At 39.8% G+C, this 144,179-nt stretch overlaps 3 protein-coding genes across 4 annotated transcripts in view; 2 read left to right on the forward strand and 1 right to left on the reverse strand.

The window, feature by feature from the left end:
- Nucleotides 1-7,243: 7,243 nt before the first annotated feature.
- On the reverse strand, nucleotides 7,244-81,141 carry LOC139452666 (protein mono-ADP-ribosyltransferase PARP15-like). 2 transcript variants are annotated; one of them, XM_071234206.1, is made up of 18 exons: nucleotides 81,048-81,141; nucleotides 41,349-41,450; nucleotides 38,577-38,593; nucleotides 32,204-32,239; nucleotides 24,376-24,438; nucleotides 23,900-23,969; nucleotides 22,132-22,178; nucleotides 21,790-21,843; nucleotides 21,439-21,534; nucleotides 20,656-20,865; nucleotides 20,320-20,368; nucleotides 16,473-16,528; nucleotides 15,496-15,711; nucleotides 13,909-14,130; nucleotides 13,299-13,383; nucleotides 11,581-11,741; nucleotides 10,878-11,046; nucleotides 7,244-9,887 (listed from the first exon to the last, which is right to left on the reverse strand). In XM_071234206.1, the coding sequence occupies exons 2-18, from the start codon at nucleotides 41,371-41,373 to the stop codon at nucleotides 9,598-9,600; spliced, it is 1,866 nt and encodes a 621-aa protein (XP_071090307.1). In that variant the 5' UTR covers nucleotides 41,374-41,450; nucleotides 81,048-81,141; the 3' UTR covers nucleotides 7,244-9,597. The 2 variants fall into 2 exon arrangements, with proteins under 2 accessions (XP_071090307.1, XP_071090308.1); XM_071234207.1 differs by lacking the exon at nucleotides 81,048-81,141 and adding an exon at nucleotides 75,222-75,301.
- Nucleotides 81,142-132,110: 50,969 nt separating this feature from the next.
- On the forward strand, nucleotides 132,111-137,322 carry LOC139453338 (fibroblast growth factor receptor substrate 2-like). The gene is made up of 3 exons (XM_071235009.1): nucleotides 132,111-132,126; nucleotides 135,436-135,768; nucleotides 136,679-137,322. The coding sequence occupies exons 1-3, from the start codon at nucleotides 132,111-132,113 to the stop codon at nucleotides 137,320-137,322; spliced, it is 993 nt and encodes a 330-aa protein (XP_071091110.1).
- Nucleotides 137,323-143,093: 5,771 nt separating this feature from the next.
- Nucleotides 143,094-144,179, forward strand: part of LOC139452754 (perlucin-like) — a 6,366-nt gene continuing 5,280 nt past the window's right edge. Inside the window, exon 1 of the mRNA XM_071234348.1 lies at nucleotides 143,094-143,178. Coding sequence (XP_071090449.1) covers nucleotides 143,121-143,178 — 58 coding nt within the window. The 5' untranslated portion in view covers nucleotides 143,094-143,120. The remainder of the gene's footprint in view (nucleotides 143,179-144,179) is intronic.

Genomic DNA, 144,179 nt, shown 5'->3' on the forward strand with positions numbered 1-144,179 from the left:
CACGAGCTCGGGCTTCCAGCCAAATTAATGCTATATTTTGTCTCTTCCTCCTCCTTCCCATTGGTTTCGTCATGAGAAGGAGTGTTTAGTTTAAACCTTGGTTCCCTGTTCCCCTACGTGCCCCATAGCCTGCCCCATTACTCCTAGCTCTACTCGGGCAATCCCGTTTGAAATGTCCCGGCTGGTTACATACCCAGCACAGTAATGCCGGTGGGTTGTTGGAAGGCCCACCTTGATGATTCATGATGGCGTTTATGCCAGGCCTATCATTCACTCTGTGTCTGTCGCCTGCCCTACAGTCTCTCGCCCTGTGGCCTACTTTCTGGCACTTAAAACATTTGGCCTTAGGCCGGAAATGGTCGACCTCCATGGGCTCTTCCCCACGTTGGTCATCTATCACCTGTCTACTTTTCCCTATTCTTAGGTTAAATCTAGCTCTTAGATTTTGTTCGTGCGTCGCGCACGTTACAGCTGTCGCTAGGTTAGGTGGATTTTCTCTCATGACTTTCATTTTTAAATAATCATGGGCCAACCCATCTATGAAGAATCCTACTAATTGGCGTTCTATTGCCGCACCATTTCCTTCCCTACCTAACCCGGCATAGGCTTCTTCAGCCAGGTTCAGCAGCCGTTCTGCAAACAGCTGCACACTTTCATTATACTTTTGTTTCACAGCCCTCAACAACATGAATGCATGTTGGGGGTCCGTTATCTCTGCAAACCTTTTAGTTAGTTCATGTTTTAATTCCTGCCATGTTGCCTGGTCATGATCCTGCAGGTACCTATGAATGAAGTCGCTAACCGCCCCTGAACTTGACTGGTAGGCTACCAGCTTCACTCTTTCTCTATCCGCATTAATGAGTAGTGCATATTTTTCAATGCTCTTAATCCACTCCTTAAATTTTGTGGGCTCCCCCTCAAATGTTTTAATAACCTGCGCTATTCCCTGCGCACCTAGGGTAGTTGATAGATTGGTTAACTGTCCTGAAATCTGTCCCGCTATTCCTGACAAGAATTCACCTAGTTCCTGGCTAGCCATTACGAGGATTAAAATGAGGAGAAGTCTGAGCTACTTACCAACTAGGATCTGGACGTCAGTCTCCACTCGTCTCAGGCTGTTCCTATTTGAGAGGGATCCGGGTCACGGCACCAAAGAAGAACCCACGCCCGTGCTATATGTAGCACAACAGAAGAGTCGTTCAGGGTTATAACGGTTTTTCTTTAATAACTGTTAACAAATACTTTACAGTACAATACGTTTTTCACCAGGGCGAACGTGGCAGAGACTTGTGAGAAGAGACTGTGGTGATTGTTCAGGCACGACCAGATGCGACAAGAGCTTGTCCCTATGTGTTGTTCTGGTGGGAGCTAGGTTGACAGGTGGTTGTTAGTCGTGGCGGCTGTTAGAGACCTGGGGCTGCTCTCCGGGACTGCTCTGTCGATCTGGTCTTGGTTGGTGTTGCTGGTTCTGTGCCTTCTTGCCTCTCTCTGCGTCCCTCTGCGTCTCTCTGCGTCTCTCTGCGTCTTCACTGACGGACCGGCTTATATGTGGATAGCCTGGCTGGCTGAACGTGACCCAACACGCGCTTGCACCACGATTTCGTCAGCCTGAATCACGATTCATCAGTCAGCCGACGACAATTGTCGGTCAGTACATGACAGTTCGGTCACAAAACAGGTCAGTCCTTGATATATCCCCTGATGTGTGGAGGATGTCCCTCCACATTAACACAGTTCCTGACCACTAGATTACTGGAGAATCAAAGCACCACTTTGTCTAACACGGTCGTCAATCAGCCGGAGGCAATTTGTCAGCCAGTAACTGTCTCATCTTGACCATTAGATCACCTGGACAGGAAAACTCTCCAGTATAGCCGGCGGCAACATACAGCCTCTGCCCACACTGAATAGTGTTACAGGACTCTGCCCAGCGGAATAATCAGACTAACCCTCAGCAAATCGTATAACACTCTAGAAGGTGGGTTCGAATCCCGGTTCGCCCCAATTATGTTTCTAGGTTTGTCAGCACCATACACGTGCTCATGGGTGTCACCGAAGTGGTAAACGTCTGAGACCTGCATCACTTCGGGCTTTCCTCCCACATTAAGCTGACACACCGTGATATGACTGGAATACTGTTAAAAGCGGCGTTAAACCCAACTCACTCACTCAGTATTTTACCGGACTATGTCGATATCATTGCTGTACAAGAACACTGGCTAAAAACATGCAATATTCAAAGATTCAAAGATATTAAATGTTGTAAACTTCTATCCTACATTTGTGACGATGCATGTACCTCCACGAGAGGGTTCGGTGGTATAGCTCTTCTACAGAACACTCATTCAAAATGGAGGACGCAATGTATACATTCGTCTTCTGACAGTAGTATTGCCGTTAAGTTAACGCACCCACGTGCCGCTGACATGTATGTGATTGCATGTCGCCTTCCGTCCACTAATACCCGTCACTCTTAGTATCGCACGGCTCTAGACGAACTATCTGCCATATGATGAGTTGTGTGTGCAGAGTGACACAATTATTCTAGGTGATCCCAACTCGGATATATGTAAGCGTCTAATGTTACCACGCGACAAACTTCTGTCTCACTTTGTTAGCACTCCTTATTTAGTGAATACAATTCAAGTCATTAGCTCATATACTTTCAGGAGCAAAGATAACATAAACAAGTCTATGATTGATTATATCCTGATTCCTTCCCATTTGCAGAGTAACGTTAGCTCAAGTGAAGTGCTATTCACTAGTTATGATGTATCCGATCACTTCCCATGTGTAGCTACCATACAAGTAGATGTAAATGATAATGTAAAGCAAAAGGTTAAAGAAACATGTTTTGTTAAATGGGACAAAGCTTCAAATATTGAGATCTCTTCATACAAGGTCTGTCTTGATACATTGCTAAACAATGCAGAGACTTGTTTATCAATAGATACACGTGATGATATTGAATCATTTAATACGGGGATCAGTAAATGTATGATTGATGCCAGTAGACAGTCTATACCAGTAGGTAGTATCAAGGCTCATCTGAAGCCTTACTGGAAACAGGATGGGCTACCCCAAGACCGTTATAACATGCGAGTTGCAAGGCGGAGATGGTTATCCGAGGATAAACCAAGGGGGGATAATTTCTATTCTATACATCATACAAGAAAACTAAGCGAGAATTCCGACGTAGTCACGGACAGTCAAAGCAGGCCTATTCAAAGACATTTTGTTTAGATTTAGAAAAAAATTGTGATACTGATGTGAATACGTTTTATAAATCTGTAAGAAAACTACGTAAGCAGAAGATCGGAGTTGAAAAACTTACATATGATGACCGTAATGTAACAACCCCCACTGACATATTTCGGCTTTGGGGTAGGTACTATGCGGATCTAGCAAAACCATATGACTCCGACCAGTTCGATCAAGACTTTAAAGATGGTATTGACTATGAAATTGAGAAATTAGCCTCCAGAAATGAATCTAACTCATGTGTTGATAATGTACTATGTGCCGAAATATCGGTTCAGGAAGATAGATAGATAGATCATCTTTATTTCCTCCAATTTGATGAAGATACATTGATATGAGATATTACAGTGTTCTACAAATGTATATAACACCTAACGTGGACATCCCGAAATGCCTGTAATTTGCCCGATATGTTGCAGTTTGGCTTTAGGAAGGAGCACGGTGCTGTTCTGTCGCAATTTACCCTCATCGAATGTGTACAAAGCTATGTAAACAGGGGATCATGTATTTACACAGCATTTCTAGATAAGCTTTTGATCGAATATGGCACTCGGGTCTCTTTGTAAAACTCTATCATCTTGGTATAAGGGGTAGAATGTGGTCTCTGTTACATCACTGTTATACTTCCATGTATGCGTGTGTTCAGTATAAGGGGGAAAAAGCTGATGCATTTGCTGTTAGACAAGGTATAGGTCAGGGCTGAGTTATCTCAGCTTGGCTTTTTCTTGTGTACATATATGACCTCATAACTGAGCTTCGGCAGTTAGATACAGGAATATGTATATATAATGTTAGTTTACCATGCGTGTTACTTGCTGATGATACTACTCTTATCAGTTACAGCCCTAAATGTCTGCAAACAGCCTTAGATACAGTTGTTAATTACGCTTCCAAATGGCGATTAACCTATAATGCATTGAAAAGTAAAATTGTTGTGTTTCATAAAAAGAAGCAATTATTGTGTACGCATGCTTATCACTTTGGGGACTATGACATACCTATGTTTGATAATGTAAAATATGCGGGTGTTGTTCTACAAAGTAATCCTTCTTTCAAATTATGTATTGAAGAGAGCTGCACAAAAGCAAGGCGTACTATTAATTCTCTCCTCTCTGTTGGTCTAAATAGTAGTGACTTACATCAGTATGCAAGTATTGATATCTGGAAAAGAATGATTTTAACAACAAGTTTTTATGGATGTGAATTACTACCTCCTCTGCATGGTAAAGATCTTGAATTAGCTGAAAGCACCCAGCGTTACTTTGCAAGGATTGTACAAGGTTTTGACAAACGTTGCCCCACTGATGCCACTATTGCTAATCTAGGACTTTGGAGCATGGTTGGCTATATAGATAAATGTAGACTACAGCTGCTGGGGCGTCTCTGCAACAACTCATGTGTCTCAATTTGTAAAACTGTTTTCTGCGCATCAACTTCACTCTATTTCTTTCATAACAATAATTTACACAGTTTATGTGGAGTGTTGCTTCCAACAGCCAAGAAATATAACCTACTTCATCATGTATTTCACTACGTTCGAACTGGGGAATTCCCCGCGAAGACTAAGTGGAGAAAGATTGTGTTAAATGAAATATCTAATGAATGTCGATCTACTTTCAGAGAGAGATTTATTTTTTTAACTCTAATTGATAATCTCGATGTTGAAATGTATGTTAAAATAGAGATGATGGAAGATAGCATTCTTTCTTGGTGCAGACAACAATGGCACTGATGAAGTAACGTGGCATTTCACAATTATTGAATTTTCAAAGTATGTATATCAAATTAAACATATCCTAAACAACGTGTGGTACCCTTACCAATATTTCTCATTGTTTCTAGCCTGTAAATATGCGGGACATTGATATGTATATATGTGTGTATATATGTTTGATTATTGTGCTATTTGATCATTTAATTACATAATCTTGATGTTTTGAGAATCTTCGGATTTATCTGGAGGAGATAAATACATTCATTCATTCATTCATTCATTCATTCATTCCCTTTGATACTAAAGCGAGTCTCCAAGTCAGAGTGAGAGAGTTGGGTTTAACGCCGCGTTTAACAGTATTCCAGTTATATCACGGCGTGTCAACTTGATGCGGGGGAACGCCCGAAGTGATGCAGGTCTTAGACGTTTACCACTTCGATGAAACCCACGAGTATGGTGCTGACAAAGTAGAAGCATAATCTGGGCGAACCGGGATTCGAACCCACAATCATAGGTTTCTGGCGTGCCCAAGAGATGCAACTCTGCACAGCGAATTGCGGCGCCTTAGGCGACTGGGCCACCCGTGCCCCCTTCCAAGTCAGAATGAGCATTTACACTCTCAGTGTTCTGATTGCTAAAAGATCACACAGGATGGCGTTGACACGTTGACCCACTTCTGGTAGGTTTAGCCTTAGAAAATATAATAACAAATATATCACTTTCACACTGCCCAGACACCATGGATGTATTGAAAGTACATGAAAATATGACAGCAAATCGAGTTTGTCCGTTCTACCAAGACTTCAGGGAGCGTCATGCGACTTTTGTTCAGAGGTTGTTTGATCAAGGTTAAACATACAAGGCCTCTGTGAAGCTATCAAGAGGTTTTGTGGTAGACATGTGGGGGCTGTTTCCGGACTGTTTTGGCTTGTGCCGTGTGTTCCCGTGCTTTTTCGGGTGAGCAGTTGGCTTGCCTTTGCATGTGTTTGTGACGGATACCACCGGTGGGGCAGGAAGCGCTCACCTTTTCGCGAACACCTGGTATCATTACTATTTGATAGTGATTCATACATACATGCTCATGACATTGTCGGAATCGTATTTCTATTGGAAATGGAAAGGGTTTTGTCGATTTATTCCCTCGGGGGCTTAAACATTACAAGGGAGGAAAAGGGAAAGATATCTTTTATTTGCCTTTGCATGTGTTTATGAGGGTGTTATCTGTGAGGCAAGAATGCTCACCCTTTCGCGAACACCTATTAACATTATAATCACGATAATGCATAAATATTATTAAAACTCTGCAGAAACAAAGGCTCCGTTGACAAGATGACATTATCTGGTTTCCTTGACATACATTATATGCTTCTTGAGTTATCGATTAAACGAGCCTTACTTCATGTCTGAGACATCGAGGATGAGCTTTATAAGAATGTTCAAGTTCCCTGACCTATAAAGGAAGTGTACATGATTTCTGAAGATCGGGGAAGGAATAGGGCTTCAACAACCTATGCTTGCCATAAAAGGCAACTATGCTTGTCATAAGAGGCGACTAACGGAATCGGGTGGTCAGGCTCGCTGACTTGGTTGATGCATGTCATCGTATCCCAATTGCGTGGATCGATGCTCATGATATCATGATTGTCTAGTCCAGACTCGATCATCCTATAGCTGGAATATTGCTGAGTGCGGCGTTAAACAACAAACAAACAAACAAAACTGTAAAGTGACCGAGTGAGTGTAAACACTGAACCACCATCCACCACGGAAAGATTTCAACTGTAATGATCATTAGCGATTTTATCGTCAAGTTGCTGACCTTTCTGGCAATGAAATAATATTTGCCATTAGGATTATTTATACATTAAACTTTGGAGGAACAGATGGTGAATTACATTCATCTCCGCTTCATCAATCACAAGAGCAAGTATGATACTGTACAACAAGGCGTCGCACAGCACACCTCAGAAAATTGTTCCTGACCTAGCGAGTGAGGCAGGTTTGCGAGATCATCATACAAACCACACACTTCGATCCACTGCAGCAACTGTCCTCCACTAGAAGAGTGTGGACGAGAAAAATATAATTGGTCAAACCAGGCATCGTTAAATTTGATAACGATTAAACATCGCAGATATATCTCAAAATGACTATCAACAATAAGACGGCCTCACTTCACATTTTGGATTACAAACTACAAAACAAAAACTGTGTATTCCATATCACTTTTTATTGAGCAGCATTTGTAACAAGTATATAACAATGTCATTCAAATATTACAGTAAATTATAGTCATCCTGTGAATTGCTACTGCTTGGGTCAAGAGTTGCCAGTATGTAAGTAATTCCACTGGGTGTTGGGGGTGGGGGGAGTCGCATTCATATGAGTCACATTTCTGGCTAGGGACCGTCGGTCGCTTTCATTTCAAGAGGTACAGGTATTTCAAGTATGTCCCAGGTAGTCCCCTTCCCGGAAATTCATATATGTTTCATCACAGCGTCTGAACTTTGGTCTCCCATTGATTTGGTTTCCCAGTTGCCCCGGTGAATTTTCGAAATGGGACCGCGCGATAACACACATTTGTTCTCGGGGTAGAGATAATGTTAACAGAGAGCATTATCAGATAGCTTTGCATGTTTTATGCATGCACCAGGTTGTTGATGTGATCGCCTATCAGTTATAGCTCCACTACAAAAGACGAATTGTTGATATTAATACCATGACTGTAATTTACTGTGGTAATGGCATTCCAATACACGTATGCTGTTTACTACTGTTTTCTTATGTTTAAATTCCCCAGGAGCATATCAAAGTGAACAATAAAACTTCAATTTATCCCCGCTTCTAAAGTTAGGGTACAACTTAATCGTCTAGGTGAAAATTGCAAGCTGATTGTTGAAAATATATCAACAAGGATATATAAATATTACACTCAAGTAGGCCAACATGAATATCCTTTGAAACAAACATATGTGTTTGGATATACACAAACTATATCAGTAATTGTTTATTCCACCACATTTGCCTTAAACTATAAGACAAACACAAGATATCTAAATTTATAATTCCAATGATGTTCTTCTAAAACTAAAACAAAACCCAGTATATATTTACCTCTCGATATACTATCAATAACATATCGTTGTATCTAAACATAAGCACATACTCATATACATGCGTTTTGCAGTCTAAATTATGAAGAAACCTCACAATAAAAAGAAAGTTTGACATCTATGTCCTTTACATCCGGCGTTGGAATGTTACTACATATTACACTGGAACCGAAAGTTCCAGTAAGTAAATTATCACAACAAATTCAAGATTTTCAGAACAACATAAAATAGTCATACTTTGTTTACTTTTGTCATACTTTAATCTCTTAAAAGGGTACATATATATGAGCGGTAAGCTGAAAGTCCAAATGCATGATCGTTGTTCTGTAATATGCTTTAAAGCTGCCCAGACAATCTTGAACATTGTTGGTTGTTGTATATGCATTTGTTCTAATATGTTTACATTATCTAAGTTATGAGGAGCTGGATATACCTTTGCTTTTTCGTCATAAGAAGATGATCTGGTTTAATCTTCTTTCAAAGACGCTTTCCTCAAAGCAGTATTGAGTGGGTTAAACTTCAGAAGCAGTTGGTCAGTTAGTATGTCATATTGCTACCAGAATATGTGAAAATTCCATATTCAATCGACAATACCATAGCCGTACAACAAGCAGAACAAACTACACATCTGTAAAATCTGTTAATATGGACATTAAATCATTACGGTAATTATCACAATGTGAAGCAAACCAAATGGATAAGAGTAAAAGAACATATTCACGGTTTTCTATCCATATAAAAAACCTAGCAAGTAATTATTTAGAACTTATTTTACAGATCAGTGCAAAACAGCATGCAATAAACCAATCATATTTCAGATTTGATACTGTGTTATAAGAAACCCATCCAAAAAACCTCCTCTGTTTCAAGCAAATATGCATCAGCTAATCAACATCGTCCTTGTGGTCAACCCAAGACAATATGAAAATTGTTGGTTAAAATTCACGAGTAACTAGATGCCTTCCTGGATATTTCATTGTTGTTAAAATCTTTGTGTAATTTCGCAACTCAATGAACTTATCTGTATACTGATGATGTTAATTGTCAAACAATCTGAATGAAGCTTGGTTCATGTAAACATAATCCCATAAACTATATTCAAATATGTAGAGCATAATCATATATGGATCTATGACATACATTAACAGCTGGAATCACCGTATTGCAGTGGAGAATATATCCCCGGTGCTTGCTGTTCGAACTGGCTAAATGGATCGGGTGTTCAGGCTAGGTGACATGGTGGATTGCCTGTCGTCAAATCTGGGGCAATCGATCATATCTATCATTGGTTTGTGAGAAATAAAGGTTATAACTATGTTTTTATTATCAATACTTTTGATGATGCATGTCAAGTTACTAACACCTCTAAACCAAAAACGGAAGTGCAAACCAGTTGCAGTGTATTGATCAGGTATGTAAATACTTTGGTTAGAGTGTAATGGTTATGTAAGTAGACACAAATTCAAATAACAGATGGTCAAATTCTTCACACTGTTTCCCTGTTCTTCTTTACTCCCGAAAAGTGATGAGGTACTTGGGATAGGCCTGGACGTCGTTGAACACCACGTACATGCCGGGGTCGTGCAGTTTGTTCACCAAACTGTCGTACAGAACATTTGGGTCTTCGAGGCCTCGAGACGGGGGAGCTACCATGTTTTCTGTTCCTTCAGTGAAGTGTCCAGTGAGGACGGATGCGTAATAGATGTGCTTGATACCATCTGTATTCGGAGGAGAGTAACGGTCTCTAGCAGAGTAGCTTGTGTTGACAGCAAAATAAGCTCCCTTTCCAAAGCGATGGGCTGTAATAAAATGTATATGACAGTTTATAAACTACTATATAGTATAAACTTGTATTAAAGTGGAATTGAAGTGGTGGTGTCTTTTCGTGAGTTTTAAGGGAATTTTGTTGTTACCAAATATAGCTGAATGTTTAGAAAATACAGTCGACAAAAATCTTTCCACAATCATAAGAAATCTCTGCTGAAGGCAGATACCATTGTACGAATCCGAATATATTGTAAATATATACTGAGTCAAATTAAAAACTTCACATTTTAAAAAGTAATCCCATATATGATATACAACGGAAAAATGTATCAGAGAAGGTAATTTTTAATCATTAATGTCCAAAGAAGGATTTTAATTAACGGTGGTAACCATAATTTGTTCCAAGCAAATTCGGTATTCGGTAATAACATGAACAGTTTAAATCATTAGTTCCAAGCGCGAGAATCTGATGGCACACAAGTTCAGGAGCGTGTATGGCCACTATGTGCGTTGACAACTGCCCGTCAGGTAGAATGGAGATAAACATACTGTGTTTTGAAATCTGATATAGTCCCAATGCAGAGAAGATACCTCTTATTTATACATTAGAAACCTCGCGCTAAAGCATTGTATTGTAAAAATGCAGAAAATCTTTGCTGTGAGGCACATGGGGAATACACCTTTAACTTTTTATGAGGTACAGTGGATAATCGAATTTCTCTATGATGTTCATTACAGTTTTAATTCTCGTTCAGACACTCATACAATGGCTAGTGTTTACATTTTTATTCACAAAATGTATACGAATTAGATAACTAGCAGTTTTTGCGGTTATGAAAGTTATGAAAGTGTGCATGTATATCAATTCTCACCAACAACTGAAACATCGGCAAACATTCAGCTGGTGAAAATTATGAAAATATAATGTTTGCATGATTTTAAACGGGTTTGTTTCTTGTCTTTAAAATCTATGTTGAACTTGAATTGCTGCATATTGTTGCTTTTGGTTTTAATAAAGGTACCTGTTACATAGCTGCGACTGAAACCATGGATATTGATACTGGTCACAACATCTCCATTTGTTCCGTGCCATAGGTGTCTCTCAACATCCATACCCGGGTTCTGTGACTCCATCTGGTGTAGGAGCATCACATACTGGAGATACAGTGTGCGGTTCTGGATTCTCTTCATCTGCAATATAGAGGCGTCAAATTGCTGACATCCCAATGCCATACTCTTACCACCTACTTTTGAGTTATTTGCAAGAGCAATTTTAATGTGGAAAAGCATATAACGTTTCTAATTAAGTTTATTGGGGGGTTGAAACTTTAAGGCAATAGGTGTTTATGCCACTGTCTAAAGGAACGAATCTTGCAGATTTGAGTCTGTAAATCAACATGAATGTGCTTCCCTAAGCAATAATACATCAGACTGAAATGAGTAGTGAGTTGGGTTGAACGCCACTTTGAACAACACAGTTATATCCCCAGCATGTCAGCTTGACGTGGGATGAAAGTGATGGAGGTTTCTGACGTATAAACTTTAGCAAGTTACAAACAAACAAAGAATAATAATAATCAGCAAGAACTGGGATTCGAACCCAGGATCATATGTTGTCCAGTTTTAAGACATGGTTCGCATTTTGATATGAACATCAAAAAGAGAAAAGGTGCTAACAGCAATGCGTCACATGATCTCAGTTGACGTAAGTTACTAAAACCTTACCTCGACAATGGTATATCGATTCTTCACGCCTGTATTGAATTGTCTAGCCACCAACTTGTATTCTTTATCTTCAGGTTTAAGCTGTACTTCGCTCACAAACTGTTCTTCAGTCATTGGACTCCAGTGTGCAGGCAGCTGGATGTGCCCAGCCATGCCCACAGCTACAGCAGAGAAAGAAAAATATGTATAACTCATCAGATCTAGCAACGATTATTCCCGTGTTTACTAGTGAGCATACATTGAGAAACGTCAGAGAGTTTGATTGCATGACCTTTCACGAATAAACTCACTATGACCCATCCTAGTGAACAAAACGAATCCAACGTATCGACTCGATCCGTGTCGAGACTGACAGCGAGAGTCTACAGCAATCTATTTGACACATATTTGTAATCACGGCCAATTGATCAATGACGGCTAACAAGTGTAACCGCCACAGGTTCATTAACAACTTCGGAAATCTCTCCCGTCACGTTTATCTTTTCGGCCATTTTGACGTCTTGTACTTGATGTACATGTATTACGACACGCTTTCATTCTGACGGACTTACTGGGGTAGTTCTTAGCAGACCTTTCTCCTCAAGTAGAGCAAGTAACATGCAAACGCTTATGCCACCGGCAAGCGCCGACGTTCACACAGTTTTGCCCTCACTCTCTGAATGTTCATACTCCGATGAACGCACACAAAATTAAAGTCAGTTCTTAAATATCCTTTACTGTCCGGTGATTCTCTGTTAATTTATGTTTTGATACATAAAACCTGTGTGCAAGGGAAATGTTTTGTGTCATATTTTGCATTTGTGAACACAAAAATGGGACATATTTTAGGTGCAATTTTCTTTGTATTTGTTGATTTTGTTTGACGTCGTACTCCGCAATATTCCAGATACATATCATGGCAGTCTGAAGAGAATCAAGTCTGGACCAGACAATTCAGTGGTTGACATCATGAGCATCGATCTACGCAATTTTGATACGATAACATGCATCTAATACGTGAGGTGTCTGACCACACGATCCCGCTAGTTGCCTCTTACGACCAACATAGTCTCCTTTTACGACGAGCATGGGTTACCAAAGACCAATTATAACACGGATCACGTATCGTCACTAGGGTTGCAACGACGAGCATGGGTTGCCAAAGACCAATTATAACACGGACCACGGATCGTCACTAGGGTTGCAACGACGAGCATGGGTTGCCAAAGACCAAATATAACACGGATCACGGATCGTCACTAGGGTTGCAACGACGAGCATGGGTTGCCAAAGACCAATTATAACACGGATCACGGATCGTCACTAGGGTTGCAATTATTAGTCAATAATAATAATAATAATAATAATAATAATAATAATAATAATAATATATGCATTTGTATAGCACTATATTGTATCATTAGAAAATAGCTCTTTTGTGGGTTAAACTAGAAACAATATGCTATTTCACTGACTTGTGTTAATGTATAATCACTATAGATCACTGCTCAATACCTGCGGGGGCACGGATGGCCCAGTCGTCTAAGGCGTCGCAATTCACTGTGCAGAGTACTGTTAAAGGCGGCGTAAAACACAACTCACTCACTCACTCAATACCTGCGCCTGAACATGACAGTACAGAAACTGGTAGTGTAGCATATATTGTGGCATACATTTATTAACAGTGTACCTAGTAGTAAACGTTCTTAAACGCAGTAAAATATGTCACGTAGAAATACCTGTCTGTAACGTAAATTCGCTTGTTGTGGAATATACTGGACGCACATCTGCAGCTGCTTCTGTAGGCGTGGCACCCTCAAAGATCTGTAGCAAATTCATAATGAATAACATAGGCACAAATGCCGCAGTCATTTATAAAAAGCCATGGTCTTATTCTTTTAAACAGAAATTATCTAACATAAAAAAGAGATAGATATAAGGGTTACTTCCTGGGTAATTTCCAAAACACAGCCCAGTTTTGAAACCACATATTGAAAGACGAAAAGTAGCCATTATCATTCCCTCACAGTATTACCTTTCTGAGTCTTGCAGTTGTGAAAAATGAAAGAAAACTTTATTTGAACTTTGATTTTCTTGATATTATGTGAGGCGGGGTGAGGTGAGGTGAGGTGAGGTGAGGTGAGGTGAGGTGAGGTGAGGTATGGGGTTAAATCGCGTTTAAGATTTTTGCACACGTATATAACTCCTTGCATGCACGTCTGTGTGTGTGTGTGTGTGTGTGTGTGTGTGTGTGTGTGTGTGTGTGTGTGTGTGTGTGCATATATTCACAAATATCCCACCGAAATCTAAATCATGTCATGCCTCAAACAACGATAGTGAGTCACATGCCTTCATATTCGCCTTGTCTTTTGGATACACAACAATTCGTGCCTCACATAGGGAGGTGTCAGGGTTGCTTGTTTTGAATTCATCAAAGCTCTTGAAGATACATTTTGCCACTTCATCACATGGATAGTGCAAGATCCCTGTCCCAATTAAAGGGAAAGCGATGCTCTTCAGTTTCGAGCTCGAGGCCTTGGTCAGACATTTTATAAAAAATGCTCTGTAATTCTGGAAAACAAAGTTCATTTACGGGTTAGAAGTGGTAACAGTAACATCAGTGTCCTAACACGTCTTAACTTACTCAGTCTCTACTTTTGTAGTTGCAACAGTACCGACAGAGCATTAGTGTGCTTTTAAGACCCGCCATGTGATTATCTTTGACAAATACATACAAATACACACATACTCTCACGTATAATCCATAAAAGCGAGATAGGCAAGTTAAATATATTTATACATGTATTTCAGCTAGTATCATTATGGGTTGAAATATACAACTGAATTATTACATTTGTATGGAATACTGTAAGGGACATTCTCGCGATCTCGACCTAGGGAAACAAGCCTAATATGCCCAAAACATGAGAACGTGAGATCGCAAGAAGGCGAGATTTGGTCAAAATCTCGTGTTCTCGTGTTTTTGATACATAGCACGTTTTGTCAAAAGTCCACAACGCGAGAATGCGACCATTTGGACATGATGCAAAATCTCGAAAGCTCGACTTGTCAAATAAGGCCTCAAAAACACGAAATCCCGAGGACGCGAGAATGCGACATTTCCTACTCGCGTTCTCGCGTTTTAGACGCTGTCCGTGCACAAGCGTAATATCATAAGGTCAAGGCGCATGCGCACGTTAGTAGTCCTTTGGTCATGCTTCTTTCATGCTCCTCATTCTCCAAGTAGCATTTAGCAAAATTATGACTTGAGCTTGAAAATGGTAAGTAATTTACATACACAAAGTCTGAGTCATCTCCCATTGTTACAGTTTCCTATGTATTATATATTAAAACCCTTAACATGCTCAATATAATTTAACCAAAGAATTGTGTACATGAATGTCCCATGATAGTGAAAACATTAATGTGTCCGAAAGCTGGAAACAAAACTATCACTGTCAGTGAGTGAGTAATATTGTTTAAAGCCGCATCAGCAGTATTGCAGCCATTCGGAGATACACTGTCAGTCAGACTGTCCCTTACAATATTCCATACATTTGAGAGGATATTTAGTCAGTCTTTTGGTGAAGAGAGATCACTCATGTCCATATCACACTGACTGTCTTTGAATCTATCCTGTCACAGGCATCAACCTGGCAGGTGTTTTTATTTGTTGCACATTATGTTTTCAGTCATTGCTTTAAGGTTGAGAAAATACCACTTCGTTTCTGGTCTAGCCTGTCAAATGGATCAAAGTTCTTTTTGTAAAACCTGAAGCAACATAACTATGTTTTTGAAAAAGAATTCAAAGACCCCCTTAAGAAGCCTTCTTTCAGATTTTAGTTAACTATTTTGTCTACTATCATAATTTTTCGGCTCAACATTTTTCGGTCTCACTGTTAGAAATATTTCCCGAAAGGGTTAATGGTGAATGACCTGCTCTGACCAACATCCCAGGTACGTGTGGTATATTCTCCGACTCGGTAGACGACCTCCTGAAGTCTCTGCTATCTCTTCCGTCTCAACACCTGTGGGATACTTGACCTTGCACTCTTCTTGTATGCTGTCTCCCGCAGCGTTATATATTGCTGAAGACAGTGGCCCACTTTCCAAGATGAGGCTCGAGGAAGTCGAATTAACAATCACATCAACCTGAAATCATGTGTTGTGAATTTGTCATTGATTTCTTATTAATCAATGGGAAATAATCCAATGGGTAATCTAGCTCGCGGGATTAAGACGCCATACGTTAATACCCATGTCAAATGTATTCAATATGCTCAGGGGCTTGCCACACAAATCATGCATCAAAAAGACATATGGTCACTACCAGTGTCAGTACTGTATAAAGGAAAAAGCTGTAACGAGGTCAACTCACCAAGTGTGTTCGAGGACGAATTAAACGTTCACTGTAAATACCCCAATATAACTATACACTTATATCAAATATAATGTTACACAGATGTAGACAACCGAAGCCGTACTTTGCAAGCTAGAAGGGCGAGCTAGAGGGAAAAAATTATAAGTTAGCGGCAAACATTCTGAGCAGTATTAACTTATTATTATTAGTATTACTTTGTTAAACTTTCAATATATAATATACAACAAGAGTTAACGTTTTCAAGAAAAGAATCCTATTCGTTTTTGAGATATGTATCACTGTGTACTATCAAAGTACAGCTTGATGCCGCGGAAACGGAAAAAAATAAACATTCTTAGAGCCTCTTATAGCACAAGGCATTAACCTGACCTTTGTGTTTGTAAAATTTCATGAAAAATGATACAGTTAAAAACATTATTTCCGACGGACGGACACATAAGCTGATTACTGTACCCACCCATATTACTTCCGGGAAAAACCAATCAACCTATCATATGAAACTGAGTAATGTCAACTGCAACATATTACTTACATCCTGATGGACAATGTCTCCTTTGACAATAGTCACAGTGAAGGTAGATCCGAGTTCTGTACGTGAATATGGAATAAGATGAGCAAAGTACATATAAACATATTGTTACGTGGCTGTGGAGCTTGCTTTCAGTTATGTTGTCGTTATTTTGTAGTGATTTTCCGCCCCGGCAAATGATTGAAACGCCGGTAAAATCGTGATAATCTTTGTAAACAAACATGGCGGGCTTGGTCGTTCGAGAAGTTTCAGGTTGGGACCTTTTCTAGAAGGCTGGCTGTACCTACATAAGAGTTCCAATGAGCGTGACTCGAGTTTTTTGTGTTGATTACCCATTGATCTTGTGTGGTCACTGATTTCAGAATATATTTCTGTACGAACCGATTTCAGGGGTAACCTTTGCATGGCTATTTGGAAATATATACTGAAGAACAAAAGTTACTGTGACATTGAATAAGATTTAATGCAAAGTTATGTTTTTTACCAAATTGAAACATTTTCGGTTTGAAACAGATAAAAGACTCCTGTAAGTGTTCAAATGGTTTTATTTGCAATACTGACTTCAGAAAATGCGTGATTTCATAAAAAGCATGAACATGCCAAAATGTCAATTTACAAATCAATAGCGTGTGTGTCCACCTCTGGTTGCGATGCAAGCAACACATCTTCGTCTCATGGAATAGACCAGGCGTGTCGCACAAAGTCCTTTGGGATATCTGTCCATATCTGCTGGAGCATGTTTTGAAGTTCCTGGAGTGTCTGTGGAACACGTGGTTGCCGTCGAAGGCGCCGATCCATCTCATCCCACATGTGCTCGATTGGTGAGAGATCAGGGAAGCGAGGCGGCCAGGGGATGACATTCACCTTGTTTTGTTGAAAAGAATCCTGAACAAGTTTGAGCAATATGAGGCCGTGCGTTGTCATGTTGAAAGGTAATGCCTGGGCCATGACGACGCAAAAACGGTAGGACAACAGGGCCGATGATCTCGTCGCGGTAGCGCTGTCCATTGAGATTTCCCTCTACCACTATCAAACGGGTCCTCTGTCTTGCTGTAATCCCACCCCATACCGTAACGCCTCTGCGTCTTCTGGCGATAATCCCTGCACATCTGAGTCGGCGACGTACATTTTGTGAAGATATTCGTCGAAGGCCAGGGATGCTTCTTGCAGTCACTGTTGCTGGCTGGAATCGATTTCGTAGGTGTGCCATTCCGAGGATGGTCTTTGACAGCATTCGTATATTGCCAACGTGGCCATAAACACCAAATGGTGTTTCTGTGGACGTTAAATTGTCTTGCAACATCACGTTGACTCGATCCTGCTTTAAGCATACCAATGGCTTGCAGACGCTCATTTTCGGACTGGCGTGGCGTTTCGTAATGTTGAATAATTGCGTAATTTTGTTGTTTTTCTGAGTGGTTGTTGTCAGCACGATGCTAAACCATACATATGGAATCCCGTAAACGCACATGATTTTATACCCATTCTTGGGCAGTGAAATGCATGGGGCTTGCATAAAATGGAATGCATGCTTTTCTGTAGCAGTTGCGTGTTTGTGACTTGATTCCATACATGTACTACAATATTGAAAACCAATCTTTCCTTGTTTGGAAAATACACTAAAATATTGGTGTCACAGGAACTTTTGTTGTTGAGTATATATACAACAAAGAAACAAACATATACTGAACTGCAAAAGAAACGTCACCATGGATAGATAAACACTGTAAACATACTTTGAGACATATTAAAAAGATGAAACTTGGCCAAACTGATCATCAAGGTTGAACTTAAAGTGTCAAATGTTCTTAAACACAACACTAGTCCCTGAGAAAATAGCATCACAAGTCAGTATCTCGTGTGTCCACCATGTGCATTGATGACTGCCGCGCAACGTCGATACATGGAATGGATGAGGCGGTTGATGAAGGCCATAGGCACTTGAGCCCACACTCTGAGGAAAGCCTGACGCAGTTCAGCTGCAGTTGTCGGCCTTGGTCGGACGTCATTCAGCCGTCTTTGAATCTCGTCCCACAGGTGCTCAATGGGATATCAATCGGGACTGAGGGCAGGCCACTGCATAGTTCTGATGCCATTCTGCCGGAGGAAGTCTCTTGTTGCTCTCGCAGTGTGTGCACGGGCGTTATCATGCTGAAACTCGTGGTTGCAGCGACGTGCCTAATGAGGTATGGCGTGTGGTCTCAAGACTTGGTCAATGTACAGAGCTGCTGTGACACCATTGCCTCTCCCTGGACCGATGTTCTGGAAGACCACAGGGCCGACCCTCTGTGCAAGACAAATTCCACCCCACACCATGATGCTCGGACCACCCCACGAGTCTCTCTCAACAACACAAGCATCCGAATAACGTTCCCCACGGCGTCGCCAGACTCTCCCTCTGCCATCGGCTGAGAAGAGGACTCTTATCCACTGCTGGTGGCGCCAAAGCTGCTACTGTGTTGCCCACTGAAGATGGTCCCGGCGATGACGAGGTGTCAGAATGGGTCCGCGATGTGGCCTGTGACAGTGGAGTTGTCTGCTCGTCAATCGTCGACGCACGGTGTCTGCACTAATGTGTCGCTGGTGTGTTCCCATGGTGTGTCGAGCAGTTTCTGCAGCTGTAACAAAGTGATCTTGAAAATGCTGTCGCACACTCTGACGATCCTGACGTCGGGTGGTGACCCTTGATCTTCCACTACGTGGTCGGTCATCTGTAGTGTTGGTGATCTGATATCATTGCTGGAGCCTGTATATGGTCCTTACGAGGACTTGAAATGCATTGGCTACTTGCCGGGAGGTTTGTCCAGCTTACAATCGTCCAACTGCTTGGTGCCGCTGATTCCTTGTCAATCTTGGTATGTGGTAGCAATTCAATAACGAATGAATGTTATCCGATCTGGGCGGATTTTTATAGGGCAAGAAATGGGGAACGCATGTGCATTTCAACTCACGTGCATCGGGTTACCATGGCCGTTGCCGTGATGTGTTTGGGCGATCGGTTTTATTGTCATCTGTTTATTTTCATCAAATTTCATTTTTTCGGACAAAGTAATGTTAAGTTTTAAAAACTTTGACAAAAATTACCCAAATATTTAAATGACAACTTTTCATGCAATGTTATTTGGGGTGACGTTTCTTTTGCGGTTCAGTATAGTTTCCATGATCAATTGCCTCTTTGAACTAGATAACTGTTAGCCTTGCATTTATTTTAGCATTCTGTGCGTACAGCAAGTGACACATGCTTTGCAAGTGAGGATAAAGTTATTGTATTAATCTTAGCAACAACATTATACAAATAATTGTAAGTTTGAATCAATCGATAATACAACTGCAATGGTCTTGATAGAGCAAGATCAGTGGAACTGATTTACGGACGCTGTTACTGTATGTAAGAGATATCAGTGAGTGAGTGAGTTGGGTTTAACGCCGCTTTTAACAGTATCACAGTTATTTTGCGGCGTGTCGGCGCAATGTGGGAGGAAGCCCGAAGTGATGAAGGTCTCAGACGTTAACCACTTCGTTGAAACCCACGGGCACGGGTCTGGTGCTGACAGACCTAGAAACATAATGGAAGCAAACCGGGATTCGAACCCACAATCATAATGTCCTGGGGTGCTCAAGGGACGCAACTCTGCACAGCGAATCGCGACGCCTTAGACGACTGGGACAACCGTGCCCCCCGGTATCAAATGAAAAGTTTGCAACGGGTAAGCCGAGAAACAGTATTCAATTACCAATCACAAGGTACCTTCACACCTAACAAGAACGATAAGCTACAGGGCAAAGGGTCTAAGTATGAAAATCAATAAATAAACTGTTGAATGATCAGGAGGCTGCACTTCAACTTTACCTTTGCCTTTCCCAAGTTGGGGTTGCTTGTCAATCTCAGCCGTAAATGCCTGATTATATGTAAACATAATAGCACATATGTACATTTACAATTTTTGGCTTCCTGTTCTACATGTAAATGGATACTGAAATAATTATTATATTTTTGATCTGTAATATAAATTTACATCTGGTAGTTTTGATCCTGTTATTTAACACTCGTGGTCACATCACTTTTTAATATGCACAAAAAAAAGGAACATTCTAAATTATAAACTGAAATAATTGAATAGAAGTTTTTTTTCGTCTTGACCAGCTGTAAATATAAATTTTAATGTGCACATGTCTATTCACGTACCTTGATCGTATCCACCTCGCCTTTGTCCGCACACACTACTATTTCGTCAAGGGAATCACATGCGTAATTCAAGGCCGTATCTAGGATGGCTTTAGCCAACACGGCCTTTGGTAAAGAATCCATGCCATATCCAGTGGGCTGAAAGGCGATGCTTGATATCCCATCATGTTCAGCCTTGCGCAGAACACCGACAATCAGGTGTCGTAGTCTCTGTATATTTCAGGTGCAGGAATCAATGCTTGTCTTTATAAAGTGAATGGCAGAATTGACGTTCATACAATTGTACACTGAGTCTCATAACACACCATTGTAAATATAGAAGCAAAATCTATTTGAGATTGTGTTCGAAGCATTCCTCACAAAAACACCCGAACAACTATTCCGCTTTGCTTACCGCCAATTTCCGGGTATCAAATTACAACAAAGAGTGATGCTAAATGTTTATATATTTTCATTTTGCAATACGAAAAATTAATTTCTTTTAGAGATTCATTATGCGTTTTCTTTGCAAATGTTGATATCTACTTAAATGATTTAATGATAAAGATTTTCCTATCATATAGAGAGTTTAATTGTATCTTCGTTGTACCTTTCATGTGAGTAATCCAAACAGCTTTGTTTGGCAAAGTTAATAAGCAAGTTAAAGTGTTGCGTTTATGTTTATTTATTCATGTTTTAGTAATTAACAAAATATCTATCTGCGGCATTGACTCAAGTATATGAATATACACTTGTAATTGTTTCATGAAAGAGCCATGCGTCTTGTATCCAGGTGGGCCTTACCTGTTCTGTGAGTGGTAGGGCCTCGATCAGGACAATATACACACGCTGGCAAGAAAGGTCGCCTCCATCAGTCACAAAGATACTTGATTCTCCATCCTGGATATAACAGTGCATTTAATTTGGGTACGATGTACTATTGTTGAATGTTTTATGTACTTGTAGGTTACGACAAACATCATATTTAACCATAGGAAAGTAAGGATATACTCATGTACATCTCCACACCTCCCAAGTTTGTCCGTTCTCACAGCAAGCGAATGTTTCTGAGGTATAATTCTAACCGCGAACCATCACGGGAAATATATGAAATAAACATTATGATGTTAGAATCTGTCTCTGGTTAATATTTACCCCTGCAGAACCGTTGTCTGGTCTTGCATCCGTCGTTGTAGCAATGGCATCAACCTACAAGGATAAACTTTTTCATCTGTTTGCTGTTGGATTCAAAGCACTAGAATGTATTGTGTGGACTTGAACTACCAATTTCAAATCGACAGTCATGTTCCTCATGCCTTTTAATAACAGTCATATAAGCACTCTCGGTTTAATATCACTTTTGAGAAAACATATTGCTAATTGCAGTCCCATGCCTCTAGCTTCCTGAATAACGAATCACTTCCAGTTTCATGACATCTTTTAACGTTTGAACACAGTGGGGATTGCTTAAATAATGCAATTCCTAGAGATACCTACGTGCTGCTGTGTTTTGTCGCCTGTAACAAAGGAGACTGCTGCATACGCTGTGAAAAAAACCATGTGACTATATCAGTCAGAAATTAAATAAATTCTGGAGACATCGTTTTCCTTAAATGCATCGTTGACTTGTGAAAGAATGGTTCACTACTTTCTAACGCGGTTCAAAGACTATTCATATCCCCCAGTTTGTTAGTTTGCTGTCAGCGAGCCTCCCCAGCAAGATCCTGTTTGTTGCCTCTTACGACAAGCATGGGTTGCTGAAGATCTGTTCTAACTTGGATCTTCACGGGATTTTGATTCAGAGAGTGCAAGACGCCAACCCATGACCATAGGAGGCGTCTGGTATTTGTTCTAATGATCATATAATCCAAATGTGTTTAATATGCTGCCAGCTGACTGGTACCTTTATCCAACTCAGAAGGGTGGTGTTATTATGAGAGTATCACTTGGAACAGTGTATTTCATCGTCATAACCATGTTTCTTTCCATTTGTTCAAATGAAAATAAAAACGTTCATAAACCAGTATTTGTCACAAAGTGACGAAATGTCCCCCGCCGCCTTATGCAATATGTGTTTTTCCCGAAGATGTTATTCCTTTTGAATAATATTATTTTCTGTGTTAGATACCTCCATGGAACTATTTGTCGTACCATTAGAAATAATTACCCAAATTCCTGCAAATCAAATCGGCTCATGGCTGCTCATATAGAGACATGTCTGTCATGTTTGCATAACAACATGACACAGAAAAAAAAGAAAGGCAGATATATCGAGGCAACACCCGTTTTCCAACTCCAAAAGCCAATATCATCAAACATGAAGGAATCCAGAAATTAGTTCTTGAGATATCGCAGCAACACTTTTTTCATCTCGAATAACAGATTTCCCGGCTGTTACCTTGAAAATTAAGTTAAGGTCACTAAAATCGACTGGTGTCTGCGGAGTCTGTATATACACCATGGTTCCAAATATGAAGACAATCCAGCGATTAGTTCTTGAGATATCGCGGCAACACCGTTTTCCAACTCAAAAAGCAGATTTGCCTGCTGTGACCTTGAAAATGGGGTCAAGGTCATCCAAACCGACTGGTGTCTGCGGAGTCTGTATATACACCATAGTTCCAAATATGAAGACAATCCAGTGTTTAGTTCTTGAGATATCGCGGCAACAAACAGGTGGGACGTACGGACGGACGTACGAACGTACGTACATAAGTACGTACGTACGGGCGCTCGTAAATACTATGTCCCCCGCTCCGCGCTTTCGCGCGGCGGGGGACAAAAAGAAAAGTCAGCAGTCGATCACTTGACTAATAAGTGGGGAAATACAAATGGTTGATGAGTTACTCTCTGAAATATATTGGAATTTGTTTGTCATGGGACTCGATAACAAACAGTTTGGCTGGACTAATATCTGTGCAACATGTTCAGTAAAGAAATGTTGGAAGTTCTTTGATCTATGGTCCGGAAACAAAACGTAATGGACGGGAGAACGGACGGCCGTCACCCATACCTATATCCCCCTCCCCTTTTGAGACAGGAGATAATAAAGGCTCTTATAGTCTTTCTGATCAAATGTATCTATTGATGTTTCGCGACATACGTGGTCTTCATGTGTAAGTGCACACACGTATCGTTGAAAGTGTAAACATCCTACTTGATAAAAGCATAAACACGTGACAACATATGTGAGCTCACACAGTTTGACCCTCTCACACAGATATCAGTAAGCTGTAATAGCAAACCAATGCGGGCATCATCTTACCTTCGCTATTTTCCCGCACTGATTTGTTGGCTTGTTCTTGACAAATGTTCAAGACTTCTCTGGCTACTTCCTTTGAAATGGAAAGAAATACGCATGGCGTTTTGCGGAAATATGAATATAACTGAGATGTCTATATACGTCAAATAATATGAGTTTAGAAGACACTTTCATTTTTGCCGATGCCATCTGCCTCCTTTTAATGGAACATGTACCTCAAGAGAAGACCTCTTACAAATTTTATATTTACTGTCAAAAGTAGGATATGATGACTATGTTTATTGACAATTTCAATAGTCTTCATTTGAAGTTTGAGAACTGTTTCCCTTCATGTCTTTTATAATGGAGAAACCCATATATTGAGATATCCGTATCACTGTGTTAAAAAAAAACAGGCATCTGTTGAATGATGTTTTACCATTTTGAACCTCATTAGTAATTTTACACAGTTATCATCAGCAAACATGGAAGGTACTCACTTTTGATATGTTATCAGGAACTTGTTGCAGGATTCTGTCGAGCCTTTCTTCTGTGACGCCCTCCTAAACAAACCATACAACGTGCAATGTATGCATGTACCATGATGAACGTCAATACATGTACATTTCTCATATCCTCTCACTGATTTTACATCAGTTTTTATTTATTGCCATCACCAGGCAATGATAAAAGATTGTTGGTGATAGGATTACCCGTTTGTTTTGTTTGTTGTTAAACGCCAATATCCCAGCTATATGACCGCTGACTGTAAATAATCGAGTCAGGAGCAGACAATCCAGTGATTGACATCATGGGCATCGAGCCGCGCAGTTGGGATCCATGACATGCATCAACCAAGTCAGCGGGCCTGACCACCAAATCCCGTTAGTCGCCTTTTATGACAAGCAAAGTCGCCTTTTACGGCAAGCATGGGTTGCTGAAGACCTATTCTACCCCGGAACCGTCATGGGTCGGATTACCCGTTCTTCGTAGCCAGATCATTACTTAAAAAAGCATTCATGTTAATAATGTAGAAAATACTATCCAATACTATCTTTAATTTGAGAAGATTGACAGATTGTTGTCTCCGTGCACATTCTAGATGGAGCGAGCCAGAACGAAGCCATGTGACATTTATAACTTCTCCGCAGATACCAATGATACCTTTAAAGATGGCAAATGGATTCAATTTGATTGGTTCTTTGTCTAAAGCTTCTATAACAAAGAAACGTGGCTAGTAGTCGGATCGAGTAGTCGTAGTATTTTCTATATGCTACTTTTTTCTACCAGGGAGTTTGGAAGCCATGTCGAAAGGAAAATGATTCTGCACCCCTTTTCCCTTTTCAAACTGGAATCGGTTGCAAATCTGGTTGCGCATGAATATTGATATACGCCCAAATATGGGCATTGTTGACATTTCTATGCATACGCATTAACACCATGTTCCTGCTGTTGTGTGTGCAAACATGACAGCTTTAACGCTCAAGGTCTTATTTTAAGAATTTATTCAACTTATGGTAGTATAAGCGCATTGGTGTTAGTACACACGACACCTATAAGAAAATCTAAAAAGTCATTTAGCGCCGCGCTTTGAATATCGGACAAACAGTCGATGACTCGCACCGACGGAGTTCCCGGCTGTGCAATAAAAAAAATTGCGGTTTCTTTGATCTATCAGCTGAATTTAGATCCTGTCCGTACCATTTTGGAAGAGGGAAATCAGAGTGCTCGCCAAAGACATTCACGTTAACTGTACGACCTGATAATGAAAACGCTAAAATCAACAAACCCAAATCTGCTTGCATGTCACTGACAGCATCGAACGAAGGGCATGGTCACCATCGGTATAAGAAAAGACAACGATGATCTATTCACAGTGTTTTACGCCGGGGAATGTTATTGTTCGCATTTGGGATGTTCTGGGCCACAAAATCAGAAGTCATTTGTATCGGAACTGTTCATGAACAAACACCCCACGAAACAATGTCACAAACTACGCTTCGAAGGGGTCATTGATGGCCCAACCAGAGCATCACACGTAAGTCTAGATATATATCCAGATAGTTAAAAGTGACTTCATTTCACCAACTTATCCTTTTATGTTAAATCAAATTGAAAGTCGAGAAAGGGGTTGGGTGCCTCACGCTCATTGAGTCCTTCGATCTATCGATCGGTAGAACATTGCAAATGGATATAGCTCGACGATATGTCTGTAGTAGCTCTGTGTATAACTAATACAGATAGCAAAGCGAAGTTGCTGCTTGTGACTTTCTTGTTTGGGTTAGTAAAGTGTGTGTAAATGTCTCTGGCTTTCATGAGATTGCTTCAGTTCTGCATTGACGTTGCAAATAGAATGACGTCTCGCGATTTTTTATGGATGAAAATAGTAGTTCCGGTGTGACAGAGGTCACGGTTATCCATTCAAAACGAATAAAACAAGGTCAACCTTTACAACACACGTGTCGTGTACGGATTTATTATCTCATCACCTGTATCTTCACCACGTGGGTAATAAATTATAGTCATTTGGAATACATTTATTTTTATATACTAAAAGTGTATACACAGGGCACAGATAGAATCGGGCCCATTCTACCGCCCGTCTAGGCAAAGTTAGGGTCCAAGTGGTATGTTGGACTAAGGAGCACTATTGCTGGCTCCGTCGCCCTGAACCACTAGACTCCCTTCCTCTGCCGATACAGAGTCCCAGCCCACGGCAAACAGGCTGCCCAATTCGGTAGCATTTAACGACCAGCAATTGGGTGCTAAGGAAACACTCTTTTCTTCCCGAGGTTCCAATGAGGGTCTCAATGTAACACTGAGACATGGTGTCTTGGTGGGCTAGCAGTGTACAACCAATATCAAGTAAGCACACGTGCATGAACGTCGCGATATAAGTTAAATAATCTTGAAAGCGACGATAAACCCCGTTTCACCTCACCTTAAGTCTTTGTAGCAATAATTGATAAAGGTGTTTAATATATATTTTCACTGCTTTGAAAATGTTCTTTTCCCTCACAAAGTTTTTCTACTAAGCAGTAAGGGGGAAATAAAAACGAAATAGAAAGCATCCCATCCTTAATCATCTGCAAGGCAAGAGAAAACAATCAAAACATAAACACATCCGGTGCACGTGAGCAGGTATTTACAAACAACATGGATACCTTTGATGTTGGAGACAATGTATTAACTGGACAGCATTATGATTGCCATCAGATAATCTCCTACTAGCCATATTAATTCCTTATACACCCCCGTCTATACTCGATAATTTACAGACCACCTTCATATAGCTTGAATATTGCTGAGTGCCGCCGGGTCGTTAAACTAGTATAGTCACGGTCTAGTGACTGTACCACTCTCGCGCTCCATTTCCGACACCGCTCGGCAAAGTTCGGCCGCCGTCGTTGTACAGTGTCATTGCATTCTAAAGGAGAGAATTAGTGACCCGACTATTTCATACTCTTGTGTTTTAATGACACACTCTTACCATGTACTGAATTTCTAAAAAGTATATTTGATTAATTCAGTATATGCTTTTACATATTTTCTCATAAAGTACTATGAAGCATAATGTTGTGTTCATTATGTGTAGGTTACACACAGCTGATAGATATGGCTGAAATACTGCCGATGTGACGTTAAATTTTACTCACTCACTCACTCACTCACTCACATACAGCAGATAGCAAATTATACTTGGCAAGTCAGGATACAAGTGTATCATGTCAACAGGGGGTGAAACTAGAAGGCTACGATTGCTCTGCTTATTTGGGTCATCATTAACTAAGTGTAAAGCTAAATGCTAGTGGGAATTGTTTATGCTCAAAATAGAAGTACATATTAACTAGACAGTTTATTTGCCAGTTGTTTTCAATTTTCTGTCAAACTGTGTTAATGTAGTGTTTGTTGTGTTTGTCTGTCTGTCTTTAATATCTATATTTTGATTAAAGTCTCCATTAAGTTTTCAAGTTGTTTTTCTTAATACTTGATACATGTATCTATTCTTATGCGAGCCAGTATGATCTGATTTAACAGAATGTTATTTCTAATAGCATCTTTCCAGGGTTTTGGTATGTTTGATAGAACCTGGTAATAGTCAATAATTGTTCCTTTATTTATTTGATTATTTTTAGTTCATTGAAGGGCATTATATCATCTTCATTACAGAGATCTTTAATAGTGTATATTCCCTTCAAAAAGTATTTTCTTATCATGAAATCTATTTTTTAAACTGATGGTTTCACCAAAGAATAGGTCTTCCGCAACCAACGCTTGCCGTGAAAGGCGACTAGGCTTGTCGTAAAAGGCGCCTTACGGGATCGGGTGGTCAGGCTCGTTGACTTGGTTGATGCATGTCATCGATCCCAATTGCTTGGATCGATGCTCATGATGTCAACACCTGATTGATATGGTCCAGACTCGATTATTTACAGACCGCCGTCAATATAGCTGGAATATTGCTGAGTGCGGCGTTAAACAACAAACAAACAATACACCAAAGAGGTTCTTATAGTACTTCTCAAATGTTTGTGGAGTTGATTTTCTGTTTTCTATAAAATGTTTCCCTTGCAGCAAATACATTTCTCCAGTAAGGGTTAGTTAAGTGTATACAGTTTTCGATATTGACCTAAAGTATGAAAATGTTTTGTAGAAGAAAGATGCTAGGATTATTGCAGTTTTTGTTTTGATGACGTTTTTTGTAGAAAATAGAAATAAGCCTTACCTCTATCGTTCCCAGTATGGCTTCATCATATACTGAACAGCATTGAAAACGCACCACCATGAAAATGGATGTATATTTATCCGGGCTTAAGTCATATGTAAATATATAAGTGAATGAGTAATATACGACGTTCTGGACGAAGCATGAAGAAGAACAGCTCGTCAAAACACATTCCCTAATTTTTGTTGAGCTAAATCGCACAAACGCAACAAATTGCGTGCACATCATGGAAAACATGTTTTGTTTTACGGGAAGCATGCAGAATAGGGCTATAAAAGACAGAGTTTTAAAAGCCACATCACTTGTTGCTGCAGACGTAACGGGTACTGACACAAGAAATGCCAAGATTAACAGCATAGGAACCATGAACGTGCCTTGGGCATGCTTCAAGTTGGTACGTCAAGTCGAGTCATTGCACAACAGTTTCAATGACATCATTCAACAGTCCTCAGGCTACTGAGCAGATACCAGCAGACAAGAACAAACAAAGATCGACCGAGTCCGGGTCAACGTCGTGTAACTACACCACATCAGGATCGCAATATTGTTCGTCGGCATTTTCGTGATTGTACACGTCCGGCTGCAGCAACCGTACAAGGTCGACGGAATTGATCAGTGCTGGCAACGTACGTCGACGTCTCCGCTCAGCAGGGCTAGGTGCTCTACGTCCATATGTTGGACCCATACTCACTGATCGACATCGAAATGAACGTCTGCGTTGGGCAAAAAGGCATTGGAGATTGCGGCAGTGGCAGTGGCATGGTGTGCTGTTCTCTAATAAGTCCCGTTTTCATTTACGGAATGCTGACGGTCAACTGCGAGTGTAGCGTCGACGTGGGGTACCTTATGCCCCTGAGTGGAATGCCCCTGAACACTATTCGCAGACTTATTCGATCAATGAGAAGACGTTGAATGGCCTGTGTTGCTGTCAACTGCGGACATACCAGATATTGACTTTTCATTTTAACCCTATGTGTCTTCCTCACACTGATGACGTAATTGTAATTACTGTGTGCTATTCCTGTTTCCTTTGTCGTCTTTCTTAATAATCCGTATATGTCTGTTCTAATCAAAATCGGTCATTGCTCAAGTTGTTTTTGTAATATTTCAAGATTTATTGCTGGTCCGTTTTCAATGCTGTTCAGTATATATTCCAATTGATGTTGTACGTTTTATTTTATCCCTTTTATCATTCCAGATAAATCTGTAAAATGTTTTTTGTTAGGTTCATCAATAAATTCACTTGGATGGTTTGGAAGAGAAGAAAAATATATGTACAAAGGTTGACACTGCCAAGGTTTTGACAACAGTAGTTTGACCTATCAATCTTAAATTCTTTTCCTCCAATTCCCTAAAATTTGATAAATATTTTCAAATCTCTTTTTTTGTATTGATTATCCACAAATTTGTAAAGTTACAATTAAACTTTATTCCCAAAGTCCGCACTGTGCCAGTCCTGGCATAATTTGATGTTACAGCATGTCATTGAGACTATCTATATTGTTTCTGTTTTATCAATATTAATTTATAATCCAGACAGTATATAACAGTCACTAAGGGTGTCAATTGCTGTACAGAAACTTTCATCAGTTCATCTAAAATTGTTCTATATCATTAGCATATTGTCCAAGGTTATGTTCCACATTATTCAGTTTAATACCTTTAACTGCATTATTATCACGAATCATTATTCCCAAACTAGCAGGAATAGATAGGGAGACATGGGGTCTCCTTGTCTACGTCCCCTTTGGTCAGAGAAGAATGAAGATAGATGTCCATTTTGTATGATGCAAGATGAGGCATTATTTATTAGTATGAAAGTCCATTTTCCCATATTTGGCACAAACCCAAACTTCACATCATCCATGTTGCACAAACATAATGGAACTGTAATTTGCATTAGTGCAAATATCACAGAGCCGCAGTCAGATGTTGTCAATATCTTCTTCGAGACTGATATGTAGCCACGGTCGGTCTGCATTATTCATTCACTGGAGGAGGATGTCTAGCCATTTTCCCGTCAGCACTTTATTTTGATCTTCCGTATGGATATAGTAATTAGTTGGCTATACGTGTTAAATCTTAAAACTATAAGCCCGAGCTCCTTTATCTCTCCCCCATCCATTAAATGGTCGGTCCCTCATCAAACATGCCTTGTAACCATACATACATATTTCATCATGCTAAATCCGAAGACAAAACTAGCGGTACTTATAAAACCTAGGGAAGGATACTCCATGCGTACATGTCTATTTTAATTCCGTCAAATTTTCAACACATAAATATAACAAGGTGAGTATGGCGCAATTCCATTTAAGCCTTATTTGCCTTTAAGTATACTCACGCTTGGCATTGCATGTTCTCGATTTGTTATTCGTGAGGGCTAAACTGTATGAACGTCGGAGCTTGCGACGACGTTCATACAATGTTTGGCCCTCACTCTATGACGGTTCATACTCCAATGAACTCACACAAAGTCAAAGTCAATTCTTATAATTTTTTTATCACAATTTCTTCCCTCAAGGGATGTAGGCCAAGATCTAAACACAATTTTATTTAGTACGTGTGACTTCATGTTTACACTGACAGCCATACAACAATCAGCTATAACGCGGAGGAAAATAGTTCCTCAAAACGAGAGGTGACATGGGCGTTTGGATGCACAACTTGCTCTTCAGAAACATCTTCGGCAGCACATGTGTTCAAATCATATCCTCATTAGATGAGAAAGGTCTGTAAAGAACTACCTCAGTAAGTCAGTAATACATTTACATCAAGTACAAGACGTCAAAATGGCCGACACGATAAACGTGACGGGAGAGATTTCCAAAGTTGTTATTTAACCTGTGGCGGTTACATGTGTTAGTCATCATTGATCAACTGGCCGATCACTGAAAGGTGAATAAAGATGCGACAAACAGACACAAAGGTACGAGCATAGATTGCTGGAGACGGTCAATGTCAGCCAAGGCACGGATCGAGTCGATACTACGATAGTTTAGATGTGCATTTCTTCGTTTATTCATTAGGACGGGCCATAGCGAGGATGTTCGTGAACAATCATGCAGTCACGCTCTCAGACATTTCTCAATGTATACTGAAACGCTGAGACCAAGAATAAAGGTTCTAAATGATCAGAGAGAACGCTTATGCATGTTTCGTGCTAGGGAATTCCCAGGGATTTCCTGGGAATGTGGAAGTAGTCCGTCAGTGTTTACGTCATTTCAAGAACACAGTGTCGTGAAAAACGTATGAACGTCAAATTGTGTCGTTCATACGCTTATGAACGTCAATTTCGGGGTCATGTGACCGAACTCTCGTCCAATCGAAAAGCTATATATCGTGTAAACTTCAAATTTAAAAAAATATTATGTTATAATGTATATAAGAAAGCATGTGTGGTTTAACGCCACCTTCAGGCAATATAGTAGCTATATAAATGGGAGGAATTTGCACCATATCTTGTTTCGAGTGCATGACGAGCTGGTGTTCTAACAAGTAAGCTACCCAACTGCACCCAGTTATACATATACTACCTGATATAACATCTGAAATCATGTTTCATATAAAATCTATCAGACTTTCTAAAAACGTATACTCACTCTTTGCACAAGAATGCCTTGAAGAATTGTCTGAAACTGAGGGAATATTCATGTTATAATGCATTTAACGCCTCCTTTATAAAGACTCCATCTGACGAGTCCTTGTTTTTATCACTTAATGCAGAGCGCAGAGAAACAACAAGTACCATCTTTTGGTACGACCTGGCCATGGATCGAGCAACCGACTTTTAACTCTTTTGGAAGACGCTCTATTCACTAGACCACGGAGGAGTGGTAACTAACTCTACATCTTTCGTAGAATGTGAAAAATAGAGAAGTTGTTCTGACTAATTTGGATCAAACATCATTTTCATTTCGCCAAGTCCAATGGAACTTTTTTCAAATTTGGAATTTGAAAAAAAAAATCCATTTAACGTTTTCAACAAATCAGATTGCATCACAGATTTCCATTTGTTTACCAACATATGAAAGTTTAACCAACCCAAGAAAGCATACTTTAATGAAATAAATACAAACTATTGAATTGTTGGAAAACATCTGGGCACACTTTATTGCTGATTGTGAATACAATATACAGATTTCCATTCATGTAACAACATATGAAAGTTTAACTGACCCAAGAAAGCATACTTTAATGAAATAAATACAAACTATTGAATTGTTGGAAGACATCTGGGCACACTTTATTGCTGGTTATAAATACAATATAAGGCAAATGAAAGTACCCAAATGAAATGCACCTAATGGTCAACTCCCTAAAGTAAAGCCCACATTCCACCATGTGGGTGGTTAGCAGTACCGGTAACACATGAGAGGAATAACAGAGAGGGGTACCATCATCGACCACTCGGCCCAACGTGAGAAGACACGATAAGACTTTTGTCATTTTACTCATGATGAAACATTATGATTTCTATGCAATCTTTGTCTTGTTTCAGTTATTACTCATAGACTAAGTGTGACATAGTGATGCTGATCCCGGCAGCCCTGAAAGAAGAAAAAAACACAAACCACAGAAATATGCTGGAGTGACAAAAAAAACAACAACAACCTCAAATATGCTGACAAAGCATTTTAACTAATGGTTCAAAAATGAGGGACCTTCACTTTAACAAATGTACCATGCAAATGGTTATGTCCACCTCAGAAAAATGTATCTCATCTTCACAATAAAGCACAGTCACGTGCCACAATTTCATGTTTCACAACATTACCCCAAAGAAGATACACTTCAACAGATACACACTGACTAATTCCTTTCCGCTTCCTGTCCATCGCTTCCCCAGAATAAGCCCCATTCCAGCCCCTCAGGCCGCACGATGATAGTATGAGGCAATAGCTTATTCAGTTACTTTAGGTCTGTGACGAAGATGTCTGACTTGTTCTTGACAACATAACCAAGTCATTTGAGCCTTAATGTATTAACAACATTGTTGGCGGTTCTAGGACTTTCATCTTCTGCCAAAGATTTAGTTGTATTAGAGGTGATGCACATCAAGTTGCCGCCCAAATCCGTAAGGAATGTGACGTGTCCGCATCAGAGCTTAGATCAATGAAGCTTCTTCAGGAGTGCTGTAAACTGGCTATCTGTTGACACATGAACCATCTGCATGAAAGTATGATTTAGATATGTTGGTTACTTTGCTTCAGTCGGTTAAATACTCTAACATGGCGTTGATGGGACCCACCGACCCGTTCTGTTGCGAGTTGAGGAACAACGTACAGGATAGACCTTACTGATCCATTTTGGAATGCCTGACACTTACTGTAAGCTGCTTCCCATGCAACATTATGTCCTGCGCCAGAAGTCCCATGCCCCTGTTATGCCCACCAACCTGTTCACTAATCCACATAAATGCCAAAATATGCCAACGTAAATATGCTTTTAAACAAAGTAGGTTGAAGTGAAAATTAATGGTAGTACCGACACTTGCTTGCTGAGAATAGCTAGTGTAACAGGGGCTTTGGAGTCTATATTATGATTACTATTTATCATGCCAGCCATAACATTCTCCAAGATGAAGTTATCTGTAGCGTTGCTGAGACATAGGATGCTGGCGACCGATGAAGAGCTCTTCCCTTTAAAGCCATACACCTGTAGGGATTCAGCTGAAATTCCTCTTGAAATGCGCCAAGTGCATTTTTCCACATTTGTATACTTATCCTGCATAACCACACCCTACACACATTTGCAGCTGCTTTTTAAACAGAAAGACTGAGCTGTGAGAGCTCCAGCTGCAGAAGTTGTTGTTCCAATCAGTGGTGTAGCAATACCTTTACACAGCTGGCTCGTGACCTGGAAATGGTGACCTCACATAAGATTTTGTGGGGAGATAGTTCTGTAACGGAAGGGCATTTTGACCAAATAATGAAGGAATGGGTATACAAATGTAAACAATATTTAAATTTCACTATTTGATTTAACTTGTCCTTCATTACTCCTTAATGTATCTTTATCAGACGGTACGGCAGGTGGGCATACCTTGTACTGGGCAACAACCAAGAGTTCAAATCTGTGGACGACCTCCACGTCCTCTAAGGCTACGTCTCTCCGGTAGTGGCTGTGCTGTGGAGAGCCATGGTCGAGGCAATCCCTCTGATCTCGTGAGGGATATTGGCCCTGGGGCATCCAAGCCAACAGTCTCGAAAGCCTGCAGAATGATTTAAGATCGGTCTGGCTTCCCCGGGAGTTGATTCTTGGCAATGAAATTACATCACAGCCCAAGATGAACGCCACTCTGCGCCCTGCTCTCATATTAGAAAAGAATGTGGTCAAATGCATGTAGTTCGTTCACCCAGTAGCCAGAGGCAAGAGGAAGACTAACTTCTTGGTGAGGCCCTTTGCATATATAGCAGGCGCGATCAAAGACAGATTGAGCCTCTTGGGTGCCCAGATCTTCTGCACCACCTTAAGAAGAAGCACTGGGGGCCAAAAAGCATACACTCTTAGTCCTCCTAAAGTGATGCTTAATACCTCCATCTCCAAGGGGAGACATAAGTTGAGATCTGATACTTCTGGCAAGATGCGAAGAGGTCAATGTTGGGATAACCTACGTGCTAACATAGGAGTAGAAACACCTTGGGAAGGAGCTGCCCTTCCTGACCCAGTTAGCGCGTCTAGAGAACATTCTTACATCCTGGAATGTGCTGGACCAATAAGCGTAGACCCAGCAAATCTACCAGATGGAATGACCAGATCTTCAGTCGAAGGAGTGAGTGAGAGTGTGACGTCCCCTGTTAGCATATACAGCAAACCACTGAAATAATGTTGTTGGTCGAAAAAGCAAGTTGAGTGTACCAGAAGAGCTCCTGCCAGTGTGATATCGACAACGCGAGCACTTCCAAATTGAGGTTGTTGATGTGACAGGTGTGCTGTGCGCCGGACCACAGCCCTGTAAAGCAGCATTTACGAACAGGAGACATCACCTAAAGTGAGGAGGTATAGTGAGTGAGTGAGTATGGTTTTACGCCGCTTTTAGCAATATTCCAGCAATATCACGGCGGGGGACACCACAAATGGGCTTCACACATTGTACCCATGTCGGGAATCGAACCCGGGTCTTCGGCGTGACGAGCGAACGCTTTAACCACTAGGCTACCCGACCGCCCTGGGGAGGTATAGCAACAATTAGGCAATGGTCCTGACGTTGTATGTAAGTGCCGTGAACTGTTGGGTCGGACCCTGGTGTAGGTGACCTCTGTTCGTCAAACCCTGGGCTGAAATGAGCAATCTCATGAGCACTTGTCACTGATCACTGACAAAGTGTAAGGGAAGAAATTTGCAGATTTCGATTAGGCTGTCTACGAGACTGAAAAGTTGAAAAGTCAATTAAAGGATGGTTACTGATCATGCCAGGCCTTGACGATGCGTGTAGAGTTGTGTCTATCTGCCAACGAATGCCAGACCCCATGAAGACTAAAAATATGTGCTGCCCTACCTAACAAGGCATCATTGTAACAGTCGTGGGAAATCAAGGTTGTATCCAGTGGACAAAGCTGAATCTAAACCTATAACTATGGTCTGAAAGATCATAATGTAAGAAGTAAGGTGATCATTTCCATTCTCATATAAACACTCCCGTTGTTATATCGAGGTAATGATGATGGGAGGTGCCTCATTACACCCCATGTGCAATCTTGACATAGAGGGTGAAGAACCCAATCTCATTAAAATCAGATCTGAGGACATCCCATTACGCGTCACGTCAGAGACACCTTTCATCCGACCAATCAAAGTGTCGCTTACGCAATCATGAAAGTTACACAAGAATGTGTTTTCTAATCATGCAACCTCATAAAACGTTAACACAGGGTATTCCTAACAACAGATACGGCCCGTACGACTGAGGAGGCGTTGCACAGTATGTGGGAAGCACTGCCAGACAATCGCAACCATATATTAGTCATTCCAGAACGTTCGTTTGTTCAGTTTTCACAATTTTAATCGAAAGACTGTCAAACTATTTTTCAAGCATAGTCAGAAATGGAACTCGCCAGGTTGAAACGAGTGCCGTAAAACTCGAACAAGCTGCTTTCTAATTGGCTGATGTCGACTTCTTGTTAGTCGTTTCAGAGAGCGGTCAAAGTTCCCGAAAGGTGACCCGTAATGTGATGTCCTCAGATCTTTGTTTTGCGACATGTGACGTAACTACTTCCAGACCACATGCGGCTGTGTGACGAGTATTGCTACATCACTGGTTGGAACAACTTCTTCTGCAGCTGTGAAAAAACAGCAGGAAATGCATTAAGGAGCAATGGAGGATAAGCTAAAACATTGACCATTTCCATACCCCATACAATCTGAAACTTCCAGCCTCTCCTGTACTGTCAGTGTAAATTTTTAAAATGTCTCTTCCTTGCCACATCCTGTTCAAAAACATGGTCACACCATTGTGCTCCTGTAAGAGATGCAGCCTGCTCTCAAATCTTCTTTCACTCCTCCAGTCGTATCCTGTTGTGTGGTAATCTACAGACCAATTTCCAAGCAGTTCGCAATTCACAGGACTCCCCTTGTTATTGTCATGCCTTTAGTCTCAGAGTCTCTGATTGCTGGAAGTGTTGGGGTTTCCCATGAACAATGATGGATGTTGCTTGTGTCAAGGGTCTGTACTGCCCCCCCCCCCCCCCTCCCCATGGCAACGCCTGATCTACCATACGACCTTGACATATATGCAGGGGTCATGCACATCAAACACAGCTCCCGGAGTAACACTGCCCATGACATATAGAACTGCTCATCGTATTTACACCAGCCTAATCCATAATGTTGACATGCCCGACTCCTGACGATATCTATAAGATTTTGTGGATAGTGCTCTAGATAAACCCTGGCAAATATCAAGACCAGTGTTGTTCATTCCTCAATATTCTCTGGTTTGGTATGCTCTTTTTCATCAATTGCATGCCCTTTTTGTCGCAAATACCTAGAAAACCAAATGTGTCTGGCTCATATGTAACACCACTCTACAAACTGGATAACTGTCTCTTGTGAATTTTGTCTCTGATGGGACTCTGAAACAAAGTACCTAAATTATCAGCTGCCAGCACTACTTCGTCAGACGTGCTGATGTTTAGCAATTCTGCATGTTCAGATATTCCTCCTGCATAAGGATAAACATTTGTTTCAAAATCGATACCTAGGTTAATACTGTTCTCACCTGCGGGAATCCAGCCTGTCACGCTTGCCTCTACTCCTAAACTTCCAGCCGAAATGGTCGTGTCATGACCGGGCTGTGGAGCACAGTTTCCCGCCACTGCTCATGACAACTGTCATTTCCTTCGCGGTTTCCTGGTCTTCACCATTTTCTGCAAACGAGTTCTCTTCGGCGCAATCAGCGTCAACGTCCGAAACGAATCGTATGTGTAGCGTCCATATTCCTCCTCACCTAACTTAAAGCACCAGGTACAAGTTTCAACTGAACAGAACGCCGTTCTTCCTCGCCTGCCTTATACTGCTATATGCAATACGTGATGCACCAAGCAATAATTTACATGACACGCTATTGAAATACTTAACATGAGTAATCTCCCTTTGATCACGAATTGATATGTTAATGTTGTTAAATTATTTTATCTGCAGATGCTCTTTGATAAAATGTATTATCAATACATTGTAGCACACAATACGTCAGTTTGATATCACACATATCTACCAACAGAAAGTAAACTGCTTCTGGACCTTCAATTAATAATTAATGATCATACATGCATGAGTAAATAATGACAACATCAAACATGTCATGCTTACCTACTTTTGGTACACATTGATGTAGATATTAACAATTTAATAAAGTCATAAATGACGAGATGGAGATAGAGAAAATAGAAAGCCTACTGACGATTAGAACATTATGATAACATACACATTAATATCATTACTTTATCAAGGGCGGGAATATGCATGGGTACTTACAACGTGATCGCCTCTTGCTGTAATAAAAAGAAGTTATAAAAGTTAATAGTATTCACGTTTCTGTGTTTGTACCAGAACTGCCTTTCATAAAGCTCTATCAAATATCACTCGGTGTAGGACGACGGGGTAGGCCCTGTTCTTGGATTGATCTGGATATTTTCTTGAATTATTCCACATTCAATAGTCTTGTGCGATCTGTTGACATCTAAGATTTGTCACTCCATGGTAAAACTATCCTCGATTATTCAGTATATTCTATAATGTTAAATACCCCGGGACCCATTTGTCCATATATCTTAGTATGTGACGTCAACATCTACGTACCTTCGCACAGAATGTCTCTTGACTGCAATTATTTTCAGAGGGTGGCTGGTTATAGCCATTGCATGCATGTCTTTAGAATAGGGATACAACGTCGCGGTGGTGGCGAATGGGTCAGGTACATACCATGATAGAATGAAGAATACACTGGATAATCGAGGATGTGGAAAATGAAAATGATATTTTGTTCAAAGAAATATTTCCTAAACAAATACCAGTGGTACCAAATGAAAAACTTAGCTTTTTAGATAGTATACATAAATTTACTTTCGAGGTGAACATACATTGGACTGACAAGGGTGAAGCTGTATTACATCTCAACCAACCCTTAAATGTTAATAAGTCAGAATCGAATTCAGTAGACAAGCCAGGTTTGCATGCAAACACAGATCCTTTTCATTAACCAACAGATTCATGATCAATCAGTCGGGTTCAGGAGTCACACGAGACAATTTCATATGACTAGTGCCCTTGTGATATTTATGAGGTGTATATCATTTTAAAAAGTATATAAGATGTCAAAATCACATTTAAGTTTGTTTGGCCGCATGTATTGGAGATAACTTGGACTGTGTGTAAGCTGTGAGCTATAAAGATATTCTTTAAGATTATTTGGGTCAGGTGTAGACGTCTTTTGTTGTGACTGAATGGGTATTTAAAAAGATGGTCACCTAATGGTAGGACAGTCTATGTGAAATTTTAACCATGGTTGGACAGTTTTGGTTTTGGTGTGGCTTCCCAATCTCGTGGCGTAAATTGCATTTTATTTAAATATTGTTAATGATTTTATTCTTGTAATCACAACATTAAACCATGTTTGTCTTTTCTCAACAGATTAATCGTCATTGGAAGGGTGTATCAACATGATCGATGGAACCATAGTGTAATATGTGTGTCAGATAGTAACAATCGATTTACTTTGACAACAGTGGAGCAATAAGATTGAAATGATGATAATCAATTTTCACAAAGTTTGAAGAACTTGTATCTCTGAGTGAAGTGAAAATATCAAAATAAGGGTACTGATAGAATTGTACAATTCTTCTGTATGTCCCACTAAAAGGGTTCTTATTTGAGTTACGTTATAAGAACACAGAAGCAACCTCCATGGTGGGATGAAGACTTAGAGACTAATAAACAAAGATAATATGCAGCTATAAGAGCTCACCGAGACTTTGGAGTGGATATTAAAAACTTAAGAGTTTTACGAAGATTGTTTGAGACGTTATCTACCAAACAAGAAGATTATTAAAAGAAAGAAAGGATTAAACTGGTTATTGCAAGGAACTACCTCAAGTTATTTTGGAAAAGAATGAATACACGATGCCATTAAGAAAGTGGTTAAATGTAATAAATGTTATATTTGGGATAACACTTTCTAAGTAAAGTACAGATTCTAGTATTCGGGATTCGATCACAGACTGCCAGAGTGAGGCACCTTATCGCCAGCACACAAATTCAGCGATCTAACCCACCCAGCCTTGAAGCCTGCAACAAAATTAAAGTCTGAAAACTGATAGTCTAGATCACGTACTTTGTGTACCCCTCTGACAAGTGTAAATTTACACGGCTTCCATGGCTGAAAGCTATGAATACACAATGACATTTGAAAACAAAAAGTTCACACAGCAGTTTTCCTGAGGAGTGGGAGAAAAGCATAATCTGTCCCATATTTAAGGGAGGTAATAAGGATGAACCAGATAATTCCCGGGTAACATCTCTCATTGACACTTTATGTAAAGGTATTGACTTCCATACCAGACAGACGCCTCCAGTCCTGGTGTAACAATAACAATACCTTAAGTGAAACACAATCAGGTTTAGACAAGGATATTCCCCAATAGACCGAATATTTACAAATATATCTTCAAACAACTCTCCAGAAATACATCTCAAAAGCTTCACATTGCATGTGTATACAGTTTGAAATTGTGGAGTACAATCAGTCAAATGTGATGGATACATTACCATAAAAAACTGATTTACTGATTATTGAGTTTAGAGGTATAGTGAGTGAGTGAGTGAGTATGGTTTTGCGTCGCTTTTAGAAATATTCCAGCAATACCACGGCCGGGGACACCAGAAGTTGGCTTCACACATTGTACCCATGTCGGGAATCGAACCCGGGTCTTCGGTGTGAATAGCGAATTCGAAGTTGAGAGGTATAAGTTCTGTGCAAAGCATATTAGACTATTTCGAGGTATTCAGACGGAACCCTTGACCGATTGCGATGAAATTCAGTGAAAAGATTACAACAATATTTACATTAAATAACAAGCTTTTTTTTATTCATGCACAAAATACAGAAGTTTCGGGTAACTACACTGTGCTTCATTCAGTCGTGAACAATAGTTTCATTTTAAATCCCCCCCCCCCCAAATAAGTCTCTATCTACAATTGAGAGTATCTTAATTAATTGTACACAGAAAAATAAATCCGTTTGGCACTTACCTCTAAGACGTCGAATATATGCCATAATGACACAACCACCTGCTTGGTACAAGGAGGCAGCACGAGAGACAGCACAATGAGTCTTTCTAACAGCACATTAACCTGCAAATTGAAGCAGTGTTGAAGTTAACTGGTCCTTTACGCCTGTATGGATTCTGAAAATGGATTTCCAAAGTGCAGTATCTAAGATTGGTGTTACTTTACCTACACCATAAGGTCTTCGTGTAACCTTTCTCGTTTCTATTGCCAGCATCAGTTTGATCACATTCTTTATTAGCAGAAACGGTACTGCTTCATGTTATTTTCTGAATTTGACAGTCTCCGTTGCTAATGTTTTGTTGTCTTCAATACAAACGTTTTCAGAAGGGCAAAGGAAAAGAGATCACGAATAAAAAAATGACATAAAATTACCAATGCTTTTTAAAATTAGATTTTGTTGACACATTTTTGGATGGATCCCCGCGTTTGACAGAAATCAATATTAAGGTCAATTAAGTATTTTTTCATAGTAAAATATGGCCATTCCATTGTCTTATAACGTATAATAAACACAATGTCAAAGGATATAATTCCCAACAGCAAGGACATGTGTACATTCCACTGAGGTGAGCAAGCATTGAGGGGTCATGGATCGATAACTCCATTTGCTGACCACGGGCAGCGGGTGCCTCCGTTAAAGAAGAGTCACGTTTTGTGTTTTGAGCGATATGATCGAAGAGAAGAAGGAAAGTGCAAAATGTTATGTCAGAATATGTATAATAATATCATAAATATACACAATAAGACCCGTGAAGATCCGGGGTAGAATAGGAACCCCTAGGTAGCACCCATGCTTGCTGTAAAAAGCGACTCTGCTTGTCGTAAGAGGCGACCAACAGGATCGGGTGGTCGATGCATGTCATTGAATCTAAAATTGCGTGGTTCGATGCTCATGATATTAATCACTGGATTGTCTTGTCAAGGCTCGATTATTTACAGCCCGCCGAGTGAGTGAGTGAGTGAGTGAGTGAGTGAGTATGGTTTAACGCCGCTTTTAGTAATATTCCAGCAATGTCACGGTGGGGGACACCAGAAATACGCTTCACACATTGTACCCATGTCGGGAATCGAACCCGGGTCTTCAGCGTGATGAGCGAACGCTTTAACCACTCTGCTACCCGAACGCCCCCATATAACTGGAACACAAACAAAACAAAATCATGTTATTTCCAGTTAATCGTCTTAACTGTCATGACGTATATTATACCATTCCCAATCTTGAGTGAATTATTGATTGTAATCTAGATCTATTTAGGAATACAACAAATAGAGTATATCATTTATATGATTACATATATACAAAATAATTACATATTGAAATACATTTGTACTTGAACAGGTAAATATAGAGATCTATTAGCTATGTAATATTATTGAGTAACATAATAACATAGATAGTTTCTAAGATTGCCTCCCCACCTCCATATTTGTCACTTCCAAAATACAATAAGTACATTTGTTTGCTCCTAAGATTTAGTAATTATTACCTAATCTATGAGAAAAAATGTCATTAATTTACCATATTTATTTGTATTATCGTATGTGTTTGTGATGGGAACCACCGGTGGGGTAGGATACGTCCACCATTTGGCGACCACCTGGTATCCTGTCTAGATCTATTTGATAGTTATTCCTAAATTGCGTCAATCACTGGATTGACTGGTCCAGACTCAATTATTTACAGACCGCCGTCATATAGCTGGAATATTACTGAGTGCGGCGTTAAACAACAAACAAACAAACACAGTTATTCATAAAGAAATGCTTATGGTATTTGGGTAGCAATTGCTCATGATTCTGGAAACAGGTTTTGTGATCTTCTACTACAGATAACAGATTGGCTGTTTCAAATAGGTATCTGATTGTGATATCTGCTGAATTGCAGTAAATGATGGTGATGTTACTATCTTGGTGCCTGTAAGAAGTTGTATTTGTGTATTCATCAGGGCTTGTGTCATCAAATATTGACGATTGTTTTAATCACATTTGAACGACTCTGCTTTTATTGTGGAACACAAAAACCAATAGATTTAGGTTACTGACTGAAAACGTATAACTTTTTGAGGGGCAGAACCTCAATTTTCCATTTTTAAACAACAGACAATTTCAAGAATGAGTGGGCTCTATCCTGTCTGATCATTTCGATCAGGGGGGGGGGGGGGGGGGCGCACAGGTGGCCCAGCCAAACTACCCTTAGCATTGTTCAGTACAGTCGTGTAGTTGTATGTATCTTGCTTTAGTTTCAAAGGGCATTTCTCAACTCGCACCCGTTGTAGGTAAACAATTCATTTTTAAAATGCAAGCGACGATATTCAATCCATAATCATAATCGATTGTACGGCCCCGACTGTATCATGAGCATGTGTTTATGAATCACCGCATATAGTTTAATTAGCACAGTGTAGTAGATTCCACGAAACCTTCTCAAAGAACAGTTTTGGTCATGGACTTCACCTGTTTGTGGGGGCACGGGTGGCCCTGTCGTCTAAGGCGCCGCGATTCGCTGTGCAGAGTTGCGTCCCCTGAACACGCCAGAAACCTGTGATTGTGGGTTCGAATCCCGGTTCACCCCGATTATGTTTCTTGGTTTGTCAGCACCATACCCGTGCTCGTGGGTTTCACCGAAGTGGTAACGTCTGAGACCTGCATCACTTGGGCTTTCCTCCCACATTAAGCTGACATGTCGTGATGTAACTGGAATACTGTTAAAAGCGGCGTTAAACCCAACTCACTCACTCATTTCGATTAGGGCATCCCTGAAGGCAGCATGCTATCAGTCACACTTTTCAGCATAAGAATTAAAAGTCTCATTAAAGTATTAAACAATAGAGTTGATGGTTCACTTTTTGTGGACGATTTAAACATTTCAGCTCTGTCTTAACAAAATTCAAAATGGGCCAACGAAAACGGCTTCAGATTTTCTAAATCCAAAACTAACTGTATTCACTTTACTCGTAAATATAAACCACATAAGGATCCAGATTTATTTTTAGATGGTACTCCTATCAAGGTAGTAGATGAGGCCATCATAGACTGACCATTCAAATTCATTGAGTAAATTAGAATCTACAACTGACAGTGTAAGTGCCAGTTGCAAGATAGAGATATCTTCGAGAACCTTCATTAAAAATGCTCAAATCGTTATTTAAGAAAACAATCCTCAAGTAATTTGCCTTTAGTATTGGTGTCACTACTACCCCAAAGTGGGTTATGGCTATTCAAATCTCCCATGATAACACAGGGCTTAGGGAATTGGTCAAACAGTGCCTGAAGATCAGACTGTCGGAGAGAGTATGATGGTGGTACTTACGAAAAACACAAAGTAAAAACAACATTGAATGTTACACATACTCCAACAGCCTGAAAAGCGGTATTGAGAGGAACAGGACTGTGATTGACACCCTGCCTCACCATAACAGAGGATCCTCCAGTTGCTTAATCACCTGGTGGGGAAAAGCAATGGTAAGAATCGTATTGTTGTATATCAAAATTAACTGTTGGTTTAAGGAAAGTTTCTTGAAACTCAATAGCTGAAGATCATTGAAATTGTCCTCTACAATTCCATTGGATTAAATTGGGAGTGCAACTCTTGGATGCTCATTTGGAGAACGTGCTGTAATGGCAGGGATGGAGTGGCCGCCACATCTTCAGGTTCAAAAGAGTTATGAAACTGCAAGAGGGACTGTCAATGTTGAAGGCAATGTTGAAGGGCCTTCTCTAGTAATTTCTTTGCAAATGAGATGTCATTACTATACTTGAATTTTAGTTTGTCGGACAAAAGAGAGGCAAGATTTTGAAAAGGACATGTGTTCACCGCTACATTTTGCATATTTGATGGTATCTGTAAACTCAGTGACATCGTGGTTTTTACTGCAGCGGGAACAAACTTGTGTGTTGCAACAGGATTTTGCTCCATGTCTGAACTGTTGACATTTAAAACATCAGAGTGGATTGGGGATGTAATCATATACTATACTCCGATGTTGAAATATCCGGCTTTGATAGAAGGGAGCTTTGTGAGTGATAACGAAAACGGGTAGATGTCGTTTTTTTATGAATGCATCACATCACCATCTTTTCTAGGGAATCTTTTGACAGCAGTAACACCTTGATTTTTAAGCTCTGCAGCAATTTCCACTTCTGACATATCTGAAAACCATTTTGTGTAGTCGCAAACAATACCTCTACAAGAATTCTTGTTTTGTGAACTGAGAAAACAATCTCAGTATCAGCGAAATGATGTGCCTGGAGCAGATTTAGAGATTGTTGTCTCCGTGCACATGCCCCAAGCAGCAAACTGGACGGGAGACGAGTAACACTTTTTTACATTTCTTCATATTCCTTCAATAGATTTTGAAACTACAATGGGGCTGATTTTGAGGGGTTCACCATCAACACCTTCTTCAACAACCTCAAAACGTGGCCAAGAATCAGTATTAGGGTACAGAATCCTGATCTGAAGATAATGCAGGATCTCAATCAATATGCCTTCATTATCTTTTGAGCGAGAACCAAACGAGTGTGGGGTAAACGAGTCTGATAGGCATAACTTAGAAGTTGACGAATGGCAAGGTAGACACAATTTTATGAATAACAACTTCTTTAATACTTAAAAAAGCTAGCTTCTGTGTAGGTCCTTATACCATTTCCAATCAAAACTGGTAAAAGGCAACAGTATAAGGATCTACACTGAACGTTGCTTTTTACAGTATAAAAGATGTTCTTATCCATAAAATAGTGTCTGCCGAGTGTTGGGTTTTTCGACACCCTGCACCGCACACCTACCATGGAGTGTTAACAAGGAAGGTGATGTAGTGGAAGCCAACTACAAACACCAGGGCTACAAGGGTGTTATACTCAAGCAAAAATGACATAGGTAGCTATTATTGTCAAACGGTAACAGTCAGACTGGTTCCCTAGATAGACAGTTATCTGATGACAAATGGAACCCGGAGGTCAGTAATGCCAGATTGGCCCATGAGTCACCGCTTTCTGGTATAGGACTCTAGGCATTTTTATAATGTAATCTAAATGTGATGTTTTCCAAAATTACTGTGTGGAATATAAGGTTATATTCAAAATGGAAGTGGTGTGTTGGGTAAAAGGAACACTGTCTCTGGTTTCAGTGCCTTCAACCACAAGAATCCAGTCCTCCACCAACACAGGGGCGCAACCAACAGCGAACATGCTGTCCAATTTTGTCGCCTCTTACTACATGCAATAGGGTGCTGAGTGCTCAATGCATACAGCATACGTCAGCAGAAAGTTCAGTTTGATTCATTGTGAGATATATTCAGTATGCATATTTACAAAATTAGATAAATTAGAATACTTATTACGTTAATGTACTTATGCTGAAAAATTCCCTCTCTTCTAGCCAATACCACAGAACCCAAAACGTGTCTATGCCAGTGGACGTTCTCCACCAGGTCTCTGATAAGAGTTAACTCCCCTCATTTTCCTCATCTGAGAGCTTCTGAAGATTTTGATACCTCAGAGTTGTTGTATCTGAGCGAGTGAGTGAGTAAGTATGGTTTAACATCGCTTTTAGCAATATTCCAACAATATCGCAGCGGGGGACACCAGAAATGGGCTTCACACAATGTACCCATGTCGGGAATCGAACCCGGGTCTTCGGCGTGACGAGCGAACACTTTAACCACTTGGCTACCTGACCGCCCCTGTTGTATCTGAATAATAATATAATAAATATTCTAATATATATCCTGATACAAACATATGAAAACATCCCAAACTTAGCAGAAACATCTGATCTGTTTATGGTGTTGATCCGTTGGTAACCTGGAACGAACTTATGTCATGGACTGGACTTAATGCTTCTCAAGTGCCGCTCTTCAATATTCCCGTATCACCTGTCATATCCTTACGCTAACATGCAAAGAAACACTCCATTGTCAAGTGACTTTGAAGTTGTCGAGGTCCCATAGCAAATCACATGAGCCTAACAATCTCTCAGAAGTGTTGTCTATGACACCATGTGTCAACGACAAAAATCTGGTAATCTTTAAGCTCTTTCTGTGTGCAATGAAACGGTCAACTGAAGCGCTAACACCAGTGGTCCAAACTGGTGAATCCATTCCACGTGACCTTTCACCAAATGCTGCAGAGAGTAATTCGCATATATACTACCTGTCCACCAGAAACATCTGTTCCTCACGTCTACAATGGAACATGAAAACGTAATGGCAGCATTGTAATCTCATATCGATTTAAAACCTGAGGTGGATCCAGTCCTGCCCTGTCTGTATGACTGTAAGATGGTTTTCATGGTATTCTTCAACTAGCACAGGTGTAAAATTTACCACATACAGTTCGTTCAAGTGTGCAGCTGGGGCTAATGCAGTCAGTTGAAAAAGACAGTTTTCTGCGCAAGAAACTGCATTGGGATCACTGGTTAAATGTTGTAAAACTACACCCAAGTTAAATTTGCTTGTTCTGATGCTCATGGTGAAAACTAAAAAAACACTGCAGTTGATATCTGGAGAAGTGCAAACCTTCTTTGATCGTCTAGATCTTCTAGGTGCAAGTAGATATGATGTACCAATGGTATATACTGAACTGTAGCCACCATGAAATTAATTCCCTTAGAAGGAGGCTGGAGACTAAGCATGTTCAGGCCTTCCCATGAGGCTGCTAGTTGAACCTGATCATAAGTTAATGGGTTTCAGATTGGTGATACGAATACTAACATGCTAACACTGTGAACGCTGTAAGTTGCTGTGCCAACTCTAATGAATAGGTGAATGAAGAATGAACTAAATTTACTTTGGGTAAGTATCGTACACGAGTGGTGGCTTCTAGACAGTAAGCTAGAGGGGAGGTAACGCTAGCTATCACTATAATAGTGTTTGCCGCTAATCTCACACATGTATACTTTCAGGTGCAAAAATGTTTCTCAAATTGACAGAGGTCTGACGATTCAGTCAAGGGTCCTTAGGAAACTCAATCGTGCGTCTTCATGTTGGTTGGTTTGTTTGTTAGTTAACACCACACTCAGAAATATTCCAGCTATATGACGGTATATGGCGGTCTGTAAATAATCGAGTCTGGACCAGACAATCCAGTGATTGACATCGATCCAGGCAATTAGGATCGATGACCAAGTCAGCGAGTCTGACCACCTGATCCCGTTAGTCACCTTTCACGACAAGCATAGTCGTCTTTTATGGCAAGCATTGGTTGCTGAAGATCTACACTACCGCGGATCTTAATGGGTCACGTCTTCATGTCCTGACAGTTGATGTGCCGACTCGTCTGCTTTTAGGATGCCTTGAACAAAGACTGGCTTGAGCTGAGCCACTTGATATTTCATATCGTCTGTTTTTGAAAAAGAATATGACTGTTGAGGTCCAAAAAGATCACAAGGTTTTGGGAATACTGTACTTCTTTAAGGTGTTGTAGTTCTAAAGACTACTGACATATGTTGATACACTACCGCAACACAGTGTATGTGTCCTGTAGTGAACCAGCATCTCCATGAAACGAAAAACCAGGCAGCAATTACCCTTTGGCTTGATGTAAAATACGACCTGTACATGTTGAGATGTGGCATGCAATCGCAAGTGGATTCATCCTGGTGTGTTTGTCTATGTAGTGAAAGTAGATAAATGATATTCCCATAACCATCATGCCTTTCAAAATCCAACTAATTCAATCCTTTCTCCTATAATCATTCTGAGTGCTATATGAAGGGAGGGCACCTCAGCACTTCTGAGGCAAGAAGATAGAGTGAGGGTCATAAAGCAGCATCATCAGAGGGTACCCATAATGCATCTGATCCATCTAGCTGTCCCACGTCATCTCTAGACGCACTGGCAGATGAGAAAACTGTTGTACAGGGCAACTTGCTGGAGTGAGTAGGGGGTAACGCCGCTTTTAACAGTATTCCAGTTATATCACGGCTTGTCAGCTTAAAGTGGGAGGAAAGCCCCAAGTGATGCAGGTCTCCGCAACAAAGGCATCATATAAGCAACAGCATAAGTGATGAAAGTGACTTGACTAGTGGCGGACATGCCAGTGAAGTAATTGTTTTGAATGAAACAACAAAGCTCTGTAGAAAACGCCACAGCTCCCAGAAGCAACGAAGCCACTGTAGAAGATGTCAAAGTGGTGGAGTAGCTGGGGAAAGCATTGTGGAGAAATCTTGACTAGTAGTAGACTTGCCAGTCGCCAAGGTGATCAAGTAGCAACAAAGTAACTGCAAAAGGCGAAACAGCACTCTAAAGCAACAAAGTAATGTTTTCAGACTGTAAGTACATTAAATGTAAGATATTAGGAACTTTGAGGAAATGGCAGTGAAGAGAGTGTTTCTGCAAATTCTTGCAAACGCTTCCTGTTACTTTATGTTATACTGTCCCTTGTGTTATAAAAATTCAATTTGCGATATGAAGCAATTAAGTGTGATATCTATTTGTTGTCAATTATTAAATGTGTTTTTTGTTTTATACAGTTGCTTATTTTGCGTCATAAATGTAAAAAGAAAATACAGCATTCACAGTCCTGATCAGTCACTGATTCGGTGCAGAACAAGTATTCTGTGACAGCCTTTTGAAGGAGGCCAAGCACAAAACTAAAGTCAAGCTTTTGAGGCAGAGAAAATTCTTTTGGCTTCGGAGCAAAGCACCCCAAGTTTACTTTCAAGTCCCTTTTCTGCTGGGCCCGGTGATTTCGACCCTTTTTCAGAACACACTATCCCAAAGTATCAAACTTTCTGTAAAGGAGCATTGACATTGGACTCCAGCTGTAAGTCAACAGATAGACAAGGAGCATCAAGAGCTAAAATCATCAGGACCTTCATTCATGTTAGGTCAACAGGTGCTTCTCCACAGCCCTGTAGTCAAACAAGGACTTTCCTCGAAGCTGTCCCAATCATGGACAGGTCCTTATTATATCACAGACATTGGTCCAAACCACACCTTCAATATTCACAGATGTTCAGATGACAAAGAACATAAATCTTTGGCCCATGCCAATCGCCTGAAACCCTATGTCCTCAGAGGTAATGTTGCAGGCATGTTGAATCATCAGGTTCTTCTGCACCAACATTGGTGTTAAGCAGAGCACAGTAACCATTCCCAGATCCTCCTGCACAAACTTTGAAAGGCAGCCTCCACTAGACTCACCAGTCTCTAGTGAAAAGCCAACTGCAAGAGCTGATGAAACTGTGCCATCAGAGCACAATCACAAGCAAACAAAAGATCACAATCAAGATCAATTCTATGATATCGAAAAACTCTTGAAGTACAAAGACATCAATGACATACGCCATTTTCTTAGCAAATGGGTTGCGTATCCCACACCAACATGGGAGCCACACCATAACATAGGACAAGGACTTATCAGAGAATTCACGTGCATAAAACACAGGCTGGACACAGTCGTAAGCACAAACAATCACACAAATATTTTGTCTAATCTCTAATAATATAGTCATCCTTGATTTTGATGGTACCTGACAGTTAGTTTCATTGCGAGAAGTTAGATGTTGTTGACAAACCTGCAGGGCCTCCTGTGTTATTAAGTGCTAGAAGGATGATAGCTGTAAATGTCATCTCCTCAAACCCGTTGTCAACACTAATCAACCCACTTGATCTTCTCTCAGAGTTGTCAGATTCAGTTACCCAGTTATTATAGATTATGCTGTTATAATGGTGTATATTTCACAATCGAAACAAACGTTATGTCCAAGCATGACTCTTTGGCCACCTTCCTTCCCATAACTATACTCTTCAAAAAAAGAAACTTGACATAGATGTAAAACCACTTTTGCCAAATATCTAAAATAATTACATTAAATGAGAACCAAATAAGTCTAACAGAAAGATGATGTGTCTATAATTCACGAAAACACATTCAAAGCACATAAACGTAGCGTTTGGGGATCAATTTTACAGCTTCATCCAAACGCAACCGCCTGTAAAAAACGTGCAGCACAGGATCCTGCTTTTAGGCATGCATGCCCTCTGCTGAATGGGTATAAAAATGCACATCAACGGCTGTTCATACAGTCCTTATGACGGCAGTAGAGGTGGTGACAGAATGCCAAGACTGAATGCAGCTCAACGGAACAACACCATTGGGAGATTACAAGCTGGAGCAACTCAGCAAGAAGTGGCCAGGTACTTTGGCGTATCCAGACAGACAATCTCCGCACTATGGACCCGATACAACAACACCAACAGAGTTGACGACAGACCAAGGGTGACAACCCAAGCACAAGATCGATACATCCGGCTGCGACACCTCTGAGACCGCACTACCACAGCCACGTCTACAACCACACATATCCCTGGGGTACGCATCAGACTGAGGGAGGCCGGACATTATGCACGAAAACCTGTTCGACGTCATGTATTGACCCCACGTCATCTGGCGGACCGTCTGCTTTGGTGCCAACAGAGAGTTAGATGGGCACGTGAAAGGAGGAGAAATGTACTGTTTACTGACGAGTCCCGTTTCCTACTCACACATGCTGATGGGCGCGCACGTGTCTGTAGACGTCAGGGTGAACGTTACGCCCTCAACTGTGTGCAGCAGGTTGTCCCATTTGGCGGTGGGAGCGTCATGGTATGGGCCGGAATTCTTCACGGTGGCACGCCTTTCGTGCATGTGGCATGAATGGCAGCACATCCAACAGCGTGTTATTGACAGCTTCATTGCATCTATGGGTCGTCGGTGTCAAGCCGTGATTGATGCATGTGGTGGGCACAACTGATACTGACATTTTCTGTACCCCTGTGACATTAACTGTATCGTGTACGTGTGTCTGTCTAGGTGACACGATTAATGTTTTGAACATTGTGTACATTAATCTTCATACAGTGTTTCAATTATGGTTTCTGTGTCCTATTTTGAAACAATCGCATTATATTACATTTTGAAAGTCAGTGTCAAGTTTAATTTTTTTAGAGTATATATTTAATGTACCCAGTCATTGACTGCATCTATCTTGTAGTGTAATATTGTTTAAATTTCTCTCTCTATATGAAACTTTACTCTGCTACGAATAAAGACTAAAAGGGGATAGCCGAGTAATCAGCTCTATCAAGTTAATTCCCCCATTATCTTGATAATTGTGACGTAGCTAACGGGAGCCCACACAAGGCAAAAGGCACTCGTGAAGAGCTGGGTAACGCTAATAGCTCTTCCGCTGTGTTGACCGGGGGTAGAATGTGTCCACAGCACCCCATTGCTGGTCGTAAAAGGCGCCCGAATTGGGCAAGCTGTTTGCCGTGGATTGCGCCATGTGTCGGTGGGGGACGGGATTATAGTGGTTGAGAGCACTGGAGCCAGAAACAGTGTCCCTTTTGCCCAACACACCACTTCGACGGATTAATTACTGAGAACATCTTGTTAATTTGAGTGAAAGGTGTTTACAACTGTACATGAATACCTTGCATCATGGATGTAACTCATTATCCTCACAATGATACGATACGTAACCTCAGACAAGAAGCGAAAGCGTGAAGACAGCCAGTCGACCGATGCCGATCAGTCGAGCGGACCTGCCAAACCCTCGAAGTCTGGACGATCATTTTGTAAGTCGAGGTTAACGACTTTCACTTGGTTGACCTACAGTGAGGATTTGCAGATGATGTTCTGCCAGGTAAAAGGAATTCTATTGTTTTCAGTTGCTGGTCGTATGTTAATTCTTGTTCGTCCGCCATATTGTTTTCTGTGACGATCGATATGTTTTTATTGTCAGATAAATAAATATAAGTTCAGATGAAAAAGATAACTATTGCTATCAACGATATTTTAGTATTTGTGGTTATATTATCTGTCTGGATTTTAAAAAAATCTTTCGTTTAAAAAATCTTTTCAAATAAGGTCACGTGATAGCCAAATATGGGATATAGCCTCGATCCAAATGTAACAACGCATAAACACAAGCTACAAATCATGAATATTAATTAGAAGACTGACGATGTAATTCTATAATGATTTTTATTTTTTTTTATTGTAGATGTGTCAGAAGCATGGCCTGAAAGGAAATTTTGTGAAGGGATCACAAAACTTTAGAAAGACAGCCTTAACAGACCATGCAGATCACAACGTCGCTTTGCTTTCTGAAGCAAAGTCGGCAGATGAACCACTCCAGGCCCGATTTGACAAGGTAAATTTAATATTTTTAATATGATATAATATAATAATATAATAATAAAATACAATCGTTCGTGAGATTTATATGACTATCGTTCCTGTCTTCAATTATTTATATAATAATAAAATACAATCGGTCGTGAGATATTTTGACAAATATTTTGACAAATATCGTTTTTAATTACAGAGTACTGAGGAAGCCGACGAGGCAGTGATCACCCTGCTAAGGAACGTTTACTTCGTTGCTTCGGAAAACCTGCCCCTCCAGAAATTCGAATCTCTCAACAACCTTGCGGAGTTAAACGGGGCACGTCAAAGCTCTATAGAGAGGATACTGCAGCGTCTGAATTCGTTACTATTATCTCGAATCTCATTGAGGAGGAACTGCAAGCGGAGAACATGAAGGATTTCTGTCCTCATCTTGTTGAAATGCATTGTGTTGCACACAGACTGGCTTTGGCATGTGTGGACGTCGCAAAAGCAGTGAAGGAGGTCTCATACTATGAGAGTATTTTGAACACCATCTGTTCATTTTTCAACCGTTCGCCGAAGTGTTTGTAGAATCTCCAGATGTGGCCAGATCTCCTGGACGAACCTCAAGTAAGACCATCGGAGGTACATCGTGTGAGATGGTTGTCCCTGACACGAGCAATTGACAACTGTTCTAAAGCTTTGCCTGCCCTTATTGCCATGCTTGAGGATAATAGTGACACGGACATGATGGCAGACTCTTTACTGCGACAATTGACTACCTACAAATTTAGATTTTGACAGCTTTCTTACAGGACGTTTTTGGTATGATAGGGACTGTAAGTAGGGCTTTACAGACACGTGACTTGACCTACGGTGACATGAGGAGGACTATCGACGCTTTTCTAGATGGACTTAAGGGACAGTACCTGACCGAAACTCCGACGTATGGACCGAAGTTACGAGAATTTCTGGCGAAGACTGACGATTCTGACGCGTTTGAAAGTGTCAAAATGACGAGATCACATCATGACAGAACACTTACTGATAGGGCTAGGGACTGCGTACAGGTTTTAGTTGACAATGTGACGGACAGATTCCCCGACAACGAACTATACAGTGCATTTGGTGCACTTGACCCAACAGCCTTCCCTGACAACACACGTGACTTGGCAAGTTATGGGGACGAGAGTATATCGACTTTAGGACGCCATTACGGTAGCAGACGACAAGGACATACACCTGTTGACAAAGACGCTCTGGAGAGAGAAGGGGGGATATTTCGGCCTTTGGTGTACAACAATTACAGACAGTTGACATATGGACAGATGTTAGTTACTGCCTATGCTTCTAAATTGACGGAACAATTCCCTAATGTAGTGAAACTAATGGAAATCGGACGCATTTTGCTGTATCCAGTGTAGAGTGTGAGCGAGGTTTTTCCAAACAAAACCTGATCAAGACTCGTCTAAGGTGCTCTTTGACGACGGAAACATTGGACAGACTGATGCGGATTTCAATTTGCGGACCAAGGCTGAAGGACTTTGACCATAGACCGACGCTACGACGATGGAAGGGCAGACGACATAGACATTTGTACAGAGGCAACGAATCAATAGCCAAGATATTGAAACCAACCTGTCGATAGATGATGCGGGAAAAGTATGGCATTGTTATTATTAATATTTATATTTATGCATGTAAATAAAACTACAAACAACATGTATATCGGTGTTTTTAATGTTTATATATTATGAATACGTCATAAACATATGAAAGGTCTTACTGAAATACGATACGAGATTTGAAGGGGGCGTGGCCTAAATACAAATGTCCGATTGGGATTTTAAATTTTCCGGACCCCTGCTTCGACCCTTACTTCACCTAGACGGGTGGTAGAATTGGCCCGATTCTATCAATCGGCTAGTCCCGCCATGCCATGTGCATGGAAAACTTGCCTTTAGAAATTTCATGTGAAAAACTTGTGATGTTAGTATATATTTTGACTAGAGTCCTATGCCAGAAGGCAGTGGCTCATGGGCCAATATGGCGATACAGACCTCTGAAATCTGTGGTTCTTGGGAATTGTGTCGTGGGCAGAACCAGCCTGACATCTGTTCTTTTACTTTTCATAGCTTTTCATATCTCTATTTCTGTAGTATAACACCCCTGTAACCCTGTTGTTGCAGGCTGGCTTCCGCTGCAATATTGTCCATGTTAACACACGATGGCGGGAGGGGAGCAGGGGTGCTGAATCATATGCTCACACCATGTCTCAACAAAATCTACTTGGTTCATCAAAGACTAATAAACGCAGACATGTGGATGTACTTTCGCCTGATTAGGAGGTCACACCTGAGATAAACGATTCTTGGCCACGTTTCATTGTACTTGCTTCTTCTGATGGAAATCCCTTAGAATTTAATCCGTTCGCTATCTCCTTGGGGATCAAAGGTGTCTGTGGTGATGTGAAGAATGTCACACGCCTGCGTGATGGTTCCCTACTTGTGGAATGTGCACGGAGGCAACAATCTGTCAATCTGTTGGGTTTACAACAGTTTGTTAATGCTCAGGTTGTTGTCTGAGTGCACAAGACACAGAACTCCAGGAGAGGTGATGTGAAGGACTTAGCTCGTTGTCTGTCTGACATGAGTGAAGAAGAGATTGCTACTGAACTCAAAAACCAAGGCGTCATCAATGTTAAACGATTCACAAGAAAAACACAATATGGCAACATTGTAAAAACGCACACATACCTGTTTACTTTTTCTCAACCAAACATACCAAAATCATTGAAAGCTGAATACTTCAACATCGGAGTGGAGGTTTATGTACCAAATCCACTCCGATGTTTCAAATGTCAAAAGTTAAGTCATGGGGCCAAGTTCTGCTGTGGCAAGGTGGTTGTGTGCTGCCGTTGAAGTGGCGCGCATGACAGCTCTGAGGCACAAAAAAACATAAAAAAAACCCATCACTTGGCTTCTTCCAAATCATGTCCAACTTTTGAATTTGAGTCTAAAATCCTGAAAATTAAACACACAAATAATATTACCTGTCTTGAAGCAAAAAAAATACTTCCATCTGCAGCTCAATCTCTGTCTACAAAAACTTTTGTTTCCTGTCAAACAATTATCTCCTGGGTCAAGGCTGAGCAGGTTGTCCTTGAACATTCTTCTGTTTCATGTCAGAGTGGCCATCAGTGAGCACCTTCCCAGACAGAACCTCCTACTATTTCTAAAGAAACTGAGATTCGTTCTGTGGGCAAGGCCCACTTAACTAATAAGGAAGAGAAGAACTTACAAAAAAGTACCAGGGCACTCCCAACACTTGGAGGTGCCTTCTGTTTCAACACTAATTGAGGTTCATAACTATCCGTGGGCTTTGGTAAATTTTATCCATTATTAATTAATATTGATGAGTCATTTAATACGATTCATGACGATCATTGAATCGCATCATCATTTCCACATAAAAAATCATTATATGTTATCATAGAAGATCCATCAGTTACTGCTACCTGTCTTAACAATGATCTAGATACAATTTCACAATGGGCCCGTAAGTGGCAGGTTACATTTAACCCAAATAAGACCGAAACCATCCAATTCTCACGTAAAGCTAAACCGTCTCTAAAGCCGAACCTACATGTGGACGGAACAATCATAAAAGAAGTTAAAAGTCATAAACATTTAGGAGTGACACTCCAAAGCGACTGTACATGGACTGACCACATTAATGTTATTGTACAAAACGTTCGCCCTATGATCAGTTGTCTGAGGAGTTTTAAACACCAGTTATCATGTAAAACCTTGGATACTATGTATAAGTCCTATATCTGGCCAACATTTGACTATTGTTTGCATATTTGGGATAACTGTACGTCTGAGCAATCGCGTATATTAGAAAGCCTACATCTTGATGCCCTGAGAACTATATGTGGTGCCGTTTGTGGCACAAGTCATAAGAAACTTTATAATGAAACTAAATCTCAATCCTTGCAAGATAGAAGATACTGCCAAAAATTAACTTTTTTCTTTAAAATGTATAACCAATTCCCAAACTATCTTTGTGATTTGATCCAAAACTTTGTCTCCGAAACTACAAACTATAATTTAAGAAACAGTTCTGAAATACAAGGAATTTATAGCCGTACTTCCTCTTACTCCAATCCTTTTTACCAGACACAATACACTTATGGAATGCTCTACCAAAGTCCAAAGAGTCAAGTAGTCTGTCAGAATTTAAAAACCTAATTACGAAAACCGAAAATAAGACTTATTTTGACCTTAGCTATGGCACTCGATTCTGTCCAATCGTTCACTGCCGCCTGAGACTCGGTTGTAGCGACCTAAACGCCGATAAGTATTATAACAGACATTTAATTGACAGTCCGTGTTGCTCCTGTGGATATCAGAGTGAAAACGCCCTACATTATTTTTTTACTTGCTGTAACTTTACTCAGATAAGACTTAATATGCACTTTTACACTACCTGTTATAACCTAGATACTATTATGAACGGAAACAATGAACTTGCTCACTCTGAAAACCGGAAATTAGTTGAATCCGTCCACGATTTCATCATCAAGACAAAACGTTTCAGCTCCTCACAAATTAATAATTAAATAAACCGGACAATAACCTCATGATTGACTATTACTTTTGTTACAAACGACTTGTTAGACACACACAAGCTGTAACCTTCTCTTTATGTTTTTGTATTTGATGTAATATGTACAGACATATTATTTAATTAATGTCTATATCGATGACGTCACATCCTACATTTCAATATGTAATATATGTTGTATGGGAGCAGTGTTAACATAAGCTGTAAAGCTTGTTCACCAATCCCAACTCATTTCAATGAATAAAAATATGTTTAAACCACATATAAATCTGTAGTATAGGTATATAAATCTGGCTCCAAAGGAAGTGAGCTAGAAACCCTGTTACCTATACTACTATCCTATACACGACTCATTTTTTTATGATAACATGCTTTGAAGTAAAATAATGGAATTAAACACACGTCGCATACAAACACAAATAGTTGTGAAATGTTAAAACAAGTTTACCTTAGACATTAACCCCCTACTCCAATTTACTCGCTGACTCTGATTGGCAGGCGCAGCTAACTTATTGTGAATATATTATACGCTTTGAAGTTTAAAGTACTAAATGTCAAGTTGAAACTGTATTTAAGAATGGTGCTGTCAGATCAAAATTCACAGTTGCAGTTTGTACTCCAAGCGAGCAACACCTCCCAAGCCAGCACAGAGCATTGCCTGATAGCCTGCCGAGGAGAACTACACCATCGGTAATTATCACGTTATCCTTTCATCCTTATTCACATACTCTCAAAATCACTCTCACCTAATTAATCACAAAACCCCTAAATCCTTAAAAACAACAACACTCAAACACACCCTTTCATCTTCGCACTATACTTCTTCGGTGCAGGCTCAGCATCAATCCAAACTAAACAACTCTCAGCAGACAGGATAGCTTTATGGTTTTAACGCGAAAAAATCCATTACAGCAACATCAAAAAAGCAAATAATATTCCCAAATCAAGATTCCTTCAATGCAGCTAAAAAATATTACAAATATTTCACGTAACCGTAACAAAACAAATTCCAAATTGGCAGCAATTCACCCGAGGGGTAAAAAGAGTAAACCCTAGAGAAACAGCCGAAGACCTAGAACTCTACACCCAAGAAGCAAACAAATCAATACCCTCAACCCCAAATAAGCAGCACCCGCAGGATAACCTCAAACAGAAACGGCAAAACGGTCCCTACCTCAATCATTATTGTAAACTTAAAAAAAAATGCTATATTTCCTGAAGCCCTTAAACACACTAAACTAGAAGTTAAACCATACATCAAACAGGTCAAACAATGTTCTAACTGCCTTAGACCACACTGCCACCCAATGTACATTAAAAAAAACTAAATGTAAAAAATGCGCCCAAACCGATTGCCCAGGCACATGCTCTCCCTGGTGCATCCATTGCAAATGCATAAAACATACTTCACTCTCAAACCAGTGTCCGCACAGACATGCCCTAACACAACAGGCCAACAAACACATAAACATAGATTCGTCCAAAATCTAAACAAGAAAATATGCACCACCTACATCCAAACCTCTCCTCCCCACACCACACTCAAACACCACACACAAACTCTCGGATTCTGTCAGGGGCAACCACATAGAAACTGCACCCACCACATCCACACATCACCTCACACAGCTACCTACTAACTCCCCCATGACATCAATACCCGCATGCAAAGCAAACAGCAAAACCACAGACACACAACGACCCTCAGCCAGACACTCTACACTTCCCCACAAGCAAGCACAACAAAAAAACTCAAACACTGAGGAAACCACAGCTACACCCAACACGCAAGCACAAACTCAACCTCCCACACCACAAACACCTCCACAAGCCTCCCCAATGGAAACTCAAACAATAAAAACCAACCTAAACGACAAAGACGAGTATTCTTCCACCGAGGAAATAAATGAAATCACTTTCTCAGCCCCTAAAACAAACAAAAACTTCAAGCGCAAAAATCCTCAATTAACTAGCACTAAAACTCTTAATATCTTCACGCTACTCCTAGCCTACATGCATAAGCAAAACTCACCAAATGCTAGTACTAAAGTTTTTCACTCAGTAGCGCAAAAACTAAAACTCACAACTCTCTCCTTTGAGTTATTTCTAGCCCAACTAAGGGAAGCTACCAATTAAACACAACCTAAAACTCAAAACAAACTAATCACCTCTCATCCCCCAAAATGGAAGGACTAAATATATTTCAGTGGAATGCCAACGGATTAGCCTCCCACGGCCAGGAATTAAAAGCTAAATTCAAACGAGACAAAGGTCCACACATAGGCTCTATATAGGAAACTAAATTCTCCACTAGATCTAAATTCACCCTACCAAACTTTAACTCAATAAGAACTGACCGAGCCAAAACAAACCCAGGTAGAGCCGGAGGTGGCCTAATACTATAATAGTTGGGGAAGACTTAAGCTACAAAGAATTAAAAATAAACACACCAAACCTAGAAGCAAACGGTATCCAAATAACAAATAACAACCAAAAAATTAATATCATAAATATATACCACTGGGCAGAAAAACATGTCAAACCTGAGGATTTTAACACCCTCCTCCAAATAGGCAATAAATCTACAATCTTCCTAGGAGACTTTAATGCCCACCACCCAACCTGGGGTATAGAAGATAAAATAGATAAACACGGAAAACTCATCTCAGAATGGATAGAACAAAATGACCTAATACTACTAAATAACAACCAACCTACTAGATACGACAAAATACACCACAAAATGTCGGCTACTGACTTAACCATATGCACCCCAGATTTAGCCCAAAGTATTCAATGGGAAGTACACGGGGTACCACTAGGTAGTGACCACTTCCCCATAAATATAACCATAGGAGACGTAAACATCCCAACACCAACCCAAAACCAGGAACCTAAATTCCACTACAACAAAGCCGACTGGGACAAATTTCAGGAAATTTGCATCCAGGCTAACCTAGCTGACCTAGAAAGTAACGACCCCAAAATCTACTGTAAAAACCTCACTGACTATATAATAAACGCAGCTAAAAACTCCATTCCTTTCAAAACAACCAACATAGGCAAACCCTCAGTTCCTTGTTGGAGCGAGGAGATAGAACAAACGAGACGTAAACATAAATCCGCATTCAATAAAGCCAAACGTGACTTCAAACCCCTAAAGATAGCACATGAACTAAATCACAAAGTGCAAAGCTTAGTTAAAACAGCTAAAACTAGAGACTGGAAATTTTTTTGCGAAGAAATTAACCATCATACAGACGCCAGAACAGTTTGGCGCAAAATCCAGGCCATTAGGGGCATTGAACGTCATTAAAAAAACTCCCAACATAAACAATTCAACAAATCCCTCTCAAAAAGCTAATAACCTAGCAAATCACTAGCAATAGCAAAATGTGCGGATGATGGAGCCCTCTGGATCTGCACTAAAATGGCCCAAAACTTATTACAAAAATCTCTAAATAAAACACAAAAATGGGCTGACAAATGGGGCTTCTCCCTAAACTCAGAAAAAACACAGGAATAGTATTTAAACACAAAAAGATGCAACCCGCCTCCCTAAACCTCCAACTAAACAACAAACCAATCAAATTCCAAAAACAAACCAAATTCTTAAGATTAATCTTCGATGAACATCTCACCTGGGATGCTCACATTAAAAACCTAGTAACCAGATGCAGCAAAGACCTAAACACGTTAAGATGCCTAACCGGCTCCAACTGGGGGGCCTCTAAAAACACCCTCCTCTTACTCTATATATCACTAATTAGATCCAAACTAGACTATGGCAGTGCCATTTACGACACCTTAAACAACTCTCTCATAAAAAAACTAGACTCAATCCAGTATCAGGCCCTAAAACTAATCACGCGAACTCAACATGGCACCTCCTCTACCTCACTCCAGGCCTTAACAGGAGAAATGCCACTTAAACTAGCTACGTAGGGAACAACCTACCCTAAACTTCTTGGCCGCGTCCAAATCAAACCCTCAATTCGAAAACTTAATAAAAAACAATATTAGCCCTAGAAACCAAGCCCTAGCCCGGAAACATCCACTACTTACTCCAATTTCATCTTAAACAAAACAATAAATCATCCAATATCTTCACTCCAAATTTTAAAATACCAAAAATAGACACAACACTAGCTGATACACTAAATATACAGACCGATCCTAACATCGCTAAAATCACCACACTAGCATACATACATGAAAATTGGCCAAATTGGTGTCACATATACACAGATGGATCCTCAGATCCAATCTCAAAACGCACAGGTTTCGGAGTCCACATCTCACAAATAACCAAAAACACAAAATCTTACCGACTCCCAAACAACCAATCCCTATTCACGGCCGAACTAATGGGCATGGCCTCAGCACTTCACAATCAGCAATCTAAAAAACACCACAAAATCCTCACCCTAACCGACTCCCTCAGTGGACTACAAGCCCTCAAAAATAAAAACACTAAAAATCACCCTAAACTAATAAATCAAATACTCAAAAGCTCGAACAACTTTACTAAGGCAGGTAAACAAATAGAGTTCATTTGGATCCCCGCCCACGTAGGAATCTTTGGAAATGAAAAGGCAGATAAAGCAGCAAAATTATCCCTTAAACTCCCAGAAATAAGCTTAAACATACCCAGCTCAAAATCAGAAATCAAAAGTGTCACTAAACAAAAAATCAACGAAAAATGGCAAAATATATACCAAAACTCAAATAGCCATATCAGGAAAGTACTAAAAAAAACCTAAATAAACCAAAAATACTACACCCATCCAAAAAAATCGACAGAATAATTACCAAACTACAAACAGGACACACCAAACTAAATAATCCCGTAAAATAGCTAATCTGCACGCAACAGGAAACTGCCCACATTGCAAACAACAAGAAACACCAGAACACGTACTCATTCACTGCACACACTACCAAACACACCGAACAAAACTACAGACCACCCTAAATCTTAAAACCGGACTTACACTACAATCAATCCTAAATCCACAAAATAAATTAGAAAAATTCAAAGCCTTAGGCATATACCTAATTAAAACAGGACTAATTAGTCGCATTTAAACCCCAAATGAAATACTCAAACCAAAACTACCTTATCTAACAACCACCCAACACACACAGCTCCCTTAGTTCGTCCCCCACCCACTCTTGGCATTCTTTCCAAATCTCAAAATTTCAAAATTACTATATAAGGAACCGCTAAAGCCCCCCTCCTGGGTTGAGTTCACACTGCAAACAAGAAAACGTCGTTTTTATTCGTATATGGTCATTGGACGAAAAAAACGACATTATTTGGACGCTTTCAAACCATCGTTTTTCCGTCCAAATAACGTCGTTATTTGACATCAGAATTTACTGGGAGAAGACGATATCATCAAGCTCCTCCCTTTCTTGATCAACATTGTCAATCTAGCAACAGCATCTACCGGTATTCCTACGTCTCAGATTTCATTGGTCCGTTCTCGCGTGTTAGATTACAGGCCCGAGTTTGACGCTGTACTTGAAGCGCTTAGCGGAAGTACTGAAATCATTCCTTCTGCGCATGCAGATTGCCTAATGCCTTGTCAGAATTTTCCGTTCTCTGCATGTGCAATTTCGTATATTGTTTCCACTATGTAACCACTATTTGACAATGATTCATAAACACAGTCTCGTGATAAGTTCGGAATCGTACAATGTCGCTTTAATTTATGGCACGTCCTTGATCGGTACGAGTTTCCCATTAACTAATACAATGATAACGGTAATAATTTTAGTCAAAATAATTACGAAAGCGCAAGGCTCAGGAACGTCCGAGTATAGGAAAAGGATTTATACTTTCGAAAGTTATATAATCGTCAAATATGCAAACGAATATCAACCGGCTTTTAAAACTTATTTTTGAAGAAGGTGATCTTGGTGTATATTGGCAGATATTATATGCATATACATTTTTACGATATTGCTTATTTTAATGTTTATTAATAGTTTTAAGGTTCGTCCGCCTTATTGACGGGATTCCACTTTCTCATTTGTACATGACACTTAAGCAGTGTCCTGTTACTGTAAACAGATTAGTTTTAAATTCCAAACTGGTGATGTCTATTCAGACTTATGCTTAGTCTCTAAAACTGTATAGTTTTGAAAGAAACAAGTAACTCCATTTAAATTGAAGAGGAGCCCCAGTTATATGGGAGATTCCGAGATGAACCTATTTTATGGATATCTAAGCTGCCTCCCAAACCGATCAAAACGGGACCCGAAAGCTTATTGTATGCTCTATAGTCACATAGAAGTGCACCAGAATTATACTTTGTAGTTCGGACGATTGTGTTCTTTCATTTACTTTTAAGTCAGGAAAAAAGAGAGTTTTAATTATTAGATGTTGTCTATACACTAATCTGGACGTACTACTCATTGTTCTATTTATGTCATCCTATATATATATATATCAGATATACAATTAACGCATGTTACCGTTCTAAAGTCATACTCTCATATAACCATATATTGTTCATAGTCAAGAGCAGTAATATAAACTACTGAAACACCCAAACACAAGGCTGTTATCAAGCGCTAGTGCAGACGTGATGCATCGTAAAAACTGTGTCCTGATGTCTTCAGAAATACAATTTCTTGCAACATTTATACTATGAGATAGTAAATTAACGCTTACTCACCGGTGGAACATAGATAATATCGCTAATATAGATATCACGTATTTGAATGTTAATACTAAAGACAAACACTCATTATTTTTTCAGTGACGATATAACACTCATACACGTTTATTGGTGACTTTCATCCGTTTTGCTATTCATTTTAATAACTTTGTTTTCACATATACAAGTAGCAATGCCCGACTAGCCTGTCATACATACTTATGGGGCAGTTTTCAATCTTGTACTGACTTACTCTGCTGTTCCTGAGGAAAGCTTATAGGCTTGGGTGTTATACCCCATTTTTCTGGTAATCCTATTATTACTAAGTCTTCATTTTTATCTAATGACACCCTGTTCTCTGGATCAAGGCTCCGTGACTATCCATAACGATTAAGATGAACATTCAGGTCAAGTACATGAATGAGTTTGTTTTGACGCCACAGTCAATCAAAGACCAATGCTGTGCAGTTTGATTACACACTTCTACCAGGTCGAACGTCGTGGATCTTTATTTTCTACCTTAGGAGAATCATGGCTCTTATGCTTATCTATCTACGAACCGTCCCGCTCAAGATGACCTTACTTGTTGTTAAATCCATCATCCCCCCCACTCTCACCCCCATGCCCCCTCACACACACACACACATACACGCACGCACGCACAGCGGACCTAAATAACCTGGACAGGAAATACTGCTGATAGCCTCTGGTCAACACCGCCGCTCTACCACAGGATGTTCGTCCAACTCTGAGTGGGCATTCTAAGAGGCTTCGAATGCGCTGAAATGTTTTCGCCCTGCATCCAAGATGGTTGACAAGAGAAATCATATGATATTTGGCTATCTTAGGTTGTTTTGGATTACCCAATAGAGTCAATTCATGGTTACACAGTTGTGAAGAAGCTTTATAACACTTATTCATCTCCATCTCCAATAGAGTTACTCGTACTCACATAAAATTGTAGTTATTATGTCACTGTTTTATTTCTTTAAAAATATATTACGTGTTCATCAATAACAATTAAGATAAACATTCAATTTCCGATACAAGTAAATGAATAAGTGTGTTTTACGCAACAATCAGTCAAAGACCAAAGTTGTCCAGTTTGACGACACACAATCTACCAGGTACCATATTATGTTCACCCGATCCCCATTTAAGTCTCCTCTGTGTGGATATTCCTGCCGAAAAGCCCCCATGTCCATGGGAATCTCATTGATACATTCATGCGCAGCATTCACTACCTTAAGAAGATCATAGTTAATATGCTTATCCAACTCGAACTACCATCCAGCTCAAGATGAATGTTTTATGTAATATCCAACACACCCACCCACCCACCAACCCCTGCACGCACGCACGCACACACACACACACACATGCACATCGCCGGGCAAAAGTAAGTATACACCCATGTTTGACGGTGGTTAAAAATGAAACAAACAAGAAATGGTTATTCGATGGAGATATATTTGCTCCAGTATCTTTGGTGATACTACATGCATCATATCAATGACAGTCTCACAACAGGTGACGTGCACATGACATCTTAAGGAACACGGGGGTCGCAATTTCACTGTAAACAGGAGTGATATTAGAATGGCAGGCATTTTCTTTTGCCCGGTTGTGTATATATCCTGGGAATATAATTTTAAACAGTTTGAGAATTGGTGTCGTTATTTTCTTTTACTGTTCTAATATATTTGATACTGTACAGCAGTAATGAATAGTTTCCTAGACAGAAAGCATGATCTATGAAACAGTTCCTGGTAGTTTGTAACACTATTTGGACGACACCCACCTCGTGTCTGCATCCCGACTATCCCCTCTCCCTGGTAAGTTACATTATGTCAAGAGGTCTTTGTATGTCAAGGACGTAAGAAAATCAGCTGATGCCCGATGCTGAAGAACCGTGTGTCACAGCTGACCGACTTGGTATTTTTCTTCACTGACAGAAACTGGATATACTGACACACAGCTATTATAGATATTTAAATAACCCCTGATCGAATAGATGCCCTTCGTTAATCTCTGTGTGGAGTACCGTATATACCCGTGATAACGATACCGGTGGCGATGCTGCTGATGCTGATGGTGGTGGTGTTGATATGCTGATATCCTTGCATTTTACAGTGGTTATCATTATCTGTGATTGCAAACTTTAACATTTGAGAAATGAAACACATATACTTGATCATATGATCAAGGCAACTGGCGTTGCCTAGTGGTAAAAGCGTTCGCTCCTCGTGCCGAAAGTCCAGGTTCGATTTTCTGCATATCATAGGGAATCCCCCCTATATTGTTGGAATATTGCTAAGGCGGCGTAAAATCCGACTCACTCACAAACTCTCATAAATTACTGTGCCATTGCTAACCAAAGTTCTGCAGATGGCACCGGAGTATGTCAATACAATCAATATAACAAGTAAATCAATCAATAAAACAACTCAATAAAACAATTTAATAAAACAACTCAATCAAACAACTTAATAAAACAACTCCATCAATCTACTAATCAATTAACTCAAACAACCTATCAATCAAACAATCAATCATGCTTTCTAAATGCAAGAAAATGAAAATCGAGTGAGCTGGTGACGGATGTTTGACTCATTGTAAGTCTTTGTACGCCATTTTTTTCGTTGCTAGTGGTACCAGTTACAAGTTTGGGCGAGACGAAGCATTGAAGAAGCAAAGAGTTTAATAAGACATCTCCTTGAGGGAGACTGGTATCACACCTGTCATCTGTGGGGATAAGAAATATGGCATTGCATAATAGGTCTTCAGGAACCCATGCTTGACGTAGACGGCGACTGTGCTTCTCGTAAAAGGCGACTCACGGGATCGGATGGTCAGGCTTGCTGACTTGGTTGATGAATGTCATCGATCCCAATTGCGTGGATCGATGCTCATGGTGTCAATCACTGGATTGTCTGGTCCAGACTCGATTATTTACAGACCGGCTGAATATTGCTGAGTGCGGCGTTAAACTAAACAAACCAGGCCAGCGGTTTGACGTATCAACGTATAATCGTAAATTCTCCTCAGCGTAATATATATCTTGTACGTGTGTAAACAGGGTGTGTTTGGTAACTTGAGTAGGAAGCACAAGCGCACGAAGGGATGTTATTTCAGATGACAAATGAAAGAAAACAGAATGATTGTGACGCAAATCTAGCGACTGGTGGCCATGTTGCTTTTCATCATTCGCCAACACACATACATACACACATGCCCACACGCACACACACAGGGAGTTACCAATCCCTGAATTGAGAAGACTTGCGTTACGAGGCTCCTTCAAGTCGTTATCAATATCCGTAAATGTCTGTGATATCATTACCCATCCAAAGCCGATATACATTTATTAAGCTTTCTTGACAACAAATGTTATAATTGGGATAACACTTTCTTAGTAAAGTACGGATGCTCGTACGTTTTTGGGTTGAGTCCCGTCCGAGATTTGAACCTACACTGTGAGTGAGACACCCAATCACCAGCACACAAAGTCAGCGATCTAAGCCAGCCAACGATGCTTCCACCAAAAATAAAAGTCAGACAACTTTTAGTCCAGATCATGTACTTTGTGTACCCCTCTGACAAGTGAAAAATGGCACGGCTCCTATGGCTGAAAGCTTCGAACACACAATGCCATTAAGAACGTGGTCAAATGTAACAAATGCTACATTTGGATAACTCTTTCTCAGTAAAGTACAGATTCTCGTACTTTTAAGGGTTGAGATAATAGACGTTGATGGGTTGATTATCAATGGAAAAATTAAAGCCAAAACTTATCTTATGAATTACTGGGTAATGGGCAATGGACAATGGGCAAACGGGAGGCCGGGGTAATTAGCACCAATTACCTGTTGGCTTCCCTTGTTATGTTTCCTCCTTTGCTATCTTTTTACTTTTGTTGTTCTTACAGGTACATATATATCTTCTCTGCCTCATAGCGTTAATTCACCTGATGAAGGAGTAAGTTTTTACTCCGAAATGTTGTGTTCCTCATTATAAAGACATTGACATCCATACATTTTCATGTATCACTTCTTAATGCCTTCAAAGCCTCAATCTAGCTTTGTATTTAAATGTGGAGATATTTGCATGGAATATAATATGGTCATGCCTATAAACATTTGGGTTTTTGTCTACATGAGCATTTAGACATAAATTTTACAGCTACGGAAATTGCTAAATCCACAGGGATGAAGTACACTTTATGGCAAGCTGTGATCTTTATTCACACTTATATTTGTATATTCATAATCGAGATCTGTAACTGAAGTTTATCGTAATTCTCTGCAACTCTCACCTCCTGACCAGCTGAACGTCTTAGTGCATTCTGATGCCATTGTAAAATTCCAGGCTGCCCTTCTTTCTTTGATGTTTTGACGGATGAAATCTATTGCGTTATAATACTCTCTGTTTGCTGATATTTAATATGTACATATTGTAAAATATTTACGATATTTTAAAGGTGCAATTCTATGCATGCAGTGCAATGTGAACATGAGTGCGAATGCATGAAGGCTGTTATAGTTATAGTGCGATGGATGTAGGGGAATGGTAGGAGGGTGTATGTATGTAAGCATGAATACCGATACATGAAGGCGGATATCGTTATAGTTCTAAAATCGCCTTGAGGGGATTTAAATAAATGTCAGGCCTCGGTTTGGGGAATTAGCTATTCGGAGCTAGCCTTGAAACAAGAGAGAAGAGAGCTGTGAGGTCCTTAGGGTTTATTCAAGCAATTGTGTCATATCATTCAAGTTACATCAATTAATATATAATAGTAACATACAATGATAATAATATGCTAACACAGTGTCCATCTAATAAAGGCATAATAATAAAGGCAATTTATTTAAGATTGGAGTATATACGGTAACACTATACAACAGACGCATTATTTACTAGAACAATAACGGTAATGCCAAATAACAATTCATAACAGCTAAATAGAGTTGTCGTAACATTTTAATAGAGCATGTACGGTAGACTGCGCAAACTGCTTAGATGAGGAACATGACATTTACTTATGAAAAGACGGTAAACATTAATAATTGTAGTTTCAGTAATAATTATTACAACATAATATTTTCGGCAAATGCGGAAAGTAAATACTTGATCCAAATAAAGATACGAATGTACGTGGTAGATGATATAGCTCGGTTTTAGTTAGTGTAATTATTAGTTTAAGTGGTGATTACTTTGGTGACTACGGTAATGAATCACGGCGGCTGTGTGTTGCTTTTGACTATGCACATTTCCTAAATATATATATACGGAGCTCGACGATAACAGCTAATGGAGTGAATTCAGTAACTGTATTCTTAAACGATGCGCGTTTGAATGTACTTTGTTATGAAGTATAAAGGATGACTATAACAGTATTTAAATGAAATTTAATGAAATTGTGATATAGGCTGTGTTGTAGCATATGCAACTATATGAGGGACGGGACTTTTTACAATATATTCAAATACTTACTTAATGAAGATAAAAACCTAAGAAATATGGAATGCGTTGTTATAGCCTATTCTGTAAGCGCACACAGAAGGTAAAGCTGCTCATATAACCTTTGATCGGTGGACTGTCGGAAAATATGGAATAACCGACCTACGTATAGAATAAATCTTGCTTGAAACAGTTGTGTTAACTCTAGGAACCGTTTTGTGAATAAGCTACATGTTCGCTATGCTACTACACGGAAATATAAACTGTATATGCATTTGGCATTTTGAACAGATGATGTTAGACATGGAAGGGGAAACTAATCATGGATGTCGAAATATAGGAGAGAACTATTGGTGCCGAATATTAATGACACATAAAATGGAGGAACCCACAACGCATTACACTTCGAACAACACTGGGAAGTGCCTGAGTATTAAACGGTAAATAATATATATAATGAGCAGTCATTTAGAACTTGTACATAATACCTATTCATCGTGGATTAGTCGTATAATAAAATTGAAATCTGTTGAATATTCTGTGGTGACAAGACAACACAGGAATCGTCAATATTGTCGACATTGGGATCACACACTCGCTGAGTTTTGCGATGTTTTTTGCAAAATACAACATTGCTCAACAATTTGAAGTTTGGATCCCACACCTGCTGTGTGTTGCGATAGATTTTGAAAAAACATCTTGGTCATAAAGTGAATTTGGACTTCAAAATTGAATCAAACCATGGCAGAAGACAAAATTTACATTAACTCTTGTGAAATTCAAGATTTGGTCACAGTGCCTGGCATCGGCCGTTCCACAGCAAAATTAATAATGGCACACATTTAGAATAATGGGGAAATCACCAAGGAGGAATTTCTAAGTTTAAAAATTCATAAAGTCACCTCCGTGGCAGACTATTTTGATTTCTCTGCCCCTGGAAACCCTGAAATAGGAAGCCCTACAATAGGTAGCCAGCCTCTGGCTCAAAGCCTTCTACAACCAGGTATATCAAGTTCAGCCAACATGGGGCCAAGTTCTGCGGCCTGTATGTCATCAGGGTATGGGCGCTTAGGGGGTTTAATGACCCCAGTACATCAACCACCACCTGCTGGCGGTGTTGGGAGCACTCTTGCAACACCCACTCATATACCACCACTAGTTGTGAGCACTCTTGCAACAGTCAATTGTATGCCACCACCACTAGTTGCGAGCACTCTTGCAACCAGCATGCCCAACACATATCCGCACATCCTGGCACAGTACTCGCCTTACCAGTACTCACCGCCAGCGTTTGCTCAAGTCGCAGCACTCTGATATGAGAAAGAGTTGCGTCAAAGAGATGCATTAATTCAGTCGTTATTGGCAGAACGCCAAGAGCGGACACAACAGGTACCGGTAAGCAGCCCAGTCCAAACCCCAGACCAGAATATCCATGGTGGGGTTCGACCCAAAGTGCCAGCACAGGCAACAGCATCTCGGATTCAAGATGACCCAACAAGACAGCAAAATCATTTAATTTCTGTCATTGACAAATATCAGGCCACACATGTTCAAACAATTCCCCAGCCAAGAAGGGTCGAAAACCAACCAGGAAGAGATATACATCCTGGGCAATTTCTCAGTGACCGAGAGTATGGGGCAGGGGATGTCAGACGACACACTCAGATTGTTACAGAGCCTGGTCGCCCAAGTACCAGAGAACCGGAGATTTGCATAGAGCCAGCGCTTGATCATGTTGATGATGAGGAATACAGGTTTCCTAACCGAGGAAGGGCCAGACAGTATCAACCAAGGCAGAGCTATGCAAGTCAGGACTGACACAGCCTGGCAATCAAGGTACCTAGGGCTGGTCTAAATGACTGAATTCATGCATCTCTTTGACGCAACTCTTCCTCATATCGGAGTGCTGCAACTTGAGCAAACGCTGGCAGTGAGTATCTGAGTATGGTGAGTACTGGTAAGGCGAGTACTGTGCCAGGATGTGCGGATATGTGTTGGGCATGCTGGTTGCAAGAGTGCTCGCAACTAGTGGTGGTGGCATACAATTGACTGTTGCAAGAGTGCTCACAACTAGTGGTATATGATGGGGTGTTGCAAGAGTGCTCGCAACACCGCCAACAGGTGGTGGTATATGAGTGGGTGTTGCAAGAGTGCTCCCAACACCGCCAGCAGGTGGTGGTTGATGTACTGGGGTCATTAAACCCCCTAAGCCCCCATACCCTGATGACATACAGGCCGCAGAACTTGGCCCCATGTTGGCTGAACTTGATATACCTGGTTGTAGAAGGCTTTGAGCCAGAGGCTGGCTACCTATTGTAGGGCTTCCTATTTCAGGGTTTCCAGGGGCAGAGAAATCAAAATAGTCAGCCAAGGAGGTGACTTTATGAATTTTAAATTTAGAAATTCCTCCTTGGTGATTTCCCCATTATTCTCAATGTGTGCCATTATTAATTTTGCTGTGGAACGGCCGATGCCAGGCACTGTGACCAAATCTTGAATTTCACAAGAGTTAATGTAAATTTTGTCTTCTGCCATGGTTTGATTCAATTTTGAAGTCCAAATTCACTTTATGACCAAGATGTTTTTTTCAAAATCTATCGCAACACACAGCAGGTGTGGGATCCAAACTTCAAATTGTTGAGCAATATTGTATTTTGCAAAAAACATCGCAAAACTCAGCGAGTGTGTCATCCCAATCTCGACAATATTGACGATTCCTGTGTTGTCTTGTCACCACAGAATATTCAACAGATTTCAATTTTATTATACGACTAATCCACGATGAATAGGTATCACGTTGGACCAAAAGTGGTAATAAATCAATCTCACACAAAAATTTCGTTCAGAAAATACATAAACATACAAACAATTGCTTGTATGCAAAGTATCACGGACGAGGGCAAAGGTCACGAGGTCAGAGACTGTCAACATTTCTCAAAATCTGCCAAACACGTTAATTCGAGTGGCACATGAATGAAAAATGTTTGAGACATACATATAATAATATATAGCATCAATAATTACAATATTTGCCGTACAAAAAATGGAAAATATCTTCCAACCGTACGACAAAATTTTCACTTCAGATCGGCAGCGGTCAAAACAATCAAATTGGCGGCCCATTCAAAAGCAGAAATCGTATTTTTGTTCGCAGCGTCACTGTAGTGATTTTACTTCCGCGAACAATATGGTGATTAACTGCTCTGATGGTTCCGCCAATTAACATTGTGATCGCACGATCCGCGTAGTGTTATCTAAAAATACGGTCCGCGACTGTTAGCTCAGAACTAGGGATTTTACTTTTCTCGAAGCTTCGTTGCAGACGATCCCTTTTCCAGCAGCGCTCGGCTACGTGAACCTCGGCCTCGGCTGCCGGAACACTTCCGAGGGAAACCGAATGTCTGACGGAAGTAGAGATCGTCTCACACAACAGATCTAATATTTACCTTTGTTTACACGGTTAAATATGATTGCAGAGCCCATTTTACATCTGATTACAGGCTTAAATAAAAAAAAACTTTACAAATGTAATACATTTATGGCAATACAAAATTTGGTCCATACCAATTCAGTATTGACTGTTTCCTGCCACTCCAGGTGCTTTCTAGAGGTGTATGGGTGGTCAGCTGCACACACTGCAAGTAAAGATAGGCCATCACCCGCTGTAGAAGTGGGCTCCAACCTGGATACCTTACATGGAAGGGGACATCTCTCCACAGGGCTCTTTCTTTTCTTAGAAAATTTCACCACCTAGAAAAAAAATAATATATGGACTGCACAAATCTGCCACTATATTTGGAACATGGGCCTCGAATCTCCTTATTGCTCACATGGTTGCTTTAATCAATTTTCCATGACACTTGAACCCAAATTAATGTTGTCATAATTCCTAATTAAATAAATCTAAATCAGTTGTTAAATCTGAAAACTGTTCACCAAATTGACAAAATGTGGTATGACATATCCAGTAAACACTTTGAACATCGAACATTAATTTGACCTTCTAGGCCTAGTCTACCTATGGTGGTATCGACATAGATCTAGATGTATGTGTCTGACGTTATAATGAAAGAAATACACAAATCATAACACGTACCTGATCAAATGTATATGTTCCCGGGATAGGATCGGGATGTTCAAGTGAAGGACCATTCCCGCCGATAAAGTGATTTGAACATATGTAGGTGTACTTGTTGACCTTGTCCGTCGTAAACTTTACGGTAAAGCCCTCCCGACGACAGGCGCGAACCCACCTTGTACACTTCTCAGGCTGCTTGTGCAACTTAGGAAACAAAATAAAATGAATCCCTGCCATGTCAGGCCTATCCGTATAGCGGTTTGTTACTTCGGCAGATCCCATACGCACAGTGTTTAGCTGGCATCGTGTTAAAATATCCGAAACCGCGCTACGATTCTAACAAGCGGAAGAGGGACAAATGGCAATGTTTGTTCCCTCGTTTTTCGCGCATGCGCGAACCCAAAATAGAGCGGAAGTATCTAAAATTCTATTTTTAGTAGTTTGGCCTTGTTGATGAAATGGCTAATTAAATCCTATTATTACACTATCTGGTTATAAAAAACACACATGTTTGTACCTTGACATATGTTTGTAGCATATTTTATTAATTTTATTTAAAATTTCATTCAATACAGTTTAGATCAATTTTGCCGAAATCGTGCGTAAAAGGGGTCGACAAATCGCACAACTCGCCGTTATTTACAGCAACCACGGTCAGGTTATCGCTAGTCTGTCTTACAGACCCTGATACATTTATATCAACTACAGCCCATGCATGTCTATAATGTTTGGCAAGTCTGAAAATGAAGAGAAACACTGGGCTCCCTTTTTATTAGATTTTTATTTTCTGTATGATATGTTCATTTCAGAGACTATATGTTAGTCTAGGTTATCGCTATTGACGCCTTGAAATGAACTTTAGTTGGCAACGAAAAGATACACATATTAAATAAATGCCATACTTACACTCGTTATAAGTCACATTTGTTGTAGTTCGACAAAATTATATTTCATCAAAGCTAGGCCTAACGAAGCATCTGAAGTCGGAAAATGTTTCAACCTCGCGTTACAATTTCCAAGAAATTTCATTTCCAAGAAGCATGTGCCATATATGGAAGTGTTATTACGATTTAACAATGAAACAAGCCTGGTTCTCGTTGTTGACCTGCCTGACATCGAAATGTATTAATCCCATTGGTTGACTGGCGTAGCTGTATGCAAATAACATTGTCAGTTTGGGACACTAACAAAATATTAGCCAATCAAATGCCGTAACATTATCACATGATTACATTCGCGTGAAACTTGACCCAGTTTATTTTGTGTGCTCTACTTGTCCACGGGCATGCTAGAAAACGTATATTACACACCCGACATCTAAACCGTACTCGGCACGGGCGTCGGGCAATGGTATTTTTCATTCCCTGTAATCAAGTCTGAATGAATTTATGCCACAGCACTGTGACTATGTTCAGGTTGTGTACACCGACGCTAACTATACAAATCTGAGTGATTTTTCTGGTTTACTGCAGAAACATAATTGACTTTAGATATTCTTCTTCCATGAAATTCTTCTGAGATTTGACTAATTTGTTTATTTAGAAATTGGCATTGAAGCGTCTGTTCTGTAAGTTCTTGCAAACATCACTGGTTACTTTATGCTAGTTCCTCCCCTTGCTTGATCACATTTCAATTTGTGATATGTACCAATGAAATGTCATATAATCAATAAATATGATTTTATTCCAAAAACATTATTTGTTTTGCTTCATAAGCATAAAGAAATATACCGGTAATACTGATCAGCCATAACATAGGTTCTGAACATATATAAAATATACTCATGCCCTGAATGTTTCCCTACTTTAAATACAGTTCACTATATAGCTAAACAAAGGCTGTAGTTCCACAAATGGCATTGATATAGTTTTCTATACTTTATTTAGGTGTTTTCGACGGATGCTATTAGTCTTATACACCAATTTGGGGCAATTGTATTCTGTTTTGTACTCCTATGAAACTACACTGTCCAGATACAAGAAGTACTGATACCATTCCAAACTAATCTTTTAATCTCACCAGGGCCAAATGCCAAAGCACATAGCCAATGACTTTCCATATTTTCTGAGTGAGAATGGTGTTATGCCACTTTTAGCAATATTGCAACAATATCACGATGGATGACACCAGCAATAAGCTTCACACATTTGTACCCATGTCGCGAATCAACTTGTGAACAAAATGCATGCCCACAGATCTCAGTTCGAGGGGGATATTTACAACTAAAATAACACAGAATATTACAACAGCTATCTGATATGCACAGGCTAACAATAATAACCAGAAACGAGACATGAAGAAAATTTGCAACCGGATACCTTCCAGAAACCTTCCAGATACCTTCAGCAACCTTTCAAATTTCTTGGTAATTTCCAGATAATTTTTTTATGTGTTTTCACAAAATGAACACAAAGCACCCCCCACATTTTGACATTTTTTTAAGGTTTCCGGAAGGTATCCGGACCGGATCCAAAGTGGGAAGATACCGGATTACGGAAACCTGCATTTTTTTTGCTGTGTTCGCGTTTTGCGTTCAGTGACATGTTAATCTAGAAGAAAGAATTAAAAGGTTATTGACACAGATACACTTGACACTTTAATAGCCTGTGAATGAGTGCAATGAAGAAGATTACAATATCACATCTACTACGTTTGACTCATGAAATTATAATATCAACTGCTCACACTTCGTGTGCTTGTGAAATTAGCATTTTGTGTGCATATATGCACATAGGACACTGAATGTAGCTTCCCGGTTGTTTCTTTTCTGCTAAAATCATGCATCATTACTATCAACTTAAAACTGTAAAACAAAAAACGTGTCTCTTTGGTACTGGATTCCAAAGCTCGACAAAAGTCTGTACAAAGAAAGATATATTGCTGTTTCCAGCAAATGTACCACCAAATCCCAAAGATTAAGCAACGTCCTTAACACAATCAAGGAACGACTTTCTTTGTATTCACATAAAGTATTTAAGTGGAATTGATGCCATGAAGATTATCAAAAACTCAAAGGATTTGCTTGACGTTTCACAATCTCTGAAAAGAACCAAATTCAGTTATGTCAAAACATTTGATTTTCTATTTTGCAAACCACTATCCCACATGACAAACTTAAAGGCCACAGTGCAAACTGAAAAGAAACCCATAGGTTTCTAATTAGTCTCAAATCGGCTACTCCTCTGCAGTGTAGATTTTATCAGCCCATGATTGACGGTAACAGTTTTAGTGTTTGTCGAGAGCCTGGTGAGGTTAAAGGTTAAACATGGAACGATTCTCATATGCTACATATAAGTTGCCAGATTATGTCCAAATTTTGTTTGCGTATGTTAACAGTTGAGTTCCAGATAGCACAACCCATTTGTGGATTCAAACATGGCCGGATATGGGTTTAGAACACCCTGGGTCACCCCGGAACACGCCAGTTTCATAGCGGTGATGACTCGCAAGCGGTACCTAACTTTTGAAGGCGTTGGTACAAGCAAACCATTTGAGGATTCGAACATTGTAGAGGTCTGAAATGGGTTTGGAAAACCCTGGGACACTCTGTCACATGCTAATTTTGTATCGGTGATTTGCCATAAGCGGTGCCTAACATTTGACAGCGTTGGTACCACTAGAACACGGAGGCGGTCAGATCCAGATATGACACTGAATACAGATTCTCAGTTGTTTCTTTAGTATCCAACTGGTTGAAAGATAAGGTGAAGATATTCATTTATCTTAGCATTGTTGAAAAAACTGTAGTCAACTATACATCTGAAAGTGAGGTGGAACTTTTTGTCCTTTCATTGATTCATGTGCAAAGAGAACTGTCATCGCGACTGATTTACGACATCCATTGTCTGAAGAATATTTGATTGCAAAGGCTCATTACCCTGGAGCCATGACATCTATATGCCTTGAAACACTTAATTGCTGTTCTTTATTAGATGCTAATCCTATTTGTTAATCCCCATTTTTGTGTACATCGACCAGGATGTTCTGCCATCCTGAACAGGATGTGCAAGTATGTCACTGATGATTTACTGTTTACATTTATATTTATTACTTACTAAATGTCAGGTGACCTTGGCTATATAAGCCTTGGTCCAGAGAGGAGAGAAGAAAAAAGAAAGGTCTTACCCTTAGCCTAGCTAGGGTTAGGCTGGGTGCTCCGGGGCACCTAGACACCAACCACTACCACCATGTGCTGACCTGGCACATAGTGTCTTCTGTATGTTTACATCTACATGTATAAAGTAAAACTGTATACCGCAAGCCATCGTCTCCAAATTGTCACTTCCTACAGGAACCATACGTCGGCCCCTTGCATATACGAGTATGCAAATTGTTCATTAATCAACGTCAGACCGCCACGCGTTGTTAATTTGGTGGAGCTATCGGGTATGACAGACTTCTTAGTCTGTCCTTTCCTGTACCTCTTTGCAGCATGGCATATGGTTCACAAAACTGTAGGAAGTGACAGTCTCTTATTAAAAGGATATACTACCTTCCTGGGGGCCAATCACCAAGAACGAAGAAATGGCCTTTAACAAGATTGAAGAAAGAACAAGAACCTCTCCAATCAAGACCAAGTTCTCCAATCCCAAACCTTCCCTGCTCGAATATCTTAGCAACATTGCTAATACTTCCCCTTCAAGATGTCGTTCCTGCACATGACCTAAGTAAAGAAGTATACACGCCTATCCCACAGAGACCCGACCACAGCCATCTTCATGCAGACCCTGCACAATACAGAAACCGCCTCACACTCACCTACAAGATGGACACTGTGTACAAGATATCTCATTGGGACTTACTAATTTGTGTTTACTTACATGGACTCAATCAAGGATATATATTGTGTGACTGTTGAATAGTGCAACCAGGTATGTTTAATCAAAGCCAGTATATTAATGCCAAAATGTGTCTTTCCAAAATTTAGTTTTGTATGTGTGCAATATACTCCAAATTACATCTTTAGTCAAGCTAGATCTTTGAAGTTATTGTGTAGGGAATCTTTGAAATGTCTCCAGGCCACGCCAGACATATAGTTGCAGCTAGGGCCCAGACAAACCTAAGCTGTAGGGTTATCGAGTCACACCTCTAAGCACGACTCGTAATTTCAAAAATCTAAACGACAAAATTTGTCATTTGTTACAAGTAATTAATGTGCACAGTTTGGTACAAAATTGAATGTATTGTCTAGGACTTTGAATTCAGATTAGGGATATTCTTGGGTGAGCCACCCCTACACATATGTTTATTGTATGTCAGTATTAAGTAATTAACAGCACAGCAGTATTCAGCATTTCAGAATTTTGATGTCGGAATTAAGGATTTTTTTTCTTGGGCATCGCACCCACAATATCTGGGCAAGCTCCGTCAAAGATACGGGAAGAGCACCCATTGTACTTAAAAGGGCAATAGTACCCACAAGTACCGTTTGAGTCACGCGGTAAAGCTAGACTCCTGGTTTCAAATTTCTTTATGCGAAATATTTGCTGAGATGTTTAATTTGTACTTTTTATGACATTAATCATTATCATTGTTCGGTATTGAGTCGCACCGCCAAGCCAGACTCCTGAATTCAAAGAACCTTCAGTGATATATTTATTGAATCTGTGCAAAGCGGTAATTAACTTGTAGTGAAATTGCACATTACAAAGATCACTTGGTTAGTTTTCAAACTGGCACTAATTCAAATTGGCTAGATGATCACTTTCATACCGTCATTGCATAGATATATTTGTTACATAAGGATTTCATATAACTGATTTTGATCACATTTGCATGGTTGTTTTCCTTGGTGAAAAAGTTCACACATATCAATTTGGACTCATGTAAGCTTGGGGTCCAAGCTTCACGTAACGGAGGGAAGTTGTCATAGCGACTGATTTACAACATCCATTGTCTGAAGAACATTTGATTGCAAAGGCTCATTATCCTGGAGCCATGACATCTATATGCCTTGAAACACTTAATTGCTGTTATTTATTAGATGCTAATCCTATTTGTTAATCCCCATTTTTGTGTACATCGACCAGGATGTTCTGCCATCCTGAACAGGATGTGCAAGTATGTCACTGATGATTTACTGTTTACATTTATATTTATTACTTACTAAATGTCAGGTGACCTTGGCTATATAAGCCTTGGTCCAGAGAGGAGAGAAGAAAAAAGAAAGGTCTTACCCTTAGCCTAGCTAGGGTTAGGCTGGGTGCTCCGGGGCACCTAGACACCAACCACTACCACCATGTGCTGACCTGGCACATAGTGTCTTCTGTATGTTTACATCTACATGTATAAAGTAAAACTGTATACCGCAAGCCATCGTCTCCAAATTGTCACTTCCTACAGGAACCATACGTCGGCCCCTTGCATATACAAGTATGCAAATTGTTCATTAATCAACATCAGACCGCCACGCGTTGATAGAACCATACATGTCAACAGGAACACAGTTAGTACCCCTGGGGTTTCCTACTATGTGTCTAAATAGTCTATCCTCAAATTAACACATATATTATCAATCAAGAAATCAAGCAACTCACATATTTGGGTAGCTGAACACATCTGTCTAAAGCGATGGCAGTAATAGTACAATTATTGAAGTCACAAATATCAAGCAATGCATGCAGTAAAAAGCTCAAACACTACATGTATCATGCAGGTCCTTACCATTACAATGCCAGGTTGTGAGTGCCATTCTATATATGTATCTGTGTATGATCAATATTAAACTGTTACCTTCTTTTCGTGTCTATCCAGTAATTCGGAAGTCATACACTGTGGTGACTGTTATAACTTGAACGCAGTACTGTCCTTCGAGAGAGATGCACGCATGGGTGCACAACAAACCATGCGCTTCGTTCCGAATGCCTACCATGCTCACGTGTCATATGGTATTCAACTTTTGTATGCAGGAAGCTGTATGAATCATACATTCCCCTGGAAAAGTTGCAAAACGAGTATAACTGCAGTGTGCATGGCATGACTCACAACTGTAAAGCATATTCTGATGTCTTTATTCATTTGAAGGGTGGGGCTTTTCTTGGTAAAGATATAATTGTGATTGCTATAGGAATTCATTGTCAGAATATGAGGTGGGAGTTAACCTTCTGTTTAAATGTTGAAGCCGTAAATACATAAAGTATGTTACTATTTCTTGCGAAGTTCTGCACGTTTTCTTAGAAATAAACGTGTTATGTTTTTTGGTCTGTAGAAGGATTTGTACTGATCAAATTTGTTTTCCTAAATCGGAAGTGATGGCAATAAACCTGAGGTGTTTATCAATTTGTTATTAAGGTAGCTGGATGCATGGGTTTTCTGTTTGAAAATACCTAACGGTGACTTTGTTCATTGCATGTCATCGTACCCCGACGATGTAGAACGTTCCTCAAAATCAGTCATTGGTTTGTTATGATTACCACAGTAATTGCTATGCTCACAGGCTGCAATTGCATCATGTTTCTGCAGACATCAAAATGACAACTAGTAGCTTCATAATGGAAGGGATAACTCCAACGGTCACCTATAGGATGTGTTAACTATAGGGGATGGTGCTCTTTCATTTGCTACAGTTAAGAGGTGGGTACAGGAGTTGAACTACGAAGATGATCCAAGACCAGTAATACCTTCAACTGCTACCTTTTTGGAAAATGTTGTTAAAACATGTGATGTGAGTATTGGTGATCGGTGAGTCACCACACGTCACATAGTCAATAGGCATCTCTCATGAGAGTGTTGAGAACATTCTGAGTAAAAGAACAGGGCGTTAGAAAGGTTTTAGCACACTGAGTTCCAAGGCTTCTGACTCCTTACCAGAAATGTTCCGGGGTCTTCTTTATGCGTTAAGTGTCAAAGACTACCAGACTTGGCTAGAACCTGTGTCGTGTTTGTACTCACGGAGTGAATATGGTTTAACTCCGCTTTTAGCAATATTCCAGCAATATCACGGCGGACGACACCAGAAATGGGCTTCACACATTGTACCTATGTCGGGAATCGAACCCGGGTTTTTTCGGGGAGATGAGCGAAAGCTTTAACCACTAGGCTACCCGATCGCCCCTTGTCCTCACTGAGTATTAATCATTTGATACAAAAAAAAATCTGTTTCTGAGAGGTGCTTGCAAACTGCACAAATAACAACATAATTGAATAACTGGTTACTGTAAATTCTGTCTTTTTACATTCAGTATCACTTAATGAGAGTCGCTTGCACATTGCACGAATAACAACATAATTAATTGAGTACATTGTTACTGGAAATTCAGTTTATTCTTATTACAGTCATAATTTGTGATTTGAGGTGATTACAAATTGCACAAATAACAACTAAGGTTAAACACACCTGAAAGGGTATTTTGCACCAGTGAACTTCTCCATTGATACCTTTATGTGTATGTGTTCACAAAACGTGCATAAATATTTCTGTAAGTAATATGCGTAAAGAAGTTTAAAGATAAACATCAAAGTGAAAATCATATCATGTAGCAGAGAAGGGAAGCAACGGCATACAATTATACAAACGCTGGCTTTTAGGATGAAAGGAAGCACGTTGACTCGTCGTTCCTTTGTATCATGCTTATCTTAGAAATACTTGTCAAGACGGAATTCGAAAATTGATCGCGTCAATAATTATTTTACAGAATTGTGGCCCTTGCTCCGTTTTTTTCAACTTATACCCCATGCGCCTCTATACATACATGTATATGTGTATATGTGTGTAGAAATACAAACTAGAGTATACTTGTCATGTGAACGCATTTACTCATGTAAATTTGAGTAAATTTGCATCTTGTCTGGAGCAGGTGCAAATGAAAATGTAAATTTGCACTGTGTGTGTATGTTGCAATGTGAACGTTTATGTCAAGGTAAGAGGATGATCTTATTAATATCTGCTCTTTTGCCAACACCAAACAAATTGTCAACAGTTGCCAACTTTTATGCGTGTATACAGAGTTGAGCGGACAGTGTTTTCTTTGCTTTCAAGGAGTTAAAACTTTGTGTACAAATTAAATCAAACACATGTCGCTTCAAGCGAACGTTTTCGGCGAAGTAACTCTCTTCTCATTCAATTTTGGTTGGAAAACAACCTGTTTTGTGTTGAAAGTCGTGAACAGACTGACGAATATGTGTGCCTTACACACCTAAGATCGATGCTTTTCATGTGAACGCATAGTAAATTTACATATAAGCACGTATGTATATTTACACATGAGTAAAATTACTTACGTTAGTAAATGTTGTGCATATGAACGGGGTATTATGTTGCGTTCACAGGCACCTCTATACATATGTGAGTTTATTTGCATACGTGTGTAAGAAAGCAAACTTTCATTCATGTAACTTCAGTAGTGTCTGGGGAGAACTGTCCAAATCATACCATGCACTGAGTACATTAACATGCATGTTGATCAAGGGCAATAACTTGCAAAAGAATAATTTCCAGCACCAATTTTTGAACTCAGTCTTGACAAGTATTTCTTAGATGAGCATGCAAACTATAATTCATGTAACTTCAGTAGGTTCTGAGAAAACCTGTCCCCAATCACACAGCATGCACTAAGTTGAAAAGCATGGAGCAAGGACCATAATTGTGTACAATAATAATTGACGGAACAAATTTTCGAACTCAGTCAACAAACTCATTGCAACAAACACACACAGTGCAAATTTACATTTTCATTTGCACCTGCTCCAGACATGATGCAAATTTACTCAAATTTACATGAGTAAATGCGTTCACATGACAAGTATACTCACGTTTGTATAGAGGCGCATGGGGTATAAGTTGAAAAGCACGGAGCAAGGGCCACAATTCTGTAAAATAATAATTGATGCGATCAATTTTCGAATTCCGTCTTGACAAGTATTTCTTAGATAAGCATGATATAAAGGATCCCATCCTTTAATCCCATGTAACAGTATGTGTATGATTGTATGCCGTTGCTACGCAATCTCTGCTACATTCTCACTTAGATGTATAACCTGATACTTCTTTATACATATGAACACATACACATAAAGGTATCTGTATGATAATATCTACCATTCAAGGGCCATACATTTCAGTCTCACCTGTACGTTTGGTGTTTATTAGTCCAGAACATTGAAAGGGCTCAGTCTTGTGAACACATCAGAAAAAGCTCTACCATTAAAACACGGAGGCAGAACGACCCCCACAGGCAAAATCGATATTACCACAGTGACGATATCAACAGAAAACAAGTTATTACTTGCCCGTGAAGAGATCACCTGTTTAATAAACATACAGCTTTATTACACATTGTGTAATACCAAAACGCGTGCTTATGTACTCTCAGAACACGTTTCACGAACAAATATTGAAAGCTCTCAACATCCCTTGGCTTATTCAAAGGCATTGTGTGTGGAGATGATAGATCATTGGGAGGAGCTTATGCACACTCGATGAACCCAGCAACCTTGTTGACTGACGTCACATGGCATTGTTTCGCTGATGGATCTTGCAACAAATTTCAACAAATTACGTCATTGGGTGTTGTGACGTGATTGTAAACTTTGAGGTGCAAGGCCCCGTTCCACAAGGCGATCGTACTCCAGCGCGACGACAGTCGTTAGCCTTAGAAGTTAAATTATGTGAGTTGTGACTTTTGACTTTTGACGTGTTTGAAGTATTATTCTGTTAAACTCAATTGGATTATGCCGTGGATCGTGTAGGTGTCAGCCTATTTACACTCAACAGTATAATTCTAAAAACATTATAACTGACAAGTAATAAATAAAATACTAAACTCGCTCTCGTGTAAAACCAATTTTATGAAACTCGTGAATAGTTGTGGTATCTGACTCTCTTTCGCTCGTCAGATACCAGAACTATTCACTCGTTTCATAAAATTGGTATTACACGGGAGCTCGTTTAGTATTCTAATTTCTATATTTATGCAATGGATAATAACAACCAAGCTGAAACAGTCCTTGGATAATAGTGTTCGCTGGCAAGGTATGTGCTATGTGTAAAATAAGTCCTCAACAAGATCCTATACACGATAGATACGATTTAAAATACAATCTTTGTAAAAGCTATCTGATTTTTTCAACCACTGAGTGAAGAGACAAGAGGAAAGATACCAAATCTGCACATGTACGATCCGTGGTATCCGGCATGGACACCTCACCGGAAAGTATGCCACCTGGAATCCGGGTATCTGGCACACAAGGCTTATTTATTCGCGTATAATACACACTCGTGTGTGATATGCACCCTCAATTATGAGGAATTTAATTCTGAAATAATATATTTGTCGTACATAAACATTTCAGGCTGCCAGCATAAACCACAAAATTTTGAGAGCGCCCAGGGTGCTTATTACGTTGAATACGGTATTCATAATTATCAAAACTTTCAATCACACAAGTCATGTAAGCGATCTCAAAATACAATATAATGAGTGAGCAAGTAAGTATAGTTTCACACAGCTTTTAGCAATATTCCAGCAATATATCTGCGGGGTCACCAGAAATGGGCTTTTCACACAGTACCCATGTGGGAAATAGAACCCAGTGCTTTGGAGAACGCATTACCCACTAGGCTACCAAATACAAATATCATCCCAAATACAAAAGTAAGTAACATTAGGATTTCATACAACAGATATTTTCGCCAAATATCAAGTCACTATACAACTGATTGAATTACTGATTAGAGGAGCAAATACATTTCAATGTAGCAGCTGAATCAGGCTTAATTTGAATCGTTCCTTGCCTTAGTTGCAATGGGAGCCACATTGAAAATAATTATCTCACTTATTATTGATATTTAATATCTACCTTTAATTGGTAGGCCAAGATAGACACTGATACAAAAAATCAACTGAAAAGAACCACCTGAACCATCGACTAAAAACTGTGTATATTACATTTAAGGGACCTTCATTCGTCTACTGGGAATAGCATGTATCCGCCCATGAATAGTCATGAGTAAAATCATTATCATATTTCTATCTTTTATCCTATCTTTAATTAAGATAAACAATAACGGGAAAAACTGCCAAATATATTGGTCAAGTGTAGTCATAATTTAAGTAGTTCTATTCGGTTTTGGAACTTTTCAAGGGTAATTGTAAATATATGTGTATTCCTATTTGAATACTCATTTGATTGTTATAAAGTTACACAGTATTGCATCTATCGTCTGTTTCTAAATACAGTGGAACGTATCTTTGACTTGTGTGACATAATTGAATCATACCCCAAGTTCATTATGCATTGTTATGCATCTGCACAGAGTGGTCAAAGTCCTTGTCACACACATAGTTTGCTACAAGGCAGAATCCAATGAGTACAGTTGAGACATCAGGTTGTATCCAGACAAACTGTCTGATAATCTCAAGGATTGTCTTGGTAGCATCAAGGGATGTAGCTAATCCTAAATAAACATTAAACAAGTGACATAATCTCTTCTACAGAACACACGATCAAAGCCTGCCCGACCTTTGCTGTTTATCATCTCGTTACGCTCACAACAGCTCATTAGCAAGATGAACTCAATGTCAGCTCATGGTGGATTAGGGATTAACAGGGCAATTAGTGTCAGGTGGGTATTATCACTTGCAATGCATTGTCTGTTAATTACTTAATTGAGTAGTGACGGCTTAGTTAGTTTCCAACCACACTGACGGCTATGCTACTTATCAAGTCAGTTTACTGGTAACATGTACACACACCACCCCCACCAAACCAGCTAACTCGCCACCTCAAAACACCAAAAAACGCAAACTCGACACATCCACTCCACCCCCATCGCCCACACCCTTCCCGGTCGCCTTCCTCACCACCTTCGCCCTCTACTTCTTCTCAGCAAGCTCAGGCACCACTCTCACTAGAACTTTCGGCAGATAAAATAGGACTTTGGTTTAAAAGAGAAAAAATAAATTACAACAATATTAAAAAAGCCAACAAAGGATACCAGATAATCTTCCCTAACCGAGAATCTTACAACGCAGCAAATAAAATAACTCAAATATTCCACGTCACGGTAATCAAACAAACACCTAATTGGCAACAATATACACAAAGCGTAATTAGGGTTAACCCAAGGGAAACAACTGAGGACTTACAATTATATTCTCTAGAAGCTAACATAAACCAAGACCAAAACCCTCAACCCCTAATCACCAGCACACGTAGAATAACCTCAACTAGAAACGAAAAAAACGGTCCCAACCTCCATTGTCATAATCAACTTCAAAAAGACCGCTAAATTCCCTGAAGCCCCCAAACACATATCCTTCGGAGCCCACACCAACTTAGAAGTCAAACCCTATATAAAGCAGGTTAAGCGATGTTCAAAGTGCCTCAAATACAACCACACTGCCTCCCAATGCACATACCGTAAAACTAAATGTAAAAAATGCGCACAAACAGACTGCCCAGGCACATGCACACCCTGGTGCATCCACTGCAAATCCACCCAACACACTTCACTTTCAAACCAATGCCCATACAGACACACACTCACCCTGCAGGCCAACAAACACATAAACATAGACACGGCTAAAATCCAAACACGAAAATTTGCTACACCTGCATCTAAACCACTCCTCCGTACACCACACCCAAACACCATCCCACAAACAAACACCACACCCATAACCGACAGCTCTGTCTGGGGCCCCTACCGAGAAACCGCACCCACCTCACACACACAAGCAGCCACTCAACCAACCACGAACTCTCCCACATCTCACATAGCCAAAACATCAACCCCCGGATGCAAAACAAACCTCAAAATGACCACCACAACACGACCCTCATCCAAGCACCCTACAGCCCATATGGCAACAACACTCTCCCACAAGCAAGCACAACAACATAACACAAACACTAAGAAATCATCAGCTACACCCATCCCGCAAACACCTTCACAACCCTCCACATCACATGCCTCCCCCATGGAAACTCAATCAGCTAAGATTTCTCCACTACTGAGGAAACAATAGACACTACTCCAACTAAAACAAACCAAACTCCCCAACCAGCCAACACCCAAAACCTAAATAACCTCACCTTACTCCTTACATGCATAGTCAAAACTCACCAAAAGCTAGCATGAAATCCTTCCACAAAGTAGCTTTCAATCTAAAATTAACCAACTTCCCTTCTTCCTCTTTAACCTCCATCTAAAAATAACTCACCGAATAAAATAAAAACTAAAAACTAAATCACCAATCACGCGAACCCAATTATGGAAGGACTAAATATTTTTCAGTGGAACGCCAACGGACGCACCTCCCACGGCCATGAACTAAAAACTAAATTTAAACTAAATAAAGGCCCAAACATTGCTTGTATACAGGAAACCAAATTCTCAAAAAAATCCGAATTCACACTACCTAACTACAACTCAGTTAGAACTGACAGAGCTAAACCGAAAACAAGAAGAGACGCTGGAGGACTAATCATATTTATCAGGGAAGATATAAATTACGAAGAAATAAAAATAGACATGCCAAATCTAGAAGCCAACGGCATTAAAATCACATTAAATAACCGAAACATAAACATCATAAACATTTACCACTGGGCGGAACAAAAAGTCCTGAGGATCTAAACAAACTACTCCAAATAAGCGATAAATCTACTATATTCCTAGGAGACTTTAACGCCTACCATCCTACATGGAGCATACATGATAAAATAGATAATCATGGCAAATTAATCTCTGAATGGATAGAAACAAACGACCTAGTACTCCTTAATAGCAACCACCCCACGAGGTACGATAAGATAAACCAAAAAAAGTCGGCTATCGACCTAACCATATGCATGGCAGATCTAGCCCAAAATACACAATGGGAAGTGCATGACGTCCCGCTAGGTAGTGACCACTTCCCCATAAACATAACCATAGGAAATACAAACGTACCAATCCAAACAGAAAACCAAGAACCAAAATTCCATTACAATAAAGCTAACTGGGACCAATTCCAAGATATCTGCAACGAAGCTAACTTAAACGAAATAGAAAATAATGATCCAGAAACCTATTGTAAAAACCTAACAGACTATATAATAAACGCAGCCAAAACCTCCATCCCCTTCAAAACATCTAAGACAGGCAAACCGACGGTACTATGTAGGAATGAGGAAATAGAACAGACTAGACGAAAACGTAAATCAGCCTTCAATAAAGCAAAACGCGACTACAAATATTTAAACATAGCCCACGAACTAAACCACCAGGTTAAAAAACTAGTCCAAATAGCCAAAAGTAGGGACTGGAAAAAATTCTGCGAAGGTATAAATAACCGTACAGATGCCAGAACGGTCTGGCGCAAAATCCACGCCATCAGAGGCTTAAAACGACATAAAAAAAACCCCTAACATTGACAACTCAACCAACCCCGCCCAAAAAGCAAATAATCTTGCCAACCACTTTTCGGCCGTTAGCAGTAACACCAACTTGAGTCAAAAATTCCAAGATAAACTTAAAACAGAAAACAAACCCACAAAAGAACCAAACAATAACAATCTAGAAATAAATCAACCCTACACAATGGAGGAGCTCCTCTACGTAATCCAAAACAGGAAAAAGTGCACAGCCCCAGGATTAGACCGAACTTCTTACCAAATAATTAAAAAACTCCCCCTAAAACTACTCCAGGCACTACTCAAACTATACAATCTCATCTACCTAAACGGACAGGTTCCTACTCCCTGGAAACAGGCCCTAGTCATACCAATCCCTAAACCTAATAAACCAGCTAATCAAGTTAACTCATATAGACCAATATCCCTAACTTCAAACTTATGTAAAGTAATGGAATCAATGGCAAAAAATAGATTACAACATTACTTAACCCAAAATAACATCATAAACCCAGATCAAAGCGGTTTCACTCCTGGCCGCTCAACCCTAGATAACCTCGCCCGACTAGAACAAGATATTAAGACAGGACAACTAAATAAACAATATACCACAGGCATCTTCTTAGACTTCTCTAAAGCTTTCGACATGGTATGTCACGATGGGCTAATACAAAAACTTAAAAAAATAGGACTCAAAGGTCAGATAATAAACTACATCCAGGACTTCCTAAACAATCGTAAAATAACCGTGGGTTTAGACCAAACTCTATCGGACCAATGTCCCCTAGAAAATGGCACTCCGCAGGGCAGTATCCTCAGCCCCGCCCTCTTCAATATAATGATAAACGATCTATTCGAGGGCCTATCCCCTAAAGTAAACACATCAAAATTTGTGGATGATGGAGCCATCTGGATCCAAACTAAAAGCATGAAAATGGTCCAAAATTTACTCCAAAAATCTCTTAATAAAATACAACAATGGGGTGACAAATGGGGCTTCTCACTTAACTCAGAAAAAACAACAGGAATAGTATTCAAACATAAAAATATGAAACCCGCCTCCCCAATCCTCCAGCTAAACAATCAAACAATCAAATTTCAAAAACAAAACAAATTCTTAGGACTTATTTTCGATGAACATCTCACCTGGGATGCTCACATCCAAAACCTAACAACTAAATGCAGTAAAGACCTAAACACCCTAAGATGCCTAACTGGCTCTAACTGGGGAGCCTCCAAAGATACCCTCCTCTCTCTCTACATATCACTAATTAGATCAAAACTAGACTACGGCTGCGCCATATACAACACCCTAAACAACTCTCTATCTAAAAACTTGACTCAATACAATATCAGGCTCTCAAACTAATTACACGCACCCAACATGGCACCTCCTACACCTCACTTCAGGCCTTAACAGGAGAAATGCCACTAAGTCTACGCAGGGAACAGCTAAGCTTAAATTTCTGGGCCGCGTCCCAATCAAACCCTCTCATCCAAAAATTAATAAACCAAAACATCAGCCCCAAAAACCAAGCTCTAGCTCGTAAACACCCCTTACTAACCCCAATATCCCAAAGAATAACAAACTACCTAAATGAACACCAAATTAAAAATCTTAAACAAAACTGCAAACAATTAAATATCTTCACCCCTAAACTTAAAATACCCAAAATAGACACAACACTAGCTAGCCAAATAAATAAACAAACAAACCCAAACATAGGTAAAACTACCACACTAGCATACATACACGAAAATTGGCCAAATTGGTGTCACATTTACACGGACGGATCCTCAGATCCGACCTCCAAACACACAGGTTTCGGAGTCCATACCAAACAACCAACTAAACCACACAATCCTTCCGACTCCCAAACAACCAATTAATATTCACGGCAGAACTAATGGGCATGGCCTCAGCCTTCCATAATCAAGAATCCAAAAACCACAAAAAAATCCTAATACTTACTGACTCCCTAAGTGGACTGCAAGCCCTCCAGAACAAAAATACCCAAAACCGACCTAAATTAATAAATCAGATACTTAAAAGCTCCAACGACCTAACTAAGGCAGGCAAACAAATAACCTTCTTGTGGATACCCGCCCACGTAGGAATATACGGTAATGAAAACGCCGATAAAGCAGCTAAACTATTCCTCAAAATCCCAGAAATAAGCTTAAACTTACCCATCTCAAAAATCAGAAATTAAAAATGTAAACAAGCAAAAAATCACCAAAAAATGGCATAACCTATATCTAAACTCAAATAGCCAAATCAAAAAAGTGCTCAGCAAACCACTAACCAAACCAAAAATTCTCCATCCATCAAAATAATTTGACAGAGTATTCACTAAACTCCAAACAGGACACACCAACCTAAATAACCACCTAAATTTTTTTTAAAAAACACACTACAGGTAACTGCCCACACTGTAAACAACCAGAAACCCAAGAACACGCACTCATCCACTGCACACACTACCTAACACATCGAACCGCATTACAAACCACCCTCAATCTAAACAAGGCTCTCTCTGTAGAAGCAATACTAAACCCACAAAATAAACTAGAAAACTTCAAGGCCTTAGGCATATTCTTAATAAAAACGGAACTAATAAAACACATCTAAAAACACAATAACCTACCAAATCAAAATCACATAGACAAACAAACATCCACCATATCCAGCTCCCTTAGTTCTCCTCCCCAACCCCATCGGCATCTATTCCAAATCTCAAAATTCCCAAATTCTATATAAGCAACCCCTAAAGCCCCCTCTTGGGTTGCACAGACCACTTTCGCCCCTTTCGGAAACACATTAAATGGGCTGGCCGGGCCTGTGTGCGAAATACGAATCAGTCGGAAAGCGCTCGTTAAATCTCCAAAGTAAGTAAGTATGGTAACATGTTTCTGTGGACCAAGGAAATGTATCTTGCCAGATACTTAAAAAGTTCTACTCATCAGTTATAAAATAATGACAGTTTTGATATGCAATTCTCCCTACTAAGACATTTAACATTTGATATACGTAAACTGTCTGTTGAAACTATCAGGATGCTAATGATATAAGTCGCAGAAAACAACACTCATTCATATACAGGTACCTAGCCAAACATACATAATTTTTATACGTGTATGCACATGCTTGTACACATATACCTCTACTGGCATATCACACATACAAACAATCATTAGATGGATGTAATCGTTCAAAAATATTTTACATACAAAAACAAGTGAACAGATTCTGTAATAGCATGGTTAATATTGGGAGATGTTTTAGCATTTCCATTTTCACAGAATAGAAGTCATATCCTTTCATGACTCAGATCAGCTTGTAGTGATTTAAATTCACATAAAACTGATTCATGTCAAATGACCTATCCCGCATGTGTGGCACCTATTATACAAATACCATTCCTTACTTATTTGTGTGTCCAAATTATGCTATTATTAGCAATAATAGGTTTTATTATACAGCATGGATATGATACAAGAAAGCTTTATATGGTATTGTTGAAAATTATGTACAAGAAAACATTGAAATAAATCAATCAATATGTGCATTGATCTCAGAATCTGGTAGATTTAATCAATATGGACTTCTCCTTCATTATCTACTTATAATCAGATGATTCCATTATTGCTCAACTGATAGTTTGCAATAGTATAGAATTAGTATTTTATTAATACTTATTTTGTATTTGAGCATCATTTAGATCAGCCATCGGCTTGTTTGCAAAACCAGTTCACTATGAAAACAAATATGTTTAAAACACATGTAGTAGAACATATTGCAATAGTTACGACGTGAAAAGAAGTTATGTGTAGGATCATCAAAATGGTATCCACAAGAGCAGGTTGTAGAATCATGTTGGTGTTTGTTGTTTAACTCTACACTCAGCCATATTCCAGCTATATGACGGCTGTCTGTAAATAATCAAGTCTGGACCAGACTATCCAGTGATTGACATCATGAGCATTGATCCACACAATTGGGATACAATGGCATGGATCAACCAAGTCAGCGAGCCTGATCACCCAATCCATTAAGTTATCTCTTACAACTAGCATAGGATGATCATGTTGATGGGGACCTTCAACCTGGAATCCCCACGTGAGTAAGTATGCGGCTGTTAGCTTTGTTTGATGCGTAACGCCACACTCAGCAATATCGCAGCTATGTGTCAGGAATCAAACCTGGGTCTTCAGCACAAAGAGTGAATGCTTCAACCACTAGGCTACCCCACCACCAAAGATTCCCCCATGATAAAGTTGTCATCATGGTTATTGTTCAACTAGTTCAAGTGAAAATGTTCATACCCTTAAAATGTCTTATCTTCCACCACTTCACGATGATCTCTGATGCAAAACTTCCCTGTCATTATAAAGCTGTTCTTGATTCTTCACATCTGGAAAAATATGTTGATGCTATAAAAGGGGCACTGATCTAACGCAATTCCCCGGGACTGGTTGTTGCCTTTGTTATTGTTTTTTCCCAGTGAGTATCCGGATGTATAGCCGAAATCTAGGTCGCGACCTCTGCTGCGCAATTCGTAAGCGCATCAGTCACTTTTATGGGTAGTAATAAGGGTGTATGGTCACATTGATCAACAAAATGAAATACAGTTTTCAAGATAATAAGGAAATTCAGTTATTTTACAAAGTGACTGAAAAACACTTCCATCTGTATTATTATGATAACGAATTCCAAACATTTTGATGTTTAATGTCATCACCAAGAGACTGAAAATGTTACGTTGAAAAGTACATGTCTATGTTGTTTGGCTTCTAAACCTACATAATAATCTGTGGTGATGTTTTGATCATCTTAATGAATCTGGACAGACATTTTAGTCAAAATGACTGAAATATTTACACATTTTATAAATTGCCTGAGAGAATCACATTTTACAAATTGACAGTAATATATACACCTGTATATAGACCTGTGAAAACGTCTATCGCGCATTGAAGAATTTCCCAACCAAGACGTAGAGAAACAAGAACGAATCGGTTCAAATGAAGGAAAAAATGCAAATACCATAATTCCAACCTATCAAATTTATGTGTATAAATTTTAGGAGCTTCCTTGTTCGAGGAATGTATCCGTGAATATCCACACAAAGGAACAATATCCCACTCGTCTGCGGCTGTACAAAGAAACTTATTCGATGTCACGTGTGACAATCAAATATTTTAACAGATATATATAGTTTCGGGATATTATAACCCGTGTTCTTTTCTCAACTGATCACTTGGATTGTTTCAGGTGTTTCACATAGGTGTCAAGTCTCAAGGGTCAGCTGAGAAAGCCCACGTGACAACTATTTTCATAAAAAAGTCCATTGAGTGATAGATAACAAAGATCAATCAATCAACGTATTATTAGTTAACCTTTGAACAAAGTATGTTGTTTTTACATCGGCACTTCACGCCATGATATGAGTGTATTCCCTTTGTTTTAGTAAACCTAGACATGTAAACACTCACTTTTGACATATCCACTGTGCAAGATAACAGAGATTAACTGTTAATCCTTTGAGTTTGATGAGTAGGAATGATCCGTTGATTTACAAAAAAAAGTAAATCAACTGATCATTCACCTCTTGCTGGTCTGCCACATGCATATTACATAACACACATTTCACCTCACTTCAAACCTGGATTTAGATTGAATAATTACCCCAGACACAATAAATGCCAAATGGGAACCTTTGTCAGGTAATCTAAGTGGTGCTACCACTAATTGTACCTGTAATAAATTCATTAACTGAGCATCAAGTGAAAGACAACAAATACACAAGTGTGGGGTTATACGAGAAAACGTGGATGACAACAAGGGAGTAGTAATCGTATTATCGATGCAATCCGAAATCCGAAAATGCTTTTACTGCATCGATACTTTTTTTAGTATTAAACTATAACCATCTGGGGTATTTCCAAATGACGACATCTGATGAGTTCCGCCTTTCTTTTTGTCTGTTTGTTTAGGCTGAGGAAATTAATTAACATGCGCCCTTTGTCGAAATCTTTATAGATCACAGTTAACCAATCAGTGTTTATGCAAAAATTCGTAAAACAAATATTGCCTCCAGCCTCCAAGTTTATTTAGATGTCCTTGCAGACGGTAGCCCAGTCTCTGGTCACGATCAGTTGCGTTGCGTATCATCCGGGTACTCACGGGGAAAAAACAATAACAAAGGCAACAACCAGTCCGGGGAATTGCGTTAAATAAGTGCCCCTTTAATCATTCTAACAGAGTACTGGGAGTATATGAAATAAGACAGTGAGTCACATTAGCATACAAAGTATCCAGTTAAAGTAAACATATTTCTACATTATATACATAAGCAAATACTAACATATGATAGACAGGGTACTTGTCCTATAAAAATATAATTACACATTTACTTACATGTTGGCTATAAAAGTTAATGTGTCACATGTGAGTGGCTTACATGTGGTAAATGACTTTAATACGTGATCATTGTAATATTCACATATTCCTTACCTTAATGTGTCACTTCAGCTGCCAGCATGACCTCAGCTGCAATCTCAATATTTGGCCAATTTTGACGAAATGACCGATCGTGTTCAGTGTATAAGCTGGGCCTCGTCTCTAATATAACTTGGCTCAAGTTGATGACGCGCACAGGGAGCCGGGAACCAGCTTTGGTTAACACAACATAAGCTGGTTCCCGGCTCCCTATGTGTAACGGAAGTTTACACTCGCCACAGGAAGGTACCTTGGTTCATAGGGGTGTTTTTAACATTCGGGTTTTTGGAAAGGGATACTTAAGCTCGTGCGTGCTGCACTGATGTGGGACATCCACCCAGTACCTCTAGGCACCCAGGTAGCATGCCATGAAGTTTTGCTCATCGGATCAACATCGGCCCAACGTCGGCAAACTTCATCGGCCCTGCATCGACACTGCACCGGCCCAGCATCGGCCCAGCGTCGGCAAACATCGTCAGGCCGATGAAGTTTTGCTCATCAGATCTACATCGGCCCAACGTCGGCAAACTTCATCGGCCCTGCATCCGCAATGCACCGGCCCAGCATTGGCCCAGCGTCGGCAAACATTGTCGGGCTGATGAAGTTTTGCTCATCGGATGGACATCGGCCCAACGTCGTAAATAGTTATAGTTATAGTTATCTCTTCTTTGCTCATTTACAATGGCAGTTGGGATGTTCAGTATTTTTACACTTCATAATATTTGATGGCAGTTCTTGATTTTCTTCAAAATAAATACAAAAAGTATGAAACAAATTGCAATTAGCAATAATCATTTACAATTATCGCTATCTTCAAAAAAAGTCAAAAACACCCAAACTTAAATTGTTAACGCTGCGTTAGTTTTTTCCTCTGCCATTGTCTTAAATAGGCTGATGTCATCAGAAGTCATAACTGACAACATCTCATCTTAATATTTCATGTAAATGATGCCACAATAGAACTTTTCCAAGTGTAGTGTTAGGGTACATAAAACAAAACATTTCTAAAAGCTGCAGCTAGCTCTGATGTTAAAGTTACAAAGATAAAAGGTAAAACTAAAAAAATACTGAATTTTTAAAAAGATAATATTTTTTTATCATAGTTAATACTTTGAAAACCAAATGTAAGTAATATGAATACTTCTAGCTGTACAAAACAATCGAAATGCTTACACTAGTTACAGTACTATTTTTTATGTACCCTAATACATGTGTAGTTAATACTTATAAATAAACACAAAGAGCAAAATAGAATAATAAACTTTATTATTAATTTATTATTATTCACAAGAAAACAGTGTTACTACCTGCAACAAGGCGGATGTGAAACATATATTCTCAAAGCCAGTTTTAAAACAGTCTAAACATATACCCCTCATGTTGGCCTGCAAAATTTCATTTACGTGGCTTCAAATTTGTTTGCGAGACAAACTTTTCCCCCCCATTTCATCAAGTTAAAAAAGCATGAAGCAAAGGCCATAACTCCATACAAAATAAGTTCTTATAACCATCTTTTGGAGTTTGTACCTTAGATAAGCACGGAAAGTTTCATTTATTAACTTCAGTAGTGTCCAAGAGAACCTGGCAGTATATGTACCAAGTTCATAAACAAGGGACATAACCCTGGGAAAAATATGTTGTCAACACCAACTTTTTGGATTTCTTTGTTCTGTTGCAATTCAGTACTTTTGTTTGCAGATTCTCTATCTGCACCTCTGTTTTTTAGTACGCGTTTTCCTTATGCCATTTCTAAGCCTTGCTCCTGGAACTCGAAGCCATTCTCTTACACAGGTCACCATGTACTTGTCAGTGGCTTGTAAGAGCCCAGCTGCAGGCTTCCTCCTCAGCTTCTGTTTACAAATGATAGCAAAAAATGTCAGTGTGCATATTATAAGTCATTGCATGCACTCTCACAATTACAAGTAATGGACTTCACAAGTGTGTCAAAACAAGTTATTGATAACATAATGGAATAATAGATGGGTAATACCCTGTTCACATGCACCACCTTACATATGTGTGTATATATTATTTAAATTAAGTCTCGACACCTGTTAATAAATACAGGGTTCACTCAAGGAATTTTCTGCCATGGGCCCTTTATGTGACAATTTCATATATTCCCTTGGTACACCCGCACTTGCCCATATAGCACAATGTTAAAATGCCCCATTGTATTTGAAAATGTGGGTCTTTTGCCAAATTTAGGGGCTAAAAGCAGAAGGCCCCACCCAAGAATTATCGGAAGTCCAGTAAGTAAATTGATGAGTTTATAATATGTGTAAATAAGTAAATTAAATTTTGTGTAATTATATACGCAAATAACATAACCCCTCCCAATATTGCATGGTAGGTCCCTAATGATCTGTTTCTTATGTCAATTAAAAAAGATTTTATAACTGACATATCACCCTATTAATTTAGCCCAATAAACATGCCCAATAACCACATGATAACCCCCCTCCTCCAATATTGCTGGCGAACAGTTTTAGGTGTGCAATCTCTCTTGTATGTCCATCAAAAGTAAGTCAGCATGAAATTTCATTTGGAAGATTACCATAGTAAGTGTCAGGGGCCCTTAATAGGGCAAACATGATAATAAATATATGCTTATAAATATTTCAATCAGAAACATGTATCAGTTGGTTTGGTTTGTTGTTTAACGCCTCACTCAGCAATATTCAAGCTATATGATGGCGGTCTGTAAATAATGGAGACTGGACCAGACAATCCAGTGATTAATATCATGAGCATCAATCCACGCAATTGGGATCTATGACATGCATCCACCAAGTCAGGGAGCCTCACCTCCCGATCCCATTAGTCGCCTCATACGACAAGCATAGTTGCCTTTTACGGCAAGCATGTGTTGCTGAAGATATCTTCTACCCCGGATCTTCAATATGTATCAAACTTGGAGTAAATTTCCCATACTTGATACATCTAAAGAAATTTTATCCACTCACCAGTGCTCTCTCAGTTCCTCGATTTTGGAAAAGCTGCTAAGAGTTCATTCAGCTCATCCATGTTTGCCAATAGGCAATGGCTGAACGTCTGGTTTTCTTAAATAGAAATATAAGAATATTATATATCAAGTTTGTGTAGCAGCAGTGAGCACTTATCTATTATGATGATGATGTCAAAAGGTTGAGTGGAATATTGCTCAAAACATAAAAGTAACATTTAAATAAAGCTTTGGCCATACACATATATTAGGTCCTTTCCTTCATACATCTTATCTCGTATATTTGCACTTGTACATACAGTCCTTATCTGGAGCCATGTAGCAGAAATAATTTCCCAGGGAAAGTAGTTTCACTTTAATAGCCATAGCCCCATCCATTGAAAAGCAGTGAGAAAATCCCTATTTTGACATAATATTGAACAGATCCTGTGAAGTCAGGATACCACAAAACAGATTTCATTTATTATATGATACCTGAGGAGAAGAAATCCCTCAAATGAAAACTAACTGAAAACGGAAATTCAACCCTTTTAATAAACCCACAAGATATTTACAATAAACACATTATGTATAAATTGAACTTCCCTGTTATGGAGGTATGCACATGGAAGTATAGCCCTAACTTCCCTGTTATGGAAGTATGCACATGGAAGTATAGCCCTAACTTCCCTGGTATGGAAGTATGCACATGGAAGAATAGCCCAAGTAGGGCTCTGAAAACATGCAAGCTATGAGTAGGAGCATCTCGCGATGCGTCCTGCTCCTATCAGCCCTAACTCTCATCTGCCACGTTCAAGGAATCACGTGTTACATTCAACCTGCCAAGGAGACATTCGAATTCTGCGAAGTAGGTTACGTTCGGTCGATTCCGCGAAGCTGGCGCGTTCGAAAGATGTCCCGGTAACCTGTCCGAGAACACCTTCTGAACAATACCATATATATGTAGATTACATCATGGTAAACCAAAACTGCAAATAAACGTTTATTATTAAAAGATCAGATACAACGGAATGTACATATTACCAACACTTGTATCCAAAAAAATAGCAGGAAAGTATTAGGGACAAGTATTTTTATGCACAGTTTCATTGCTTGTAAACATAGAAAAGGGATAATGATAAACTGAAATAATATATCTTTGGTTAGAATAAATCAAATTTGAAACAAGGCTCTGGGTAATTTTCTACAATGGATAATGTCCTGAAAAATATGTACTGAAGTATCTATTCTTCCTCATCAAAGTTTTACCATTAATTTGAATTTTGATTAAATAAATGACATTTTAAATTGTCTTGTAATATTTATTTCGCATCAATTACCTTTGAAATAGTACATTAAAAAAAATTAATTTAGTATTACATCACAAATGTACATCATAAAGTCGGGGAACAACTGTACGGTAAAATTAAGAATATAATTACTCCAAGGGCTAAGGATAGAGTTCGGGGTAACCTAACCTAACACTGGCGACATTTGGATGTGTTCAGCACCACTAAATATCCCTAACAAAGTTGTGCATAATAATGAAAATTAATGCACCGAAAAAATAATATATGTATATTAGTGTCCATTTGTAACCCTTTTAGCCACTTGAATTACGAGAAAAACGAAATAAAAAATATATAAAAAATAAAAGTGCTTTCGTAAACTAGCGCTTGCAATAAAATGCGCCGCCGCAGGCTTTATTCAGTAAACAAATATTCAAAACTCTCCACAGCCCTTGGCGTATTCAATGACATTTCGTGTAGAGATGATAGATCACTGGGAGGAGCTTATGCACACACGATGACCCCTGACGTCACAAGGCATTTTTTTCGCCGGTGTGACTGGCAACAATATACTACAAATTACGTCATAGGGTATGATCACGTGTTTGAAAAGTTTGTGGTAATGTATTCTAAAGGTAGGCCGAAAGTTCGAGGTGGGCTCACATTCGAAACAAAACGCACTTATTGTTGACAATATATACTACGTAAACAAACCCGCATAACGAACTCATAATTTGTCTATTTAAAATAAGTATTATGACTTAAAATTGGATTAAAATGTACAAATAAGATGGCAATACAGCAGAACTCACTTCTACGAACATCGCCAAACTATAGGACGTGGGGTCATTAATATTCATGAGTTATTCCTTTTATGGAACAAGTTCTCGGAAACGTTTGAGGCTTGTATCATGTCCGAGATCAATTCAAGTGTAGACATATTTTCAGGCTTATATCGCCACCAACACTTATGAATAGATTGATGTGTTATATTGGAAAAAGTAGAATGAGTGGTATTGCCTCTGAACATTTAATTTGAAGTAGATTTTAGTTTCTTGCTTGGTAGCTATTTTTGTAAAACTAGTGTGGTCAGCTATGACGCAGTTATTTAAACTTCAAAGACTTTTGTGCCTTTCATGGAATTAATGTCACACGAAATTATTTATAAAGATATTTCCCATCAATATTAAAAAATATGAATAATATATAATGTCACATAATGACAAACGTGAGCCCACTAGCCTAAATGACTTCGTCAACCTAATGCGTAATGTTTCGATCACTATAAGACGGGAACAATGTGGGCCCACATTTTAGAAAATGGTTATAAGTAAGCCAAGCTAATGAAGCTAGCGAGTTTTAAATGTAGTCCCTCCTTTTGCAATCACTATGACGGAAGAATGTCTACCCACTAGGCTTTGGTTTGGTTTGTTGGTTTGTTGTTTATGCTGCACTCAGCAATATTCCAGCTATATGACGGCGGTCTGTAAATAATCGAGTCTGGACCAGACAATCCAGTGATTTATATCATGAGCATCGATCCGCGCAATTGGGATCGATGACATGCTTCAACCAAGTCACTAGGCGATATACAAATGTGGGCCCACTTGTTTCGATCACCATATATGACGGGAACAATGTGGGCCCACATTTGAGAAAATGATTATCGATATTTAAGTAGAATTTCGCGATTAATAAATATGGTCCCTCCTGTTGCAATCAATATGTCAGAAGAACGTCTGCCCACATTCAGGGATTGATTATCAGAACTAACGAAACAACCTTACGAAGCTAGGCGAAATACAAATGTGGGCCCACTTGTTTCGATCACCATAGATGACGGGAAAGATGCGGTCCCACATTTTAGAAAATGGTTATCACCACTAAACCAATCTAAGAAGATGTACGGATGGAAACATAAATATATAATGCATTCAAACATTTAATTACGCATAAGTTTTACCTTAGGGATAAGCTGGGCATTTAATAGCTGGACCAACAACGTACAGCGTGGGTGACGCCATTACTCGCAAATACGAAAACAATGGAGATAGCTCCCGTTTGAAATTAGAGTGACCTCCCTTTCCCAATATGAACCCAAGCTCCTTCCCAGCGCGTGACACCTTCGTTACACTCTCGGTAACATCGCTGCCACCAGTGTGGGCGCGGCCATTTCAAGAATCTTGAAATTTGCCCTCCAACCCCATATGTCGTAACGTTTATACTTTTGTTTATGTCTTTGGGAATGCCATCATATTTCAATTTGAAAAGGTTTACGACTGACCATGTTTTCCAGATGAATTTACTTTGTTGTTTTGATAATGAAATTGGTTCGAGATTGCAGACTAACGGAAAATCAACCAACTTCTCCCTTACAATCTTCCTATATCAATAACATGATAGTTTTAATGAAACAGAAATTCTAATTGACAAACGAAGAAAGTAATTTAGCAGCGATAAGTGTATTCGGCGTCACGACAGTCGTCACTTGTTTGTACACATAACGGTCATTCGGTTGCGAGTTCAACTCCAAGCATGGTTGTGGCCACCTATTCACAGTGGGGAGTTTTGACTGGTGGCAGCGATAGTATAGAGAGCTCCGGGAACGTACTATCGCTGTGAGGAGCTTGATATGAACCCAAGCTCCTCACAGCGATAGTACGTTCCCGGAGCTCTCTATACTATGTTACCGAGAGTGTAACGAAGGTGTCACGCGCTGGGAAGGAGCTTGATATGAACCCAAGCTCCTCACAGCGATAGCCCGTTCGCGGAGCGGTCTATACTATGTTATCGAGTGTAACGAAGGTGTCACGCGCTGAGAAGGAGCTTGATATGAACCACAAGCTCCTCACAGCGATAGTACGTTCCCGGGGCTCTATATACTATGTTACCGAGAGTGTAACGAAGGTGTCACGCGCTGGGAAGGAGCTTGTATGAACCACTGATAATGCGGTTTCGACAAAAACATCATTTTTTTTTTTATTTCAACTTTTTGGTGATCGAAAACCGAACTCGGCAGTGTAGCTCCGTTCATCGATCAGTAGGAACATTAGCTGGACCGCATGACACGCACACGCAATGCTGAAAGTTTCCGAAAGCCTCGGTATGCATTTCATGTTCACTGCTTTTTGCGCTGACAGCAATCACAAAATTGACTTGTTAATTCGAGTTTGTAATTAATTTCCTAACGTCATCCATACCCACACTTAACAAATACGCCTGTGACAATGACAAATAAAGCAAAGTTCACTCAAAAATACTGATGTAAGTAATTGTTTGGCTATTCATTTGCTTGCCGCTGTACTCTCACCCCGAGATTTCGACTCGGTTGAACATCGCAGAATCTACATGGTAATAAAACATATCTTGTCATGTTTTGCATTTGCCCTTGTCCCCGCGTTTTGCTAGAAATATGTATATGGTGTTTAAAAAACATAAATAGAGAATCTAGTGAGGATACAGTGTCATATGACATATTCCACGAAATTTGTCACTGACGTAAAATCGGCAGGATCCATTGATAGGAGTGTGTTTCTCGAACTTCCAAAACACATAGGACTAGATTTCTCTACTCACGTTGACACTTTTGAATGAACACTGTTTCTCGTTTCAATTGTAAGGTTTGAAAATGAAATTAACACCTCGTAAATACAGTGAAACACTTACCGCAAAATAGATTTTCCCTCAGCCCTCCACGCATCATCCTTTCGTCGTCTGCTTGAAAAGACGCGCGTGAGTAACAGCGCCCTCTATAACAAGAGTAGCTTCCCTTGAAACATGTTGTGAAAACGTTGGACCAACGTAACATAACCGCTCTCGATATTCCAAACTTTTGCCAACATCATGTAATTTGCTGAATGAATTGTAAGAAGTGACGAATCCCGTCTGTATCTTCTCTGTCTGTTGTATATGTGCAGCCAAAATGGTCAGTGAATGTGCTTGATCTATTTAATTTAAAAATTAAAAATAAAGTTAATATTCTGAGTTCGAATAGAATTATTGTATTATTCGTAAATATACTTGGTCTATTATTTGTCACACTGTAATCGACAAATGTGATTTTTATTTTATTTTATCATAACAAGATCAAATCATATATCCGGTTCAATGTCAGTGCCAATCACCGGCATTGGCCCACAGCTGACCGCTGCAGTTTGCCGATGCCGATATTGCCGGCGGTTGCCGATGCAAAGCCAACGTCGGCCCGATGTAGGTGTGCTAGCTGGGCAGCGACCATGTTCCCATATATATAACCCTTGGGAATCTAAAAATACCAAATCAAACCCCTTAACAGGAACCTAAATTTCAGTACAAAAACGCCAACTGGGACAAATTCCAAGAATTATGCAACCAAGCTAATCTAAACGATTTAGAAACAAAAGACCCCGAAACATTCTGTCAAACCTAACTAACTTCATAATCAACGCAGCCAAATCCGCAATCCCCTTCAAATCATCCAACCCAGGAAAACCCACCGTCCCTTGGTGGAATGAGGAAATAGAGCTAACTAGACTAAAACGCAAATCGGCTTTCAACAGAGCTAAACGAGACCCCTCTCATCTCAAAACAACCCATGAACTTAACCACCAAGTCCAAAACCTCGTTCAAACTGCTAAAACCAAAAACTGGAAAAAAATTCTGTGAGGAGCTAAACCACCACACCGACGCTAGGAAGGTGTGGCGCAAAATTCACGCCATCAGAGGCATCAAACTGCACAAAAAAAGCCCCAATATAAACAACTCAACTAACCCAAACCAAAACGCCAACAACCTAGCCAAACACTTCTCTGAAGTTAGTAGCAACAGTAACTTCAGTAAGAAATTCCAAGATAAACTAAAAAAAGAAACCAAATTCTCCAAAGAAAAGATACAAGACAACCTAGAAATAAACCAACCTAACACCAAGAACTAAATCACGTACTAAACAATAGAAAAAAAGGAACAGCCACTGGCCTAGACCTCACCTCTTACCAAATAATCAAACACTTACCTACCAGTCTACTCCAAACTTTACTTAAACTATACAACCTAGTCTAACTAAACGGACAGGTCCCATCCTCATGGAAGGAAGCTCTAGTAATCCTAATACCTAAACCAAATAAACCAGCAGATCAGACTAACTCCTATAGGACCATCTCCCTAACCTCAAATCTCTGCAAAATAATGGAACTTATGACTAAAAATAGGCTGCAGCACTACCTAGACCAAAACAACATCATGAACCCCGACCAAAGCGGCTTCACTCCTGGCCGATCAACTCTCGATAACCTCGCCCGACTAGAACAGGATATAAAAACAGGACTGCTAAACAAGCAATACACCATAGGCATATTCCTCGACTTCTCTAAAGTTTTTGATATCGTATGGCACCACGGGCTAATACAAAAACTAAAAAAAATAGGACTAAAAGGCCAAATAATAACTTCATCCAAGATTTCCTAAACAATCGCAAAATAACCGTGGGTATAAACCATACGCTGTCGGACCAGTGTCCCCTAGAAAATGGCACTCCCCAGGGCAGCATCCTCAGCCCAACCCTCTTCAATATTATGATTAACGATCTATTGGAGGGACTATCCCCTAAACTAAACACTTCAAAATTCGCGGATGACGGAGCCCTATGGATCCGCACTAAAAGCATTAAAATGGCAAAAAACTTAATCCAAAAATCTCTAAATAAAATACAACAATGGGCAGACAAATGGAGCTTCTCCCTTAACTCAGATAAAACAACAGGAGTAGTATTCAAACATAAAAACATGAAACCTGCCTACCCAATCCTCCAGCTAAACAACCAAATTCTTAGGACTCATTTTCGATCAACACCTCATCTGGGAGGCTCACGTCCAAAACCTAAAAACGAGATGCAGCAAAGACCTTAACACACTAAGATGTCTCACCGGCTTCCAGAGATACCCTCCTCTCACTCTATACAGCACTAATTAGATCAAAACTAGACTACGGCTGCACCATGTACAATACCACAAACGACTCTCTATCTAAAAAACTTGACTCAATACAATACCAAGCCCTTAAACTAATTACACGCACCCAACATGGCACCTCCTACACCTCACTTCAGGCCCTTACAGGGGAAATGCCACTAAATCTAGGCAGGGAACATCTGAGCCTTAATTTCTGGGCCGCGTCCCAAACAAACCCTCTCATCCAAAACTTAATAAACCAAAACATTAGCCCAAGAAACCAAGCTCTAGCTCGCAAACACCCCTTACTCACCCCAATATCCCAAAGAATAACTAACTACCTCCATGAACACCAAACTCAAAATCTTAAAAAAAACTGCAAAAAATCAAATATCTTCAACCCTAAACTCAAAATATCCAAAATAGACACAACGCTAGCTAACCAAATAAATAAACAAACCGACCCAAACATAGCTTAAACCACCACACTTGCATACATACACGAAAATTGGCCAAATTGGTGTCACATATAAACTGACGGATCTTCAGACCCGATCTCCAACCATACAGGCTTCGGAGTCCATACCACACAACCAGTTATATCCACACAATCTTACCGACTCCCTCACAACCAATCTATATTCACGGCCGAACTTATGGGCATGGCCTCAGCCCTGCATAAACAACAATCTAAAAACAACAATAAAATCCTAATTCTCACCGACTCCCTTAGTGGACTACAAGCCCTCCAAAACAAAAATTTCAAAACATGACCTAAATTAATAAACCAAATACTTAAAAGCTCCAACGACCTAACAAAAGCAGGCAAACAAATAACCTTCTTGTGGATCCCCGCCCACGTAGGAATTTACGGCAACTAAAGCGCCGATAAAGCAGCTAAATTATCTCTCAAAATACCAGAAATAAGCCTAAAGCTACCCATCTCAAAATCAGAAATTAAAAGTGTAAACAAACCAAAAATAACCAAAAAATGGCATAATCGATATCAAAACTCAAATAGCCAAATCCAAAAAGTGCTCAGAAAACCACTAGCCAAACCTAAAATCCTACACACCTCTAAAAAAATTGACAGATTAATTACAAAACTCCAAACAGGACACACCAACCTAAATAACCACCTAAAATAACTTAAATGACACACCACAGACAACTGCCCCCACTGCAAACAACCCGAAACCACAGAACACGCACTCATCCACTGCACCCTCTACCAAACACACAGAACCACACTACAAACCACCCTCAATCTGAATAAGGCTCCTACTCTAGATGAAATACTAAACCCTCAAAACAAACTAGAAAACTTCAAGGCCCTAAGCGTATTCCTAATCAAAACAGACCTAATTAAGCGCATCTAAAAACTAATTTATCTACCAATCCAAAATCCAACAAACATACAAACACCCACCTCACCCGGCTCCCTTAGTTCCCTCCTCCTCCCACCTCGTTATTTATTCCAAATCTAAAAATTCCAAAAATTCAATATAAGCAACCCGTAATAGCCCCCTCTTTATGATGGCCGAGAGGGGACATCGCATTCTCGCTTTCTCGCTCTATCGCTTTATCGCTTTATCGCTCTATCGCTTTATCGCTTTCTCGCGGTTAAGCAATATCCCCTCTTGACCACTACAGGGGCCGCATTTGATATCTGGTGCAATTGGGAGGTAATGTTGAACTTTTCTCACTATTTACTTAAAACATAATTTAACTGTACAGACGTAGGTGATTTTAAAACAATCCAACGATTTTTGCGTAAAATGTAATTGTAATTTATTTATGGCACTATTCAGTTGTACGTGACCATCACGCAGAAAGCGCGTGACAGATCATGGCAATACGCTCTAAATAAATCAGGTTATAATCTAAATATATACTTTTTAATCATGGCTGATTGTTTTGCAAAAATACAATCTTATAATTGTGGGTGTTCTATAACTTGTTTTCGGTAGTATATGATGTTACAGTGTGTCATAAGGTTGTCCGTAAATGTTCTTTTTGACATTTGATGTATGTTTAACTTGAATTGTGTTTCTTGTCTTGTGCAAATCTACAAATATATGTACTTACATATAGTAATTTGATAAACACCGCTGTGTGTGAGTGAGAATGGTTTCACGTCGCTTTTAACAATAATCCAGTAATATCACGGGTAACACCAGAAATGGACTTCACACATTGTACCCATGTGGGGAATCGAACTGGGTCTTCGGCTTGACGATCGAACGCTTTAACCACTAGGCTACCCAAATGCCCCCATCGCTGTGACGTTACCACAGTTGATATGTGAACTTGTGTAAACTACACATATGGAGAGACATAATTAGTGTGGCCACATAGTTAAGGTTGATAACAACATGAAATGCATTACTATGATTATCTATAACATATATTAAATCAGCTATCATTGTGATATGTTATGTATATCTTAAGTATAGTTTTGTCAAAATTGTGTGTGTGTGTGTGTGTGTGTGTGTGTGTGTGTGTGTGTGTGTGTGTGTTTGTGTGTGTCGGACTCATTGTCTGTGTAAAAAGGTAGTAGGTAACAACAAAACTCACATCAGAACGCACAATTGTTAACCATACAGTTTAAATGGGTAGAGAATTACTACATAAATATGTATATTCCTGCCTGAGCCTATGCTATAATTGGATATGTAGTCTCTCCTGGCGGGAAAGTTAAACTTTATTTTACAAGCACTTTAGCATTAAATTTAATTCCCGAAGACAGTTTGATCGAAAGTCATTATGAGAAACGAGTTGTTTAAAAAAAATATTTACAACGCATTTCATTTCTATTGTCCAAGGTGAGTGAGTGAGTGAGTATGGTTTTACGCCGCTTTTAGCAATATTCCAGCAATATCACGTCGGGGGACACCAGAATGGGCTTCACACATTGTACCCATGTGGGGAATCGAACCCGGGTCTTCGGCGTGACGAGCGAACGCTTTAACCACTAGGCTACCCAACCGCCCCTATTATTGTCCAAGGAATGGGGTTACGGGTTAATGACGCTCTCGGAAGTCGTATATGTGACTTAAGGTAGAGACATATATCTAATTCATCTGTATTTTGTAAGGGAAACATAACTGTGTACAAGTATGCATAATGTACATGCAACTTAATGAACATAATTGTGATCCCGAAATCGGACGTGCACATATTCGGCTTCAATTCCAAATCTAATTACCGAAAAAAATAATTCTTTGGACGTTGCAAACAATACAAACTGGCTAATAAAACTGACATATATGATCTCCTTTTTAACAGTTTTCAGTTTGATGGAGGAATGGGGGGGGGATACTATGAACAAAATTTAAAATATGAACAGTGATTATCTGTATTCTTTGAATCTTGCTTATTTATTACACTACAAGAAAATATGCAAGCTAAACGAGAAAAAATTACGTGTGTATTTTGTAACATATTTATCTACTACAAGATGTTTCAAAAATCTAATCATAAGATTCAAAATAGCGGTGAGAATTACAGGATCACTAAATATCAGCAAAAACCGTTTTAATATGCGGCATTATGGGAAATATCGCTTTCTCGCTTTATCGCTTTCTCGCTCTATCGCTTTCTTGCTTTATCGCTTTCCCGCTCTACCGCTTACTTGCTTTCTCGCTCTATCGCTTTCTCGCTCTATCGCTTTCTCTAATGACTAACCATAGTCATATGAAGGAATCGGGTGTTCTTTAACTTCTTTATAATAGTATGTACTATAAATCTTGAAATTAACGTTCGAGTAAATTATAAATGCAAAATAATAAGCGTAGACTTACTTACCGTATTCGACGTAATAAGCGCCCAGGGCGCTCTCAAAATTAGAATATTATTTTGGTGAAAAAAAAATCTAATCATAAGATTCAAAATAGCGGTGAGAATTACAGGATCACTAAATATCAGCAAAAACCGTTTTAATATACGGCATTATGGGAAATATCGCTTTCTCGCTCTATCGCTTTCTCGCTTTATCGCTTTCTCACTCTATCGCTTTCTTGCTTTCTCACTCTATCGCTTTCTCGCTCTATCGCTTTCTCTAATGACTAACCATAGTCATATGAAGGAATCGGGTGTTAATAATAAGCGTAGACTTAATTACCGTATTCAACGCAATAAGCGCCCAGGGCGCTCTCAAAATTAGAATATTATTTTGGTGAAAAAAAAGTTGAGTTGAAAGATTAATTTCGTGGTTTATGCTGACAGCCTGAAATGTTTATGTACGACAGATATATTTTTCCCGAATTTAATTGCCCATAATTAAGTGTGCATATAACGAGTGCGTATTACACGCGAATAAATCAGTCTTGTGTACGTTAATCAATCGGAAGGGGTGCTAATTGGGATTGTTCACTAGCAAATATATTAGCAAATATCGCCGTGTGCGTTTATTAGAGCGGGGCGCTTATTACGTTGAATACGGTAACTATACTTTGCATTTATGTCTCAGAAATGACTGTTGATAAGACGGCCTCACTGAACACGTTGAATAGCGGAAATACCAACTTGAATATAAAACCAACCAACTATCTATTTCCACATTACGGTTACTGAGAACACTATGTCATCCCAAAACTAGAAATTACATAATGGACATTCGAAAATATTACCATTGCTTGGGTGAGGACTTCCACTTTGATCACATCTACTCCGCAAACAGAATAAACATTGATATAAGCGTTGTTTTTAGGAAAACACTATTGCTTTTTAGGAAGTACGTGTAACTCAGCGCTATTGAGCGGTGTTATTTGCTATTTGTTTTGCTAACTTGGCCTGGGGGCAGGGGATCCATAGGGCCATAAATCAATCAGATACTTTTTTACGCAGAAATACGTGGATTGTTATAAAAGCACATATGTCTGTACTGTTAAATTATATTCAAGTAGATAGTAAGAAAATTCCAACATTCCGTCCATATGTATAATTTGAAATGCGACTGGAAAAATCTCAGCTCTCACACACTGAGGACAATTCATTAATGTTGTTTTACGTATATACTTTTTATCATAAAGAAACACGTAACGCATTCGACCAATATCGTGACCAAGAGGGAATATTGCCATACCGCGAGAAAGCGATAGAGCGAGAAAGCGAGAAAGCGATAAAGCGAGAAAGCGATGTCCCCTCTCGGCCACCATACCTCTTGGGTTGCACACACCACTTTCACCCTTTTCGGAATTCACTAAATGGTCCGGCCAAATATTTTCTGCTGGAATTTGTGTGCCAGTGTTGGTTAGGCTAAAGAGTTTTCACAACTTTTGACCCGGTGTGTCGACCGAGTGTGTCAGATAGGTTGTAGCAAGATTGTGACCGAACTAGAAACAGGTATATCGTTCGATATTAGTATTTCAATTGGTTTGTAACCAGTTGTGTCTGAACTTGAAACACATGTATACTGGTCGATAATACTTCCATTGGTTTGTAACCAGTTGTGTCTGAACTTGAAACACATGTATACTGGTCGATAATACTTCCATTGGTTTTTAGCCAGTTGTGACCGAACTAGAAACACAGGTATATCGTTCGATATTAGTATTTACATTGGTTTGTAACCAGTTGTGTCTGAACTTGAAACACATGTAAACTGGTCGATAATACTTCCATTGGTTCGTAACCAGTTGTGTCTGAACTTGAAACACATGTATACTGGTCGATAATACTTCCATTGGTTTGTAGCCAGTTGTGACCGAACTAGAAACACATGTATATCGTTCGATATTAGTATTTCCATTGGTTTGTAACCAGTTGTGTCTGAACTTGAAACACATGTATACTGGTCGATAATACTTCCATTGGTTTGTAACCAGTTGTGTCTGAACTTGAAACACATGTATACTGGTCGATAATACTTCCATTGGTTTGTAACCAGATTGTGTCCGAACTTGAAACACAGGTATATCGTTCATATTAGTAATTTCATTGGTTTGTAACCAGTTGTGACCAAACTAGAACACATGTATATATTTCGATATTAGTACGTCCATTGGTTTGTAACCAGTTGTGACCGAACTTGGAACACGTGTATATCTTTCGATATTAGTACGTCCATTGGTTTGTAACCAGTTGTGACCGAACTTGAAACACATGTATATCTTTCGATGTTAGTACGTCCATTGGTTTGTAACCAGTTGTGACCGAACTAGAAACACATGTATATCATTTGCAAATACTTAAAATTGTAATATATCAGTATGAGGAACAATTTTGTAGTTTGTTCCTTATTTAGGACTTAAGCATTACTCCCTCACTCAGAGTGCCACCCAAACTTGGAGAACCTCTTGTTTAAATTTTGTAAGCGTAACAAGAGTTATGCAAACTCTTAAGGCAGGAATGAGGCTGTGGAAGTAAATCGCTTACAAATTGGCGTCGTCGGCAGGATTTGTTTGATCGGCACTTTGTTTATGGAGTGTTTTGCTTTTTGTCAGTAACATTAGTATCTGGTATTATAGTTAATTGGTGTGACTTAGCATGTAGGTATAAATTAATACTTAGTTAGTTCATCAGTGTGTACAGATTCACGGTAAGCCATTATTCTTTTTCGCGTTACATTTTTACTAACTTTATTTAAAGCACCACATTAATTTCAGTAATTTTCTCTAACTTTAAGTGATAATTATGTCTGCTAGGTAATTCTAGGTCTGTGTATGTTAGTATTTGTTAGTCTTTAGTTTATCAGATTTAGGTTAGTTTGTAGTTTAGTAGTATTTGATTGGTTAGTTTAGTAGTAGGTACGTCATCATGAGTCTTAAGAAGGAACAGGTAACTTTTGTTCAAGAGTCAGTTAAGAAAGCTCTTACATCTACTCCAGTGTCTTCCACTTCTGCGGGTAGGTCTACTCAGCCTGATGGTGTTTTGCATACTCCTTCTGGTTCAGTCTAGTAGGTGATAGGGAGGTAGGAAGCATTAGGAATATGGATTCTTTTCCTGCGGATGTGGCTTTGCGTCCTGAAGTTTTCACTGGTGAGAAACTAGAGGAGTGGCCAGATTGGATTCGATCGTTTGAGATGTATGCACAACTCAATAGTTGGAATAATAGGCTCATGGCTAGTATGAGTCCGTTTGGGAGGTAGGGTTCGGAAAATTTATTTTGATTTGTCCGAGGAGACTCGTACTAGTTATAGGTTGGTGGTTCAATCCTTGACGCGCAAGTTTCGACCTAAAGGTACTCAGGTTTTGGGACTGGTGGAATATCAGACGCGAGTCAGGCGTTCAGGAGAGACATATCTCGATTTTGCTGTGGAAATTTGTCGACTTTGTGAGGTAGCTTTTCCTTAGGTTGATTCGTTAGCTAGACAGGCTTTGTGCATTAGTGAGTTTGTCAATGAGGTGGAACATCGGGATTTGAGATTGAAAATGAGACATCAGAATTTTGAGACTTTGGATGATGCTGTAGCATTTGCATTAGAATGGGAAGCAATAGAGTTAGCCGATTCTGGTAGCTGTAGTTTGGTATTCTATGGAGGTACAGAAAGGGTCTATGGATAGTAAGTCTTTGGATGATTTGTGCAAGGTATCCTTACTCAGTTGATGACTGACAATGGAGGTGGAATTAGTTTGATTAGTGAGAAGTTATGGCAGAGGTTGCCATCTAGGCCTACTCTGAAACCTTTTCATGCTAGTCTGACTGGATTGGGTGGTGGGCGGTTAGTTCATTTGGGGATTGTGCAGTTACCTTTAGTGCTTGGAAAGAACAAGTTGACATGTTATTTTGCTGTTGTTCAGAACTTACCTTATGATGCTTTTCTGGGTGCTGAATTTTTCAAGAGATATGGGGTCACTCTTGATATGCATAAGAACAGAATGGGCTTTGCAGCGGGTAGTAGTGCCTATGCGAGAGGGTGATAAAGTGGTTCAGTTGTGAGTTGTTGTCCCACAAACAGTGGTGGTCCCAGCAGGTCATGAAATGATTTTCTTTTCCCAGTTAAATGTTGATTACGAAGGTGAGGGTTTCATTGAAGGACAGTCTAGTTTTGAAAACACTTCAAGGATTATGGTGGCTCGGGTGGCAGTAGAGCCAGTGAATAACATGGTTCCTATTAGAGTGGTTAACCCCACTTCTTTGAATGTATCTATCAACAAGGGTACTCAGATAGGAGTTTTTACTGCGATGGTTCATAATTGTCCAGCTGAGAGTTATCCCAGTTCGGGTACGCCCAATTTTGATAAGTGTAGAATGGGAGAGTTGACTGTGGATCAGAAGCAAAAGTTGGATATGTTATTAGCTTCTTATTCAGAAGTGTTTTCAGTAGGTTCGCATTATTTAGGTAGGACTAACAAGGTACAGCATGAGATTCGTACGGGAGATACTAGGCCAGTTAAGCAAGCTCCTAGGAGATTCCCCATTGATAAGCAGCCTGAAGTTAGGAAGTTGATTGATGCTATGGAGCGTGATGGTATTATCCGGGAGTCAGAGTCCCTTTGGGCTTCCCCAAGTACTAGTACTAGTTGGCAAACCTGATGGGTCTACGAGAGTTTGTTTTGACTTTAGAAAGGTGAATGATGCCTCGATTAAGGACGCCTATCCGTTACCACGTATTGATGACTCTTTGGAACAATTAGCTGGTTCTTACTGGTTTTCGTCTCTGGATTTAGCTTCGGGATATTGGCAGGTCGAAATGCACCCTAGAGATAGAGAGAAAACAGCTTTTGCAACACTTGGAGGTCTGTATGAATTTAACGTTATGCCGTTTGGGTTGTGTAATGCCCCAGGAACTTTCCAGAGGCTGATGGATTGTGTTTTGGCTGGCTTGCAGTGGAAAATCTGTTTGGTGTACATTGATGACATCATTATCTGCTCCAAGACTTTTGAAGATCATTTAGATCACTTATCTCAAGTGCTAGGAAGACTACGAGAAAGTGGCTTGAAGGTTAAACCTTCTAAGTGCACGTTTTGCGCTGCAGAGGTGTCTTATTTGGGGCATAGAGTGTCTTGTGAGGGCGTAGCGCCAAATCCAAAGAAGGTTGAGTCAGTACAGAATTGGCCCGTTCCTAGTACAGTTTCTGAGGTTAGAAGTTTTCTCGGTTTGGCAACTTATTATCGTAAGTTCATCAAAGATTTTTCCAGTGTGGCTAAACCTTTAAAGAGGTTGACTGAAAAGGGAGTAAAATTCGAATGGTCTGAGGCTTGTCAGAGTGCTTTTGAATTGTTGAAAAGTTTGTTGGTTTCTGCTCACATTTTGGCATATCCTGATTTTGAGAAACCTTTCATTTTAGACACTGATGCCAGTGGAGTTGGTCTGGGCTTTGTGTTAAGTCAAGAAAAGGAACTGAAAGAACGTGTCATAGCATATGGGAGTAGACCTGAACAAAATTATTGTGTTACCAGGAGAGAATTGTTAGCCGTTGTGACAGGTGTGACTCATTTCAAACATTTTTTTATGGGCAAGAAGTTTCTTATCAGGACCGATCATTGCTCATTAACCTGGTTAATGAGGTTTAAGGAACCCCAGGGACAAGTAGCTCAGTGGTTAGAGGTTTTATCTGAGTATGATTTTGAGATCAAACAGAGACCTGGAGAGAAGCATGAAAATGCTGATGCATTGTCCCGTACCCCTTGTCGACAGTGCAATAGAGTTGAAATTCTAGCAATGTCCATTCAATCTCCGTTAGAACAAGCACAACGAAGTGATTTGAGTAGCTTATATAAGGCCCTGGATCAACAGATAAATCTCTGGTACAACAGCCGTTTACAAAATTTGTCAGTGTATTAATGCAGCAATGGGATTCCTTAGCTATTGTGGAAGGGGTTTTGGTGAGGAAGTTGGATAGCTCTAGTGTTAACCAGAGTGTGATTCCACCTAGTATGGTTAAGGAGATTTTGCACGGAGTTCATGAGGCCGTAGCTGGAGGCGGAAATCTAGGTAAAAGAAAAAGTCTGTCGAAGGTCAAGGTCCGGTACTATTGGCCTGGTTGGCGTAAAGATGTAGAGGTTTGGGTAAAATCATGTTCAGGATGTGAAAAAAGAAAATCCCCTGTCCCTCGTGGTAAGGCCAGGTTGCATGGGTTTAAGGCAGGTTATCCTTTTCAGAGAGTGGCAATGGATATTTCAATGCCCTGGCCTGTGACTACTAATGGAAATAGGTATATTCTGGTGGTACAGGACTATTTTACCAAGTGGGTGGAAGCTTATGCCATCCCCAGTCAGGAGGCAGAAATGGTGGCCAAGAAGTTTGTCGATGAATTTGTATGTCGGTTTGGTATGCCAGTCTCGTTACACTCTGATCAGGGTGCAAATTTTGAGTCTAAGGTTTTTCAGTCTGTTTGTGCAGAATTGGGCATTAAGAAGACCAGGACCACGCCTTACCATCCTATGAGTGACTGGTTGATAGAGAGATTCAATAGGACTTTGTCGGGTATGTTAAGCCAATATGTTCAGGACTCTCAGAGGGATTGGGATGTACATCTTCCTAAAGTGCTTATGTCGTTCAGATGTGCAGAACAGGATTCCATAGGATTTTCACCTAACTGTCTGGTTTTTGGTCGGGAAATTAATCTACCTGTAGATATTGTCAGCGGTTCACCTGGACAGGAGTTAGTTGAGTTACCAGGTTATGTGAGACACACGAAACAGGGTTTTGAGGATGCTTTTAGGGTAGTAGAGGAAAATTTGGAAGCCAGTCACCAAAAACAAAATATACAGTATGACAGACGTACCACCCAAGGTGACCTACAAGTGGGCGATATGGTTTGGTTGCATTACCCTAGCGTCAAACGAAGCAGAACTCGTTAGTTGACCCGGCCTTGGGTAGGGCCTTTAGAAGTTACTAAAAAGATAAATCCTGTAGTTGTACAAGAGAAGGGAAAGATCAATGGCCGTATTAGGCGAGAAGTGGTACATGTGAACCGGTTGAGGAAACTAGCGTCGGATACTAGGGTAGAGGAGGTTTTGGCTAGCACTAGTGGTTTTGAGCTAGAGGATGGTGGGGGGTACCCCTGTGGTAAATACTGTAGATAACGAGAGAACGGGTTCGGTTTCTTCGCAGGGAAATAGGAACTATTCTGTCTGCAGTAAGGAGTTCTGTTGATAGGGGTAGTGCACAAGGTGTTGGTTCCAGGCAGAATGGTGTTGCTGGGGTCGAAACTTTGTTTGGACAAAATGGTAACCCTAGTTCGTTTAGTGGGTTTCAAGATGTCACTTTTTCGCCTGCACCATCTTCACTGAGTCGCTTGAGTAGCAATGTGTCGGAAAGAGTTCCCGCAGTGTCTGATACTGGTTATGTAACCAGAGCTGGTCGGCAAGTTTGTGCCAATCCAAGGTTTGCGGATTATGTATCATAGTTTTATGGGTAGGTTAGTCATGATCTCTTTTATGGCTAATTGAATAGATTAGTGCTCTTGGACACATGAATCTGATATTCCATGAGAGTTTGTGGAGGGGGACGCCTTTCGTGTGGAAGAAGGGACGCCTTGTAAATGTGAAAGTGTGATTGTTATGTGAGAGGGAATGTCAACTCATGTGCCAAGTATGCCGATTAAATTTTGTTGGCCTGTGTTTGGATTTACTCTGTATTTATAACTTCTTTCAGTGGCATTTAGAAGTTGGAGTGATGAAGTAAGGCGAGTTCTATGGATGAACAACTTCTTTATTACAATTAGTGCGACGTTTTGGTCAACATCTGTTCCACGCCACAATAGCTAAAAACTGAACTCAACCACCTCCGCCATGTATTCACTAACTTCAACAATTACCCTACCAGCCTAGTTGAACAAACAATCAACAGCATCCTCAGCCCTAGAGAGCCGCCTCCACGACAACAGACAGCCCCGTTTGTCATCAGTCTTCCCTACATAGGAACAGCCAGCCACCAGATCCAGAACATCCTCAGCGCCAATGGCAAGCCCCCTACATCAATGAAAGAAGACCCAGCAGGAGCCGTATATCACATACAATGTGACTGTGGCGACTCCTATGTAGGAGAAACATCCAGGCCCCTACCCATTAGAATAAAAGAACACAAGACCTCAGTACAAAAAAATGACTCAAAATCAGCCATCTCCGACCACACCCAAACCCACCCCGATCACAACATCCAGTGGAACAACATCAAGATCCTGGCCAACAACCAATCAGACTACAAAATCAGGAAACTCCTAGAAGCCATCTACATCAAAAGGATCCAGCCAGCAATGAACAGAGACCAAGGCTATTACATCCCGCCTGCTTACCATCACCTAATTGCCAAATCCCTTTGTCCATCCAATTAATACAGTGGCTTCCATCATCTCCATCTGTCTGCTTGTTTACTCTGTGTTCATTAGTCATCCACTGGCCTCCAATTAGCTTAATCACCTCTCTGTGTCCATCAACTAGTCACAGTAACAACTTAGATGCCAATAAGTGTATATATACCTATGTTGCTTAGCCCTATCCATCTATTGCTTGATAAAGGTGTTAGGATCTACACCGAAACGTCGCACTAATTGTAATAAAGAAGTTGTTCATCCATAGAACTCGCCTTACTTCTGTATTTATAAGTTTGTATGCATTCTCGAGTTTTTTATATGTTGCTCCGTGTTTAATATGTTTTGCTAGAGTTCTGATATGTTCTGATATGTTCTGAGATGTTCTGAGATGTTCTGATATGTTTTGATATGTTCTGAGATGTTCTGAGATGTTCTGATATGTTTTGATATGTTCTGAGATGTTCTGATATGTTTTGATATGTTCTGAGATGTTCTGATATGTTCTGATGTGTTTTATTCAAGCACTAATGTTTGCTCGATTTTGATTGTTCAAAACTCTGCTTGCTTGAGACTTGGTTGGCTTAGGATTCTGTTGCTCGAGATTCCGTTTGTTCGAGTATGTTGGCTCGAAATCCTGGTTGCTTGAAATTCCGTTGTTTGAGATTTAGTTTGCTCGATATTCGGTGTGCTCGAGATTTCAAGTGCTCGTTTTTGTTGTAAACTAGAGATATAGGTAGGTACATTTAGATTTTATTTTAGTAGTAGGAATGTTTATATAAATTAGGGTTAGGGTTACTTAGCAGACGTATTGTTTGGTGCCTTCTCTTTCTCAATATATATATTTCTCAAAGTTTCATATCAATTTCGCTTTAAATCTTTATTGTAACCATTTCCGTGTCCGGAGCCCGCAACTCAATTTTTATGTGTTTTTTTGTTCCACATTAGTGTACTGTATGCCGGTTTCGTTTTGGGTGGACTGTGGCTTGGTGTCAGAAGTGATTTAGAATAATGTGTGTGTAATATATCTACACCTATTTATTTATAAGTGTGTATCAGTATGGTCTGTATGGCAAAGGACTGTACCATATGCTGAGGATTGCGCAAGAGGTTCTTTCTGACCAGCACGAGGGTGGTCGCCCAGAGGCCGTCCTTTGTCCATGGAGGGGGGTGATGTAACGGAAGTTTACACAGGAAGGTACCTTGGTTCATACGGGTGTTTTTAACATCCAGGTTTTTGGAAAGGGATACTTAAGCTCGTGCGTGCCGCACGAGCTTCAGTCAGCGTCTAGATCCGGGGACAGGCTTGCCGGAATCTGTACAGACGTGCGTTCGGTATGGTAAGATAATTGTATAAGTAGTAGTTTGTTCTTTTTATTTAGATTTTAGATAGATTTAGCAGTAGTTTAAGAATATTTTCTGCTGGAATTTGTGTGCTAGTGTTGGTTAGGCTAAAGAGTTTTCAAAACTTTGGACACGGTGTGTCGACCGAATGTGTTAGATAGGTTCGAGGAATGTGACTAGTGAAAGCGTTTAACGCCTACATATCTATCGTTCGATATTAGTATTTCCATTGGTTTGTGATCAGTTGTGTCCGAACTTGAAACACATGTATACTGGTCGATAATACTTCCATTGGTTTGTAACAAGATTGTGTCCGAACTTGAAACACAGGTATATCGTTCGATATTAGTATTTCCATTGGTTTGTAACCAGTTGTGTCTGAACTAGAAACACATGTATACTGGTCGATAAGTACGTCCATTGGTTTGTGACCAGTTGTGTCCGAACTTGAAACACATGTATACTGGTCAATAATACTTCCATTGGTTTTTAGCCAGTTGTGGCCGAACTAGAAACACAGGTATATCGTTCGATATTGGTATTTCCATTGGTTTGTAACCAGTTGTGTCTGAACTTGAAACACAGGTATATCGTTCGATATTAGTCTTTCCATTGGTTTGTAACCAGTTGTGTCCGAACTTGAAACACATATATACTGGTCGATAATACTCCATTGGTTTGTAACAAGATTGTGTCCGAACTTGAAACACATGTATATCGTTCGATATTAGTATTTCCATTGGTTTGTAACCAGTTGTGTCTGAACTTGAAACACATGTATACTGGTCGATAAGTACATCCATTGGTTTGTGACCAGTTGTGTCCGAACTTGAAACACAGGTATATCGTTCGATATTAGTATTTCCATTGGTTTGTAACCAGTTGTGTCCGAACTTGAAACACATGTATACTGGTCGATAATACTTCCATTGGTTTGTAGCCAGTTGTGACCGAACTAGAAACACAGGTATACTGGTCGATATCAGTAATTTTCATTGGTTTGTAACCAGTTGTGACCGAACTAGAAACACACGTATATCTTTCGATATTAGTACGTCCATTGGTTTGTAACCAGTTGTGACCGAACTAGAACACATGTATATCTTTCGATATCCTTGTTTTCCTTGTATTTTTAATTATTGTTGTTTTGATTTCAAAACCTCTCTGATTTCAGCAAAGTGCATCGATTTCGCAACCAGATGCTGGTAATCATGTCGCTAAGGTAACACTCTATACGCTACCCTTGATCTCCTTTAAAGTAGACAGTTCGAATTCTGAACTGTCTGATGTGCATGCCGAAATGATAAATTTGCAAATAATAATGTTTAGTTGAACCTTCCCTGTGTCATTTACCCTCATAGTCATATGGTCCCCGGACGTCAGTCAGCCTGCATACCGCTCAGCGCCGTACTGTGCAGACGTCGCGGTGACAAAAAACGTATACATTGTATAAAAAGTGTCACGTTCTTATTTCTTCACACAACGTTACAAAATTGTACGGAATAGTGTATCTGTATGATGTCTTTCGGAAAGTCTAAATGTTGTTGCAAAATGAATTTGTTTTTATGCTCATGCCATCGTTGAAAGTGTGAGTAGTCATATTTTTCGTGTTTTTCTTACCTGTATACATTTGTGAACTAAGTTCATGTCAACTTGTCAAGTTTAGTCTATTTCATTGTGTTTTCATTTTCATTGGCAGTTATGGATGTCATCATCGTTCACAAAGGCAAACCTGTCTATACAAAGTCCGGTTTTTGGATTCGGGTGGTCGAAAAATTCATCAAACAGCAAGCCCTCTAACACAGACGCAAACCAGGACTTGGTGGTGATAATCTTGGCGCCCTAGAAACAGTTTTTGGCAACATCTCAATCTGAATCTTGGAACTTCAATCTGGCCATATGCAGTTTTGACAACAAAGACATTAAATGTGTTCAGAGGTTGAATTATACGAATAACTTTTCATGTCAGTCAGATCTCCTTCCGCTTTAACGAGGTCATTTACTTTGACAGGTCTCAAATGGCCAGCCATGTTTGTTTACAAACGGGGACGTAGTTTTGGTTTTTACTGTAAAATGAAAATCATGTGAAATAAATGAAAAAAATGATAATGTGAAATCATGTTGTTAATATGAAACTATGTGTCTTGTCTTAAAAATCTCGAATCAGTGAGATTGTAGCACGTAAAACATCTGAAGGGAAAGCCGTGGATTTGTGAATTAATGGGATGAGAAAAAAATAGAAAATTGATCTTTGTTCCACTGACCAATCAGCTTCGAGAATCACTAATTGCACACTGTGCAAATATCAAAAAGTTATTACACTGAATACTTGAGCGGGTAATAACTTTCGATATTAGTACGTCCATTGGTTTGTAACCAGTTGTGACCGAACTTGGAACACATGTATATCGTTTGCAAATACTTAAAATTGTTATAAATCAGTATGTGGAACAATTTTGTAGTTTGTCCCTTATTTAGGACTTATATAAGCATTATTCCCTCACTCAGAGTGCCACCCAAACATGGAGAACCTCTTGTTTATATTTTGTAAGCGTAACAAGAGTTATGCAAACTCTTGAGGCGGGAATGAGGCTGTGGAAGTAAATCGCTTACATATGCGCGTCGTCAACTTGCGCCAAACAATATTGTGATATTAGAGACGGGGTCCCAGCTTAGTGTTAACCCGGAACAAGCCATTTTACCCATAATTCCCCTACGGCCCAGGGCGCTATTTTAGAACATAGATGTAAACAAACCTCGTGTATCGATATATACTGTGATGCTTGATTACGATAAGCTTACCTCGTGTATCGATACATTGTTCTCATTCACCTCCACCACGGAAATGCCGGCCGAAGTTCCTCTGAGCCATCCACAACGCGGAAGTCAACAGTATTTGGAAGGGCGATTGGCAGCAAATGCGGATGCCAGGTACGTAGCAGGTCTTCGTGACCATATGATTTCTATGCAGAGATCTTCTGGAACGGATTGATTTAGATATTTATCCGACAAGGATTTGCATAAGGGGCGTAATGGATTTGTGGTCAAAACAAGATGATCCAAATTAGATCCGCTTTTTATAAATAATGAAGAAAAGTACAAAGATCTAGGAACGATTATTAACTCTAAACTTTCGTGGGATGCTAATACAGACTATAGTTTACAATATATAGTCAAAGACTTTATTTGTTTTTACGCTTAAGATATTCTATTAATTACACTGTTATGTCCTTGTTTTTTATAAGCTTCATAACTTCATAATTCAATATTTCATGGAATGACTCTGACCTTGGCGAGGATTTCTTTTGCAACAAGTGATTCGCTATGTGAAGTGTATGTTGAATGACCCTGGCTTTGTTGTCAAATAATTGTTTGACAGTTGTTAAATATGGGGTTATGTTTTATCTCTGAATGTTTGGGATGAAATATTTTAATAAGGACAGTTCTAAGTTGGAATCTCAATTGGGGTCTTTTCAATTGAATTCAATGTACAGCATGTACAGTTTGGACATTTCTGTAATGTTAATGCTACTTATGTTTGCAGAATGTCTGGATGAATGAATGAGTTAGTCATCTGCACAGCATCAATGGAAAAAAGAGAAGCAATGAGGACTAGAGGAGAGTAGCGGTGAGTGGTAAATATTTGAAATTATTCTGTTTGGTTCATCATGTTCCTGAAGCTATTCTGCAAATATTTCTTCAGTTTGCTTGTTCTTTATCACCTGTTCGCATGGATGGCCTAATTATCAAAGGCACCACAACTTGCTGTGCAGAGTTGCATCTCTTGGGCTTGACAGAAACCGATGGTCGTGGGTTTGAATCGAGGGTAGCATCATACACTTGCTTGTGGGTTTCATCAAAGTGGTAAACATGTAAGACCTGCATCACTTCGGGCTTTCTTCCCACATCAAGCTTTCATGTCGTGATATAACTGGAATACTGTTCAAAGAGGCGTTAAACCCAATTCACTCATATAACACCACATCCAGCAATAGTTCGGCTAAATGACAAGGATTGTAAATAATTAAATCTCAACTACACAAACCAGTGATTAATGTTATGAGCTCGATCCAGACGCACCGATGATGACTGTTATGGACAACATCCCACGTTATTGGGGTACGATTACAGGCGATCAATGAGCCCACTTGCTACCTTATCTATTACTTTGGCTTGTATGGCAAGCATAGGTTGCTAGGAACATTTTTAAGAGATGTCAGTTAATGATTGTTTTAACTCATCAGCATGGAACAATATATATCTCAAATGTTTGGTATATAACAAGACTCAAAGATGATAAATTAAGTGAATTTGCTGCCTTTTATCTGTAAGTACATGTTGCAACAATTCTTTTCTATTGCTACAATCTTTATACATAATTGAAGTCCAGCTTGAGATACCCGGATGACAGGTTGACGGTCTGGAAGGACCCTTCCAGATTTCCGAAGTGATTGGCAGAGTCCTGTTATTTCAATGGGGGCCTACCGAGAAGTTGTATGCCAATTGACACTGGGACACACTCACAAAGGCTTGTCTGGCTAATGTGAGAAGACCAACCAATGCAAGTCGGAGTGGGACCCTTCAAGGACGTTGAAGAAATTATTGTCTTTGGCCATGTGGTAATCACTTGAAAGGAATGATGTTTGCGACTACTTGTCTATAAATGTGAACCCAAACACCAAATAGAATGTTCACAATTCTACTAACACAATGCAACAGGGATAGAGCCAATCTGGCCTCCCCCCATCCTGGTTCCTGTTTTTCCATGGCAATATAGAAGGAAAAGGATGTTTGAGGGCAAGTAACTCTGAACTGGTGAGCATGGTCTGCTGATGCTTTCAAGCGAACAGTTATCCCGCTCTGTTATGAGTATTGAAGAACAGGAGGAAATTGCATACTGCATCAGGAACCATCATGTGAACACTGTTCAATGTGTGATATAGGCATATAAATAACAGAAATTGATAATTTGTTTGTTGTTTATGTCAAATTAGCTTTCAAATCTGGTACATGTCACCCTCAGGGTGAGGCATATTGTGTTTCAAACTTAAATGAAGCTGATATGCTCGTAACAAGTACCTGTACCTTTACAAATAATCATATTATCATCTCACTAGGACCAAAGGCCAAAGAACATGAAATTTAAGGATATCATCATACATGTATTAGAACTGATGTTTATTCATTAAACAGCTTAACATCTAAAAAGAATTATAGATGAAATTGAAAAAAAGTTGTGACATATTTTTGGAAACTCAGAATGAGGTATCCGGTGCCGGATCCTTGGACACCCAGATTTAGGTATCCGGTGAGGTATCCGGTGCCGGATACCCAGATTCCAGGTGGCATACTTTCAGGTGAGGTGTCCATGCCGGATACCACGGATCTGGTATCCGGCAGGGTATCTGCCACCGGATACCCGGACGCGTTTTGGGTAAGTGTCCGGAGGTATCCGGATACCGGAAACTGCATTTCTTTTGCTGTGTATCAACCCAAGCTTGCACAAAGTGGCGACTCTGCTTGTAAGAGTTGACTATCGGGGTCGGGTCGTGGTGTTCGCTTTCATAGTTAATGCATGTTATCGTATCCCAATTGCTAAGATCCATGTTCATGATGTCAATCACTGGATTGTCTGGTCCAGTTTTTATCATTTATAAACCGCCGTCATATAGATGGAATATTGCTGATAGTGGCGTTTAACAAAAAACAAACAAAACAAATAAACAAGCTTGACCTCGTTATATTCGTTTTGATTAGATAACCGTGACCTCGTTAAGTTCACACTTGACAGATTATCTGAATTTTTTCCTTATATTCAATGTCATTTGCTATAACATTCGGGTCCACTCGATTTATTTCCCTTATTACATAATTCGGCAGGCAGCAATGTATATATGTTGTAAATATGCTGTACATGTATATGCTTAAAACAAACTACGGTCATAACGATCAAAAATTAGTTGCCCCTTCTAATTCGTTACAACCATAGTTTACTGTACTTTGATCACCGTACTGGTCCTGGTGCTTTAAATGTATTCAACAGACCCGTGAAAATAACATTGCTTTATCTTATCATTTATTTTAAATGAGGCAGTCAAAGCTCAATGTTCACCTCTCCTGGAGGCCATTATGTAACGGCCAGGTAAAATACAACCCAGTGCTTACGTTTGTTTGTTTGTTTGTTGTTTAACGCTGCACTCAGCAATATTCCAGCTATATGACGGCGGTCTGTACATAATCGAGTCTGGACCAGACAATCCAGCGATTGATATCATGAGCATTGATCCACGCAATTGGGATCGATGACGTGCATCAACCAAGTCAGTGAGCCTGACCACCCGATCCGTAAGTCGCCTTTTACGACAAGCATAGTCGCCTTTGAGGCAAGCATGGGTTGCTGAAGACATATTCTACCCCGGATCTTCATGGGTCCCCGTGCTTATGTCTACCGGTCTCTTCCTTTAGTACGGTAATTAGTAGAACCCTCTCCCTCAAGTGTATCCTTCTTGATATAACCTACTCTCATTAATTAAACGCTGTTCTTTCCCAGCGTCACGGCTATGGAGCTGAGACAAAGAGACAAAACCAATATAAAGTAATCATAGTCCAATAAAAACAATCCTCCGCAAATCTCATATGATCACTGATAGTTGTACTACAGACGGTTAATGTCAAATCACAATAAAAGCATTTCAATGGCAATAACATTTTCCAGGACCATGTATTCTCTTAACACCATCGTCTTTAGAAGCAATGGTCGTATAAAACAAGATGGATCTATTTAATACTCATATTTTTCCCACAAAATAACATCTGAAAAGGAGACATCAGCAAGTACATGTGTATTATCATTTTTCGTCAGGATATTAAAATTTTCTCCCCTTGTTACCACTTCCATGTTCAGCTTAACACGGGTCCTCCATTGTTCAAAAGTTTTTCATCCTGTAATGTCACTCGTTGCACACGAGTGGCGAACAGGGTGCACACCCGTATCACACGCGTGGCGGACGGGTGCACACCCGTATCACACGCGTGGCGGACGGGTGCACACCCGTATCACACGCGTGGCGGACGGGTTCCACACAAGTGACCAACCCGGTGAACACGGGTTGCGTAACGCGTTGCCCATGTGTGTAAGTGGAATGAACTTCTAGGCAGTAGTGTACCTCTCATCACTTGGTTGTAGTCACTCCAGCTTGATGTAAGAAGCTGACATCCCTACATTCTCTTCCTTATGTATGCTGCTTGCTATCTGTTACCTGTTGTTGTCAAGGTTAATCTGCTTATCACATCATATCATGCTGTATACCTCTCATCACTTGGATGGAGTCACACCAGCTTGATAACGGTGTAAGAAGCTACATCGAAATGTCGCTATATGCAACTATGATTTCAACTGTGTACAAAGATGAACAACTGATGAAAAATTTGTTGCACTCCCGCAATGCTAATACAATATCATCTGTCAATATTCCTGAAGAAGATTTTTGAAATTAGACGTTAATATTTTATGCAATCTTATTATTACCTACACATACAATGTTGATACAAAAAAACACACTTCTGTTCTATATTCTGGTCATATTCAGATCTATGCTTTGAGTGAATGATTGACATGAGGGAAAACTTTAACTTTCCCCCCCAAACCCCCTAAAAGTATTTATGTTTTGCCATGTATAAATATCAGTTCTTTCTGTGGTCAATTGCCTGACTATCTATTGCAGAGGAACACATGGCGTAGTTTGAGTTGATAAACATAACGCCAACAACACCGCGAGGATAAATTTGCGAGTCATTGTTACACTGTTAATTATTCACACGAACGTTAGACATTATCGTTGATCATACACAACTGCTATCGTACGCTGTGAATTGCTATCAATTGTATTGCAGGGCCATTATATTACAATGGTTTTCCTTGTGTCCTATTCAATTTGATAGTATAATCAGCAACGTTTATTCAATTTCCTGTAAACAGAATATGAACCCAACGATAAAGAAAGGAAGAAAATTATGAAAATACGCACTAGAATGCAAAGCACAGGACGGGGAAACGGTAACAAGAAAGGTAAGAAGGTGTTCGCGAAAAGGGTAAGCATTTTCTGCCCTACCAGTAGCACCCGCCATTCATACAATATGCATAAAAAGTAAGTATCTATTGCTTGACGCAGCACAGCTGTACTCCTGTCAGGTACTCTTCAGGCTGTAAACAAACTAGAGAATCAAGTGATCGATGAACCAGAAAATCAAACGACACGACAGTACCATTACCGATTAATAAACTAATCTGACTTCACAGCTGTGCCGACCCGGGTAGAATAGGTCTTCAGCAACCCATGCTTGCCTCAAAGGCGACTATGCTTGTCGTAAAAGGCGACTAACGGGATTGGGTGGTCAGGCTCGCTGACTTTGTTGATGCATGTCATCGATCCAAATTTCGTGGATTGATGCTCATGATATCAATCACTGGATTGTCTTGTCCAGACTCGATTATTTACAGACCGCCGTCATATAGCTGGAATATTGCTGACTGCGGCGTTAAACAACCAACCAACCAATCACAGCTGTGCCTCAAGTCAATTTAGAGTAAGGCTACTCTATGTCAACACTATCCATCCAAGAAAGATAAGTATTGCTTACTATTGGTAAGTCGATAATTAAATTGGTCTCATGTACTTTGGTTATATCTGATTTTCAACCTTCATTGTAACCATGTTCAGTTATGTCTGACTTGTGACAATATGCTACAGCAAGTGAGTGAATGTGGTATTCACGTCACATACTATGGCAACACTGTTGTAACGGCAGTGACAACCCTCAAATATTAGAAGACCGCCTCCGTGGTCTAGTGGTAGAGCGTCCGCCCGGAGAGCGGAAGGTCCGGGGTTCGATCCCCAGCCGCGTCATACCAAAAGACGTTAAAAGATGGTACTTGTTGTTACCCTGTCTGGCGCTCGGCATTAAGGGGCTAAAACAAGGACTGGTCGGCTCGGAGTCAGTATACTGTGTCTGAGTGGGGTATTCATGTTAAACTGCGGCATGGTATCTCAGTGTGCTAGCACTATAAATCGGCATCAGTCCGGACTAGTACAAGCAGCCACACAAACATACACGTGCATGCAATAATCTTGGACGCGACGTTAAACCCCATTTCACCTCACCTCAGCTCACCTCAAATATTAGAGCAACAACAGTTTTGCAGCTATTCGCGTTGAGCCAAATATCCAGACACACCAATGGTGGATTAACATGAGCAATGGTAAAATAACAGCCCAACATTGTCACAAACGGCTTAGTAGACATTGAATGCAGACGATTCCAAACCTCTGGAACCCGTTCAAGAACACTGATATAAAAAGTATGTCAATTTTTGTATTTGCCTAAATTCTAAAATAAAATGTTTATATTCACTTCCAGAAATCTAAAACATATTCGATTACTTTATGGTATATTTTTTACAATGTATTTGTTTATCTTTCTTGGAGTGGAATTGAATTTATGTTATTGATGTCCTTGAAGGATATTTAAAACGACATTCCATATAGTACTCGAACATCTTGTAGATGTCATTATTTACAAACTTCGAGTTTGTAGACAAGAGGACAAAATTGTCACAGTGGTTTGATGTGCCGTAATTAGCAAGGATCCGCTCTATGGTCAAGTGGTATGATCCAACATTCATCCAGAGTGGGATCCTTGGGTTCTGAGTACCATTACAGTGATGTCGGGTGTCATTAGTTCAGTAGGAACGCGCCCGTCCGTCAACCATGAACACCAGATTGGTAGTTTCATATGTTAAATAATGTCATTCGAGATTAGATTAGATCATTGCAAACACTTCCTGGGTAAATTTAGTATGAATGTGAACTGATACGAGGAATATCCGGGAAGAAAATTTAAATATTTGACTTCATGCAAAATACATACGGTCAATTTCTTTTAAACCCCAAAGGAGAAGTTTAAGATTAAAGACCATAATTTGTTCAATACCAGCAACTGCGCACAGGTATCCTATTTTGTTGATCTCACACCAGCGATAACTGAAAAAAACAAACTTTCTTCAAACCATGCAGGGATATCTTATTTTCTGGTGAATCTCAAATAAACAGTTACCCTATAGCTATCCTATCACACAAAGCAGTTCTATGCTGTTTTATTTCACTTAAGTAAATATCTAATCACATCTAACATAAGTAAATATCCTGTCTCATCGCACATTAGCAGATTTCCTGCCTAATCTCACAGGAGAGTTATCCTGTTTATTCTCAAACTAACTGAATCCTGTACAGGCGATTTTTTCCGTATTTGAGGGGATAGGTCCAGGTACAAAATAAATAAATAAATAAATGAATAAATAAATAAATAAATAAATAAATAAATAAATAAATAAATAAATAAATAAATAAATAAATAAATAAATAAATAAATAAATAAATAAATAAATAAATAAATAAATAAATAAATAAATAAATAAATAAAGTCCTGGCGATCGTACATAAGCAATACCTTAACCCACATCATCTTGAGTTGTTATGCTGTCTCGTCGCCCAATATATCTGAGGAATATTGTATCCTGTCTATTATTTTCTTAAACATGTGATACCCACCTTCCCTAATTCTACACATGATAGTGTACCTTGTTTCATCTCACATAATCTGTATCCTATCTACCCAGGTCTTACACAACATATCCCGCTGAATACACTACCACATTTTGACAATACACTACTGACACAAACTTAGCTGTTGTCGGATGTCCCTTGTTTCAACAGGAGTCACCCATACACCATGGCAAACTTACCCAACCAGGAGACGGGTTGTGTTACTTCCTGGTTTGTTTGCTCACACTCAGCATGTCCGGTACAAGGACATGCTCCGGTAATATGTCCAGTTAATTCCTGCTGTCTTGAAACACAGTTAGTCACCATGGGGCCTAATGTAGGTTTCTACCTGTCCCGTGTAAGGTGTGTGAGAACCAATCCTTTCAATCCCACATACACGGAAAAACACGTGTTCAGTTGTATCAACTGCATTCCATCCCTAACAAAGAAATATACTCTCTATTTGAACGTGTGATGGGCGGTATAGGTATAAGTAAGATATTGATTGGATGTAACACACTTGACATACAGTCGAACAAGGTTGTGTCGAACTCGGATGTGTCAAACTGTCTGTTTGTCTAAGCCTATATATATACATATATAGGCGTAGACAAACAGACAGTTCGACACATCCGAATTCGACATATACATATATAGGCGTAGACAAACAGACAGTTCGTCACATCCGAGTTCGACACAACGGTGTTCGACTGTATGTCAAGTGTGTTACATCCAATCAATGTCTACGCCCATATATATTCCCTTTTGTCTCGAATTTTATGTATCGTGCTGACAATTGAATAGTATTATTTGTTATGATTGTATGACGTGTTGATAATCCAGTCAAATACATATAGAAACATAACTGTAGATATGATAAAGGTTTTGTCACACCTACAGATATGTATACATAGTCAGTCAAGTCGAAATATTGCTCTGGTCCAAGGAGCCACAAATATATATATGTTTCACTCGTATCATGTGACATGATGGTACGAATGGATCATGTCGAATATTGTATTCAGTGTTGTGTACATACACACAGTCGCGTTGTAATCAAAATCATGGGATGACGTCATACAGGTTGATACATTCACATATGCAATTTGATAAGATAAGATATGTATCATCACTCATGACTGCCTCAACAATAGCGACTATCCAGATTATCTCAAAGATGTTATATCCCTGTACTCTCCAGAGTGTGCTCTCCGATCCTCTGGTGGGACTCTCCTGTATCAGCCTCTGTCTACTTCTGCTATGTCTGACCGTGCCTTCTCCTTTTGCAGTCCACAGTTATGGAACTCTTTGCCTTTGAATCTGAGAAACTCTGCTTCTTAGGAAACGTTTAAGTCTCTCATCAAAACCCACTTCTTCACTTCAGCTTTTCAATAGATCTCCTGATTGTTGGCATATGTACATAGACATTACATTTTAACTTTGTCACAGCGCCAGTGAGCAACTGTCGATGGATATTAGGCGCTTTACAAATCAAGTATTATTATTATTACTAGTAGTAGTAGTAATTTACTTCCAGACCTCAGTAAGCGTACCCAACCCAGGAACAGACTCGCCCGTGTGGTCCAGATGCTAACTCTGCTGCTGACACAGACTACGCCTCCTTGTGCCTACAGATATACAGTCAGGTCTTATAATGGAAAAGACAGAAGGTAAGTAGAATCTCAATTAAGTAACCACGAACAATGTTCATATATCCGTCACCCGTGAAGATCCAGGTTAGAATAAGTCAAGGGGCGACTAACGGGATCGGATGGTCAGGCTCGCTGACTTGGTGTGATACATGTCATCGTATCCCAATAGCGTGGATCGATGCTTATGATATCAATCACTGGATTGTATGTTCCAGATTTGATGACTTACAGACCGCCGTCATATAGCTCCAATATTGCTTGAGTGCGGCGTTAAACTAAAATAAACAAACAAACAAATGTACCGTTAGCAAGAATAACCATAATGTATGACACACTGAAGACAACCATTAAAGAAAGTACATGTACGCCAACCTGTGGGTATGCCATTGCAAACATCACACCTACGATATCTGCTATGGGTATGCTCTGTGGGTTAGCATCGGTCCCCTACAACCCATGCTGGTCGCAAAAGGCGACCAAATAGATCAGCTGGTCAGGCTCGGTGACTCAGTTTATTGCACGTTTTCGTCCCCAGATGACGTGGAGCGTTGCTCACCATTGCAATAACTGTTTATCTGGTTCAGTCTCGATTATTTACAGGCCGACGTCATACATGTATAGATGCGGCGTAAAACCACACAATCACTACAACGGGGGTGGGGGTGAGGTGGGGGGTGGGGGATGGGGGGGGGGTAGGGGGGAGTAAGCGATGAATTGTCCCAGACGTTGGTGAAATCCACGAGCACGATTATGGTCCTGACAAACCATGAAACATAATCCGGGATTCGAACACACGACCATAGCTGTCTGGCGTGCCCAAGGGACACAACCCTGTGACGCATTAGACGACTGGTCAACCCATTTTCGGCCTCATTAGAGAAGAGATAGTTATATTAACAATAAACAATGACAATGAAAATACTCTTGTGGATCTCTTCAAGCCAGAATGTTGCTCTGTCGCTTCAATGTTCTTGACCTCGAGTCATGACACATGTTCTTGAACGTTCAAAAACACCACTCTCTAGGGTTTGTCGTCACTTGGCAGCGACAGGGGATTTATTTTTCACTGCTCGACAATATGAATGCCAAATATATACAGTGAATAGTCTGTCTTTTCATTGCATACACTAGAAACGTGTGAGTATGTTGATAAAATATTTTTGTTGTCAACAACGAGAACAAAACCAGTACTAATGGATACACGTTTTATAACGGAATCAATTATAGCTATGTAAACTGTCAATCGGTGTATCATTGAGTGAGTGAGTTTGATTTGAAGGTGGATGTGGCAATAGTCGAACGTTAAACGTGACCGACTTAACTCATTATGTTCAGAGGAGTTGTGGTAGCATAGTGGTTAAAGCGTTCGTCTAGCCGAAGTACCGGAATTGATTCCCCTCATGTGTTCAGTATATGAACCCATTTCTGGTGTCCATGATCCATGGCAGGACATAAAAACATACTCACTCACCCATAGTGTTCAGGGTCTCCTTGATATTATTGATGCATATCAGTATTTAATTGTCGATACTGAATTTGGAATCCAGTCATACAGTAACGCCTCGTCTTCTACCATGTGGAAAATATTTTAACACGTATTTTATGTATCGTATCTCGTGGTAAGGTTCCTTATACGTATTGTGTCGTGTAATTATTAGCACAATACGTATCAGACGTTTTACGATACGCCTGTGTACCTTCAAGAGTCAAGATACCTTCAATGATCAAGATAAGTATCGTATTGTGTGTCAATTTGACAAGTATAATTAATAAATTTGTAAACTGTGGACAGCACCTACATGTACATGTACTTTATACTGCACATCGCACCGTGCATCAAGTATAAAGGTGGAATGTCGAAACCTAACGTATTCATTTATCATTTTATGATACAAACGATATATACCTACCTTATATATATATTTTTTTTTAATTATCTTATTTCTTTTTGGAATACACAAAGAATATGTTTACATAATATAGTTCACGTGCAATCTTAAATACATACAAGTTACAAAGTATATCTATAGATGATAACAAGCCAAAACTATTCTAGTGTCTTGTTGGATTGTGCAAGTTCGTTGTTTTAAACGAACAGAGAGACCAAAATGTCATGGACTGTGTGTATTTACATTGTGAATATGATATATTTCTGTCGATGTAATATGAATCGGTTATTTCTTGTATAAAGTGTGGGGAATTTGGTATGGAGTCGGAAATGTTTGATTTGAAAATGTTTTGCTTTGTTACAGTTAGAATATGATGTAATACATATGTATGTCGTTGTATTTATATGTATGTCGTAACATTATTTTTTATATTGTGTGGTAATTTACCTAAACACTTTTAAGCGAGAAGGAAGGAAGTCAACCTGCAAAATGTAGTTTCGTTTTCAGTTAAAGTGTAATAATAATGAATGATGATCATGTCGTAACGTTATAAATTTAGACAATATCAAAGTTACTCTTTGCCTATTATGTTCACTTCTTGGCGCCTGTATTTAGAAATAGTAATAATAACTACAGCTCCTGTTCATGGCGGATACAATAATAATACCGATCAACACAATATGTGTTTTATGTATTATAAACGTTATCCAGTAACTAATACATAATCTTAGGGCATCATTACCCTACTTGTCGTCTGTGATTTTCAGGTACTTTTACGTTCCTGAATAATAAAACGATTATAAACAAATAACTTTCATAATCAGGAAATACAATCGAAATTACAAAATATTATTACACAAGCTTTCAAAACCCTTTACATCCACTTTATAAGTATAATGGTGATCATCGCTATTATATATGATGCGGAATAGATATGCATTAAACATTTCACAGACACAATTTCAGTATATCATGGTATCTCTATATACATGTATACTATGATAACGATCATGGTTATGACAAAGATACATTCATATAAAACACACTAGTTTTCATTCTCCTAAGCATCCCTCAGCCGTACCAGGATCCGGATCTACGTATCGTGAGATCGAATCCATGATTCGCCCTTGCTCTGAAACCATCCATGCTTGAAACTGTTACAATAGCGGTACCCCTCGATGACGGCGTAGCGAGATTTTTGCTTTTCCTCCGCACGAAGCTGGATGCCTAAGAAGTGGCTTGACTCATCTCAAAAAGGGCGATGAATATTGGCCGGAACAATTTCAAAAAGTTTCCTGTCGTTATTTGTTCTGTGTCATGATATCGATTCAAAGATGGTTGATTCAGATCATGGTTTCACTAAGGGCTTTGTAGCCACGTCAAATTCAATGATGCACAGAGTTTATTTTAGGATGCATGTTTCACTGACTACTTTCAGGTAACACATTTAGCGTCGTATTCAGTGAAAGTCCACCGACCGCGTCCAAGAACATTAAACATGAACTCTACAACCTGACTATCGACAAGGATGCGCTGCGTCTCTGGGACCTCACGTCAAATGACCTCATTTTGGAGTGGCCATTCCATTACGTCAGGAGGTACGGGAGGACGCCAAACCTCTTCACAGTGGAAGCAGGTAGAAGGTGCAAGACAGGGAAAGGGGTCTTCGTCATGGAAACAACTGAAGGACAGGCGATCATGGACCAGATCGTCGAGAGAACAAAACAAATTAGTGGTAAACGTGATAAGATGAAAACAACACCCCAAATAGGTAAATTACTCGGTTCGTTTTGATTAACATTGATCCATGAAGCAAAGTTAAACAAATGACTGCATTTCTAAACATATGTTCCCCTGACCCTATTATTATGATGCATTACCTGTCAGGTGCAGTATGCGATGATTACTAAATAAATGAATGAGTATGGTTTTACGCCGCTTTTAGCAATATTTCATGAATTTCACGGAGGGGTCACCAGAAATGGGCTTCACACATTGTACCCATGTCGGGAATCGAACCCGTGTGGTATGATGAGCGAACGCAATAACAACTAGGCTACTCGACTGCCTCACATGATTACTACACCCATAAGTTGTTACATCAACCTGAAGCGCTGTCACAAAGCAAACACCAAATTGTGTATATGCCGTATTGAACACCACCAAAATTCATCATTACCTCTACATGAAAGATGCGACAAAAATTGAAATAAACTCACAACTCTTAAGTCCAAAATAATCCTGTTTTGGTCATAAGGGCCATGACCGGATTTGGGAGACTCTCTGTTTGTACTGAATGTTTAGATCATTGTTCATGGTTATAGTCACAGACTGGATATTTACAGGTCGTCGTGACACAGCTGGAATAATGCTGGTTCTGGCGTTGAATAAAATAGCTCGCTTCACGAATGTCCTTGTGTAAGGTTTAGTCAGAGGCATATCACTTCAACTTCCTCTGATCTCCATTAACATAAATATTGCAACATCAGTGCATAATCTCAGTCGTATATATATCCACAACGAAGCCATATCTGGTTATAATTCAGCAATAGTGATGATACTGTGTACATAATGTGGACCATCGGCACAAGCGTAGGTTCGATATTGCACCATTGTTAGTATGTGCTCTGATGTCTAAAAGCGTATCGAGTTAACTGAGTTTGAATTTTTGTATTCTTCAGAAAAAGTTTGTACATCAGAAAGGGAAGTTTCAGAAGTGAAAAGTAAAGTTTGCGATACTGATGGGAAGACAACAACGCCTTGCCTAGAAGCAGCTGATGGATTAGCGGTTGCACACATCGGATCGGGATCAGGACCCAGGGCTTTCACTGGATCAGAAATATGGACCCCAGCTGGAGAAGAACCCAGAGCTACAAGTGGAGAAGAACCCAGAGCTACAAGTGGAGAAGAACCCAGAGCTACAAGTGGAGGAGAACCCAGAGCTACAAGTGGAGAAGAACCCAGAGCTACAAGTGGATCAGAACCTAGGGTTGCAAGTGGATCAGAACTCAGAGCTACAAGTGGATCAGAACCCAGAGCTTCAAGTGGATCAGAGACAGGACAGAACCTGGACAACGAGGAAGGTGTAGTTTTATCGGGATCAGGCACACGTGATGATTTAGAAGAAGGGGGAAATGGTAAATCGACTCCACTTGAGCCTATAGAAAGTACAGAAGCTCCAAGAAGTCAGGTTGACACAACACCGGTTCCCGGTGAGATTATTGTGTTTGATTTACCAAAGAACAGACGTTCAAAGCAGTCTCGTCCCAATTATGAGAATGTGAAATTCATGCCCAAATACAATGTGAATACGTGTCTGGAATAATTCGCCAGTGACAACATCCATGTGAAATTTATCGTGGGTTCGAATCCCAGTTCGTCCCGATTATGCTTCTGGGCTTGTGAGCACCATAGCGGCCTTAAAAGCAACTCACTCACTATGCTCGATTAGGGGATTGGGCAGTTAGGCAAGAAGTTGGCATCAGTATGGGTACCTGTTTTTCCCTTCTTGCTGATCTGTTTTTTATGCATATGTATCGAAGTTTTGCTCAGATTGACAAAAGCAAATTACGGAAATTTTCATCAGAAGGTTAACGTAAGCTTTAGGTATATCTTCATATTTAAATCTACGCATACAGAGTCAGAGTGGCAAAAACGCTTTCCTCCAGAGGGATGGCTTAAACTTTCCAATAGTCAACTTCTCCCTTTATGTCGATCAATATTCCAGCAGCTCCAGCATTTGGTGTCCATTTATCACATCTTTTGCAGCTCGTCACACGACTGAATGATTATATCTTGTCATTACATCTGTAATGAAATTGTTGCACTGCCTTTGTTGTGCACTCGAATCGTCTGATTTCCTCTGGACATCATAGAAGTTCGACTGCATTTGAGGCTATCAAATGAATGGGAATGGTTTCATGCGAGTGAGTGAGTATGGTTTTACGCCGCTTTTAGCACTATTCAAGCAATATCACGGCGGGGGACACCAGAAATGGGCTTCACACAATGTACCATGTCGGGAATCGAACCCGGGTCTTCGGCGTGACGAGCGAACGCTTTACCAGCTAGGCTACCTGACCATCCCTTCATGCGAAGGATGGCGTGATTTTCAGAATTGACATGTCAGTTAGTTTGTTGTTAACGTCACACTAAGCAATATTCCGGCTATTTGAAGGTGGTCTGTAAATAATCGAGTCTGGACCAGACAACCCAGTAGTGGACATCATGAGCATCATGTTGTCTCTCAAACTTAAAGCAATCTACTGAAAGAACACTTTTTGGTTGTTAGTAAATGGATCTTTGTATTTGAAGTACAAGATGCCTTCATGTTGCACATATATGTTCTTGATTTTCCGAAGCAGCACCAGAGGACTGACATGTAAACCATGTGTTCTAGCAGTCACATTTGCAGCACAATGGGGCCAGGTTTACCCTCATTTCTGTGTGACACCACTTTCAACATTAACATTTGACGGAAGTCCTATCTTTTTTATCATATGTGAACCATGGTTGGTCCAGTCGCTACACACAAAGAAACACGCAACACCACGCAAAACCATGGCGCTCCTCAGGTTCTGTGACCTGGTGTTCGAAAGCTCGAATCATAGCTTCACCCGGATAATGACCATTTGGCCTGTCAGCCCCTTCCTCGTGCTCCAAACTGTAAACGTCTGTATTTTGGAGTTTCCTCCGACATTACACTGACGCACCGTCATATTCCTAAAAATGTCAAGGGTTACAGGGTTACAGTCAAACCCATTGTTAGCAATAGATAGCGTTACATATACAGTAAACCACGGTTATAACGAACACGCTTATAACGAACTGACGGATATAACGAACTTAGTTTTTGTCCCCGACTACTTGCTGTAGTCATGCTGTATATGTACTTGTAACGAACTACGATTATAACGAACTAAAATTAGTAATCCCTTTGAGTTCGTTATAACCGTAGTTTACTGTACAGTAAACTGCTAAAGTCAGCAAGTTCTTCGTATAACGTTGAAATTCATCGCCAAATGTACACTATATCAGACTTCGTTGTAATTGTGATTGGTAATGTAGCGTGTAAACTGTCCCTTAACAATCAATGAAATTACATTACGTTTTCAGTAACTGAACTCTGAAATTCAATCAGGAAGCTATGTATTATTGCCAAAAGGGTCGGAGACTTAATTTTAGTGTTATGCATTGCGTAAACTGTATTTCCTATGTACTCAAACTTGATTTGTGAAATAAATTACGTGTACTAGAGTATGTTAACTGTTGTAATAGGGCCCATTATTTGTTGCTGCTGACCCATTTATGAGCCATTGTATTGTCTTTTAAGTAAGCCTTTTCCGGTGTTTTTCCATATTTCTGCACACTCAGACTACGCAGTTCTGAGCGGTGGTGAGTGTGATCTGACTGTGCGGTTGTGAGTGTGATCTGACTGTGCAGCGGTGAGTGTGATCTGACTGTGCGGTTGTGAGAGTGATCTGACTGTGCAGTGGTGAGTGTGATCTGACTGTGCGGTGGTGAGAGTGATCTGACTCTGCAGTGGTGAGAGTGATCTGACTGTGCGGTGGTGAGTGGGATCTGACTGTGCGGTGGTGAGTGTGATCTGACTGTGCAGTGGTGAGAGTGATCTGACTGTGCAGTGGTGAGTGTGATCTGTCTGTGCAGTGGTGGGTGTGATCTGACTGTGCAGTGGTGAGAGCGATCTGACTGTGCCGTGGTGAGAGTGATCTGACTGTGCGGTGGTGAGAGCGATCTGACTGTGCAGTGGTGAGTGTGATCTGACTGTGCAGTGATGAGAGTGATCTGACTGTGCAGTGAATAGAGTGATCTGACTGTGCAGTGATGAGAGTGATCTGACTGTGCGGTGGTGAGTGGGATCTGACTGTGCAGTGGTGAGAGTGATCTGACTGTGCAGTGGTGAGAGTGACCTGACTCTGCAGTGGTGAGTGTGATCTGACTATGCGGTGGTGAGAGCGATCTGACTGTGCGGTGGTGAGAGTGATCTGACTGTGCAGTGGTGAGAGTGATCTGACTGTGCGATGGTGAGAGTGATCTGACTGTGCAGTGGTGAGTGTGATCTGACTGTGCAGTGGTGAGAGTGATCTGACTGTGCAGTGGTGAGTGTGATCTGACTGTGCAGTGGTGAGAGTGATCTGACTGTGCGGTGGTGAGTGTGATCTGACTGTGCGATGGTGAGAGTGATCTGACTGTGCAGTGGTGACAGTGATCTGACTGTGCAGTGGTGAGTGTGATCTGACTGTGCAGTGGTGAGTGTGATCAGACACCATTGGTAAGACCTGCATCACTTCGTGCATCTCCCACATGAGGTTGACACAGGAGATATAATTGAATACTGATCAAAGCAACGTTAAACCCACAAATGGAAAACAATGAAGCTTGCTCGGACGTATATATGAAAAAGATCATCTTTGAATTCGGAAAAACAAAACGTCAACGCTAAAGAATAACCGTGATTATCAGCCGAAACAGATTCCATTTGGCAAAATTATATGAATCGATCACTGAATATCAGTGATGCATATGACGCCAGGTGTTCGCAAAAGTCAGATACGCATGTGTGATCCATACACATCTTACAATTACTACATTTCAGGCTTTATTATTCTCATCTCACAACAGGACAAGGGTTTGCAATTAATATTCTGCGCGTTTTTATTTACGCAGACAGACTGGGCACGAGTGCGATGAAGCGTTCTCACCTTTGTGCACAGCTGTGGTATCAATAAAACAACACCACATGCCTAACCTATCATCTAACACCAACATTGTCGGTTTCAGTGAACATGACAGGGTACAGTGACACGAGGATATGTACATTGTTTTCCGTTTAGTTATATCATGCACAGTAAACTACGTTTATAACGAACACGCTTATAACGAACTGACGGATATAACGAAATGTGTTGATCCATTTGCTGTATATATGCTCATAACGAACTACGGTTATAACGAACGAAAATCAGTGATCCCTCTGAGTTCGTTATAACCGTAGTTTACTGTACTTGATAAATCACTTGGAAAGCCCCGCGTTAACACTAGATCCTTTTTGTTTTAACACTAGCACACCCACGAACACGGGTATGGTGCTGACAAATCTAAAAACATAATTGGGGCGAACCGGGATTCGAATAGGTTTCTGGAGAGATGGAGAGAGAGAATGAAATTCACTAGTATACTGTAGAACACGACACGAATTGTTAGAGTTTTGTTCTCAGGGAAAAGTGCTTACAGCTACAGATTCTGAACATCAAAGATTTAGTTTAGAGTTACAGCCTAACAAACGTTTTACCTTCATGAAATGAAACATTTTGGCATTGTGTGACAAAATGCATACAGCTGATTCGATCTAAGAATTAATATAAAACAACTTAATCCGTCTTGCTACAATACAATGTCTTTATAGTGGAAATTAAATTGACTAAATATTTTGTCGATGTATTGTTTACCTCACCATGTCAGTTCTGTCAATCATCGAGCAATCGTTTTTTCTGGTAGATTAGCTGCATGAAAGCGAGTGAGTGGGTTGGGTTTAACACCGCTTTTAACAGTATTACTGTTATATCGCGGCGTGTCAGCTTATGTGGGAGGAAAGACCGAAGTGATGCAGGTCTCAGACGTTTACCACATCGGCGAAACCCACGAGTTGTAGAAACATAATCAGGGCAAACCGGGATTCGAACCCACAATCATAGGGTTCTGGCGTGCCCAGTGGGCGCAAATCTGGACAGCGAATCGTGACGCCTTAGACGACTAGGCCCCCCGTGCCGCCTGCATGCAAGCCATGTTTGATACCTTAAACTACAGGCATGCCACACACATCAGCTCATCTGTAGATACGTTTCCGCTGTGAATAGATGGTGTGGTAACTATATTGCCTGTAGATAATCTGCAGATATCTCGGTGCACGGGCTGTCCTGCGTTCTAAGGTGCGCTGTGCAGAGATTCCGTTTGTTTCTTTGTTCTTTAACGCCGCGTGATGGCGTGACTTTCAGAATTAAAATCTTAGTTTGTTTGTTGTTTAACGCCATACTCAACAAAAACCCAGCCATATGACGCGGTCTGTAAATAGTCTGGACCAGACAATCCAATGATTGACATGAGCATCGATCCACGCATTTGGGATACGGTGTTTGTTTGTTTTTTAACCCCGCACTCAGCAATATTACAGCTCTTGACGGTGGTCTTTAAATAATCGAGTCTGGACAAGACAATCCTGTGACTGACATGCATCAACCATGTCAGTCTGCTTGACCACCCGATCCCGTTAGTCTCCATTTACGACAAGTACATGTTTATTCTACTTTTACGGCAAGCATGGGTTGCTGAAGACCTATACCACGCCGATCTTCACGGGTCGATTCCGTCCTTTGGTGGCGTCAAGACTCTTTGATCATAAGTTCGAATCCCCGAATACAATCCTCGGTGTGTCAGCACCTTACCCATGCTTACTAGTCATCGCTAAACGACATACTGACACGCCATCATATATGGCTGAAATACCCTTCAAAGATGCATTAAACCAAACTTATTTAATGTTGTTTAATGTGCCATCTTTCTGTTGGATAGGTTTTGAAACAGCTCGTTTAAAGATAAATGATATCTGACCCTCGTGTCGTAATCTCGATATATCAGACAACACAAAAATATTTGTATATTTAGTTTGCATGACGTATAAACGTAGTGCAAAATGTTTTATCATACCTCCATGTCAGAATTGGTTCTCGTGATCTTGATAAAATACCATGTATCCCGCCTTGGAGGAAAATACATTTCTGTGCCGGAGAATAAGTTCATTATACCCCTCCACGGAGAAATCAGGCTTCACTCAGATTTCTGAACAGGAGAAAATCACTCATCACTCGAAGCAAAAAGCCGCATACTTTTTCAGGCTCAGTGAAAGTCAGCTCAATCGAACAGCTGTCGTGGACCAATGTTAATATGACACGAGCGTGGTAATACGAGGGTTTGAACGTGGGTCTCAATGGTGTCACACATGTTCCGGATCTGACGAGTACAGATGAGAGCGAAGGTGTCAAATCCGTCTGCACGCTCAAAACAGATGCTTCATTACAGTTCACACTGTGGGATATCGGATACAACATGGGACTGTGGAACGCTCTGCTGCTGATGGTTATAGTTTGTGTATTTCCAAACGAAGGTAAACACATTTCTTTATTTTAAAAATGCACTATTTAATCATCAAGGAATGTTAGGATCATCGTTAGATTACCAGTCACAAACGAAACGTGTCATTGTTGACATAGCAAGCTAGTGCATGATCTCACATTTAGACTTACACGTACACAACGTAGTCGTACTGTTCTAAAAGAAATCACACACCTGGGATTCAGAAGAGTGAGTGAGTGAGTGAGTGAGCGTGTGAACGAGTGAGTAGAGCATAACATTGCTTGTTGATATAGTCAAGCCATTTCACAGAGGGTTTCACCTGAAATGGCTTTGACATATTGTAGGTTTTGTTTGTTTGTTGTTTAACGCCACACTCAGCAATATTCCAGCTATTTGACGGCGGTCTATATATATATAAGAGTCTGGACCAGACAATCCAGTGATTGACATCATCCATCTACGCAAATGAGATACGATGACATGCATCAACCATGTCAGCGAGCCTGACCACCCGTTCGTCGCTTCTTATAACAAGCGTAGTCGCCTTTTAGGGCAAGCATGGGTTGCTGAAGACCTATTCTACCCCTGATCTTCAAGGGTCCATATTGTAGGGAATCGAACCAGGGTAACAAGCTAACGTTACATCACTACTAGAGTACCCAATCATACAAAATGACCATGAGTGCATGTACCGCATAAATGCCGCTATATTTGATACATCATGGCGTGTTAAATATGTGGTTAGAATGTCTTCACTGAGACAATTTAACCACGATGATAAAACCCACGTACACAAGCACGGGTATGGTGCTGATAGCGATTCGATCCTATTATCAACTATTTATTTCTCGGAAAGAGCACCCATACATGCTATTTAATAATATACCATTTTCAATGTGTACACAACGGCAGCATTAAAAAAGAGTAATGAAAATTGGTTACGTAGATATTAATTAATGACGTACATGTAAATGTATTATACACATGGTTAAGGCATTTAGAGAGATCTTGTAGATCTCTTGTAGATCTCTT

The sequence above is a fragment of the Haliotis cracherodii genome, unplaced genomic scaffold, assembly GCF_022045235.1.
Source record: "Haliotis cracherodii isolate W230 unplaced genomic scaffold, xgHalCrac1.p SCAF_9, whole genome shotgun sequence".
Lineage (NCBI taxonomy): Eukaryota > Metazoa > Mollusca > Gastropoda > Lepetellida > Haliotidae > Haliotis > Haliotis cracherodii.

What these genes read in the sequence shown, in the direction of transcription:
- LOC139452666 (XM_071234206.1), bottom strand. Translation starts at nt 41,373, where the DNA reads ATGGCATATATTCGACGTCTTAGAG. An exon ending in AGTGCGGGAAAATAGCGAAG is followed by an intron (nt 22,179 to 23,899) that starts GTAAGATGATGC and finishes TTTTTTTCACAG; the next exon opens with CGTATGCAGCAGTCTCCTTT. An exon ending in ATCGATATACCATTGTCGAG is followed by an intron (nt 11,047 to 11,580) that starts GTAAGGTTTTAG and finishes TCTATATTGCAG; the next exon opens with ATGAAGAGAATCCAGAACCG.
- LOC139453338 (XM_071235009.1), top strand. An exon ending in GAAAACAACACCCCAAATAG is followed by an intron (nt 135,769 to 136,678) that starts GTAAATTACTCG and finishes TGTATTCTTCAG; the next exon opens with AAAAAGTTTGTACATCAGAA.